The 102948-nt window shown below is 48.1% G+C and overlaps 1 protein-coding gene across 1 annotated transcript; it reads left to right on the top strand.

The window, feature by feature from the left end:
* The first annotated feature begins 2006 nt into the window (after positions 1-2006).
* Positions 2007-102729, top strand: IGDCC3 (immunoglobulin superfamily DCC subclass member 3). Its single transcript, XM_039723495.1, has 14 exons — positions 2007-2216; positions 11985-12290; positions 59026-59170; positions 61843-61973; positions 66779-66916; positions 73625-73783; positions 81092-81257; positions 89536-89783; positions 90334-90498; positions 95137-95325; positions 95576-95680; positions 96682-96820; positions 97023-97230; positions 97317-102729. The coding sequence occupies exons 1-14, from the start codon at positions 2150-2152 to the stop codon at positions 97479-97481; spliced, it is 2331 nt and encodes a 776-aa protein (XP_039579429.1). The 5' UTR covers positions 2007-2149; the 3' UTR covers positions 97482-102729.
* The last annotated feature ends 219 nt before the right edge of the window (positions 102730-102948 follow it).

Below are 102948 nucleotides of genomic sequence, written 5' to 3'. Positions count from 1 at the left end.
TCTTGCTTTTCCAAAGGCTCCGATTTCTGCTCGCAGTGTGATAAGCAAATTCCTGCCTCCAGTACAAAGCAACTTTTCTAAGTCCTTGTGCTTACAGAGCGTAGAAAAACATGAGTGCTCTGAATTCCTGCTCTTAGGTGGCTCCAAAAGCCCCAAACCTGCCTATTCCCTAAAAGATCTCATGGTTTTTCATGTAAGTCCTATTGTTTGGAGTAGTGATGATTTCTGAATGTGCTACCAGTGCTGTCACCAGTGTCATTTGCAAGATGTGGGGGTAAAGTTGGTGATACCCTAAACATGTACCTACCTCCCCCAGCTCCTGGGTCCTGCCAGGGCACTTGGCAGCAAAGGCACACAAAATCTGTGGTTCACAGGGAAAGCAGCCCTGCAAAGCACATCATGCTCAATTTCTCTTGGAATTATTAATTGCCACAAACCATCCTCAGTAACAGCGGCCACAAGTCCATGATGGCTTCAAGCGTTACATAAATGCTGATGGGGCCCCATGGCAGGAGCCAGGGAGTCGGAGCAAGAGCACGGCTGGTGCCAAAAGGTCAGGGACAGCACAGAAATTCAGATGTTACTGAGAGGCTGGCGGAGCCAGAGCAAATTCTTCCCCAGCTGAAAGGAGCCTCGTACAGCTCAACCCTCCGCTAAACGAAGGAAGCTTTAATGTGGAGCAGATGTAGTGACGTCTTCTTTCCTCGTTAGCCGGCTCCGACACGCTCAGGGTGCACCATCCAGGGGAGCCTCACGTTGCCCCTCTTCACAAAGGGTTTTTCACCAGATTTCTAGGAATGGTTACAGTAACCCAGTAGTGATTTAGTAACCCAGTCCACAAAATCTGGTTTTAGTCTGAAGAAAGAAATTGGTTAGGATTGACTTTTATTTCATTTTAGTTCCTTTTCACCAAGCAAACATCACAAAACACTGAGCTGTCTTTGCAGAGATGGCTTTTGTTGTTAAAAGTGACGATATGAGTTATGTTTGTGGAGAACATGGGCCAAGGGACAGGGTAGGATCAGTTGGAAGGCACTAAATACTGCATGGGCACAGGGTCTGAGAGCCTTGTAAGAACACATTATCCTTATTTCATGCCAGGAGGGCAGACAAATTATCCTGCTTTAGAAGGATTTAGGAGCAGACTCATCCCTTACTGGGTCCTTCCTCACTGGGGCGTCTTCCAGGGTGAGCAGGCTGGTCCAACACCCGCATTACTGACTCGGGTAAGTCACTTAGGATAGCATTAAAATCAGGAGCAGAGGTGGGACAAGCCAAGCTCTTCTGCTTGGTTCCTGCGAGGTTGCCCCAGTGAGGGGAGACAGGTGAGGAGAAGCCCCCTGATGCATCCCTGTAATCCCTGGAGCTCTCCAAAGGGAGCCCCGGCAAGTTAAAGTGGCGAGGGGAGATCTGTGAGGGGGCTCCGCTGAAGGGAGGGGAGACCCTTGAGGGGTCTCTGGTGAGGGAGACGCACGAGGGGAGACCGCTGAGGGGAGACTCCTCAAGCAGCTCTGGTGAGGGGAGACCCGTGAGGGGGCACCGGTGACGGGGCTCCGGCGTGAGGGAGCTGGTGAGAGCAGCCCTGTGAAGGGAGCCCCGAGAAGTGGCACCAGTGAGGGGAGACCCGCGAGTGGGTTCTGAAGAGAGGGCTCCTGCGAAGGGAGAAACGCGAAGGAACTCTGGTGAGCGAGACACATGAGGGGAAACCTGTGAGGCTCGACCCGTGAGCGGGTTTTGAGACCTGCTCCGTGACGGGAGCTCTGTGACAGGAGTGCCGTGCGGGGGCTCCGGTGAAGGCAGACCCACGAGGCTCCGTGCACACTCCCCGCGGGTCCCGGGCGCGGAGCGGGCCCTCACGGAGCCGCCCCCGCCCCTCAGCCCGGCCAGCGCTGCCGGCGCCCCGGCGAATGCGCAAGAGCGCCGCCCCCCGCCCGCCCGGCGCGGCGGCGTGTTCGCGCCGAGGGCAGCACCGCTGAGAGCCGCTTTTCCCCTTTTTTCCCTTTCCTTTTCCCCCCCCTCTCCCGCCCGCCCCACAGCTGGGGGTGGTTCTCGCCTGGCCGCCCTCCCTCCTCCCCTCCCTCCCTCTCTGCCGGCGGGCTGCTCCCTCCCCGTGGGGCGCAGGGAGGCGAGCCCGCCCGCCCGGGATGCCATGGCTCCGCCGGGCTCCGCGCTGCCCGCCTGCCTGCTGGGGCTGCTGCTGCTTGTCTGCCGCGGAGGTAAGAGCCGGGCTGGGCTGGGGGAGCAGGAGGGGGCGCGGACATGGACCTGCGGCCGCCGCGCCCGGCACCGGCGTCGCTCCCCGCGGCCGCTCCGTCCGTCCGTCCGTCCGTCCGTGCTTCCTGCACTTTGCGTCCCCTCATCACCCCCGATGTGGCCAGGGCATTGCTCATCCCCTTGTCCCTCGCCATCCCCGCCGCCGGTCCCTTTTCCCCTCGCCCGTCCGCGGTCACTCGCAGCCCCGCGCTCTGCCCTCCCCCGTGGCTCGGGGCCGAGCAGCTCCGCGTGTCCCTGCCGGTGCGGCGTGGGGTACCCGCGGCTCAGCATCCCTCCGCGTTCCTCCGGGAGGGCGAGCAGGGGTCGTGGCTTGGGGCTGCGGCGTCCCGCACCAGCCCATCCAGCGCCTTCATCCCCAGCCCATCCCGAAGTGCTCGCCAGGAGCTGTGCTTCCAGCTGGAAACCTCTTGTGCGTGGGGTTCTAGGGAGGGACGGTGGTGTTTGTGGAGCCCCCACTGCTGGCGCTGGGCAGGGCTGTGGTGGCTGCCGGGGCGGTGGCGTGGCTGGCCATCCCCCCGTGCCCGGATCGTGAGAGCCGCCGGGATCGTCCCCGCGGTGCGAGCGGGAGGCAGCGCCCGGCGGACGCGTCGCGTTCGTCAGCAAAGGCTGTGAGAGCGAGAGAAGAGATGCTGGCAGACAAGTTGCGGGGATGAGGGCGAGCAACTTCAGACCTGCAAATATATTGTGCTCTCCTGTAACGCCAGCTCTGTCCGCATTGGTAGCACAGTCCACCTGGCCGGACTACAAAACATCAAAAGAGAGCTTTCCCTGGACCTACTGTGCACATGTCCTGCGGATAAATGCCAGTGTTTTTCTTCTGCTGGTGATGCACGGGTCTAATCTGACAAAGATGCTGTTCTGCAGCAAAATACGCGTGTGCATCCTGTTCTAGTCTCTCTTTAACGCCTTCTAGATAATGAAAAGTAGGAACTGAGCAACCTGGGCTAGTCTAAGGTGTCCCTGCCCATATCGGGGGTTTGGAACGAGATGGTCCTAAAAGTCACTTGCAATCCAAACTACTCTGTGTCTATTCTGTGAATTATTTTTAAAAAGCCCTGTAAGCAGCCCAGCATGCTCAGAGGGAGAAAAGTGTGTGTTAGATTTATCAAAGATTAGCTGCTGGGGTGTTTAGAAGGCAAAGCTGTGGGTTAGTCGTATCATAAATCTCGCCACGTGGTCCGTAGCAACCGCGCGAGGAGGAGAAGCCAGTGTAACTCGCAGAAAATAGAAGTGATCTGTGAGGTGGATGTAATGAAGCAGGTCTTGTTATTATGTTAAAATTCCTGAGTAGTACTGTGAGGATGATTTAAAAAGTTGTTGTTTGGGTTTTTTTTTTAATTTTTTTTTTTTTGATGGAGGAAAGGAAAAGAGGTGAATACTTGAAAGCAAAACTTTAGCAACTTTAATTTGTGTCCAGGTTATCGCCTGCTGCTGTCCAAATTGCCCCGTGTGTTTGTTTACGCTGCGCCTTGGCGGGTCAGCGGCTCCTGACTTCGGGGTGTGTTTTGCTGGCCCTGCTGAGGAGTGTTTGGCTACGCTTTCAAAGTTTTTTGGTTCTGACGGTTTTTCACCCCCCTTCATTGGATTTCTGTGCTCTCAGCGTGGCTAACAGCGAGGTAACGTGCGTGTGCGCGCTGTGCCGAGTTCAGTACAGTCAGTGTCAGTCATTGCCTCGCCGGGGATGCTGTGTCGGAGCAGTGCCGCGCTGTGCGGGACGCGATGCTCCACTCCCAGCCCTGTGGTTTTCAAACTCCCCAAAATGCTGCTCTGGCGACTGTGAGCCAGGCACTGGGAGCTGCTGGTCAGCATGCGGGAGTGGGCTCAGCAGCGAGACAGTATTTTCTTTTTCTTTCTTTTTTCTTTCTTTTTTTTTTTTTTTAATTTCCTGGAGCTCTTTGTTCTGGGTGGTGGACAGCTTTTGTCTGTTATTGCTGAGCCCGGCATTCAAAGGCAGGCATAGGATACGAGAGGCTCCCCGGCTCTGCTCAGTAACAGCCTTGGAATTAAACATCGTCATTTATGTTTAAGTAGGCTTAACTTCTAAATTATTGAAGCTATAAGCTTTCACTAATTTCTACTCTGTATGGCTTTGTTGTCTTTTTTCAGATGAAAAAAAAGGGATTGCTTTCTACTAAATTGGTGTAATATCCTGTCTTTTTTCTTAATATACATAGAGAGTATCAGGTATCATTTCCCCAGTAACGCTCAGAGACTCGGTATGAAATTCAAGCCCACGTTTGGGCTTCGTCTCTCTCGGGAGTTCAACAGGAGAATCTCAGGACGTGGTTTTCCCGCGTGGAGGCAGCAGGCAGCCCATGAATTGGGGCAGGCGTTGCACAGCCATATCAGCATGCACCACCTCTGGGACCTGTGCTCAGGGCAAAGCTGGCACAGGGCTGTGAGTGTGCAGCCCCCAGTGCTCATGGCACTCAGGTGCCTGCTGGGGCCATCATGGTGCCAAAAGTAAACTTTGGAAGTGTATAAAGCAAGGTGGGAGAGGGGGCAACAGGACAGGTTGCTCCCCTTCTAATCTGCCCCACCAAGGCCGTTAGAAATACTAAGCTGGTGTAATTGTGCTTCTTCTTATTACCTGTCAGTCTCTGGATCTGGCACAGAACAAGTTCCCATGCTTAGGAGCTTGAAGAGGGTTCCAGGGGAGAGGATCTGGGCAGAGAATCCCAGATCCAGGATCATTGCTTGGCTCCCCACTCCCTTCCATCTTGTTCAGTCCCAGTTTTGCCCATGTGCTGTCAGCCTGGCACAGGCCAGCATGGTTAAGCTCAGCAGCAGCACTGCCTGGCAGAGAGCTGCAAAACTGCTCTCATTTTATTTGTGCAAACGAGAAAGTCTCTCTCCCTCTTTCTGTCTGCCTGAACTTTTTATTTCTGATGTCCTTATTTCTCAAGGATCCTGTGTCACAGCGTGTGAAGTGCCAAGCAGTGACCTCATGCAATGCCAGCCCTTGCTTCACAGACCCTTAGACTCTGCTCCAAAGCCATGGGATGAGCAGATCTGCAGCAGATCTGGGACAGAAGATGCTTTTTTCTTGGTCCCTTTTCCCCACAATATTTCATGCTTTGCACTCCTGGTCTTCTGGCCCACGATATTGTCCTTTTATTTAACTAACAAAACAATGCAAGAATCTACCTCTGCAGATTAAGAATTCCCATTTAAATCAGTTGTGTATCATTAGTCAGAAACAGGAATAGTCCATTCAAAATTATTTTGAAATCACAAACTTATTTGAACTTTAGTGGAGCTTTTAGTTTTACAGAGTTTAGAAACTAATAAATTATGTAGCAGGGCTCATGAAAATCTACCCGAGTCTGCTTATCCAAAAGAATATCCAACATTTTGGTTTTGCAAGAAAATAAAAATAATTGTTTGCACATGTTCAGGAGTCATTGGCAAGCTTATAAAACTGATGGTTAAGAAGGCGAACATGTCAATAATTGCACTTTAAGAGAAGAGAGAGGCAAACAGGCGAGTGCATGAGGAAAGCACCGAGCACGCTGATCTGGCCCTGCCATTATATCAGATGTCACCGTTGTATCGCACCCTCCACTCGAGAGCAGCCCAGTCACTTAACAACCCAGACCTGCTCTGTGTTGGTAATTTAAAACCAGAGTTTCAGAGCAGAGTCAAGGATTTGCTGCCTGGTTTTTTTGTTGTTCTTGCACATGAGATTGTGTTGATGAAGCTGATGGCAAGTCAGGGGATGTAGGTCGTGCTGAATGGTTCTGCTGAGCTGTGAAGATGCTTTTGCAGAAGGGTCGTTGCTGCTGAAACCTGAGAGTACGTGAAAAGAGAGAGAAGAGCTCGTGTTTCAAGGCGCTGGTTTTGGAGCGAGCAGGGATCCATGCAGTGCTCAGCTCCTTGTGCTTTCCTCCATCCTGAATTTCAGGGTGGGACGTGATAATCAGAAGGCATGGCAGGGAGGAGAGAGAGCTGAGTTTGCTTTTTGTAATTGTATTGGTACTAATCATATCCCCTGGCTACAATTAAGAGTTTCAAAGTTTGTCATGCGCAACTTTCCTGCGGAAAGACCTTTCCTTCCTTTTCCTTGCATGGCATCCCTGCCTGCCAGAACTCAAGCTGAAATTCAAGGGCTTGGTGGCAGGGCTGTGTTGGCTGGTGGGGTTTGGCACTGGGGTGCCAAGGCGCCTGTGGCTCTTTTGGCAGCCTTGTGCCATCATGCCAGCCACCATCTCTGATCCACAGGCACTTCACTCACTGAGTGACCAGTCTGTTTCCTGCTGGCTCTGTGCAAGGGCCCAGCTGTGGGGACAGCCACCTCCTTGATGCTTTCCTGCAGCGTCAGGGAATGAACCGGCTGAGAGAGCAGCCTTGGGAGCTGAAGCCTGGCTCTGGCACAGCATTTCCCATCTTGGCTGTGCCTTTGCTCTATGTTTGTGCACGGCTGTTTCCAGCTCTGTGCTTGTGTCGCTGATGCCCTCTGTGGTGAGGCTGTGATCTGGTCAGGGCTGTGAAATACATGGGGAATGCAAATAACTGCATCCTGTGCTCAGCTTGCTGCCATGCTCTCAGGATGCCTCGCTGTGGATGGAACTGCTGTGGGTAATTAGCTCAGGAAAGGTCTTTGCCCTTTCCAGCTATACCAACAAGTTTTATCCTGCCTTCTTTAGATATGGAGGAGCCCACAAGGACTTGGGGCTTGTCCTAGAAAGGCTCTTTGTGCTGTGAATGCTTCCAGCTTCCACAGTGCTCAACAAGCAACCTCCTGGGATTTGCTGTCTGGTCTCAAACATCTGAAAATTATTTGGGGCAACTTCTTTGGCTCTTCATGCTCCTTGCCTTCCTCAGCTAAAATCAGTGTCCCCAGTGAGGGCAGTGATGCTGGGTGTTTTTGGGCTCTCCGTCAGGTGGCTGACAGGTTGTGTTATCCCTCTCTGTTAGGAGGTCAGAGACCTCCTGCAATCGTTTAATGAGTGGATGTGGTTTATGCTCCCTGATGGAAAAATCGCTTTATATAACCTCCCGTCCAAAAGGAAAGGGAATGAAAAATTCTGAGCTAGTAAACTTTACTGCCAGCAAGATGTGGGGCCTGTTACAGCCTATTCTCCTCTTCTTTAAATGTAAATTTTCTGGATGCCCTAAAGAGCCAATTTGCACTTTACTGCAGTGCAGTGCTTTTCTCCTTAGGGTCTGGGTCAGGCTCAAGGAGATTTAAGAGGGCAGCAGCTGGATTTTTAGGCTGCCAATTTCATCAGCCTGAAGCTTGTTATAATCTGTTGGAGAACATCTTTCAGGTCCATATATCTCTTCCTTCCATATCCTTCCATTTGCAGAAGGATTTGAATGAAAAACAACCCACCACTGGAAAAGCAGGAGCTATTTTTCACGTTCATGGCCCAACCTGCATCCAGGTTTTTGATCCTCATACTCACCTATGAAATCCCACTAAAATCCTCTGGTCCTGCACATCTTCTTTTGCTTTATTGGAGCAGGACTGGAGTGCTTATCCTTGGTGGTGGTTATGCTGCTGATTAAGGGTTTGTTATGCTGGGAAGAAACACAATAAATCAGAAGGGGGCAAATTTGTGCTGTTGTGAGGCAATTTGCAGGTGGATGTCATGCTGTTGGTGAGATGAGGAAGGAAGCTGGTGCTACCTTGGTCTCCCCAGCACTGCTCCCAGTGATGCTGCACCAGGAAAAGTGAGATGGACCCAACTACTCCCACAACATCTCGCCTTGCCACAAGCTCAGAGCGGGCCATTGGCAGCTTATTTCATCCCTCTGTGATTAATGTTCCCTGTCTAGAACAGGAGTAATAACACGGGCTTCATCTGTCAGGACCACGTGCTCCCAGGGCAGGGATGGCCCTGCTGGCTGCGGGTCTGGATGGGCTCCAGGAGGATGAGCCAGGATGTGACTGAGGTCCTTGGCGATGGATGTCACCGCTAATTGGAGCGGTGACATCAGTCACTGAAGCACAGGAGGGGAAGCCAAAATCATGTTTCCCAAATGGAAAAGGACAATACGGGGTATAAGCAAGTTCTTTTGAAGCCCTGAATGTGCATCACAGTGTCAAGTAAAAAATAATTAAACTTATTTTTTTTAAAATGTACTTCAAAGTGTCTTTTAAGCTTCCCATTAATTCGAAGTTCTTTCTCTCAGCGCTAAATAAATCTCTTGGTTCAAAAGCACAAGTGCTAATTGGTTTCTCTGAGTATGCCTGGCTTGCTTGATCAATAGGGGAAGTAGTTTTTGTTAAATATTTGCACATATAGTCACATATTATATTGCACAGGGAGATGGTAAATGTTGCTCAAAAGGAGACTTGTAGAATGAGGGTTCCAGTCATTTTCTTGTGGCCTTTATGTCAGAGCTAATCACGCTTCCTCCCTCCATCCCTTTGCAGAAAGCAAAGCAGTTTTCCCTCACGCGCTGCCGGCGTCGAGACGAGCGGGCTGTTCAGCTGCCTGCCTGACACCCCGGCTCCAACTGCAAACTCGAGCTGCCACGAGCAGAGTTGTACAGTTCCTGCCTGGAGCAGGGAGTGGCTGTGAGCCATGCTGCCTTGCAGTCGTTTTGGGAGGTGCCTGGGATGTTGAGTGGGATTAGAGGGGTTTGGATACACAGGCAGCTGCTGGAGAGGGATGGGACTTTCAGACTCCCTGAGTGAATGTGCATGGCCTCAGCAATTTCCTTGCTAGCTCTCAATTAATTGCACTTTTACTATTTCCATGTGCCTTTGGAGTGTCGTTTACTTCCAACTTTGCAGCATCATTTCTGTGCCTCACTGGTAACCACAGTCAGTTCTTTATGTTGATAGAATTGGGTGGGTTCCTCTCTCCCATCATTGCCTCCTTATCCTGTCTGTGCTCTCCCTCTGGCTCCTCTGAGCTGATCTCTAGAGCAAACACCAGAAACCTTCTTATCCCACCATGGAGATTCCTCTGGGAGCATCTGTCCCTTTGTCTCTCATCCTGAGCATCCTGGGAATAGAGGACTCTGTGTTCAGAGTTTGCCTTTGAGACAGATGAAAGACAGAGCTTGGCTTCTCCCAGATCCCCAGATGGGGTGATCTAGCTTCTCCCCATGCATCTGGTTAGTTGGTCACCTGGCCCTGAAACTCCAGGAAGGAGGCAGCAAGATTTCTTCAAGGTCTGATAAGCATCCCATGAGAAAAACCTGAGTTGAGTTGGAATTTGGGTGCTTCTGGACACTGCAGGGTGTTTGCAGGTAACAAACCAGTTGCACAGTGTCACACCTCAAGGCACAGTCCTGCTCTTGAGTGCAGCCCAAGGAGACCCCAGGACCAGTGTGTGTCCCCACTCCAGCAAGTGTCCTCAGACACACCAGTCCTAATTACAAACATCATCACTCCTGCAGTTCCAGCAGCCTGGAGTGAGGATGCAGACCGAATGTTTATGGAGGCAAACATGATTATCTCCAATCACAGGCCTTAATGATGGTTGTTATAATGACAGCAATTGTGGGAAGGGCATGTAATTATGTTGATTCTTCCTTTTATTGTACATATAATAATAAGCTGTTTTATCTAAGAGTACAGGGGTGCTGGGGAAAGATGGGGCATTTATTTAATTATGGATTTTTTTCTGATTGCGCATTAGGCTAAATCCTGAAATCTTCAATTTTCTGGAGTCACAAGTCCCTCTTGGCTCAGTATGAGGATGCAAGGGTCCTTATCCTACCTAACTCACCAGAGCACCCACACAGGGAACGGGGCCCCAGCATGATGTTGAGACTCTGGCCACTTTGCAGAAAAATGCAGAGCATTCATCTAATTCCTTAATTTTCACCAAAAAAAAGTAATTGATGGGTTTGTGCTGGCTGCAGTCTGACTTGCTCAGAGGACCCCAGGGCTATCTCATAAAAAAGGAGTCACAGTGAGCGATAGATCACCGAGATGGCTGGAGCTAGCCTGACATTTTAAGACTTAATGGGTTAATAAAGTGTGTGTTTTAGGTGCCTGTCACTAAGTGGGGTTTGTCCATTCCTTGCACACACTCATACCTTGCTGGCAGTACCTTTGGCCTGGCCCTGCAGTACCACTGCTGTCTTTGTCTGCTCCGTCCATCTGCCTCGGCTCAGGTTGCACTCAATGTTTATCCCCCATAATCCAATTTAAGTTGCCGTAGAAAGCAGTGGGGATTTACAGAAAGAAAGAAAAAAAATCTCACTGGGTTTGCAGAGCAGAAAAGAGAGACTTTTTTTCTTCTCTTTCTTTAGTGTAACTGCCTCTTCTCATCTCTGTTATTCTTGCTATGCATTAAGAGTCTGCCCTCCACCCTGCTTTTGAGCCTAATGTGGGGGGATCCTGTCCTTGGTGGGATCTGTATGAGGGACAGGTATTACAAAGCCTGTGCTGTGGCTGGGGTTTGCCAAGAGATATTGCTTGTGTGCATCCCAATTCTGTGAGTATCTGTGGAGTTGGTTCCCCTGAGCCTGTCAAAGAGGAAAGAAGCTGTATCACAGGTTGGGAAACCCCCACCTTGAAGGGCCAGTGCAGAAGTGAACTGTTGGAAGGCTCTCTCCATATTTGGATGAAGCTGTAGTTTTCTTACTCTGCTGGAATTTCTTCACCATTGCTCCTCTTTAAAAAAACCCACTACACCTCCATCCCTGAATTTATAGCCTTCAAATATCTATATAACTCCCATTTCTTGGTCTCTTTTTGTCTTTCATATGTCTGCATATATTTTGGCCAATCTTTAAGCAATAGTTCTATTTCTGTCATCTTCTGTAGAGTCTGATCATGACTGTAGGGCAAATTATACCTTCAAAAGGTGTGCTGTGACCAAGTGAAGCATAACGTGCCAAAGACGCAGCGTTTAAACGTTCTTGTGGCAAAAGAAGTAAATTAGGACGTATCTGTGTCATGGGAAGTGAGGGTTTGCCTATTGTTGGTACAAATTCTGCAATAACTTATCTCTCGTGGACATCGTTTAGCGTAATTGCTTTGCAAGAAACCTTTTGTGTGGCTGAGCCGGAACATTGTGCATTTGTATTTTGGTGCTTAACTTGCTCTTCATTAAGGGCTGAATAGCACCGTGCTTTGCCTGTTACAGCGTGAGAGAGACCAAAGCGACAGAAGGGCACGGTGCTGCGTGCGAGAGGCAAACAGCCTCCTGCTCTGCCAGGCGGGAGGAGTGTCGGGAAGATGCCGCTGGCAATATGGTCTGGATCGGGAGCTGCTGCTCCCCCCTTCACCCCCACCGGCTGTGCTGCAAACGGGTCTGGGGCACGGCACAGCCCCTCTGCCTGGCTATGTGGGGAGAGGAATGGCTTTCCAGCGCTGGTGTGCACTTCTGCTCCCGGGCTGGGAATGGATGATGCCCTGTGGTTGTGCACGTTTTAATTGTCTAATGCTGCACACCTGCAATGGGAGGTGAAGAGGCAATCTTCAGGGCAGTATGGAGAGGAGCTAGGGTTTGGCAAGCTGCTGGAGGGGTGTGCCTGCCTGTCCCCTTCACTGGAGCCTCCAAAGGCAGCCTTGAAGGACTTTGCCTGTGGTTATGCTTTAAGAAATTGTACCCTGAGGTTCAGGGAGTAAAGTCTTGGGAGGCAAAGCCTGCCTCCTGCGGGTTTTGTGTTTCTCAGAAACACTTGCGCTTTGTAACACATTCAAAATGTTTCAATCATCCCGTTTCCTGCCATAGCAGTTGACTCCTGCTGCTGCTCCTGGCCATGCTGCTGACTCTGCCCTACTCTCTTCATTTTAGATTTTGGCCGTTCCTCTGAGCTGGCGTTCGTTGTGGAGCCTAGCGATGACATAGCCGTGCAGGAGCAACCCTTGATCCTCTACTGCCAGGTGGAGGGCATCCAGCCCATCACCATCACGTGGCGGAAGAATGGCGCGATGATCGTGGACAGTGAGAATGCCTTCATGCTGGCCAACGGGTCCCTCTACGTGTCCCGCTTCCAGAGGGTCCGGGGAGACGGGTCCTCGGATGAAGGCGAGTACGACTGCATGGCACAGAACCACTACGGGCTGCTGGTGAGCAGGAAGGCAAAGATTCAGGCAGCAAGTAAGTACGGACACTGTCCCACCCTCATCTCACAGGGCAATCCCACAAGGGGCACTGGCTTTGCTGGGAAGCAGGAGGGCAACATGGTGGGTGCTGGGTTTTTATGGAGCAGGGATTAAAAAGAGGAAAGAAAGAAAAACCCTGGAACTGGTGTCAATATCTGGCTGGCATCTAATCTGTGTAGCTGTCCAAATGTGAAAGAAGAGCTCATCAGCTTTCTTGGGTAGAAAACTAAAAACCACCTTCTAACAGCAAATTCTCTGTGTTGGAGGTGTAAGTTACATTAAAATCATGTGGTGAAGTGGTCTGTGGTTTGTGTATCTCCTGCGGTGAATTTGGAAGCCCCTTTGCTGTGCAGCACAGCTGGGCTCTGCTTGGCAGGCAGCACTTCCCAAACCATAGGCAAAGACCTCCTGGAGGTCATGGTATCTTTCATTTTGTTATTTTATGCTGGCAGTGTAGAGGCAGCAAGGTTTTATTTACTGTCCAGCATGGCAGTGCCTTTGGGGGCAAGGCTACCAACACCAGACAGATTGTCTGATGGGGGAGCCTGGAGGAGGAGAGACATGAAAATGCCAGTGAGGGAATGAAATTTAAAGGTGGGGGAGAAAGAATTCCAGGGCAGGCTGTGACTCCAGCTCTGTGCACTACCTGACATTGCCCTGGCCAGAGCAGTTGGTCCTGTTGGATCTCCTGGTTCTCCCTTGTCAGCTCTGGTTGCTGGCTGGTGTTTGTCCCAGGACTGACACCCAGCAGAGCTAGGGGGTCCATGGTGGTTTCTGTCTCTGTTGTGTTGGTGGCTCTCTTTGCCCAGAGACTGTCTGGGGGCTCTGGGAATGCAACCACTCATCCTTTTTGCATTCAACCAGAAGTTGCTGCTGGATGTAATTTCTGTGTGAGTGTGAGGATAGGTGTGTGGTACAACCGTGAGACCTGGCAGAACAATGGTTTGTTAAGTTTTGCTGAAGAGTTCTCCAGCTTGTTTGGCTACCGCTCTTGTTTCTGTGCAAGCAACTTATTAATGCTTCTGTTGCAATTGCAAATGTCACCATGATTTTTTGGTGCAAAGCAGAAAAAGTTTAGGGCAAAGCCTGGGGCTGAGGTCTTGTCTGCATTTCCCAAACTGGGGGGCCTTTTGGAACACTGCCGCCCGCTCCCCGCAGTGCCAGGGCCGGCTGGCAGCCCACCAAGGGAACACTCCAGCCCTTGTGTATAACAATTCTGAGTACATGAAGTGGCCATCTGCAAACCTAGCTTTTCAGGAGTGTAAGAAGTGACATTGTCCAGGAGCCAAGGGCTTTGGGGCTTTGCCAGATTAGCAGCTGGATCTCAGACTTGTCAGTCTTGTGGTGCTAAACCTTGGAGCACTTTTGGTGAATGGCTCTGGCATTTATGAGCTGGAAGCCGACTCATGCACAAGCACAATGCCAAACTTCTTGGACCTGTAAACTGGAGACATGAGAGCCAGAGGAGCTACCTTTGAGATTGTGGATTGTCAATAAACACTGTTATCTTGGCTCCCACATCAATATGTATGTGATGTGCTGTGTGTCCCTGAATAGTGTTTCCTTTTGTAGCCATAGTTTCACATGAATCAAAATAAAAAAGGGATCATGTTGAAAATGCTCTGGACTCTATTCTAGCTTCAGGCTTGGTTTGTTGCCAGCCCTGAGAAGAGGTCTGGGTGAAGCCAGCACAAACAGGCCCCCCTTGTAACACCCCCTCCACCTCCCCAGCCCTGATGCCACAGGTGCGTGCAGATAATGGGAATAAAACAGGATGTTGTGGGCAAATGTAACCTGCTGCTCAGGGCAAGCTCCCCTGCCGTGCCTGAGCCGTAGGAACACACACTTGCATTTAGGACCCTGCTTAATCTTAGATGAAATCTCCTGAGAATGAATCACAGTTGTACCCTGAGCCCCCAAGTCTCCGGGTGGTTACACACAAGAGACAGTGATTTTCTTTGCTCCAAGTCCCAATCAGCAAGTCAAAGGAGAAGGGTAATCACCCCCATTTTAGGGACCTTTGCATCGAAGGAATGGGTGCTGGCTGCCTGGAAGGGAAAAAAACCCAAGTGCTAAGCAGACCTTTGCGGAGCAGAGTAAATACTGCCGGTGGGTAAAACCTCATCCCACTGCTGATCTCTTCTTCCCTCTGAGCCTGACATCTGAACACAAAAGCAAAGGAGAAATAAAAACCTTTCACAAACAAAAATCTTGAAAGTTGATCAAGGCCATGCTACAGAGGAATAAAAGAGATCTGACAGAGCGGAGCCCCTCGAGAGCTCTGTTGCACTTTTCGCTGTCTTCAAAGGCAGGCTGTTAGTCTCGTATCACCGTTACAGACCCTGGCTTTGTGTTATTGCTTGGAATATAATCTTCTTGGCTTGGAGGAATGTACATATTTGCATTCAGGAAATGTGGGCTGGATATCATATTTTTATGTTTCAAATTTACTTCAACACTTGGCATTGAGTAAAATTTAACTGGAAGAATATGCTGCTCTCAGCCACTGCGCGTGCAGCCCTGATGGGCTCAAGGTGCTGGCAGTTTCCTCACCAAGTGGGTGCATCTTAAACCCTTCCTCCTAAAAATTAACTCATTAAATTGATTTCATTAAATTCCAGGGTATTTCTGTATGTTGCCCTTATTAATCAAAGATACTTAGTGGAAGGAAGTGGACCTTGGGTGGTTTGTGGACTGGCTGATCAGGTGCTAAAAACATTGATAATATTTTTGTAGTGTAACTTTTTTTTTGAACAAGCACAAGTGTGCAAGAAGCCTACGTGTGACTGAGCTGAGCAGGGAGGCCCTCAGCATTTCTACCCTCTGCCTAACACCCCAGTTGGAATTCTTTCATTTGCTGTTTCTGTGTCTGTTCAAACCCTGGTGTGTTAGTTTAAAAGGTTGTGGAATGCAACATATTTTTATAATCTGATCAGGTTATTGAATACAGATCTTTTCTGTCTCTCAATGACAGTTTCGTAGTTTCGCATGACTCCGAGCTGTCTTAATTAAAATCAGTTTCATAGAGTGTTCTCTGGAGGCACCGCTTGGCAGTGTTTTCACAGGTCTCTGAGGAGCTGGATTTCCCTTATGCATGCCAGAAGCTGAACATGCTTTGGCTCTCTGTGGATGAAGATGCCCTCTCAGCAATTTTAACACTCAGAGTCCACTCCTCAGGAAGGTGGGCTCCCCAGAGCACAGCCACCTTTCTTCTCATCACCACCCTTTGCTTAACTGGGCCTCACTTGCTCTGATCGTGTCATCTCATGGCATTTCCAGCTCTTTTTGCCAATGCTGTAATTTGATGGACCTGGCTCCACATCATCATAAATCACAGCCCAGCCAGTGAGTAAGACCCATTGATTATATCACTCAATAACAAGCAGTTACCACTAATTGGAAATCACCATCAAACTGGGTATCGGATCAGGCTCTGCACGTATCCAGCCTGAGAGTAGAAATTTGCCCTGTTTGATCTGATGCTTTTAAAAAGCCCAAAAAACAAAACAACAAACAAACAAACAAACAAAAAAAACCCACACCAAAAAAAAAAAAAAGGAACAAGGGGAATTAAGTCAATGGTGCGATTTACAGCCAAAGAGATTTTCTGAAGTTTGGTGAATTGGACCTGACCAGTATTTGAAGTACTGCAGGACCTGATAATAACTCTGGACAGATCTGAGCTTGTAAAGACATTTTCTTCACTAACTCTTGCTGCAGGGTGGCTGGTTTGTAGTTAAGCATAGCAGCACACATCCATGTGCATTTCTCTTCTCCCTCTTTCCTTCTGCACCCTGTCCCAAATTTTGTTCCTCCATCCCACAGGGTGGCTGGTTTGTAGTTAAGCATAGCAGCACACATCCATGTGCATTTCTCTTCTCCCTCACCCTCTTTCCTTCTGCATCCTGTCCCAAATTTTGTTCCTCCATCGCATTGTGTGTGGCTGTCCATGGCACTTACCCTGCCAGCAGGAGAGCAGGATTGATAGCTTGGGCAGGGCAGATGCTGTGACTTCTCTCTGCATTGATCCCTGCAGACAGCAGCAGCAGCTCCCCTTGCCCTGGGGACAAGCCTGGGGACAAGCATGCTGTCCCCACTGGCCACTGTGGCCTCGAGGCCAAAGTTCTTTGGGTCATCAACAAGACATAGAAGTGGGAGGGCTGGTGCACATGCAAACTTGCAGGCTGGTTTCCCTGCCAAGCTGTGTGGCTAGGGGAGGAGGCTGGGAATCCAACAGGGATTTTAAAGCAGCAAAGATCTTCCCATCGTTTCAGCTCCTCTGCACAGAATATATTCAGGGTTTAACCTGCAGCCCCCTTTCCAGGCTCTGGGGTGGTGGGAAGAGCTGCTGAGCCCAAATAATGGCAGCATTTATAAGAGTGTAGAGACAAGAAGGAAGTCTAAAAGGATTAGGGAGAGACAAAGGGGGCTGATTATTTTATGGGTCACAATACAAGGCATTAGAGTGAGATCACAAAGGGATGTAATTACAAAAGAAGGCCATACTGGGGGGGATCAAACCAGGATTAGAGTGGGAAATGTTTTTACACAGTTTTGTTCCACTCATTATGAAGTTAGCATTTTAAATTAAGGTTTAAATAAGGTGGCACCAAAGTTGTCACCAAGGTATTTCCTGGGCAATGCCACTGTTTGGATGCAGATTGGGAGTCTCAGCTCAAAACATCAAGGCAGACCTTAAACACGTGGGTTTGCTGTTGGTTGCCTGTACAGTATCAGTGTTGTCAGCAGAGCCCTACCTATGGCTTGTGCTTAGGACAAGTTAACCTGGTTTTGCAGTTGGAGGTGGAATGAATGCTTTTGTGACTCTTGTTTTACTGGTGCAAAATGTGCTGGAGGTAAAGGTCTGCCCTGGTGTCAGTTACAGCTCCGGACACATCTTCCTTTTACTCCCAGGAACTTTTTTGCTAATGGTAATTTGAATTTTATTGCAGTTTAACTCTTGGTGTTACATTCCAAGTTTCCTCCATCCATAAACTAGATTTTTCCTCCCCTGTTGTGGCTCTGCTCATATTTATTGCCCTTTCTTCTCCACTGCTTAGCAGAAGGGCTCAGCCCTAATGCCAGTGATGTTTCTATATTGTCTGTGCTTTGAGTGCTTATGGCAAGCCCTGAGCAAATTCTGGGCTTGCAGCAGTGGCTCTCAGAGGGAATAATACCCATGAGGAATTACTAAAGGAAAAAAAAATGAAAGCAAAAGAAATTAAGTAAAGCAGAAACACTGTGAGAGGTTTCCAGGAGATGGATATGATGGGTGAGTGGGTTATTTCCCTCCATCAGCTCTTTTGGCTGCCCCTAGGACATGCTGGCTCACGTGATGCTGCCTCTCACATCTGTACTGCTGCAGTACAGTTGGCCCTGTGTGTGCTGCAAAACAAATGTACAAATATAGGAGTCACCAGGGGAAAATTGGAGATTTGAGTGGGAATTTTAGTAGATTTGCAGGATTAAAAGAGTTTGTCAATTACCACCCACTGCATTTCAGCGTCTGCATGTAACAGCCAGGATTCATCCTGAGACTTGAGCATATTATAAGACCATATTTCTTTTGGCTGCTCATTTCTTAGCAGTGTGATAGTTATTTAAATATCATCTTGCACTTCTTTCCAAGGCTTCTAACATGGATGCGCCAACCTTAGCTCCGGCAGCGTTATCTCTCATACAGGGGGTTTGCACTGCAGGCAGTAATGTCACTTAGTCATTTATAGAAAGCTCAGGGGAAATATATCAGAAGAATTTCATTAATGGCAGCACTGTTGAGTTATTTGTCTCAATTAACTCTTGGAGCACAGCTGAGGAAGTTCTGACATCTCTGCAGCCTGCACCTGCAGTATGAGGCAGTTCTCTGCTTCTTTTTTAAGGTGGGTTGAAGCTCTGTGATACCTGCATGGGCAGTGCTGTGGGGACAGCACAGTGCCCAGCCCTGCGTGCTTGTGCCCTGCCTGCTGCTCTGCTCCAGCCTCTCCTCAAGGTATTGGGCCACTCTCCTGTATTATTTTAGTCAGGAGGGCAGGTCTCTGCTTATATGGTTTGCACTCTCCTTTTGCCCTACAAGGGTCCCAGCTGGTTATGGTGTGGCCAGGGACATCCATGTACCTGCTGTGCCTCAGTTTCCTTTCTCTGAAGCCAGGATGTGTTTACAGTCTGTGCTATGATTTGCACACTCCTGTGAACATCTGGGAGGCTAGACTTTTGTTTTGTGTTTATCAGGGACCCAGATTAGCTGGCCATGGTGTTTCATCTGCGCTGTTGTTTCTCTCTGAGGGGTACACAGTGCTGGGGCCCAGGTGAGAGAGGAGCTGCTTTTCTGCCACTGTTCATTGGCAAGACTGTGAGTAGGAATCAATTTTGGGAGGCCTTTTCACCAGAGCAATCCCTGCTCTTGATCTAGTGAGTAACCATTGAGATTGGGTTTTGAGGACCTTGCTTTGAATGTTTGGAGCCTTTGGGTACAGTAGTAATATGAGTGAGGTCAGACCTCACAAATCCCTTCTTGCAGGTGAGTCCCTGCACAGGTGCCAAAGCTGCTTTCCCAGAGCTGGCAGGATGGGACCTGGGAGAAACATCAGCCAGAGCTTCCTGACATCAAGGGATGCTGGATCTGACTGTGCACCTCCTCTTCCACTCTGGTTTGGCTTCACCCACCATGGCAGCCCTGTTGCTGGGAAGGGAGTCTGCTCCCACTCCTCCTAGGCACAGCATATGGTTTTCAGAGAGGTTCTTGCTTTAAACCCAATTTTACAGTTGGGTTGACTGAGGCAAAAGGAGGTCAAACGATTCGCCTGAGGTCACCCAATAAGTGGCTGGGATTAAATCTCAGCCCACAACGCTGCCCGTTCCCAGCGCTGGCTGTGCTGGCCGGGCCAGATGGCTCCTGAATGCCACGTCAAGATCCTCAGCTCTTTCCCCACCTCATTGTTCTCCATTGTGGGCTTCTGAATGCAGGACCTTGAAAGTGAGAGTCATTTGGATTTGCTGAGTCCAAGTTATTCTGTTTTGCTTGGATTTACAGGAGAGGGTTTAAACACACTGTTTGCTACTGAGGTTGGAATTTTGAAGAGATTTACCTTTTTGCTTTGGTTTTCTGATGTTAAAACTCTCTCTGCCAGACCAGCTAAAATTGGTCCCTTACCCTTTCAGCTGCCCTGCTGCTGGTTCACTGACTGCAGGGCTGGCCTATATTTGTACCTGTGCAGGTTTCTCCATAGGTCTCTTGGGTCCTGATCCCTGGTATAATTCCCCAGCACTACAACTTTCTGGTCTGTTTGTGGAGTTTGTGTCTTCCCCTTTAGCTTGGTTCTGGGATCACAGAAGGGGGTCTGTGCAAGGTGCTGTTGGATAGGCAGTGTCATATGTTTACCTCTGCGAATCTGCAGACTCTTGTGTTAGCTCTGGAAAAGCAAATGCTGACATCTCCCTCCTGATCTGGTGTCTGTCCTGTATGCCACTCCTGATAGAGGCCACAGACGAGCTTAAAGCAGATCTTTAAAGAGCATTTTAAATATGAGCTCCATTCCTGCTCTCCAAGCTAAGGAGCAGCCTGGAAAAGTGCATCTCCATAACCTCTGTTGGAAAGCAGGTGTACAAATGCCTGGGACTGGGACATACAGGACAGACCATCTGCCATGAAGCAGCAGTGCCTGGGTGTGTAGGGCAGACTGCAGTTCTTGGGGCAGGGGGGTTCTGCACCCACACATCCCTCTGCATTCTGCTTTCCGAGGGAGGGCCGCGCTCCTGCACCACTCACATGCCTAAGTAAGCTGGCACCTCTTGAGCATGCCTTGATTAATGGTGTTTTTTTGTCAGTCCTAAGAGGCCCCATTATGTCCCTTTGATGCTGCATTTTGCACTTACCACTGTCACTGAGCTCAATGACTAATTTTCACAGGTCAAGGGAGAGGGACAATGGATCAGGCCACATTTGGAAGAAACAAATGAAATTTTACTGCAACTGAGAGCACTAATTAAGAGTGAGGATCAATTTGGGTGTACAAAAGAGATAGTTTTAGACTGCTGATGTGTAAATGAGTGGCGGTGTTGCAATAGCAGAGAAGTTCAGTGTATGCATACTTCAGCTGTAGCATTGTACTCTGCTGCATTTGGTCGATTCTTCTGTGCTTATTCATCAAGGAAAACCAAGTGTTTTCCTGCCTGCTGTGCCTGGGAAGGGCAGGGATAGCAAACCTGCCAGATCAAGTCATGGCTGATTCCTGTGAGATGTTTTTGACCAGGAGCAGGAGCTTGTGTTTCTTAAGTTGCCTTGCTCATCTTGGAGCATGGCACTGCAGGTTGCCTGGTGGCTTTTGAGTGCAGTGCATGGCATTCCCTGCCCAGCTCTGTGGGCAGGATGATGCTCATTTTCATCCCAAGACATAGCTCACCCTACCAAGGATTGCACTGTTTGCTGAGACTCAGGGGAATGCTGATTTGGAGGTGTCAGAAAGGGAAGGGAAACAGTGAACTCTCAAAAAGGAGGACAAGGAAAACCAAGACTGCACAAACTGGATTCGTGGCTTCACTAAGCATTGCAGAAGTGTTATTCCATTTTTTCTAAGCCTTCACATAAAACAAAAAGTCAGGGCTAATGTATATTTGGGATGGGCTGGTTGTAAATGTCCAGGTGCCCAGGCTGTGCCAGTTAAAATTAGTTTGCAGATGGCTTTGGTAAAATTGTGTCTCTTTTTGATTGGATGTGCCTTGGGTAGAAAGGTAGGAACATCAGCTGGAACATTCTGTTGCCAAGAAGTTCTCCAGGGCCTTTGGGCTTCCCATGAAGGAAAGCCTAAATGAATTTGAATCCAAACAGATTTATGGAACCGAGCAAATCTCCAAAATGATCAGGTGGAAGGAAACAACACTGCATCTCATTTTCCCTTGTTATTTGGTGGTGTTTGCCCACAAACATATTTTTCCCTGCAGCTCAGCGTCTTCCCCAGAGGGCAGTGGGACATTCAGCCTCAGTCCACAGGTTTGCTCTTGTGGTGACATTGCCTGAGTGGCCAAGCAGTGCAGTCACATCCCTTTGGGCCCCAGCATGGCAGCTCTGTCTGAGGTGAGGGCACTTGCCAAGGCATTTATTTCCTCAGAGCAGCATCCGTGTCCAGCTCACCATAGTTTCCCACGGCAACGTGTAAAGGGGCGGGAGGGAAAGTACTGACTGCATCTTTCATTAGTGATCCTAATGCTCAGGAGAGGAGACAGGGCCCCAAGGGGGTCAGCTTGAACTGTCTCTCAAAAAAAAAGGGAGGGGAAAGAGAAGAAAAAGTCTTCACATGCTGGACTGGCCATTGGAAAGATGACAGCAGAAATAATCCTTTTTTAAAGCTTTTTTGTATGTCCAAAGAGAAAACAGCTTTCTTGTCCCTTGGGACATCCACGGGTGCTGTAGACCTTCACAAGGGCTCAAGCTCTGCAGGCACTCACCACCTCTAAATAACAGGGGCTGGTCAAAATCCTAAATACAGAGTCTGGGTGCTACACTTAAAGGAGCCGGACTTGACTGTTTTGCCAAAGCAGTGTGCTGGCTGATGCCTTGGGAAGCCTGGCTGTTGCTACTGATCTCAGACAACTGTGTTTCTCTAGGAATTAGGCCTTGTGGCATTGGTCCTCTCAGATCTCCCCATCCTCATTGGGTTTGGGGGCCCGTTGTCCTTGCCCAGCTGGTGTGGGGGACCCTCACCCCACATGAAGCTGTCAGAGCTCGTTACCAGCACAGGCAGCTCCCTCCCAGCGCGGTGGGGCCGGGGAGGCCGGGCGCCTCGGGCGGCTGCTCGGTGCTGATTGCTCTGTGCCTAATCGGGGCTGAGGAGTTGGGGCACTGCGTGCACCTCACGCCGCTGCCAGCTGTCCATTTTCATGAGCCTCCTGGCTCTGACTTTTCTGAGACCTTTGAGCTTGTGCCTAACCAGCCAGAGGGGTCAGAAGTTCTCTCATGGGAAAACAGAAGTGCCTGCACCATATATATTCATATGTAAAAGCCTCTTGGAGAAGGAGTTTTAAAAGCTGGGATGGTGTAGGTGCACAGGAAGTGTTTGTGTTTCTGTGCTGGGGAACACGTATGAGCCTTTCTGCTTTAGACAGTGGTTTGCATGTGTTTGAAGCACCTCGATGATTCACACTGCTGCATCCCATGGGGAGAATGGATTTGTTCTCCTACGGCTCTCTGCCCAAGGGGAGCCTGCTTAATTTTTCTTTTACTAACTAGGTTCTCCCAAGAATGAGAGATTACCTGAACTTCCAAAAGCATTTCCAATGTGAGGAGAAGTCTGGATGACTCACAACTTTTAATTAGCTCTCCTGACAGAGGCAAGGATCCCTCCCTTTCTCCCTCCTTCCCTAACAGAGAGGTGGTGATTAGAATTACAATGAAGATAATCCAAACTGTATGTGTAGGGTTTTCAGTAAGCGGAGAACAAAGCAGGACATCCATCTGGTGAGTGTGAGCCCATAATACCTTTCTGCTCATTTCTCCAGTGCAACAGGAGCTGCTTGGGACGGAAGCAAGCTCATTATTTTGGAAAGGCTTGCTGACACGCAGAGCGGGGCTGGCTTGTAATCTCTGAGGCACTGAAACCACTGCTCAGGAAGAAGCATTGCTTTTAATTTTAAGTCTACCTTTGTATTTCTTCTTGTTAAAATCTGCAGCAATGAGGGATACCGGCCTCTTCTGAGCCTGTCCTTAATTAGTGTGTGAAAGAGAGATGCCCTTAGTTTTAGCAAGGCTAATCAAAGCTGTAAGGGAGTTTTAAAAGGCAGCCAAGCTAAGCCTGTCCTGTGCAAACATTCCAACAGCAGTGAGGAAATGCATTAGCTGGGGACAACCTCCTTTTGGAGTGATGTTATCTCTCCTCTCTTAAAATCTCTGTCTGCCAGAGCTCCTGCCTCAAAACTTTGGCTTTTATGTCCTGTCTTTGCAGAGGGACCCTAATCTGTGCCATGGGATTGGCTTTCCCATGCTGTGCCCTGCAGCAGGCAGGGAAGAGGCAGAGTTTGCAGCAGAGAAAAGCAGTGTTGGGCCCTCAGCCACGGTGCTACCGTGCTTTAGGGTCAGCTGGGTTTTGCCAGGCTGCTCCAGCACGGAGAGAGGACGGGCTGTGAGAAAGGAACAACAAAAAGCCGTTGTGGCGGAGCAGCCGGCGCTCCGAGCTGCCGCTCGCCGCCATGCCAGCAGCGCAACGCATGCCTCGACTCCTGCCATGGCAACAAGTTCATCCTTGGGCCAGGACAACGCTTGGCTGCAGCGTGGCAAAGCGGCCGGGAGCTGGTCCAGCCTGCGGCATCCGCAGCAGAACTCAGGGAGGCAGGAGGGATAGGATAAGGTTTCATGCCTGCAAGGTGCTTTGCCAGTTTCAAAATTCAGAGCTGCTGGTTTCCCTGCCCCGAAAGCACAGGAGAGATGCAGGGAGATCCTTCTGAGGTCACAAGCTGGACAGCACCCATGTGTGGAGTCGTGATGGCTCCTGCCCGCCAACACAAAGAGCTCAGGAAGGGAGATGGAGAGCCCAGATCTAAGGAAATGTTGGCCAAACAGGAGGAATCCCTTCCTCTTATTGGTGTTTCAAGCACTAAAAAAATCCCATCTGTACCAGAGCTAGGCACAGCCTTTGCTTGGAAGGAAATGTCTTTTCAAGCCGGGATGCCAAACTTGCCGCGGGCAGCCCCGCGCGAGCCGGGCGTGCCGGTGGAGTGCAGCTGGTGCGGCTCAAAGGGAAAATATGATCAGCTGTTGAATGGCAGAGATTTGAGACGTCATGCCAGGGCTTCGCCTTTTGATTTTGCGAGGCACAGTGTGAAATTCATAGGTGGAATATTTCTAGGGAGCTGCTTTGCTTCCCGTAGGAGAAGTGAGGTGGAAGAGTGGAAAATAAATGATGTTCTGTATTGACAGCTTCCAGCGTTAAAAACCTGGTCTGAGCTGTCTCTTCACTCCCAAAATCATAGCACTTGCTCTGGGTTTTTGATATTAAAAAATAAGAAATTATTATTTCCTTTAGCTCACCTATTGACTTTTAGCTGATGCACTTAAAAAATGTTCCCAGCATTTGTGATTCATGAGAAAAAAAGAAGCTTGGAAACATTTTGCTTTTAGCATAACGAGAGCTAAGGTTGACAGAACTGAAATCCTGGAAGTTGGGGCTTCACGGCATTGCCAGACATCAGAAGGTCCTTGATGACATGATGAGAGCTGGGAAAGCTGAATAAACTGATGAGCTGCTTCCATTCTGGTCCCTTGTCATGTAAATAGGCTCCAATCTGCATGTCAGATCCCTTGGGGAAAGGAGTGTAATAACATTAAAAATAAGGCAGCAAAACCCCCAAGGGGTGTGTGTGTGTGTGTGTGTGTGTTAGCAATCTTTAAACAGGCAAAAAATATGCTTGGAGGAGTTTGGATGGGGTGAGAGGGCTCCTCGTTACTGCTCTGTTTTGAATGCAAAAAGGTGACTGCCGTCCTTTAAAGAAAGTACTTTAATGCTACATAAATATAATTGCTTCGATGAAATGTCTTTAGCCTCCTGAGGGAAGTTGTAGTCTGTAAGCCTTTAGATATGAATGGACGACTCTGTAATTGCTATTGTTTCGGAGGCACATTAGGAAGGCCTAATGCTGATCACTCCTGGCATGTTGTGGAAGCGGAGTAATGGCAATCCCAGGCAGGGAGAGGGGATTAGTATGCATTTTGCAGGATGAAAAACTGACAAATGCTTCAGGACTGGAAGTTTTTCTCCTAATTAGATTGTGGGCTTGTAAATTGTATTTGATTTTTTTTTTCCTTGCCCCTTTTCCTGCTGATATGCAGAGTGAAGGTATCTAATTCCTGGCAATTTAGGCTTTGGATAATGAGCTTGAAGGCAACATCTCAGAGGAGTGCAGAATTGATGGGTTAGTATATCAGCTCTGGTTAATGCAAGCTCCTGATTCTGACAGGGTCCAAAACAGCTGGTTCAGAAAAAAGAGCAACACAGGAGTATTGAGAATAAGTATTTTTTATTTTTTTAAAAAATCTTAGTTAAACATGGGATATTCTGGTACATAGGTTGTAATTCCATCTCTTGACTGGGAGCAGCTGTGTTTAAAAAATCAGAACCTTGGCTTAGGAGGTGATTCCTAAGAGATAATTTGGGTTGTGTCCTGCTTTTAGAGACTGTAAACATCCTTTTTTCCAGCTTTTCTTCCCTGCATAGGTCCTAGGAAGGCTAGCAGACTGCTCTGGCATGGTAAGCAACTAGCTGAAAAACTTTACCCTATCTGGCATTGGTAGTATTTTTCCTGAAGACAAGTGAAACCAGGGTCCTGAGAGGCAGCAGGATGTTTCTTTCTGCAGGAATATCTGTCAGGTAGCAGCCAAAAAAGAGGTGAATTTCTGCCCTTGGGTTGTGTGAGTGCCTTCTCCACAATGCTGGTCTCACACCATCCCATGTGCATCTCTGACTTGCTTTCTGAAGTTGGTTCCAAAATGCTTGGGAGCTGCTACCCAAAAGATCTGGAGAGAGAGCCTGGAAATAACTGTTCTGGGAACACAAACCAGAAGAAATGGGGATAGGTTCTTCATCATTGCCCTGTCCTTGTGTAGGGACTGATGCAAATATCTTCATGTCCACTGTACCATGAGCATCCTGTTACAGAACAGAAAGTAATAATTTAGTGATGTTTTCCCTAGAATGCTGAGCCTCAAGTAGTAAATCTTGGTCCTACTTGGGATTTATTTTCATTCTGGAGATTTCTACTGCCTTCAGAAACTTCATGTAGAAGAGTGGGATTTTATGGCTCTAAACTGTTTGATTTTAGAGAATTGGTTTTTTCCCCAGGGGCTTTTCTTTTTTAATGAAGATGAGAGGAATCATGTAATCCTTGACATACAATAGATTGTCCCAGATTAATAACACACTATTTTTCACAGTGAAGATGATCCTGTCCTGCTGTAATTTACTCACCATCCTGGCATGCTGTTAATTAGGATGAATAGTTACGTGAAAAGTAAGTATTCTTTTAGCCAGTGCCAGCTTCCATAATAAGTTGCCCCAAAAACATGAGGAACGAGCGGGAGTGAGTCAATGAAAATCCCGACATAAATTGACTTTTTGTGTCCTGGCAGTGCTTGGCTGAAAGCCAACAACAATAAGAGCCCAGCGTGCCAGAATTCACAGGCAAATAACACTTTTCCACTAGAGCATCCTTACGAGACACCCTCCCAGCAGCCATCCTTCCTTCCTGCCACTCATTCCCTTGTGTCCAAGGAGGCTGTCGAGGCGGTGAGCGAAACATCTCGGTGTTGTGACGGGGTGTGATGAAAACATGAGTGACAGAGTGACATTTTGACAGCCCGACTTCAGGTTCCTACTGCAAATGTAAATACGTTCATTTGAATGCAATTTACACAACCAGGAGTTTTTAATGGAAAATAAAGGAGGGGTGTGCTTAAAGGTGACTTTTTGGGATTTTAATCCAGGGTATTTGTGGTCTTCTTAATAGGTTCAGCTGCAAATTTCCATGGTGTTGTGGAGGTCAAAGTGGTCTCCATCCTACTTTGCTCCAGTCATGTGTTTTTTATATCAAATTGCTTTGTTTTCTCCCAGTTTAATGCTAATTCCTGTCTGAGTTGAGAAATGTGGTTCACTAAATGTGCCTATTGAACAGCTGATAAAATTGAACTGCAATCCCATCCTCAAATCAAGGACTCCTTAACAGCCAATAGTCCATTTTATCTTTATCCTAAGGGGTCTAATCTGTTGCTCTTTCTGACTGGGAGACTTGCTGTGTTTTCACTGGAGAAAGTCTTGTGAGTGTCTTGTCAGGTGGGAGCAAGAATGGCTGAATTGCTCTTTCAAAGGGTGATTTATTTTGACAGTCTTGGTACTTTGGGGATTTCTAATTCCTTCTTAGCGCTTCTTGTAGTAATTCCTTCCTGAGATTTGGGTGAGTTGTACTGGAAGATGCAAGTTCCCAGGGAACTCCTGAGTGTGTTAAATCCAAGTTGTCTTTGCAGGATTGAAAAGAGACTGAAGTTTTCCACTCGTACACACATCATTTGTTGTTTGGGTTCTGTGGTTTGTGTCAGAGTCACCTTGTAGCTGCTGGTCTTCAAATGAGTGGTTTTAACCCTTGGTATTTAAAAAGTTTTGAAAACAAATTTTGGGAAGTTTGGTGGGATTTATTTATTTGTTTGTTTGGGTTATTATTACTGCACATCTGTCACTGTATAGGGATTTTGTCTGTACAATACTCCATTCCTGGGTCTATAACTGGAGTGGATGAGTTATCTTGGCTAAGAACCAGCAAATCTTTACTTTTACCCACAGCTACAGAGACCACACGGACCTTGTAGCTGTAGGTGTTTGACTTGGGCTGCCTTGGGACAGGGAGGTGAGAGATGGGCTCCTAGCAAAGCCCAAGTTTCACACCTGGAGTTTTTGTTCCTCCAGGGACTTCAGCAGCGTGCATTGCTGTCAGTGCATGGAGAATGTCACCCAGGATTTTGAAGAAGTAGCAGATTGCTTCCTCCTTACACTGAGACCTGTGAACACCCATGAGGGATGCTAATTAAGCATCTGCTTCCTTCTCAGCTTTAAGTGAAAGGGTGGCAAGTTAAAGTGACAGTCAGACCTCATTTATCTTAATGAGGAGGGTCAGGAGTTTAATGGAGTTTTGCCTAGTGAGGGTGTTTCAGCCTACTTTGTGTTTGTTTGGGAGATGTCTCTGCATTTTAGGTCTACAGGGCTTTTTAGCTTGGCTTGGGTGGTTTGGCTGCATGGGATTCAAGGGCCTCTGCAGTCTTTCCTAGGGAGGGAGGTTTTAGAATAAATCCAGGAGGCTTTCTGCTGTGTCTGTTGTGATTTTGTAAGTGACTGGGATAATGGTATAGTGGATTTTGCAGATGACTTTTCCCTGGCCAGTGTGGGGCTGTGTTGCATCCACCTGAGCTGTGCCATGCTGAGCGACAGTCACTTTGAAGCTCTTGCCTATAACAGTTTAGACATTTAGCCAATGTACTTAGCAGACACCAGCAAAAAAAAGGGGGATTGTTTTTACATTCCAGAGTCTCACCTTGTACTTACCACTTCTGAGGTCTGTTTGACACCACGCTGACATATTTACAGTGTAGCCTTACTGTATATAGATGGAGTAATCAGGCAGTCACTCAGGGCTGCAGCAACTAGGCAGAAGTAAAGCTCTTTTTACAAGTTCACGTGCAGCACCATGCTGTGTGCATAACCTCATTTCTCAAGCCTGTTTCCTAGGTATTGAGCATAGACCCCAGCAACACCTACCCCTTAATGGAGCAGAACTCCAGCTGGCCTGTATCAGCACAGCTCCAGCCGAGAGCAGCCCTCCATCTACAAAGGACAACACCAAGATTAGTGAGGGAATTCATGCAGGGCCAGCAGAGCAGGTGAACGGTATCACTGTCATTTTTCAGAGGGGACAGGAAAGAGTAGGAGGGGTGTGATGCTGCTGAGACAGTCCAGAGCTGTGCTGCAGAGCTGATGTGGAGCGTGAAAGCTGCAGTCTCTTGATGGTGCTTCGTGCCCTGCCTGGGGAGGAATTCAAACCTGCTCTGCTGGAGTCATTCCTGCTCATTCAAAGCCAACATCAAAAGGTCCCATTCTAATTCGATGCTTTTTAACACACAAATGGCAGCAGGATCATTAATTATTGCACTTAAGCAGCGTCAGTGATTTAACACTTTGTGAGTGTCACACGAGCTGGTGAAATCGTTGTGGTGCTGTAAGTGAAGAGCAGGGTGTTGCCAGCTGTTGAGGTTGGATGGTGCTGGAAGCAGAGAACAACTCCCTGCTCTCCAAAGAGCTACATGTGTGCTGGGGTATATACTCCATTTGGCCCAGAATATTTTCCTGTCATGGCTTGATGGCCTGTGACAGCTCTCTGCTCCTGCCTTGCTGCCCAGGTAGGCAGGATCCTGTCTTTTGGAACAGTATTTTGTGCTGTGGGAGTATGGAGCATCTTGTCCCATCAAAACAAATGTCTCTGAGGTCTCCTGTAGATAAACCTCTGTTGGATTCTCAGTTTGTGAGGTGTTCAGCAGCTCTAACAGTGCTATTTTTCCTCAACCAAGCACAATGCAGTGGGAGTGGAGTAGGGAACATTCCTAGGAAAGGTCCCCCTCCACCTTGGGAGATGTTGGCTTGAAGCAGAGGTGCCTTGGCTTGAGCTCTTTCAAAGCTGAGGAATTCTGCAGGCAGCTTGCAGCTGTTTTTGCAGAACATGCCTGGTGGGCAGCAGGAGAGCCAGGCAGTTATTTTCCATCCAGCCAGGTTTTGTCACCTACCACTACCCATGAGGAGAGAATTTCCCCCTCCTCCAGAGTGCAAGATCTCATTGTTCCCAGCACCTGAGGCATGCAAAATCCCCCTTACCATCCTGGAGGAAGGGTCCAAGGGTAACCATGGCTGATTAGTGAGCCCTGAGCAAAATACGGGCCAAAAAACTCTCACACGTTACTGTGCAGGGAGAGAAAGTGGACTCTGAAAAGGGGGTGCAGCTCCTGCCCCAGACTTCAGTGGCTATGACAGCCTTGCTTCCATGGACTGTGACCACCCAGCAGAGCAGGGCTTGAACTGGGAGGCTCAGATTGGACCTGGGATAATCACACTCTGCATCTGGGTTTGTGTTCGGCACGCCGGGGGGGGACACATCCCTTGCTGGACTAATGAGACTAGGCATACGTGACATTTTTATGACTCCTTCCCAAGCTATTTCCTCCAAGTTTTTAGTGTTAAATTGGATTGCTTCCTCCAACCCCCCGGTGCTGTTGGGAAAACTATCTGCAGACAGAAGAGTGATGCAGAGATAATGCTCCTGGGGTGGGTCTGTCTTGACTTTATAGCTCTTATATCTTTCCTTTAGGGTTTCTCTGACTTTTTGCCAGACACACACACATCTCTGTGGGCATTTTCCTTGGCCCTGCATTAGGATCTGCCCAGCCCAGCACATCATGGATCACCCTCACCCTACAGCCCTCCCACGGCTTTGTTGCTAGAGGTGTTTTGGAGCAGATGTCCCAAAAGAGCATTTCCCAAGTTCTCACCCCACTAGAGATATTCTCAAGAGAAACATGCTTCAGTTTTATAATGTAGATGAGCCTCTCTTTTTTCTTTCTTTTTATTTTTTTTCCCCTCCAGTTTCCAGCCCCAAAAGTAGGCGGTGAATTCTAAAGCTTGAGGGAAGCAACCACACAAAAGCTTATTACAATCCAGGCACATTGTGCAAGGTGAGGATTTGCAATTTTAAGCAGAGGGAGAGGGAATCGTCATGATAATGACATATAATACCTAAAGTACCTATAAATACAGATGTATATTTATATAAAGCCTCTCCCAGCACACGAGTTCCCTGTCTGGCCGGGGTTGCCAGACCACCCTGTCCTGCACAAACAAATGAGTTAGAAAGTCCGAAATTCCATCCCTGCCTTTCGGGGCTCGTCTGGGGAATTCCTGAGTAATGGAGGTTGAATTGGGTCACAAGGGCAGCGGGGAATAAATCTTCAAAGGTTAGCTCTGGCATGAAGTCTCCTTTTTTAGGCATGTGAGGGATTCTTTTGTTTTGCTTTGTTTTCCAAAGGCCCCCCCGGCAGGGGAACAATACCTCACTGGGGCCAAGCCTGGCCGGGCACAGCCCCGCAGCATTGTCCGGGGGGCCGGGGAGGGGGCCGGGGGGAGAAATGACATCTTAAAGAATGGTGCTTCTTCTTATGGACACTTAGGAGATCAGTGTGCATTCAATTAACCCTATAAACCGTGCAAGGTCCAGGGAAAGAGCCTTTCAGGCATTATGGATTGAAAGTATTAAGGGGGATGGGGGCAGAGCTGTTGGTGAGTCCAGTTTAAATAAAGCCCATTAGGCAGGGGCAGTGTGGTGGGGGTGGAGAAAGGGGATGGTTTTCTTCTGAAAATGAAATTCATGCACAGTCTCACGTACTGGTCTGGATTTTCTTTCTAAAGTTAGGAAATCCTTGTGCAGCTCAGGGTGGATGTCTTGGTTAAACATTTGGTCCAACTGTCTTTGGGTTTGCTGGCTTGGGAGTGAAGGGCTCCTACCACTAGAGACTGTCTTGGGTGGAAAAAAAGATGTTACATTAGTATTTTCTTCCTCCTCAAATTTTTGCTGAACCCTGCATTATGTCCAAAGGCCTCAGCTGTAATAACCTGTGGGACATCCCTGACCTTCCTGAGTGCATGTTTGATGGTCCCCAGGGTATGAAAACATCTAAATGCTTCTGTGATGGACCAAACACCTTGGTTTTTCCAGTCGTGCCTCTGACATCTTGCAGGGTCACCACAAGGCACTGATGTGTTTACAAAACATAATATTTATTCCTATGAATGTTTGGAGGACAGTCAAATTTTGAAACTTTTATGTGCCTCATCATTCACCCCAAGCCCCAGTGCCAGTCAGGGTTGATTAGCCCCTCCAGGATGAGAGCAATATTGTGAGCAGAGAGATGGAGACAGCCAAATTTCTTTCAGTGCATATGGCTAATATTCACCTGGAGAAATCCAACCCATTTGTAGATATTAAACCAGACACAGTAATAAGTTCAGTATGTTTTTCAATTTACTTTGCTGCAAATAGATTTAATTTACCAACTGCAGAGTTTTAGATGGAACTGCCTATATTCCTGCTATTTTATGCTATGTTCTGAATATATTATATGTAAAGTTGTAAATTAATAGGCCTGTTTATGATTTGTTGCACATATGACATGGACCTGCAACTAAATTAACAGTGAAGTCTTAGTGTTGCAGAGTTTAATTATATTTGCAGATGAATTAGCATCTAATTCCTCTGTCCCTTCCTTAGTGTGAAGTACACTGGAAATGTTTTTTTCCCCCAAATATGAGAGTATTTTGTATTGTTCTGAGATGATCTTTGAAATCTGCTGGACTTGCAGGTTATCTTGGACAACATGGCATTGTGGGCTGAAGAACCTGTAAATCCAGGCTGAGCCTGTTAGTTGGCTGTTTCTAGGTGGGATGTTTCCTGAACTGGGCCTGGATCAGGCTGTGCTGGTGTGTGTCAGTTGTGAGTGAACTCCTGATTGCTGGAGGTGCCATCATATTGGTGAGCCAGGAATGTGGATTTCTGGAGCTGCAAAGTAAAACAGTCTGATTTTTGAGCAAAACACTGCATTTAAAGTAGCTGTGGTTTTGCCTGCTAGTGAAGTGTGGTGGTGCCAAATAAGGAGGGTATTCTCCCTTTCTCCCTCTGCTCTGTATTGGTTTCCTAAAGAAATAGCACCTATGCAGCTCCTTTATCTTGGGAGGTGCTGCAGAGCTTGATGCTAACAGCTTTGTGCCATGTGCTTCTGAAGATCTGCTGAAGTGTTGGGCTTCTTGGAGGAAAAGAGATGTTTTAGAGCTGAAAGACCCACCACAAATTCTTCCCTAAAGTGTGTGGTTCCCTCAAGGAACAGGTACATGCAGCACGGGAAACTCTTGGAGATGAGTGTCTGTGGAGAGTGGCATCTGTGTGGGCTCCTGCCAGCACCCTGGGGCTTTCCTGCGGCTGCAGTACCCATCCCCTTGGAGTCTCCAGAAGTGTTAACTTTTCTGGGATCAGAGCCACAAAGTCAACACTTGGTGGCATTACTCTCAGCTGTAAATTGCGTAGGTGTTTGTGGCTCCACTGGATTGAGGGCTCTTTGCACAACACCTTTGGAAGCTGCCTCCATCCTTGGCGTGTTAGTAGCATCTGTTGATGTTTTTTGAGCAGCTGGAATGAGATAATGAAGTCTTGCTGTATTAACTCTTTTAAAAATTATTCAAACTAATGGTTTGCTTTCTTCCTGCATTGCACTGATTCACTTCTAAATAGCACTGAGCTTTTCCCTTAATTTAAAAGTAGCTTCTAAGTGCATCACAGTGCAGATCACATCCTAGAAATAAATATTTCTTTTTTCCTGAACAAATATAGACAGAGTCAGCAAATATGAAGCATCTCTTTTTCCTGTTGTCACAAAACTGTGGCGTTCCAGAGACTGATCTGTGCTTGCTCGAGGGTGTGCTTTAACAGGAGCACATTTGGGATATAAAGTGGGGAAGGCTCTCAACAGCTTTTAATTGGAGTTGTTGCTTTTGATGGGGCTGCACTAATTTCCAGTGGCTTCAAAGCTGGCAGGGAGTGAGGAAGGCTGGTGAAATCCCAGCTCCATCCACAGGCAGTGACAGGTTTGCTGTTGCCTCAAAGGGACGTGGTGAGACGCCGCTGCACTTTGGGGAAAAACAAGAATTAAATCCAAACGACACAGATCCATGCACCGCGGCTGTGTGTATGAACTGGAATTTAAATTTGTGTCTGTCACTGCCTAAGAAAGAAATCTGGGCCGTGATGAGAGTTTGTAAGGGGAAACCGAGCTATTCCCCCTCAGAACCACTTTCCTAAGCAATGCCTGGTTGCCAGTAGCTTCCTGTCTGTTGTTAGTTTTTCTTTTCAAATACAATTTAGTTTCTGCAGGCCAGTGGCTTTTAATGATTTCCTTTGAGCCCATGCATCCTCTGGAGCAGCCCTCTTCTCCCCTGACATTTGATGTGGGAATGTGTACATCAGTATTGTTACTTAAACAATACCCTTCAGGCAACGATGCTGGGCCCTCAGATAAATCACAGATTAAAATGAAGCAGAATTGCTTGATAAAAAGTCTGCAGTGTGCTGGCATGCAGGGAACAAACTGCACAGAGTCCAGGTAATGGGAAATTCGGTGTGTTATCTGCAGACCCATGTAATTAATGAATAAGAAACCTGTTTACTCTGAAAATAGATGGCAGAGTTGCTATAATGCCTTTCTGCTTTGAATGCTGAACAAGTATCTCCAGAGGAATAAAAGCTTTAGCAGCTCAAAGTCACATCTTAACCAGAAAGGCAGGTTGGAGATGGCACTGAGCATCTGAACTGTTTTGCTTTTATGAAGAATATGAAATCAGCCCTCCTTCTAATAAACACCTCATTTATTTTCTTTTGGCTCCTAAGCGATCTCGTTTGCAAATCGTGGTGCAGGCGAACAATTAGTGGATTCGATTCAGTGCACATGCCATTGCCAAGCAGGAAACGAGCAGGCCAGGCATGAATAGCATCAATCTGATTTTCAGGCATGTGCAAGTATCTGGCACTCCAGAGAGCTTTGCAAACAGGCTGTACTTCTGGTTTTCCCCTCTCTTTCCCTCCTGGTCACGCTGCTGCTGTATTTGTGTATTACAAAAGGCTCATGGCTTCCCCGTTAGGGCTGCTGGAGGCTTGGTAGGCTTTTACCATGCTCAGCATTTTATCCCGGCTATTTTCCACGTGTGGAAAAATGCACCCGTGCAGGTCTTGGCATTGCAGCATGCACTGGGAAGGGGAGAGCTGTCCCTTTAACCACGCAGAGCATGTGGCTGTTTTTAGTTAGAGCTCTTTTAGCGGGTTGTCTCAGCACATCAGGGCCCCACTTTCATCATGCCTGGCTTTTTTTTTTCCCCTTCTCTTTGAGTCCTAGAAGTCAGAGGCCACAGGGAGGGTGACAGAAAGCAGTGACCTCTGCATAAGCGAGGGACCAGATGGCCACTCCTCTTCCTCTGAGCCTTTCTCCCCTGGCCCCAGGGCACAGATCTGTGACCTTCGCTTTAACTGAATGCCCAGACTCTGTGACTGGGGCTTTGACATGCTCTTTAATAGGCATACATTATCCCTCTATTGCTAAAAGCCCAGAAAACTAGGTTCATTTAGATGGAATTTAAGTAAAACTGTTTGGATTGGTCTTGCTATCCCCTAGCTGCCTCCTGCTAAATTGTTGATCTTAGTGCTAATGAAGGGAAATGCACTTACAGTCAGTCTGGGAAGCATTTGATTTGCCAAGTTTAAGAAAACCCAGTGTTTTCTGACAAATGAGGTGTGCACTCATGGTGTGAGCTCACTTGTGTGCCCACCCACGGCACAAGCAATGCTCTGGTCCTCTGACCATGTCAAGCCCTTGCCCTCTGCTGCTGGGCTGGGTTCAGTTTTGCTCTAAGGTCTGTCTCTCCCAGTTAAAGAAAACTGATGTTAAACAGTGGCAGAACATGGGTTTGTAGCCTCTTGCAGCATTTGCAGGCACAAGGGGGAGATGTAATCACTAATACTTAATAATTCTCAGTTCCAGCCTTACACATTGGTCTGATTCCAAGTGTGAGCCAAGCTAGAGCATTGCAGTGTAGTAACATCCCATGGTACTGAGCACAGGATTGGTGAGAATAGGGAAAAATACCCCGAGGAGGAGAGGTTGTACTGGACAACTGAAAATGGAGAAAAGACTTTATTCTCTGAATTTGAAATCACTGTGTTTTTCCTCAGTACCCCAGCAACTGAGAAGTGCATCTGATATTTCTGTCTGGTCCCGTAGGTGTTATTAGAGGAGGCCAGGCTCTCGTTAAAGCAATTTGCATAATGGTAGCTGTGCTCTTTGGGAATGTCCTCGGTAGAGACTGGAAATACCCTCTTGTCTAGGACAATGGAAAATCAGAGTTATGTTTTTTTGCTAATGACCTGCAAACATCGCTGCTGATCAGGCGTGGATGGTCTCCAACCTCTGCCAGGCAAGCGGATGCTGAGGAGGGGTTTTATTAATGCCTACCATTTCCGAAGGGTTAAGCACATGAAAGTTATTCCAGGAATTTCCTTTCCAGGGCAGACCTAGGGAGGTGGGTATAAGCAAAGGCCAGTTCAGCCCTGCTGAAAGTGATGGATGCAATTCTCTTTGAAGTTCCTGGGAGCTGCACTTCCTTGCTGCGTGGCTGAATTGAATCCAGAGATCTTCAACTGTGAATCTGTAGCCACAAAACATGGTTTTGTGACATCTGCTGTGGTTCATCAGCTACTGAAGGTGGGAAGGGGAGAGCAAAAAATTTTCCAGGAACGCTGGTGCGGATGATACCCGAGGTTTGACTGCTCGCAGCTCATGTTCCTGTTTTCAATTAAATTAGAAAGTATTTGTGGATGAAGTGACCCATTAGTTGGGTAATAACACTACCTTATCACGCCTGCTTATCAGTATTAGTTATGCACTATAAAACCCATCCTGAAGGCCTTGGGGAATCAATTAAAGTGGAGGGGGCAGCTTTGTGCACACGTGATGGAGCTGCCGTGGGATGCGTGGGGCACGTTTGTGCCCCAAACTGTTGCACCTTTGGGGCACAGAGTGTTTCTGAGCTAGCACACCAGCCCTGCCTGTAAGCTGTCAGCATCACACATCTTTGTAGCCTCTACCAATTCCTCTCTGAGCAGAAGAAACAGGCCATAAATTTGCTGATTATGTGCATTTAGGCAGAGTAGCTCCCTTAATGGCCTTTACGATGGCTGCAGCCGCCAGTGATGGAGTTTTTGCATCCCCAGCTTCTAATAGTAGAGGGTTGCTTGTTCATGCTGTACATCCTGTTAAATAAATCTGAGCCAGTAGTAACTGATTGCTGATATTAAACTGCAGAGGGAGAGATTAAAAATATTTTCCCTGTCTGCTTGGAAAGCTTTGGAGGGCTTTTTTCAAGTTTAGTGGTTTGTTGTGGGTTTTTTTAAAGAGGAGGTAGAAAACACTGTGAGAAATAGTCTTGTCTGTCTTTGCCAGTGTTTGAGCTGTGCAGCGAGTAAGGGAAACCTGATTTAATGACATATCAAATAAAGAGCTGCTCATCTGATCCCTCTTTGAAATGCTGCTGAAGAGTGATCAGTGCCTGTCTGCATCAATAATTAGACCTTATAAAGAATTTAGGCTCTGGTGGCACAGGGAGCTGTGGTAGCTGATCACCTGGAAAGGACTTGAATTCCAGGTAAAATCTCTCAGTGTAGTGATTGAATCTGCTGAGGTTTCAGCTGATCAAAAGGAGCCAGAGAAAATCAACCATATCTGGAGCCTTTCAGGGCTGCAGTGGAAGGAGAAACGTGGTGGTTTGACACGTCCATTAGATCTGTCACCTCTGGGGCTGCAAAATGGCCGTGTTCCTCTCAGTCAGCAGTCAGGAGAGGTCGGAGGGGAGAGCCCAAGTGTGGGCTGATGTGGGGCTCCTCACCACAACCCCTTCATCGCCCCTCAACCTCCCCTGAGGCTCAGCTCTGAGCATCCTCTCCCTGCTTTGAACCTGAGGAGCCATCACACCTTAAGGTCAGGCAAGGGGGCCCCGTTAGTGGGTAGGGGGAGGTGGAGGGAGCAGGATGTCATTTTGTCATTAGCCAGGCTTCAAAGGCAGGCAGGCACCGGGGAGGGGGGAGAGGAGCTGTGGGGTCAGGGGGCTGCCAGCCCCTTGCCCAGCCTTCCTGCCAGCCAGCTCACCTGGTGCACAGCTGCCCTGGGAGGAGGGACCCAGGGAAAGCAGAGGGATGGAGGAGGCAGTGTGGGGAGAGCCTTTTACCCCATAGCCTGCTAGATTCTGTGTGCAGGGTTCAGGCTGGGCAGATCTTTCGTGGTGCTGGGATGATGGTGTGAAGCCCTGCCTGTGTGAGTGGCTGTTCAAACCCCCCTTGGAGCACTGCTGCCTAGAATGATTTAGTGGGGTCCTGAAGGTCTCTTGGAGACTGTGGAACGTGATTTAGGCTTGCTGGGGGTGCTCACGTTGGAGGCTGGTCATAAGGCTCCATGTCCTTGTGTTCATACATCCTGCTTTGGATTGCCTTCAGCTTTCCTGAGCCAGATCCAACCCCAAGAAATCAGCAGGGTGGGTTAAAAATGACAAGATTGCCAAAGGATAAGAAAATTACCCTCATTTTGGTGTTCTGTGAATTTGTGCTATGGATGTTTGGAGCATACTTTGGGGTCCCCTCTCAAGGCTTTCCTCTGCAGCCAGCAGGGATGGGTTTGTTTATTCCAGTAAGCCAAGATCCTCCTGCCTGTCCCCACAAGTGTGGCTGGGGAGGAGCTCTGGCCACTGCAAGGCTGGAGATCAAAGCACATGTGTTGGCAATACTGGGAGGCTTCTGGGATCAGATGGTCTTTGACCTGCCCCTGCAAAATCTGAGGACCCTGATGCAGAGGGCACATCAGGAGCTGATGGGACGAGGGGCAGCAGCTCCAGGAGCAGCTGGGCAGAGCATGGAGCAGCCAGAGCCAGCAGAAACATGGCACAGCTCTCAAGCTCCTTCCACCCCTCGCCTGATCAGGCTTGTGTGCTGGTAATTAGGATGTTTGCTGTCATTTCTATGGGTGCGACAATGCATATTCATCAAATATGTAAATTAACACATTAAGCTATTTGCATAAATCTGGATCCAACAGGATGGTGGAAATGAATTGCTGTGAGAGCAGCTCTGTAAATGATTCCCTGACACACATGTCACACTGGAGTTCTGCACGCTCTCTGTGGGTGCTTTGGTGATGCAGAGCAGGGTCCTGCACACTCTCCATGGGTGATGCAGAGCAGGAACTTGTTTGGGTTAATTAGTGCAAGAAGTCCAGGCATCCTTACCTCTGGAGCAGGATTACAGCTGCATTTGCACTGGCAGCCCTCAGGTGGCCTCTCCTCCTGAGCGAGGATGGGTTGGAGGGGTGGGCAGGGAGGCAGGTGAAAATTTATCCCTGGAAAAAGCAAAGCTGCCTGTGCACTAAATGTGCCCGTGGTCTCCAGTGAACACGAACACACACAGGAAAGTTTGCTTGGGCTTGCTCTGAGCTTTGAGATTCCCAGCAAAGCCTCGGCACAGCCACTGCCTCCAACACATCTGGTACTACCAAAAGGAAAATACATAAGACCTGTAACCCTTGCCTGCAGTAGCTTAACAATACCTCTGAGTATTGCTTCAAATACATATAATAAGTCTGAACTAATAAAGTAACGAGTTTATGAGCTTTTTAAAGATTTTACTAGATGAACAGAGAGCCTAATAACATTATTCAATTTCTTAGTATAAACAATGTATTTGCTGTGACCTCTTAGAATATTCCTAACTTTAGCTGCAGAAAATCCAGCATATGATTTATATTTCTGACTGCTGGAAGCTCTGACTTCCTTATCTGTGTATGCCACAAATCCAATTATGTAATATCACTGAGATAAGGCGTGTAATGTTTCACATCTAATTGTTCTAACATGCAAATTTTTTCCAACGCTGCTGTATATTGGATTAAGAGGAAAGCAAGGGCTGTGTTTCATGGGTGTAGGTTGTGTGGGTGGAATGGGGCTCTCTGCAGGCAGCTGGATGTGTTGACCTGGATGTGTTGTGTGCAAGGTCTCTGAGAAGCTCTCTGGGAACCTCAAGAGTGATGTTGTCTTTTGGGTGAATTAAGTCTTGGTTAAATGCAACCAAACAGCAGCCCCTTGCCTGAATGGGGATAACTGGGCATGGCTGCAGAATATTTCACTGATCCAAGCATTGTGACTCATTTTTTCCCCTACCTAAGACCCATGCCATGGGGTTTGATTATCCCTGTGCTTCAGTATGAACAGAACAGCTTGTGTACAGCCTCCTTGCTCTCCCCATGGAGCAGCTGTGTAGTCAGGCTGTGGGCTGGATGTACCCCTGGCACTCAGACTGTGCCTGCTGACAGTCCATGGCTCGTGGTGATTCACTATACGAGATCCAAATTTCACACCCATTTTTGAGGTGGTTTTCATCCATAGGTAGGAAAGAGACCACAGACCTAAGTTCTGGTACATCTTATAAAACAGCAGCCTGTGTGCTTTGCTCCTTAGGTATTATTATCACTGTCTGAACATCCTTGGACACATGTGCTCATCCAAGACTCTGTAGACTTAACTTCGGAGGTGGCTGTGTCCTTGTCCCTTCCCATGATGGAGTCCCATCCACAGGTTGCACACCAGGGCAGGCATGAAGCCACTCAGGACTACACAACACTCAAATCTCCCGTTACTTTTTTAGAATGCAACCAAGGAGCATGTCCTGACATGGGAAGAGGATGGCATGGAAAGATGGAAATGAATGTCATCTGGGAGACCCAAATTTTTATCCTTGGAACCAGAACAGACACTTACATTAACATTTGCCCACATTTGCAGGAGGAGGGCAGACTTTGATGGCCTTGCTTATTGACCACAGCTCAAAGAAACATGGAGATGTGTCTAAAAACTAGGGGTTTTTTTAGTAGGATTTATGTTGTCAGTGGTGGAGCTATCTGGGGAAATTTAAAGAAATCATTTTAAGCAAAACATTGGGGGTTTTTGGCCCAATGCACTTGAACACATGAACTTGTCCTACACTTTGATTGGGAAGTGCAGGCAGAACTCAGCCTCTGCTCTTCCTTTGGCCCTTCACACTGTCCCTGCCAGGTTTTGGTGCTGCTGTGGTGTTGGTGACATTGTGCAGATACTGGTTCTGGTCCTGGTATTTGGCCCTTCTGAGGAAGTTTTCCACTCACTATCTTACAGCCACTGGGCATTGTGCTCTGGACATGAATAGGTCCCTTTCAACCTTGTTTTATTCATCATCAGTAAAGCATGAAATTACACTGGAAATGCTAATAGATTTCCTAACAACTTGGTATCTACTTGGGTGAAACAGTTATTTGTTGACTAATTAGTAAGTTAATTGTTTTATATTTTATTGAGGTCAGGTTGCTGTTTTAATGTAGAGGAAGGAGGTGTGGGCTCTTCTAAGCAGGATGCTGCTTTAATGAGCAGTTACTAAAGACTGGGCTAACGAAGTGTAGGGAAGTGGTAATGGTGTCTCCAAAGGAGATACGTGGAGCCAAAGGGATGAGATTTGGGACCTGGGACAAATCCTGTTGGTGTGCTTGGCTTTCTCTGAGACCATTAGCAGAGCAGGCTTCTCAGCTCCCAGAGCTGCTCACAAGCTTTGGGCACACTAATTAAAACCATTCCTGACCAAAGAAAAAAAAAAAAAGCATTTTGCAGAAGGAAAGGAATGACCTCTCCTTCCTGGAGTTTATGATTGAGTGTATGAGTAACCTGGCCTTGGGTTTCTGGGGCATGAAGTCTTTTCCCTGGCTTGATTTGTGTCATTAAAAAAAAAAAAGTTTCCTGTTCTCTTCCTTAATAATTTGCTTTCTCTTTTCTTCCCCCTCCTCTCCTGACCCTGTGCTCATGGCCAGGACAAGTTTCCTGGATTTAGAAATAACCTTAAAAGATAACCTGTATGTGGATGGAGGCAGTAGCAGATCACTGGGGATAGGCTCCTCCAGGATAGTTAAGCATATTGCTTTGGATATTTTTTCTCCTTCCATGTCCTTCCTGTCCCTCCTAATTAGGGCTTTGTTACCATCACCTGCCTTGGCCAATCCTGTCCTTTCTCAGCTGGAGCAGTCCTGGAGCTGGGATGTAGTCAGTGGGCTTGTGCCCCTTCTCACACGTTCTCATGAGCTTGTCTCCCAGACAGGGAGGGATTTTAAAATGAAGGAGCTCAGAGTTAGATGAGATTTTGAGATTAAATTCCTCCCTGTGAGGCCCTGGCAGAGGCTGCCCAGAGAAGCTGTGGCTGCCCCATCCCTGGAAGTGTCCAGGACTGACTTGGACTTGGAGCCTGGGATAGTGGAAGGTGTCCTGCCCATAGCAAGGGGTGGAATGAGTTGGGCTTTAAGGTCCCTTCCAACCTAAACCATTCTGTGATTTTGTGATTGTTGATAAAGTATTATTCTGTGTTGGCAGCATCACAGGGAAGACCATGAGAAATACTACTGCTTGTAGCCAGCCTCTTCCTCCTTCCAGCTGGAAATACAGTGTGGAAATACTGCTACCTGTTGATGTATTCGTGTGCTGATAATCCTGTGCTTTTTAAAAAAAATAACTTAAGGTATCTCCAGCCTGATCTGCAGTCTCATCTGTTTTGGCCATACACCTGTAGCAGTTTGGCAGCCCTGGAAATGCAGAGTTACAAGTGAGAGGTCTGTGTCCAGAGAGATGTGCAGGTAAACCTACCCAGTCTGTGCCCAAATTCACCTACTGTAAAATTAAACTGAAAAAGACAGGGTAGATGCCAGTAGATAAAGCTGGTACCAGCTCACTGCAAAAAAATAACCTGAACAACACACCCCTCTTGGTTGCCTTTGTTTTTTACCTGCCTTATTTTTCAGTTGTCTGCTTTTGGTTTTTTGTTGTTTGGGTTTTTTTTGGGGTTTGTTTTTTTTTTTCCCTCAAATGACCAGGTAGCTTTTAAGTTTTGGTTTGGTAATGGTAGTTTTCCTGTGCTGTATCCAATAACCCTCTGCATGGATTACCTGGCAAGAACAATCCCTGGGCAGCCAGGGAAAAGGAGGATTTTACTGCCTGCATCCAGGCATGACTCCAGTGTTTCATGCCACCACCTGAGCTGGGATGGGCTGTGCATACAGATCACACCTCTCCTTTCTCTATTTTTCCCAGGCTTCTCATTGGCAAAAGGGCCTTTGCTTAGAAGCCACCAGGGAAGTGGGTTATAAAAGTTTTATTGGTGAGGCAGAAAGATGTTTCCACTCTTGCTGTTCCTTGGGAAATAAGAGAAGGAAAGACAGATAATGTTTTGTCTCTTTATTAGATTGGGAAATCATCTATAAAGCAGAGGTGTATTTCAAACCAAGCTCCCCACGTCTCTTGTTAATGCCAACTCAGCAGCATCCAGCTGGGTGGATGAAGGGTTTGGATGATGTAGGACTTTGAAGGGATCCTGTTTTAGTGGAATGAGAGCCCCAGAGGAGCCAGATATCTGGTGAGAAGACCAGAGCCACCAGCCTGGGTGCCCTGCACTCAGCCCTTGCAGTTCCTTGCAGCAGTGCTGCCAAATGGTAATATTCACCTGTGATAATCTGCAGGCTGGAAAAAATCATCCTTGGGGGAAGCTACCTGCCTGGTGGGTAGAGGAGAGCTTGTGCATGCTCAGGGGGTGTTGGTAGGACACTGAGGGATAGCAGTGAACCGTAAAACAGCCTTAAAAGTGGCAAGTCCAAGTGAAGCTATATGGCTTAAAATGTTTTATCATGTCGCATGCCAGGGCTATTAGTCCCCTTCTGTGCTTCTGTCAGGCAGCATGGCAACCAGCAGTGAAGTTTTATCAGATATTAAAACCTGCTTTTGAAATTTCTCCTAGAGCAGAATGCTAAATCAACCTCTTCACAGTGATATTTCATTTTTTTTTCCTTCTTGTGCTGTTTCCTGCCTGGCAGCTTTACCTTTACTTCCCTTTCTCTCTCTCATTTTCCATCAGCTCTATCTGTAACCATTTTGTGTTTTATTGAGCATGAATGAATAGTGATGCCTTTTAGATGAGTGATATTTTCATCTGAAGATGCTTGCTTAATATAGGCCTCCACTCAGCTGTTACCCCAATGGTGCTTTGTGTTTACCAACAGATTATTTCAACTAGCTTGAATTTGGAAGCAAATTTTGCATGGGGAGGTTTTCTCCCCTTCTCCTACCCCAGCAAAAATTCTACCTCTCTTCTGGTGGGATATTACTGACCTGGAACACACTTCAGAGGTTGTGTGAGCTGTGCAAGGGCTGCAGCTTTGCTCCTGGGGCTGAGTGTAACCCACGCTTACCATATGCTACCACCCTCCCCTTTAGGTAAAATGGAGGGGTTTTCTGCCCCCCTGCAAATGATAGCAGAGACTGTAATCACTCAAGCTGCTGCCATGTGGGTCTCAGTGCATTTGGGAATAAAATTTTCCGTCTGTGGGGAACAGGTTATGAATCCAAAATCATTAGAAAGGGTCTGGGTTTACCCTTGGTGCTGTGAGCAGGATCTCAGCTGTCAGTGACAGTGATGGATCCCCAAATACCTGCTTGTTGCAAGGCATCACTGCCACCCCCAGAGGTTTCCTGGGCTGTGCAACAGCAGCTGGACCTGGGGAGACTGAAATGTGCCTCAGTTGTTAAAAGGTTTGGGTTTTGCTTGGTCTGAGGTTTGTTGCAGCAGTTCCCAGGAGGTCCCTGCTGGTTGAGCTCGCTCTGGGGAGGTATGTGGTGGTTTTTTGGCACTGATGATAAGTGCCACTGCTGCTTACAGGAACTGGGCTCCCATCAGTTCCGTGAAGCCAGTGATGGAGGGCAGAAACAAAATTCCTTCCTGAAGCTTGGCTTTTCTATTTGCACCCAGATGGAGGGGGCAGATCTTTATGCATTGCTCCAGCCAGAGCTGAGTCCCTTCAGAGAGCTCTGACCTGCATCAGATATGGATCAGCATCCAGACATCCCCAGGGTGGCTCCTGGGAGCTTCGGGAGGCACGGTTACGTTAGGTGCAGGGGAAAAGGAGGGATTGTGTGTCCCCCTGGGCTGAAGATGCCCTCTCCAGCACACATTTTCATGCCTTGAGAGCACTGTGCATCTTTAACCCCTGGTGGTTTGTTCTCTTGATCCTCGTGCAACAGCTGGCAAGGGAAGAGGCTGGAGCTGAACTCACATCCTTGGCAAGGTGCTCAGCCAGCCCTCTGCTGCAGCAGCACTGACTTTTCCCTTGTGATTCATTCAGGCTCTGCACCCTTGTCCAGTACCATAGTGCTTAGGGAATTCAGACATTCATGGCTGCAAATGTTCCTTTGGCACCTGAGTCCTCTGGGCTCCACCCTGCCAAAACTGTGGGGGTTGCTCCTAGGGAGCAGCACTGCTTCTGAACCTGGCCCAGAGCGCTCACATCGACACCTCCATGCCCTGCTTTGCCTGGACCCCATGCACAGTAATTTCCCAGCCACTCTGCTCCGTTAGGGCATTGCAGGGACATTAGTTAATGAGGCTGGTTCGGAGAGCGCGCTCTGAGTTCATCTGGGCTGTCCTCCCTGCTGCAGAATTTGCATCTGGCCAGGGTTGTGCTTCTCACAGCCGAGCTGCCAGCACTGCATGAAAAGGGCAGCGCTTCCAGAAAGCCTCGCCAACAATTTTTCTTGCAGAAGAGCAGGGGTGGCTCTCAGGCTCTCACCCTGTGTGCTGAACTCAGCGCTGGGCTGTGGCTCCCGGGGTGGTGGCACTGCAGCTGCCTCGCACCGCTCGCTCACCAGCCGAATTTCTCGCGATCGGGCCACGCATCTGCATTAATTTAGATGGCTTAATGTGGGGAGATCATCAGCTTGATTTCCCCTGTGGCTCTGGGAGTCAGCTGGGGCTCCGGGGCCTCCCATTAGCGGCCCAGCCCGCTGCCAGATGGCGGGTGATGGCTTGCGGAGGCTCTGGAGCTGACGTGCCCCATTGTGCGAGAACACAAAAGCGAGCCGGGCTGGATGTTTTTTTCTTGCCCCCCTTTCTGCTTTCATTTTCCTTCAGTGCTGTCACCCTCACAGCTAATTCCTGCAGCTCTCTTTATTTATTTATTTGCTTCATGGTGGCAAGGGCTGTGAAGTTGCTGACGGTGTTTTCCATGTGGATGCTCCTGCCTTGCACCACGCAAGTATCTTAAGGACTTTGCTTCTCCTGTCTTTTATTCTCTGCCTGAATATGCATGTGGGGTGCACAGTCCCATGTGCATGCACACCCTCGTGGAACGTCCTCTTGGACATTTGGGTCACATAAACAAGTTATTAGGGTATTACAGTGGGTCTCCTGGGGGGCCATTATATGCCATGAGGTTTTGTTAAAATAGATTTAATTGCCTTCCTGAATATTTCAGGTGTTCCAGCAGTTTTTCAGGTGCTACAATCACCTGTTTGTTACAGAGTCTTCATCTCTTTTGTTAATACTGGAGAGGCATCTGTTTTGGGCTGCAAGTGTTTTTTCTGACGAAGATGCACATTTCAGGAGGGAGAAGACTGATGCCTTAGGTTTGGTACAGGCCACACTGGGCATCCCAGCAAGAGCCCCCTGAAGATCAAGCTGACAGGGCTAGGGCTTTGGCTCTGATTTCCCCAGTGTGCTGCAAACACAGAGGTAAAGCTCAAGTTCAGAGCTCAAAATCACTAAAAATGCCCCTCTGCAATCCCTGCTTTCAGGTGCAGTGTTTGACCTCTGCCTGCTCCCTAAAACCCACATCATTTTTGCAGTGCTGCTGCTCCTTGGCATTTATCATCACTCCAGCCCACTCAGCTTTCCACATGCATGTTGGGCATCCCAAACTTCAGCTTTAATTAGAATGAAATTTCATGCTGACAGAGAACTTAGGTGGCTAAATGATATTAACCTGGGCACCTGGATGGGGAATGAGTCTGGGAAGCAAATGAGAACAGCAAGTGCATGAGCAGGGATGGGGACAGAGGAGTCCCAGGCAGTTGCAGGTCTGTCTGTCTGTCCCATCACTGACAGTCTTTGAAGGCAAATGCTGGAATTTGAATTTGAATTGTGTGGCTGCCTGAGTATCCAGCATGCCTTCTACCTCTTCCTCCTTTGGCAGGAGCTGCAATGTCAGTGTTGACCTCTTCTCCAGGCTTGGCACTGTGTGCTGGGTTTCTTTTTCAGCACCTCCTCTTGTCTTTTGTCCATGATGCTACATTTTATTGCCAGGGCTTGTTTGGTAGGATGGGTGGAGATCAATGGAGGGTGTAGGGACTTGGAGTGCTTGCAGAAGGCTTAGGTGCTGGTAGTCACAGGAGAAACTGTGACTCCTAGTCAGGGAACCACTGCTCAGGGAGTCTGCCTGCCTTCTCCCCTCAGCCTGCCCAAGTGAGTTTCAGGGTGCACAAGCACAGGAAGAAGCAGAAAAATTTGAGTAAAATGTTTGCAGATTTTACAGTAGGAAATAAGACAGGCTCTTCCAACCTCTTCTCCTCCCAACAAATTGATAAAGCCCCTCCTTGTAGCCCTTTGAGCTGATGGTTATCCCATCTGGGAGCATCCCATAGGAATGCTCTTCAAAGGCTTCCTGAGCCTCACTGCCCTCTCCTCTCACTGCCCTCCAGGGCTTCTTGTTGTATCCTGTGCCCATAAACAGTACCAAAGGTCCTTGCAAAAAGAGGAGAGGCACCACCTGGGGTGACCTTTGCTTAATCAAGGATAAAAAAGCAAAAAAAATTAGAAGCATCTGAAGTATATATCTGAATGCCTTAGCAAAGTGCTCAAAGCTGAAATTTAGTTTCGCTTGACTGCTTGTTTTAAAAATTCCTCAAAGAAAGGACTTGGTTGTTTCTCTGTGGCAGTAAGAGATGCATATGCAAAGTTCTGTGTGTGGTTGTGACACGGTACAGAGGTTGGGTGATGGCAGATCACAGTCGTGGCTCTCCCATGGGCACAGTCAGATTGTTTTTCTGCCGTATTGAAACCTGCTCCTGTAAACCATCTTCTATCAGGAATCTCACCCAGCGAGCAAAGCCCTGCCTGGTGTGGCTGTAGGTGCAATGAATCAGAGAGCCCTGTGATGGCCTGGCAGGAAATCAGTGCATGCCCTTTTTCTGTCACTTTGCCTCCTTGGCATGATGCTCTGGGATGGTTTAGTGCTGGTGCTGCTTTCCCAGGCAGTGGTGTCCCACTGGCCACGGCTGCTCGGCGCGTGCCGGAGAGGACGCGCTGATCCGGGAGCGGCACCGCACGGTGATGGCAGCGCTGCCTCCTTGACCCACGACTTTTCTCCTGCCACCTCTTTTCAATGAGTCCTCAAAGGTAATGAGTTTAATTTGATAAACTGGGCCCAGGGTGAGGTGTCACAGTGGGTTTAGGAGATAAGCCTCCCTGCTTCTTATCAACAAGAAGCCAGTCTTCCCTGGAGAACTGTGTTTTCTGGAATGCATCACTGCTCCTCAGGTTCAGTGATGGTCTGATGATAGTGAGGGAGATAAAGATGGTGAGATTGCTGGTTTGTAACTCTGCTATCACGTCCTTCCTCTGTGTCACCATCTTCCACATCCTTATCTTTAACCATTCTCCTGTATCCTTACTTGTGTTTGTCTGCCAGGATGGTGATGTGTCTCCCAGTCATATTTAGGATGCTGTGGGGTGCACAGGGAGGAGAAAAGTTTCACTGTGCGGGCAGAGATGCTTTGAGATAGAGTGGCTTCTTCACATCGACCTGGCATGAAATGGAAGCTGCCACCTTGTCATGGGAGTGGGGTCTGGAGGGACCCTGGCTCACAGTCTGACCTGTGTTGCTACCCCCATACTGTATCATAAAATCATTGAACCCTAGACTGGGTTGCATTGGAAGGGAACTTAAAGAGCATCTACTTCCAACCTCCTGCCATGGTCAGGAACACCTTCCACCAGACCAGATTGCTTCAAGCCCTGTCCAAGCTGGCCTTGAACACTTCCAGGGATGGGGCATCCACAGCTTCTCTGGGCAGCCTGTGCCAGGGCCTCCCCACCCTCACAGGGAACAATTTATTCCTATCATGTGCCCACATACATGTTTACACACTGCAGTGCCTACTCTGACAAGCGATGCTGGGGTGCAGCCCCAGGTGCACCCATCCCAGCGGAGGCGCAGGAAAGGAGTTAACACTCGCTGGCTCGTGCACAGAAATACAATCCCCATCTCCTCTGAGCTCCCAGAGAGAAATCGGTGAAAACATCAAACCGCACGTCCTGCACCGTGGGGCCGATACGCCGGAGCTATGAACTTTCTCTTTGAGGTGGTAATGGCTTGGCCGGCAGCCAGGAGCGCAGCCGTGAACGGAAAGGGGGACTTCCAGAGATAAGCTATTTTCAGCCAACAGGGCTTCTCGCCGCGAAATAAATAGAAAAAAGGACGAGCTCTACGTCTGCGGTCATGTGTCCTGCTTTCATGGATTTGGCCTATTTTCTGAAGAATGGCTGTAATTCAGCTTGAATTTCCCCTGGATTGCTGCCAGCAAAATAGGAAGCTGTTGCTATTGCCAAGGAGCGAACAGGAATTTATGTAGTAACTCAGCCACAGGGATGAGATGACAGCTAACGGCTTAGCTGCTGCTAGGAGGAAAAGCAGACCTGGGAGGAACCTGGATTTTCTCAGGATCACAACAGTTCAGTCCTTTCTACAGCTTTGACATTATCCCCTTCAATCTGGACTGGGCAACATTGAAGCACAATATCTGTGCTCAACACCAAGGGATGGAGCAGAGCAGCTTTCAGCATTTAGAAAAATCACCTGTGTTTGAGTGAAATTCAGAGTTAAAATGAACAGAAAGGAGCTTTAGAGCAGTTCTTTGCAATGTTAGCCCTGTGCCCCGCTTGCTCTGGCTCAGTGCTGTGATGCTGTGGTCTCACCTCTCCCTGTGCACAGGGGACGCTGAGTATTTCCCTTGCTGTGATGTAAGGCAGCTCCTCTGTGGGAATCCAGCCTTTTGTGATTATTTTTCTATTTAAATAACTTCTTTAGTTATCGTGTGCACCATTTCCACTTCTGTTTCTTTCCTTAATAAAGAAGGGGAGTAGTTTATCATGCTCGGCAGAGTATGGACGTGGTGAAAGACATACTGTTCTGAAGGATTTAAAGTTAATTTCCGTCGGACAGAGAGACCGTTGTTTGGGGTACTTCCAGAGCCGCCTTTCCTCCCTGCTCCGGCTGCCTTGGGTCCACAGGGAGCCTTGGCCTTATGTCTTTGGGAAGCTCTTCCCCTGCCTGGACCCCAAGTGCTGGGAGGTTTGCAAGTCTGTAATGCTGTGGAGTCTGAAGGATACAGCTTGCACTCAGGCCTGCTGTGTGATGGGACACAGCACAGACGTGCCTCTGGGTGCCACAGAGCCCATCACCTCTGACTGCCCACTCCATCATGAAAGCCAGAGTCTCCATCCTGTGCTTGGGTTTTTGCCAAGACCTACGAGATACTTTGCTGTATGCACTGCCACCCCTTGGACCACCAGATTCAGGAAAGAGATCATCTTAGAGGCAGTTTCACCTCTTCCAGGCACTCCTCGGCTGCTGCCCAAGGGAATATCTCAATCTGTGCAGCAGGCAGAACGGGCTGTGTCTCAATTTGCCGTGGGCTTGACCATCCCAGCCAAGCCAGAGCAGCGTGATGCCCATGGCTCAGTGGCACTGAGCACTCACTGAGCTGCCTTGCCCAGGCAAAGCTCCCACCTCAGCAGGGCTGACCCTGCTGCAGCAGGAGGGAAAATGAAGAGTGAATTGCCAGCGCTGGTGCAGTTTTCTGTCGGCCCGATAAAAATGGCACCTTGCCCAAGTCTTCTATAAATCACAGGTTCCATTTGGAAAGGAGATTTCTGTGGTAATTAATGAGCCAGTATAAAGACATTAAATGGAGAATGTGTAGTGATAGAAAGGCTTGTCATTCACTGAGCCATCTTCCCCCATGTGAATAACCACGGGGGAACAAAGGCCAAACTCCTTATAGACTGAAGTGCACTATCTCTGATAGCTGGGAATGAAGTAATTCTCTGAAAATAACAAAGGCGCAGTGAAATACATTAGTAAACTAATTACAAGAGAGCTGGTAAAAACAGATGCTGAAAATTTAAAGCTATTACTGGAATGATTGCTGGCAGAAAAATGGGGGCTGACAACAAAAAATTAAAAAATGCATCTCATTTAAAATTCATTAGCCTGTAAATCAGGACAGCTCCCTGTCTGAAAGCGAGGCTGATGGCATTTCCGTGGGCAGTCGTGATGAAAAGCTTCCTTGCCTTCACCTTTACGGATTCCACCAGTGCCTCCGGAGATGCCAAAACAAAGTGTGCGCTCGTCTGTGAGCACAAAAAAGCAGGGAAGCTGCTGGCTTTGCTCAGGGAGCTCTGAGCAGGGATGTTTCTGCTCAGAGGTGTTGTGAGGGCTGCTGAGGATAACACCTCGTGCTTGCTTGGCTCGCTGCCTCTCCGAGCTGATGAAAAGCAGGATTGCTCGTCCACCCGCGCTCGATATTGGAAGGAGTTGGCTGCAAACAAAGTGGTCCAGGGCCAAAACCAGCTGTGTGGGAGCTTCCTCTTTTACTGTCTCCATCAATATTTGGGAGAGGGATGGAAAACATCAGTATTGTGCAACAAATCAAAATGGTAACTATGTAATTTGTCTTAATTGTGTGTGTCAGAGTAGGAAAAACACGAGGAGCTCTGGATGGGAATCTGGCATGAGACCTGCCTGCTGGCAGCATACTGCACGCTTTGCTCTGCCCTTGTCGAGCCAACCTTTCCCAGAGGCTTGTGGACAGCTTGCCTTTCATTTTCTCATTACTTCAGGGGTCTGCAGGGGCACTTGAGTGGGATAAATCATTGCTGTTTTGCAAGGAGCAAATGTGTGCTGCAGAGGAAAGTCCTGAAGAAGCCATTGCTGTGAATGCAACAGGAGGGGACATCTTCTGTGATGCTGGAGGCGAGCCCTGCTTTGGGGTGGAGGAGCCTCGTGTGATGCTGGGGTTTCTTGAGAAGTCACCCCACAAAAGCACAGGAGCCCTTTGTGGTGTGTTGTACCTCTGGGCAGGTGTCACAGTAGCCAGTGCTGCCTGGCCAACATCACCCTTGCAGTTGACAGATAACCCCTTCCTGCACTGCAGGATCACCAGCCCCATGTGCAGTCTGCCCAGGCAAATTAAGAGTTGTTTATGACATTTAATACTCCCCCTTCCCTCCAGCAGCAGGGCAGCAGGACCACAGGTTTGGCTTCACAAATGGTTGCCTCAGGATACACTAAATGCTGTCATGAGCCGGAGAGCAATTTCATCTTGAAAAATTACTGCAATAGAGCTCCCTGATAAAGGTGTCTCCCAGCAATGCCTCCCTCTTCGCCAGCAACTTCTTCTCTCCCTGAAACCAATTTGAGAGCGCTAAAGGGGCTGTTTATTAGTGATCCCCCTGCAAAACAAGAGGGTGCTGGAAGATGGATAACCACCCTGGGCTGTCTGCTGTGCTGCTTGGCATAGCAGGTAACATGATGGGATGCTGCCATGTGCTCTGAGCGTGGAGGGAAGTGAGAAATTTGATCCAGGGGATTGCCAAGATGCATCTTTCAAAGTGGTTTATAAGGAGCAGCATTGCCTCCTGGGTAGAGTGTGCTATTGGTACTCAAGGGAGGGATGATGTTGGATTTTGGCTGTGACCATGGGTGGCACTTAGTGCCTGTCCTGAAATAACCAGTGACTTTATGGGAAAGGTGTGAGGGTGCTCAGATAGCCCTGGTTTCTCGCTGCACCTCAGAAAAGGTGTTTGTGCTGATACACACAGGGACTCCCTGCTCTTGCTTCCAGGCTGGGATGATTTCTGGCTGCAGTCACATTATAGTAGGTCTTGGGTCTCAGGAGGCAGCATTTGGGCAGTGCTGCTGCACGAGGGAGAGCGTGGCAAATGCCAGATGCTCTCAAGGGTTTCCTCTGGCATCGGCAGCTCCCCTGGTGCTCTCTGCTCCCCTAAGGTAAGACAAAGAGGGGTGGTGGGTTGTTGAATGTTGGGGATGCTCCCTCATGTGCTGTGCTGGAACATTGTGGGAACAGTCTCTCTCTAGAGATGCAGCATTTTGTGAGTTTTATAGAAATGGTGAGTATAAAACAGTCCTTGGGCCATAGGGCCCCTATTCATTTCCATGTGTGGTTTCCATGCAGAGGCTGCATTTATCCAGTCAAAAATCTTTCTTGCTCACAAGAGAGTACCTCTGCATCAACAACTGATGGTGATATGGTTAATTTTCCAATAAGTGAGCTATAATAAATACCATGAATATACTAAGTTCTCTAGGACTAGAATATGGGTTTGGAGACACCTGTGATTGTGCAGGAGAGGCTGGGTGTGCTGGCAATGAGCAGCACATCCAGTGAAGCTGCTCAGGAAGAGGAGTGGAGCTGCAGTGCAGGCATTCAGAAGGTTTCCAGGTGCCACCCTACAGGGACCTTTTCAGGAAGAGCCCATCATCCTCCTCACAGCTTGTTCCTTCACTCATGCAGGGCGCATAGAGCAACCAGGGGCTCCTGAGGATGTTCCCTCTGACCCCTGCTCTGCATGCAGTGAAGATGTGTTCATTACTTTCACAGGATATTTATCATCCCTAAGCGGAAGCAGCCCCTACAGGGCTCTGTGCTTTTTTCTGCTTCTGAAAGCAGCAAACCCAACAATAAGTCATGGGTCAGTAGCGTCCATCAGGGCTGTTCATTGCGATGCAGCGGGGAGGTGACCTGAGCTGGATTTGGCTCACAGTCATTTAATCTGTTATGCAGAAAGTTGAGAAGCCACAGTCCCAGACCAGACAAAAATTTGCCTCCTGGTTGACTTGAGTCATGAGGTAGTAGATTTCCCCCCCTACTCCTCTTGTAAAATATCTGTTGCATGTTCCCTCCCATGGGCAGCTGCTGTGTCCCACTGTGAGGCATTATCTCTGTTGTCTCCCTTTCATCCCTGTCCCAGGAGCTTGGGACAGGAGAAGAAAACAGGCCAGGTGGAGACTTTGTTCCTCAGCTAGAGAGGTCTGTATGATGTGCTGTCTTCTCAGCCTATTTTAAATTCTTCCAGTCAGCTTTGATTGAGGGTGAAAACAAGAGACATGAGGATGCAAAATGCAGAGAGAACAGAGCCTGCACCATCCTCCATTCATGCTCTGAGCCATCTTGTTAGCTCCAGGGGGAGAAAACAACAGCCAAAGCAAAAGAGCAATAAGGACTTGTTTACAAATATTCCAAACACAAAGTGTTCAGGGCTGACCATTTCCCTGTACCTCTGCACAGACCGAGGTGGCTCATCCTCCCTCTTTTATCTCACCAGGTATTTTGGTTCCTCTTAAATGAACTACATTCCTCTAAAATGTCTTCCTTGCTTCAAACTCTCCTGAGTCTTGCAGCCCATATTCTTTTGAGATCTGAGGCTCAGCATGGACAATAGAGATTTGGGATTTTGCCCGCTATGATTAGTGGACAGGGGCAGAGAGGATTTTCCTCTGTGCTGGGAGAGGCACGGCTGCTCTTTAATATTTCCCTCCCTTTCCAAAGCGGAGAGAAAGGCGATTTTTCTTCCCTTTAGATGTGAGCGAAGGGCCCCGCTCCTGCTACTCCTGGAGAATTAAATAGATAAATGGGCGGCGCTGTTGTTCACGCTTCACTATGCACAAAGCAACTTGCATTCAAAATTGGGCTCATGGCAGTTCAGCAACAACCTGGCACAATAGCGTCATTAGACACGCAGGGCCGGCTCGCAGGCGCAGAGCCTGCTCTGCAGCTGGAGCAGCCACCGGGCTGGCCTGCTGTGGGCTTGGTTTAGCTTTATAAAAATGCATCTTAAAAAAAAAAATGTATAGAAAGAAGATTCAGTGTCTTTTTCTTAAAGGCTTGGGCAGGCATTGCTGTTTGAAGGCAGGGGGAAGAGAGGAGAGGATGGGATTTGTGGTGTCCACATACCACCCGTCTTTTGTGCCGGCTCCTTCTCATTGGCAAATCTTCCATTTCCAGAGTGAGGAGGGGACAAATAAGTCTGCAGAGCCTTCACCTGCTGATTTCTTTGAGAATGTTCCCTGGCAGGTTGCTGATTTAGTGGTGAAGGTCTCTTAAGCCAAAAGGGAATTGAAAATTTAATCTCTCTGCTTGCCTCGGCACTGGTGGCTTTCAGGAAAAGGTGTTGGGTGCTCCGTGAGTCTCACAGATACTGAAGGTTGGTTGTGCTGGAGCTCTCAGCCTGATTTGAGAGTGGTTCAGGTTTGGCATTAATTGGCATGGTGTTCATTGTGTTTTAAAAAACAACCCTGACTTCTGCTGACCTGAGGAGGAATTCAATTTTATTAGTATGTAGAGAAATTCAGCACAAAAATCAGCAGCTCACTGTCATTGGAATGGAGCCAATCTTGGAAAGGGATCAGCTCGCCCATGGCTTGTTCTCTGCTCTAGGCAAATATTTTACCTCCCAGATTTCACCTTCCTCAGTTGTAACGGAGATAATGAAGCCCACTCTCCTTGGTAGGAGCATCTGGAAGCCCAGGTACTGGAGGCACATCCCCATAAAACTCTTGTTCCTTATACTTTGTTAACTGAGAAACATTTTAACCACATGCCTCCATTGCAAAAGGTCTGAATTTAACAGGTTGGTGGCAGAAATGTGAAGAAAAGATTTTCACTTGTGTGCTGCTATTTGTGGACTGTGTGGCATCTGTGGTGGTGTGGGTGCTCACTCCTCCCCAGCATTGTCTTGTGTCAGAGCCAGCCTGGGTCTCTGTTTCCCCATAAGTAATTTAAAATCAAGAGGCAATTTGATTGCAGAACTAGCTGGCCTTCCCAAATGCTCTCCTAACACCATGTTTGGCACGGAACCTTTCCAGTCTTCCTCCTCTCCTTGTGCCTGCACAATGTTTGTGTTTTAATGACTCTAAAGGCCTGGGATTTGCTTTGACATACCAAGTTAATGTTTTATTTTTCTATATCAAATCTAGGTCAATCTCTGGCTTAGCACTAATGCTGCACTGAGCAAAAAAGGATTGGCCACTAATGGTTTCAATTTAGTTTTTTATGGAGTAGAGAAAATTTCACTCGATAGCTATTTTCATTTTTATTCCATTGGCCTTTCCACCAGGCCTGTTGGGATGGAGAAAGTGCTTGTGATTTGATTAGAGGAGACCCCAGGATGAATCCTCCATGAATATGGATGAAGATGAGAGTTGCTGCTCACCTGTGTCCATAGGACAAGCCTTCAGGGACTGCATCCCAGTGGGGGTTAAGTGGTGGGCAATCCCAGACATGGGGGTTTGTTAATAGAAGAGCCTCACCTGTGATCCAGCATCATCCTAGTTGATGTCCTTAGTTATGTAACACAGGGGAAGGAGAGAAGAAGAGTAACTCTTCTGCTTCATGTGTCTGTGTGCCTGCAGACAGGCAACATTCAATCTGAATCTAGCCCTGGGCAGCATCTTTTGGAGGAGGCTCCTCCATGCCTGCAGTGTCAAAGGGCTGCCAGGACCATTCCCTGTCTGCTGTAAGCCCTAATTTTGTCTTTCTGTGCCTTGTGGCAGTTGCTGTGTCCCACAGCCAAAATCCAGAGTGGGATGATAGCAGAAGCACTGAGACATCACAGCTTGGAGCATTAATGTGGAGCAATGAGTGTGCATGTGATTTATGTTATTTTTATGGCTTGATGACACAAGGAGATGGCAGAGGGAAGTTTAATGGAAACAGGATGGCACTCACCCCTCTGATGATGATAAAAAAGGCCTGGGGCAGCACCAGTCCCTTCACTGGCACATGGATGCTGCATTGCTGGATGGCAGAGACCGCTGCCAGATGGATTAGTGAGTGCCTCCCCTCTTAGGAGCTCGCGGGTGAATATTGTGATTGCATGTATTTATTTTTAAAATTATTATAGCCATTAGCATAGAAATGAGCTGCAGCTCCCTGGCTGCTGGCCAACCCCACCCGGGCTGACGTGTAGCTCTTCTCCTTGGTGGCTGGAACAAAAGCGCCCGGCTGGTAACGGGGGCCTGCTGCTTGCCACGGGAAGACAAGTGACAAACAGGAGCAAGCACTCTGCTGCATGAGTTTGTTACAGTCAGTTGGGACATATATAAAAACCTCACATGGGTCAGCAGAGATTTAGCTCCTGAGGCAATGCCGTGTGAAGCAGTTGAGCTCCTGTCCCTCTCCTCTCCTTCTCCGTGGTGATTTATTCCCAGGCTCAAAGCTCAGCAATCACTCACATTGAAGTTTTGTTGCTGTTTTACAGGAGATGCTCCAAAAGTCTTTTGTCTCTGCAACTGTAAATAAACTCATAAACCTGTTTTAAAAATAGCATTTTGTAGCTCAGTGCATGAATTTTTAATGCATCTTCTGCAAACCAGCTGGTCTTGGCAAGGGTCACAGTGTTTCCTAGGCATTTAACATAAAACTGTGCTTCAAAGCCACATTATAGTGTCGTTGAAGAGTAATATTTTACTTAACATCCTCATAACTGAATTATTTATAACTTGCCATGTTTTATTCATGATAAATATTAATACTGGTGTCTTTAAGAGTAGAGGTTATTGCTGCAGTTTTACCTATAAGAGGTGATATTATTGAAATAAAGGAATGGCAATGAATTCCATAGCCAGCAGAGCGAAGTCTGTGCTGGGCTGTTCTCATTCACACCTCCCTCTTTTATCAACCCTGTCAACCACTAGAAAACCTCAGGGCTGAGCATCTGTACATTTGAAAGGAATTTTCCTACAGGCATCTGAATCCCTGTTTTTAAAAAAAATTTTCTTAGAGAGCTTTGTGTCATTCTCAGTAATACTTGGATTCATTCCTTGGTGAGGGTCCATAAGCTTTGACTTTGTAAAAGTGCTCACCCTGGTCTGGGTCTTCAGCCTTGAAATGTTCTGCAGGCGCCCTTGAGCTCCCTTGCTGCAGGCACCCATGGATCCCCATCTTTTGAAGCATCCCTTGCCACTTTGGAAGTGGCATCACCTGGTGATGACAGACCTCCTAGCAGCCTTTGAGCTCCTTTCCATGTCTGAATGCTCTGGGCCATGATCAGTGTCATTTCGAGGCTAAATCTATATGAATTGGGTAAATTGCCATTGCACCATTGGGCTCCATCCTATAATCCTATACCAGAGAGGATAATTGAATTGGCTTTTATCTTGGGAAAGAGAAATACAATTTTCCGTGATCTTTCACCTTGTGCTGGTGTGTCGCCATCTGGCTGGAACATTGCAGAGCCACTCCCCAGTCTGGCTCCTGACATGGGGCTGGCTGCCCATCCCACCCTCATACCTACAAAACCTTCCCAACCCTGCAACTGTGCAGGGCTGGGGCTTTGCTGCGTGTTACTCCATCAGCTTAACAAATCTGCCATCAGCGGGTTGAGAGCGGTGGTTGCGGGAGCAGCACAGGTTAATGCAACACATATTTAATGTATGATTGCTAATGGCCATCTCCCATCTGCCTGAGCCCAACCGCAGTTTGCAGATGAGTGATTAAGCTGCCCTGACACATAGGCAGCTTGTTCCTTGGCAGACCCACAGTCATTGCACTTGATGCATGTAAAAGGGGACGAGGTTTTCTTGCTGGGGAGAGTGGTGTCATCAGGCTGGGGCAGCAGAGCAGGGGGTTCTCCTGGAGTTTGTTTTGTATGGTAATGCGAGAGACCTTCCTGTGGATGCAGCACTTTAAATGAATCACGAGCTCAATAACCACTGGGATGTTTATTAGCTTTGAATATGTTTATTGCGGAGTCAACAGGCAGCACCTTCCAATTAATTAATAGTAATGATTACGGTATTATTTATGTAGCTCTAACAGCGTGCCAGAGTGTTTCCACACGGTGCTTACAGCTGTGGCTTGCTGGAACAGGCTGGCCTGTGCTCACCCTGCGTGGGCATGCTGGGGCTCATCATTTGCTGTTGGGTAGTCCCAGCCCCAAAAGCCTAATTTTGCTGAGCTTTTGGCAGCTGCTCTATTTTTTTGGCTGAATCCTTTTGCTCCCCAACCTGGGCATGTGGCTGTTCCTGCTGTGGTGCTGGAAGGCAGAGTGTGCAGTGAGTTGGAGCACCTGCAAACAGGTGGAAATCAAGGGCTGTATGTTTTACTAGGGTATTTTGGCATTCTTCTACTGGAGATATTTAAATAGCATGAGTTTAGGAGTCAAGCTGTACATATCAGAACATATTTGCAACAGATAAAACACTGATGGCAACAGAAAGAATCCATCTCTCTTTTGATGTGGACTAGGATCCAAAGACTGCTCAAGCTGTTGGGAATGGCCTCTGATAAGTGCCAGTGCAGTGTCTGTGCTTCTCACTGCCCCGGCAGACCTTGCTGGGACCATGAGGGTCTTGGAGCAAAGTCTGCTGTTCTGGTTGAGCCAATCATTTCAGTGTGCAGAGGCAGGTGGGATACCAAGAACTTCCCACTAGTCTTGTTTTTCCGTGCAGAAGGTTAGGCTGTAAGCTGGCCTTCTGCTGTTACATTACATTATAGTCCCATTTGCATTCTGTGGGAAATAAGAGTGTTGTTTCTAGGTCACATGAAGTTGTTGACATCTTCCAGTTGTTGGATCTTTCTTCACATGTGAATAATTTTGTCTCTCTTTTTGTCTTCCAGCAATGTCTGACTTCCACATCCACCCTCAGAATGCAGTGGTGGAGGAAGGCGGTGTAGCAAGATTCCAGTGCCAGATCCACGGCTTGCCTGAGCCAGTCATCCTGTGGCATAAGAACAGCATGCCAGTCAACACAGACAACGAAAGGTAAGGCATGTCTAAGCCATGTGCTGCTGACCTTTGTCCAGCTGGAAAAAAGATGGCCAGACTTTCTATTGCTTCCACAGTTGTATTTGGACACAACTAACCTGGGCTAGGGGTCTTGGCCAGTGCTTCCACCATGGAAGACTCTTGTTTAGTGTGTTGTGGCTTTTCTGGTTTGGTTCTCCTTTTGGCCAAACACTTTGTAGGAGTACTGGCATTTCCCAGGAGAGGTAGATAAAGCTGATTTTTAAGGGCTTGCATTGACTGTCTCTGATCCACCCTGCTCCAGGTTTATTTTCCAGTTTATTTGCCCAGCAAGCCTCAAAGAGCTGGATAGCTTTGTCATCCTGCATCCCTCCACGGCTCCATTTTGTGTAACTTCTTTCTGAGACAGATTCATGACTTAGGATCTTGCATATCGGTCCTGGACTCTTGCAAGTGCTGAATTTCACTGTGGCTGCTATTGCCAGGTAGACTCCCTCATGTGTGGCAACTGGGGAGCTCTGCAGAGCGCTTCCCACAGCACCCCGAGCTGCCATTTCCCAAACAGCCTCCTAAAGAGAAACTCCAGCTGCCTCCCTTCCCAGCCTAGACCTGGAGCGGCACGTCGCCGCTTCCTGAGTTTGACAGGCCGCTCCCTTCGCGTCGGAAACGTCCCTCAGCAGGGTTTGATCCGCGGCACAGCTGGCAGGAAACGCGTGCCCGCTGCCGGCCGCAGCTCGGGAGCCGCACAGCCAGCGGCGCGAGACAATCGCTCACAGCACACCTCCAGCACGGACTGACATCCCTGCCTCGGGAATGGGCGAAACCAGGAAGCTGTAAATATTTTCCTGAAAGCCTCTATTCTTAAAAATGTCAGTTCTGCAGCAGAATGTGGTTGGGCTCTTTGGAGGCAGGAGAAAACACGAGGGCTGGAACAATGCCTGACCTTCTCAGAGTGGCAGTGAACTCACAGTAGAAGGACCCAAGAGGCCCAAATCTGCTGTGGAAAACTACAACTGTCAGGTTTTGTTTTTCCTTGCATTTTTCAGTTAAGCTTTTTTTAGCCCAGCACAGGATTGATTTGTTGAACTTGATCTCCTCTGAAGGCTTCTTACTCATACAGGTGCTGAACTGGGGATGTGGTAGAGCAGAGCCACTGATCCGAGGTGGCACCAGCAGAAGAAAGGGGTGGAGAACTGTGCCGGATGCCTTGTGGCATCCCAGTGGGATGTTGCAGGACAGGTGAAGTTCCCCTAAAGTCCTTCATGCATCATTGGTCCTTTGCATTTGAGCCCAGGGACACAGTTGTGGAGATGGTCAGAAATGTGGCAGGGATTTAAATGTGACCAGGACTTCTTTTCTCCAAGACTGGGGAACCCCAAGGCTGAGAAGCCAAGACCCTTCTCCAACCCAGAAAGGTCCAAGCTGTGCTCGCTCCTGCTGCTTTTCCTCTGGGGAAGGGAGTTTGCCCAAGCCCTGGAGGATGTAGCCTAGGAACAGTTTCCTTATATTCGTGTTCTGATTTTGAAGAGATTTGGCTTTTTGTAGGAGTAAAGTTATTGGGGAAGTTTTTTATTGTCAGCTCAGTAGATTAATCTCTGACACCAGAGTCTGGGTGATGAGAGTTGCTTCTCTAACTGAATTGGATTTCTGCATTAATCATGCTTGGTGCATTTCTGCGTATAAAGTGTATATAAATTTGTATGCCGAGTCTTGCACTTGGAGGCTTTGAAGGCAGAATAATAGCTTTGGAATTGAATCTTCTAATGCTGTGGGCAGATTGTTAACAAAAATGAAGGCTTCTTGTAGTATAATTCATCCAAAACAATGGGCATTTTAAAGTCCCAGAGAGATTGCAATCAACTTGGGGCCGTGTAGAACTGATTGCTGTCATGCTGCCACCGACACGGAGCCGCACGTTTGGAACCCGGCGCAGGGAGCAGGTTATAGGCACTTAACCATATGCTGATATGGAGAAAGATATTCCTCATCTTCCGGACGGAAATGGATTATTAACTCATCACACTGTAATGACTTACTACCAGCCAATTTAAACAAGTGGTTGCCAAGCAACCTGTAATGTATGTGTACATATATGTGTGTATGCACGCATGAATTAAATGTGCCTGTGTTTAAAGATATAAAATATTTATTGATGTTTACATTTGCCTGTTCAATATTTATTTTAACATACCTTTTCATGCATCTGAGGTTTTAAGGTCATACAGATTTGAGTCCTGGACCTGGAGTGGGGAGGTGGAACACAGGTTTCTGATGCCTGTCCTTGGTCACTGTGCCTCAGCTGATGAGTGATAATTCCCATGTCATGATAACTCTAATGTCACCTGTCTTCACATGCAAATGCACTGCCAGAGCTTTTCCACAGGTTAAATAGGAAGCATCTATTTTGTAGCCTACCAACAAAAATCACCACTTCTCATTGCATCAGGAGATAAATTATTTTCTTTTATATCCCTGTAGAAGAAGACCAGAGGTCCAAGTATCCAAAAAAAGTAAGAACTGATGCAGAAGCAGGCCTGGGCTCAGCCCAAAGGAATGCTGACATCCTGGTGGTATTGACACCTCTGCACTGGGATGCAGGGATCCAGCCTGCCCTGTCTGAATGGGTATGCAGCCTCCTGTCACATTGTGTCCTGCTTTGCAAGCTTTTGATTCTGTTTTCTCTCCCACAGGTACACGCTGCTTCCCAAGGGGGTTCTCCAGATAACGGGGCTCAGGGCAGAAGACAGTGGGATATTTCACTGCGTTGCCACCAATATTGCTAACGTGAAGTTCAGCCGGGAGGCCCGGCTCACCGTGTCAGGTTAGTGCCAGCTGTGCTGGCCTGGCTGCCTTCCTGTCTTCTTCCCACTGCTGTTCTGGACCAGGACAGTTTAGCCTGAAGTTTAAGAGAGGGCTCACCGTGTCAGGTTAGTGCCAGCTGTGCTGGCCTGGCTGCCTTCCTGTCTTCTTCCCACTGCTGTTCTGGACCAGGACAGTTTAAGAGAGCTTCAGGCTAACTCACTGAGAGTCATTCCTCTGTCCAGCCATAACACCTTCCTTGTTCTGGATTGTTAGTTGTTAAGATCACCTCTGGTGCAGGACATCCCAGATTCCCTGTGGAAATAGGAGATTGCATCTTTGAAGATAACAGGCAAGGGAGATCTCCCCAGGGATGGTTGAGTGGGTGTTTCTGAGTTCTTTCTTACATGCAGCCAAAGGTCTTTCCCCAGAGCTGTGATGCTCCTGTCCATTCCTCTGTCCAGCCATAACACCTTCCTTGTTCTGGATTGTTAGTTTTTAAGACCCCCTCTGGTGCGGGACATCCCAGATTCCCTCTGGAAATGGAGATTGAATCTTTGGAGATAACAGGCAAGGGAGATCTCTCCAAGGATTTGAGTGGGTGTTTCTGAGTTATTTCTTACATGCAGCCAAAGGTCTTTCCCCAGAGCTGTGATGCTCCTGTCCATCATATACATGTAATTGCTGGTACCCAGGAGCTGGAGGCTTTCCAGCACACATCTCACAGCTTCCCATCACCCACCAAAACACTGCCTGGCCAGTGGTTCTGGAGCAGAGACTTAACACCTGTACCAAGTGTCATATTAGCCTGTGCTGACTGTAAGAAAGCAGCACGTGTGAAATGGGGTGAAGCTGAGGGAAGAGTGATGCTGTGTATGTCAACTCTGATGGAAAGAAAGCAGGTTAACTGGTTCTGAAAGACCTGGGAGCTTTGGGTGCCTGTTACTTCTCTGTTTGCTTGATCTATGCAAACAGTAGCCACATAGAGGGAATAAAGAGCCGTAAATTATCAATGTGGTGAAGTTCTTTGTGTCAGTTTACTGGCCTGAGTTATGATTCCTCACAGGGCAGAAAGCTCTAGTTGTTCTCATCTGACCATCCCTCATTGCAGATGGATATTTTCCAGGTTTCCTGTCCATGAAACATTTGTGGCTTTTTCTCCTCCTTAAAGCAGTCGGATGATGAATATGGACACCATGTGTAAGTGTTTGTAGAAGGGTTTGGACCATGCTTCAGTGCCTGCACTGCTGTAACTGGACATTTGCATGGAAAACTCATTGCACTGGGTTAAACCTCCGTGGAAAAGGTTTATGCTCTGTGGTGTTTGCTAAGAACACACAAATATCTCTTAGATCAGGACAGCAGGTATGTGTTAGCATGTGAACTCTGGGCTTTGGCACGGCAGCAGAGGCTGTGGTGAGCCACAGAGGTGCACGGGGCATTGCTCTGCTGGTGTGGGTGTTGTGTCAGTAAATACTGAGCTGATGTGAGTGCTGCTGTGCACGTGGCATTAGGCATGATGGGGTAAGCAGAATTCTTGCAAATCTTTTGTATCACCTCCCTCTTGTGTCACGGTGAAGGGAACAGTCTCTCTGCTCTTCATGATGGCAGGAGGGCTCCTGCTTTTCCCTGCCGAGCAGCAGCTTCAGCCATTGCTTCACCAGCAGAGAAGCACCAGGTCTGCCTCCCTGAGGTTTCCAATCCAAGCCCTGGGTTGGGAGGGAGAAGGGAGAGGGTGAGAATGGTCTCTGGAAGCCTGTGCCCTGCAGGGCACTGCCACAGCCCGGCAGGAGAGGAGGAGGAGGGTGGCTGCCCATGGGGGATGAAGGAGCCTCTTGCAGTGCTCTCCCTCCTCTGCCTGGCAGTGGTGGTGGGGCTGCTGGCAGTGAGCAGCACAGAGATGTCTTCCAGTCCTGCTGATTGATTATTTTCAAGTGCCTGCTCAGAGGAGCTGCTCCTGAGGGGGCTGCCTGCCTCTCTGCACTGACACCTTTCCAGTGTGAGCTGCGGCTCTCTCTGCTGCTGTCCTTTTGATCAAGATCTGGCAGGCGATGCTCCTGTCCCTGCTGGAGTGCCTGTCACTGCTGGCAGTGCTGGGGACATCCCCATCCCCACTGTGACTGCTGCTGGCAGAGTCCCTGGGGACCACGGGCATCATTAGAGCCTTTCCCCCTTTCAGAATAAATCCCCGTGCTGCCCTGAATCCTGTTGAGCTCCAGCAGCACTCGCCTGCCACAAGTCCCTCATTTTATCACTCCTTCCTTCCTGACCCTGCATCAAAGAGCTGGTCTGACTGAAGAAGGAAACCTCCTCCTTGATGTTGGGACATGGTTGGTCCCTTTGTGCGGTGCTGGCATGTGACTGCTGTGTCCCAGTCCCTGCTGGCCTGGAGCTGTCACTGCTGTGGGTGGTGGGCTCAGCAGCAAAGCTGTGGGACATTGCATGGCCTTTGCAGGCGAAGGTGAGCAGTGGTGGAAATGCCACTTCCAGAGTTGGACAGCATTTGCCCAAACTCAGGGAGCTGAATCTGCACTCAAAAACCTGAATATCTATTTAAGACTTAGAGTAGAAATCAAAGAACATGATATTTAAATATTTTATTGTCAAAGCAGTGTGTTTCATAAATTCTGCTTTGAGTTTGGCTCCCGTTTCCTGATATTCTTGGGTGACCTTGGACAATTCATTTCATTTCTCCATGTTTTGAAATATTGAAATCGCTATATAATACGCTGATAATGCCGTATTATTCTAAGCGTGAACATTTAGTATTGTGATTCAGAACAATAAATCTACATGGGTTTTAAAGGCACTCCGAGGTACTGAGGGGAAGGTATTGTTTTTCAGATCTCTTGGGGTTAACCAGCCGGTCATATGAATTTATTGTGCATTCTGGTTCTCATCAAAAAAATCTGCATTTTATGGCTTGCAGTGAAATGCATTTACTGAGAAAGTCAGCTCTTAAGTCACACTGACACGGTGATTTTTCTTGGATTTTGCCCATTTACACACAAGCTTGGAGTCGCTTTATCGCTCCCTGCTTAGCCCCCGTAGGAACAATTAACAAACGAGCTGCTCTGATCTGTGCTTGCCCTTGGACCACGGTGGAATCCCCCTGCTATGCCCTGATTCCAGCCCCTGAGCTGCTGTGAAAGGGTAACACTCAAAAGTGCAGGAAGGAATTGTTTTTCTTGGAGAGAAGCCCCTGTAGATAGATTTTGGTGGATCACTTCCCTGTAATGAGCCTTTTGAATATTGGGAAGTCCATGTGCAGGAGTCAGTGTGGGCTGATCCCTTTGGCAAATCCCAGCCAGGGATGTGCTCCCCAGCCCTCCCTGTGCCCCACTCCTGCCCGAGGGCAGATGGCCAGCCCAGGTATTTCTCTTTGCAGGTGTACAGAGCTTTTTTTTGCCAGCAGCTGTAAGATTGATGGAATTCCTTAAGCACTGCTTTGACCTCAGCATTTCTGGAGTATAACCAGGTCTCATCAGAGACAGGGAGGAAGACTAATGCAGAGGTTTTCAGTGTTCCTGTTTACTGATGGAGAACTGAGAATATCTCTTGGATTTCCTCCTCTCCTGCTGACTAAAGGCTGCTGGGACATTTGGCTCAAGGATAAGGCACTTTTTAGGGACTCAGGAGATGTGGGTTCAGCTGTGGTATACATAACACAGGATGATGTTTTTGTCCCATGCTGTCATTTTGCCTTTCTTTGTGCCTGTGTTGTTGTGTCCAGGGTCCTTGCGCCAGGATTTTGTTCTGTTATGGATCTCTACATCCATCTTGCGTGATGGGTTTTATTCTTGGTTGCTGCCACTTGGTGCTACTACAGTGCAAATAAAGGATTAGTGATTGTATCACGAGCAGCAAATATGTCACAGTTGTATCAGTGCAATGGGATGCATCCTCTCCCTGCAGGAAAATGGTAGGAAAAAGTGGGGTGCAGTAGTCAGGGGAGTTTCCTCTCAGAAAGCTCCTCAGCAGGAGTAAGGGACTGTTATCTCCATCACTCCTTGTCCCAGGACAGGTCTTTTGGAGCAAGTGACACCAGCAGCAAGAGAGGATGCTCACAGAGACAGTTAGGCATTGTGGTCCGTGTGGATTACTTTGTGGCTTGAAATGCTGAAAGATAAAGCAACTCCCTCATTTATTTGCATTGCTGCTGTCTTTCATGTTGCATTTTCCTTAGATACCATGCACATCTTCTCTTTGCAGTTCACAGTGCAGTTCCTTCTTTATGCTGCTGATATCCAGGTGTTAACAGGGCTGTGTGTGGCTGGATCATTGCTTCAGGGGTTTTCCCCAGGAATAATCAATGCACACTTTAAACATGTTCAGTGTGACTGTCACACAAACACCGTGCTCCTTTTGTTTCATGTACATCTCAGATTTATTGAGGGTTGCACCAGCCACATAATTTAGAATCCTGGAATGGTTTGGGTTGGAAGGACCCTTAAAGATCATCTCATTCCACCCCCTGCCATGGACAGGGACACCTTCCACTAGAGCAGGCTGCTCTGAGTCCTGCCCAGCCTGGCCTTGAACACTTCCAGGGATGGAATCCACAACTTCTCTGGGCAGCCTGTGCCAGGGCCTCACCACCCTAGCAGGGAAGAATCTCTTCCAAATACCTAAATACCTAAATCTCTTCCAAATACCTAAATACCTAAATCTCCCCTCTTCCAGTTTGAACTCATTACTCCTTCTCATGTGACTACAGCTCCTGATGGAAGAGGATATGTACTTAGAAGAGATGTACTCAGAGGATACCCAAAGTCCTTTAAACAAGAGGGAATGAAAAGCATTCTGACAGTGGTGCTGTCGTTGCAGGCTCCCACTCCACCGTGTACAAGGACCCCATGATTCTTGTGGGCCCGGAGAACCTGACGCTGACCGTGCACCAGACAGCAGTGCTGGAGTGCATCGCCACCGGCAACCCCCGGCCCATCGTCTCCTGGAGCCGCCTCGGTAAGCCCTGGGGGTCCCTGGCACTTCCTCCTCCTCCTCCTCTCCATAGCCATCACGTAGGAAATAGGTAGGTGCCACTGACTGTTTTATACAACAACTGATTCACCCTCTCCCTTCCCACAGAAGGTAATTGTAGGCTTGAAGTGCTTTTTATCCTCATGTCTACACTTTGTTTTTTCTCTCTGCCAAGATTCTGTTTTCAGCTGTTAGAGAAGTGGGTTGGTAAAACCTGTAGATGTTTCATGAAAGGTGATAATTTTATCTTTTCTCAAGTGACGGCATCTTCTGCTGCTGCATCAAAAACATCACCACTGTTGGCCTAGAGAAGCAAAATCATACACAAACACATCTTTCACATAAAAACAGACTTGAAAGAAATTTGCTGTCTGTTCATGGAGTTTTAAAACAATTTTAAGGGGGAGAGAGTGTTTAAAGTGTGTCTGAAGCCCTGAAAAAACAAATGCTTGCTGCTGGGGTTCGTGATATGTTTTTAAATCAGCATGGAAACCAGAGACAGTGTCTGATGGCATCATGCAAGCAAGGAGGAGCAAAGGGCTGTGTTTCTCTAAGGTTTATTTTAGGTTCTAATTTTATGATGATAGCTTAGAAACTGTTTTGCTCAGAGCACACTTCTATTGCCCTACAGAAACCTGTGCTGAGTGAAGAGCTGATGAATTTTGTTTTATTTCCCAGAGCTTGTAACTCTGCCTGTGCGCACAGTGGGGCTGGGTTCAGTTGGGATTTCCGGAGATCTTTTGGTCCTCGAGGTCACATCAGTTTTGGGATGCTCATCTCCTGGTGTCTCCCAGCATGGCTGTGAAGCACAAACAGGGATAATTCTGTCTCATGCTGCTGTGCTGGATGTGGGACTCCATCCCCATGGCTCTCCAAGGGTCAGGGTCAGCTCCTGGGCAGGGTGACTTCCTGCTCCAGAACTGTCTGCCAGGGAATAAGGACTTGCATCCAATATCAGTTGCACATTTTTTCCATGTTTTCCCTCCTTGCATCCTCTAGTGGCTTGTAAAATCAGCCTTTGTATGCCACTAACTGGTATTTTTGCCTCCAGAGCCATAACCATCAGATTGATGCTGTTTTAAAAATTCCCCAGATACTCTGTATCACTGGTTTGGTTCTCTTGGACACAAGACAGCTCTATGTTAGTGTTCAACTATAATAAACTACTTTATAATTGCCTTAATTATAAGTGCTTATTACCTTCTTCAAAACACTTGTCTCTATAGAGCAGTGCAATAATGAAGATGTAATAGCACTGTGCAATGTTTGTCTGGATGGTCTGAGCTCAGCATTGCCTTTCACCAAAAATAAATACCCTCTCCATGCTACTTTGCAGCACAGTGGCAGAATCAGAGCTACTGAATGGGAAACAGATCTTGTTATTTTCCCTTCCCTTCAGCAGGAATGTTTCCTGTCCAAAGCATCACAAGGTCTCGTTTGAGATGACAGTGATCCTGACAGCGACGCGGTGCACGGGCTCTCTGATGACTTGGAGGGTTTGTCATCTCTTTGTAGCCATTTTGGAAGCACTTTCATGTCTCCTTGTCTGTGTGATCACGGGGAAGGAGAGGGGTTTGTGCTGGACAGGGAGGTCCTCAGAGTTTCTGTCATCTCTGGCTTCCTCCATGTGAAGGTCTTCTTCCTGAAGTTCCTCCTACAGATAACTCACTCAGCTTAGGAAAAAAAACTCTTTAATCCATTTGCAGAAATAAAAAAAATTCACAGCCACAAAGTCTTAGAAAGATACAGCTGATTTAGCAATAGGAATGGCTTAATTTAAGCAAAAAAGTCAATTCTGTGTGAGCGTTTTTCTTGCCTTGCAGAAGTAAGGAAGAGCTGTGGGATTGCTGTTGTGCTGGGACTTTGCACAGGGCACGTTGCCTTTTTGGAAACTCTCTCTGAGCCCCTTTGCTCACAGTTTTGACATTGTGGCATTTCTTCTGTCAAAAAGGAGCAAAAGAACAATTTTGCTTTCACAGCTTTCTAGTACAGGGAAAAGCAAGCCATAAACACCATTTGCACTTCTTGCTTTGGCTTTGCTAAAACCTGGCTGGTTTTCAGTGGGAAAAGCAACTAGCTATATTTTGCTTGAAAGAAATCATTCAAATTCTGGGCCAGTTTTTGAGTGTCACACAATCAATTTTGAATTTAATTTCTTTGGGAATATGTTGTAGCCCCTGACCACAAACAGAATTCCTGTGTCTCGCCGTGCATGAAATGTCAACATTCATTAGAGAGCAGGCTCTGAGAGAGATGTAAAATCATTAAGGATTTGTTCAGGGAAGATAGGGCTGTTCCTTTCAGAGCCACGCACTTCAGGCTTGGACCTGTATGTGTGCACAAATGAATATCCTGGGCACTTACTGCAAAGCCTTTTGAATGAACGACGATTTTAATGTATCCTTACCCTTTAACTGACAGGCCACTGAGCTGGCCTCCATAAAAGGTACCAAAGCAGAATAATAAACTATTTAGAGAGATACAGAAAAGTGAGGCGAGAAAGAAAGGACAGTGATTATCTGATAGCGTTATACAGAAGTTGTCAGAAAGGGCCACACAATGGGAAGGAAATTACTAAAGAGGGAGCCATTCAAGAAGTAAACTATACAACAATTGTAGGAGCCAATTAATTGGTAACTTATTGGACACAGAAGCTTGCAATAGACGGCTGACTGGTTGACAGGAGCACCGTTCCTGTAAGTGTTTAGAAATAATAGAGTAAATTTCACCACTTCACATACTGAATAGTCAACTGTTGCAATGTACTCTAAATATGCTAATCCACAGTGCCCAGTGTCCTCAGGAGCAGGAGACCCATGTGTCTAAAAAGTGGAAGGCTACTATGACACAATACAAAGAATTCACAAAAGACCTAAATGATCAACATTAGAAAGTTGTTACTTTCTTTCTACTTGCTACTTACAAAAGAAAGGCGTTCGTGTTGTTGCATATTCATATTGCCTGGCACGTTTTAAGGGGCTCTGTAATTGGTGCTGGTGTGCCAATCACTCGGTTAGCAGGCGGAGAATGGGCTCCAGAAAGCCTCAGATACACCTTGGAAAAATAAATCATGTGGCTCCCAAGCTACAGGCATCCTTCATCCAGACTTCACCCCCATGGAGAACCTGGAAGTACCTAAAGGGGCCTAAAGGAAGGCTGGAGGGGGACTTTCTGCAAGGGTGTGCAGTGATAGGACAAGGTGGGAATGGCTTTAAGCTGAAAGAGGGTAGGTTTAGATTGGGTGTTAGGAAGAAATTCTTCCCTGTGAGGGTGGGGATGCCCAGGTGCAGGTTCCCCAGAGAAACTGTGACTGCCCCATCTCTGGAAGTGTCCAAGGCCAGGTTGGCTGGGATTTGTAGCAGCCTGGGACTGTGGAAATTGTCTCTGCCCATGGACGGGGGATTGGAATGAGATGATCTTTATGGTCCCTTCCAACCCATCCTATGATTCAGTGAAGTCTCTACTTGTCTTAGCCAGAGCATCTTTTGGGAGCATCTCCCATTTGGAGAATGGTTTCCCTTATTAATTAGAGGTCACTCTGCTCTTCACAAGAGCTGAACCTCCCCCTTTTGTCCTCATCAACTGAGGGATCAAAACAGAAAATCTGTCAGGCATTTGCCTCCAGACTGGCTCTTTTTCAGCCCTCAAATTTTCTGCTTTTGACTTCTTTAAAAGTAGAAGGCCATGTTAAATGAGCAGTGGTTTCAAGCCTGCCTGGGTCCTGACAGCTTTGGGAACTGAGCAAGTGTTGGCTTTTGCAGTCTCCTCCATGAAGAGATGACTTTGTGGTGGCAGGTGATGCCAGGAAGGTGAATTTCAAGGGCTTGGATTGCCTGATGCAAACCATTTTTCAGGTCTCCCTGTAAAGAAAACAGGGTTAAAATAAATAGCAACCTTTGCAAAGCAGGTGTGAGTCCCTCAGCACAGCAGTTCTGCAAAGTGCTGAGCTTTCAGGATGCAAGGAATTTCTTGTGTAAACACTCTGTATTATTTATATGTGTTGTCAGTGTTGCTAAGTTGGACTAGATATCAGCTGAAGACCTTCTAGCTGACTGCAGAATGGCTCAGGCTGAGTGAGGCACGCAGTGAGAAGGATGGAACAGACTGGGAAAGTAGAGATGTTTCTGTAGAAGCCCTTTGCAGTGCTTTTGGAAAGGGAGGAGTTGAGTGAGAGGTCTGAGATGGTGAGGCACAGTGATCTTTGTTGGCTGTTAGAGGTGGCCACGCTGACCCAAATGGCAGATCCACCAAGACTTCTTTGTTCTCCAGGGAAATGAAAGATGTGGGGACAGGAGATGTTTCCTCAGACCACCAGACTTCTAATAGCTGGAGTTGGAGAGAAAACTGAGGGCATATTGATACTGGTATTTGGACTGGGGGGGGGAGCACCTGCTGCAGGCTGAGTCTTTGCATATTAAAATGATAGAGCACGTTATAAATAATACAGTAAAACTGCTGACATTCAAGTCACATTTCCGTGGTATTTCTCAAGGCAGTGATGTGATGAAGGATCCAGGTATGACCACTTTGCATCTTTCACTGGTCCCATCCCTCCCCCAAGAGAGAGATTTGATTTTTACACCTATTGTAAATACAGACTTCCAAAAGGTCTAATTTAAAAGATGAAATCAAGTTCAATTTGGATTTAATTCAGACCTCTTTACACTTCAGTTCAAATGCTGTTTGGAAGGAATGGTTCTTTGTTATTGCTCATTAAATGTAGGACAGGTCATGTTTTACTGTCCTTTTTATGACTGAGCCATTTACTGCAGCAGTGGCTTGGCCACCAGTGTGATCCTTTAATGACATTGTTTTTCTCTCTCTAAAAGATCCAAGCATTTTTCTTTGCAATGCAAATAATTAAGAGGTCTGGCATTTCCTGTCTAATGAAGCAATGATACCTTTAAGCTTCAAAATTTCCTGAAAACAATTATATGCAGAGCATGGCAGGAGATGGGTTTGGTAAGTGCCTTTGTAGCTCTCAGCCCATGTTTCCCAGCAGGATCCTGCCTGGGATCTGGAATGGGATCCCTCACTCCTGTGGTTGTATTGGGTGACAAGGTTTTGGTAGTATGGGAGCTACAGGGATGAATTTAGTGAGGAGTTGCTGGGAGCTTCCTCAAATCCAATGGAGCCAATTCCAGCCAGCTTCAAGATGGGCCCACCACTGCCCCAGGCCAAGCCCAACCATGTTTCCCAGCAGGATCCTGCCTGGGATCTGGAATGGGATCCCTCACTCCTGTGGTTGTATTGGGTGAGAAGGTTTTGGTAGTATGGGAGCTACAGGGATGGATTTAGTGAGGAGTTGCTGGGAGCTTCCTCAAATCCAATGGAGCCAATTCCAGCCAGCTTCAAGACAGACCCACCACTGCCCCAGGCCAAGCCCATCAGCAGTGGTGGTAGCACCTCTGGGATAACAAATTTAAGAAGGGAAAAAAGGTATTGCACAAGAGCAAATTGCAGCTGGAGAAAGGAGTGAGAATGTGAGAGGAACAGCCCTGCAGACCCCAAAGTCAGTGCAGAAGGAGGGCCAGGATGGTATTGCACAAGAGCAAATTGCAGCTGGAGAAAGGAGTGAGAACGTGAGAGGAACAGCCCTGCAAGACCCCAGGGTCAGTGCAGAAGGAGGGCCAGGAGCTGCTCCCAGCACCAAAGCAGAGATTCCCCTGCAGGCTGGGATAACTGAATTCCTGATTCCTGTCTGATGAAAGGGTGCTCCCTTTAACTGCTCCTCCAGTAAAACTCCCCTGCCTTTCCCCTCTGCTCAGACACCCTGACATGTGCTAGGCCTGATTTAGAGCTGCCTTTGTCAGACAGAGTCTTAAAACACAAATCAATGAAACAATAGAAAGCAATAGCCTGATACTAATGAAACACATTGTAATTAGAGCTGGCTGGGAATTTTCCAGAGAAAACAGGATAAAAGTGAATTCCCTGATACTGAACTATTTCACCTGCCTCATATCCAGCACTTGGGGTGGGGGCAGCCCTTTTCAGTTGCCCTTCCAAGCCAGAGTGAATGAGATCTAACCACCAGCTGAGAGACCAGCTCCTCAGCCCTGAGCTAGTGTGTGCTCAAGGGCTAAGGAATCAAAAATCCAGGGTTCTCTTATTTTCAGAAACCACAAAAATCCATCAAGGGTTATCAGGTAAAGTGGTGTAACTTCTGGGTGAGGTAATCTACAGGTCATAAACTGCTGGTGGCTGGGGAAGTGCATGAGGGAAGCACTGGAGTAGGCTAGCTGGACTTCTTCCTGAAGCCTGTCTGTTGGAAATAGGCTATTGAGCTGAGTGGATCCCTGCTCATTGTAATGCAAGGACCCAGGCAAGGGCTCAGAGAAGCTGAGATGATTTAGCTTGGTTTAACCACTCTGTTGAACTGTATTCTGGGTGCTTCATCTTAATCTGAACACATGGTTGAAAGCTTTCACTTTTCCTGTGGTGGTGCTTTGGGTTTTTAAGCAGCAAGAAAGAGTGTTTTTGGGCAAACTTGTAAATAAGGATCTGGTTTCTGCAGAAGGCAGTTCTGATAAGAGCATCAGCTAAATCCCATTGACTTTACTTGGCAGATGGCAGTAGCAGAACATGGCACCACTCCATAAGTACTTAGACTGGATCTCACTGAGGGCTGTGCCTTGGAGAACCTTGCCCTAAGGCCAGCATGTGACTCTTGTCCTTCTCCCCTTCTTTCAGACGGCCGCCCGATTGGCGTGGAGGGGATCCAGGTGCTGGGCACAGGAAACCTGATGATCTCAGACCTCACAGTGCAGCACTCCGGCATCTACGTGTGCGCCGCCAACAAACCGGGCACGCGGGTGCGCCGCACCGCGCAGGGCAGCCTCGTCGTGCAAGGTGAGCCCCTGGCACCCCGAGGGCTTGGGCTGGGCACTGCTGACCTCGCTTCTCTGCTGGCACCAGGCAAAGCACTTCTTTTCTAGACATGTGGTTTCCCAGGTGGGGGTGTGTCTGTGTCCCACGCAGGTGAGTTGCAACCAGGTGTGGTTCAGCTGAGGCATCAGCTGTATGGGCTGCAGAGATTTCTCACCCCATCACAGGCATTTGTCTTAGCAGACTCTGGTTGTTATTTGTTACCATACTTGTGCATCTCAGCAGAAAGCCTGAATTAATCAGCCAAATTTGTCTCATGGACCTTAGTGTTACAAGGTCACTGTTCTCACACTGGACACCTCTGAATGATCGATATGACTCCTGCAGTGATATGCAGCAGTGGATAACACTCACAGAGTATTGCTTTCCAACTGAAATCACACCAGTAAATCTAAAACCATTTCCAAAAAGTCTGTGAGACTGTTTCACGTAGCAGTTGACACTATGTCTGAGCCAATTGCCAGGACCTAGTGAAGCACCCTTTGGGGACTGTGCCCATGGGATATAGGTTGCTCCTCTTCCTGCAGCAACTGTCCTGAAATGCTACTTGTAAAGGGCAGTTCATCCCAAAGTAGAGATCAGCACTAGGGAAAGCACAGAAATCCCTTCCACATGCTCCTGCAACCAGTCTCCATGGTGAGGGGAGCCAGGCAAGCATTTGAGAAGGCAAACCCAGCTGGCAGCGTGCTCTGAATGGCAGCAATCCGCCCCTGATTACAGGCACTCACCTCCTCTTCAAGCTAGTCCACTTAAAGCATCTCACGCTCTCATCAGTTCACTCATTAACTATTGACTGATGATATCCTGAATCTAAAATTACACACCTCCTGCCGGAGCTGCTAATTGAACCTTTCTGCTGCTGATGGGGAAAGTGCCCTGCTCCAGCCCTGATGTCACCGACAGATCGCGGGAGTCGCAGGCGGTGATCCCGCCAGCCGTGGAGGAGCAAGGAAGGAAGGGTGTAGAAAGGGCTGCCTGTGCCTCCTGAGCCCCAGGTGCTGATCAGACAATGAGACAAGGTGAAAACTCACTGTTTCCATTGCTCTTGGGTTTCTGGGTGAGCAGTGCAATAGGAGGACCTCCCAGCTGGCACAGCTATGAATCCCCTTATTAAGAAACATCAACCCCAGCATTAAGAGCAACCTCTTTTTACTGATACAAACTCATAGAGCTGCTGCAGGACAGCTCTGCACATGGTGCATGTAGGAGAGGTCTCCTAAGCCCAAATGCCAAGCTGATGTCCAGAAGGCAGGGAGGCAGACCCAAAACAAATTACTTGGAAAATCCATGAAGTTTTAAAAATTCAGCTACTGAATATGGTTGACTTGTCCTGTTAGCAACTGAATGAGAGGGTGAATGAAAGGTAGCACAACTTCTCATTGCTACAGAGAGCAGTTTTTAGTCGTTTTGGAGATTTGAACATCAGCTCTTGAGCAACTGGTCTAGTGCTGGAGTTCAGCTGATGTAGAATTACTGTGAATTTTCTCCTGGCAAGCCAAGATGGGCATTTGTCCCTAAAATGTCACTCACAGAGTCATTGGAGCCATCTTTCTGTGGAAGCAGGATGCCCCTGCAGTCAGCATCAGCAGAGAAGCTGGCAGTGGTGTGGAGAAGTGTGGCCAGTGTGTCCTTGGAGTAACCTTTAGACAGGACCTGCAGTGTCCAGGACCCCAACATGTTTTGCCCATCCTTAAAATGCTTCATGTTTTTTAGGGGAATATTCCCCAAGCAGGGTAGGGGCAGACCCTGGCCAGGCAGCTGAGCTCATCCCAGGTTTGCTCACCCTCCCTCTGGAAGCAGTTCTTCCTGCCTCTGCATCTCATTTTGCCTGAATTTTCCAGCTGAGAGGTACAAATGATTGCTGTTCAGGTTCATCTGGGAAGAAAACAGTGATAATGACTGACATGGGAGGCTGTGGGTTTTATCTTTGTCAAGATGTCAGCGATGCAAATTACATCCGTAAAGAGAAGAAAAGCAAAGAGCGGGCTATCAAAAGCCTGGTTGGAGAGGAAGTTAGCACAGGGCTAGGACAATACGGCATCCTCAAAGCACACCAGGCCAGGTACTTGCTGCCTTTATGCAGGGGCCCTTGAAGTGCCTGGAGGCACAAATTAACTTGCCCCAGTCTTTTGAAGGCAGGACGTTTTATAGGTGGGAAACTGGAGGAGAAAGGGCGATGTTTCCTGTTGTAAGGCAAGGAGTTAGCGGGAGGCTGGAACTGAGACCACGTCCTCCCTCCTGCTGCCAGCAGTGGTCCTTGTCCCATACAGCAGCTGCGTGGGCAGAGGGGTCCCAACACAGGGCTCTGCTCTTCCTCCAGCAGTAATGTCTTCCCATCGCAGGTTTTCCTTCGGATAATCTAACACCATCTTATTATCTTCCTGGGAATTCCTCCTCCCTCCAGAGGAGAAGGCGTCAATCCCCCACTCCTTCCCTCCCTGCCCTCCCTTGGCCATTTAGGCTCCTTTGATCTCTTTTGTAAGGTTCTCACACAAGAAAGTTTCCATTTTCCCTTCAGATCCCAGCGCAGCCATTTGAATATTGCTTTGTGCTGAGCTTCGAATGAAAGTCTCACGGGGGGAGTTGTCGAAGGGCCGAAAGCGGCGCTGACTGAAACCGAGGGTGTGCGTGTGTGTGAGGCGAGGGAAGAGCAGGCTTCAGTGGCAAGGGAAAAAATATATCAAAGCACTTTCCCTCTACCTCCTGTGCAATCTTTTGTGCTTTATTATGTGTTTGGTGTCATAACAAACTGATGGGCTGTGAATGGCCAGATGGTCACCAGTGTTCTCCACTCCACGCTTCATTTCCTCCTGAAAGCTATGCAGAAAAATGAGATCCCATCTCATAAATGAGGGCCCATCTTAAGGACATGGGTTTGAAGGCTCTGCTGACAATGCCTGCCTTGTTTGCCTTGCTTGCTGTTGGCAGGACTGGGCAGCACTCCTTGGTCCAGCAGATCCGGCCGCCGCTGCGCTTCCTGATGTTTCTTCCATCGTTCTTGCTCACTGTCATCACAAGCCTTGGCTGGGGCTGGAATTCAGCAGATGTATTGCAATTGCTGTGGTTTAGGCTTGGCTCTGTGGTACTTGGTTTGTCCTTGAGTTTAGCCCTGAATTCATTCTGCAAACCAGCTTCAATATGTGCTGTGTGAGTCAGTGTCCCCCATGGAGCAGTTCCCTTCCCATCCACATTTTCCTTCTCAAGAAAAGCCACCATGTAGGGACAGGTGGGCACTCAAATCTTGTCTGTCAGGATGCTGGAGTGAGCTGGGATGTCCGATCCCTGTGGACCACTCTTCCAGGACCGCACTTGTGCGTGACATGGGAACATACCCTGCTGCTGTGGAGCTCCAGCCTGCACCTTGCTGGGACAAGAATTTCATGAGGGCTGAAACGCAGGCTCCATGACAGTCCCCTTGAGTGTTTTCTGCCTGTTTTCCAGGGGACATGGGCACAGTTTCCATCTTTGGCCCTTCCAGTCCCATCACTGCTACTGTAAGTTACTCAAGTAAACATCTGAGTATCCTCTGTAGTGAAGAGAGAGAAGCCGAGTGAGCAGCAGTTGTCTTAAATCTCCTGTCACCATTTGCTGTGCTTGAGTGACTTCCCATTGACCTGACTTCTCCTTTATACCCTTATTGTGAGTACCAGTAGCCTAATTTATGAGGTGGTGTTGTTTCCATGTTATTCTTCCTTCTCTTCACCCCAGCCTCCCTCCCCAACCCTGCCACTCTATCCACTTGAAAATTAATGACACTTCATACTGAGATGCAAGAGGCACGGATTGGTGTGGCACCACAGCACTGGCTGTCAGTGTTCCCTTAACCTTAGGATCTTCTCAGTGATCCTTGGGACCTTCTGTGAGCCATCAGGCGCTGCCATAAGCATCACACCCCAACCTCACAGCAAGGACAGCAGAGCTCCCTGATATCTTGGGGGACACACTGGCTGCTGGTCCCTGCTGACCTGTCCCAAAAGAGATGGAGCCCATTGGGGTCTCCTGTTAGAAGCTGCTGTTGCAGTGCATCTCCACATTAGCACAGTTTGCTGAACACGGTAAAAGCTATGGAATCACTTTGTTAATGATTCTGGGGGTGGTATTAAGTGTTATTGCTTTTTGATACCAATGTCATGCCTTTAAATATTCATTAAAACTGCATGATCCCCTCCCTCCCATTAAGTCCTGAATAATCAACGCTCTGGTTTCTTCATACTTCACAAGCCAGGGCTGGATCCTGCCCGCTCCTCCTTGCCACGTTTGAATCCTCTGCTATTAACAGTGATCTCTCTTACTATCTTTATTAAATCTTAATGGAGGACTGAGAAACGCTTGCTCTGGCTGCCTGCCATGGCCTTTTGGCATGTAGTGTGGAAGGGGCAGAGGTGTTCAGGCCACTGTGCCTCCATGCAGGGTGGGATGGGCCCTGACAAGATGCTCTGCTAATTATGAGTGATGAGGAGGTGAAGGGCTGGCAGTGGGCAGGGCTTGGCTGAAGGCAAGGCTGGCAGCCAGCAGGGTTGTCTTCTGCTCCTTCCCCACTAACCCAGGCAAACTCTTGGATCCTGTCGAAAGTGTTTGGAAGGGCAGGGGAGAGGACCTGGGAGAGGAGAGGAGATGGTTTTCTGCCCAGGAAAGGAGCCATTTGCCCTGAGACCACACACCAGCAGTTGCCTGAGGGCACCTCTCAGGGCACTGGTTATGAACACAGGTTGGGTGCATCCTGGTCCAGGTAGCAGAGGGACACCCACTCAGTCCATGTCCTTTAAACTCCCTCTGTTCCCAGACCACGTCCTCTGACTCCACAGGTTTCTGTTTTGACCTGTGCCATTTTGGTACTATAACTTCACACTGTTGAGTCCTCAACAGGACAGAGCAATGTCTGGGGAAAGGAAGGAAGAGCAGGAGGAGTGGAAGGGCAACCTATGTCTTGCAGTGAGGGATGCCATGGAACAGGGGACATCTCGGCACAGCAGAGATGGGATCCTGCTCCCCAGAGAGTTTAAGCAAGTTAAGCACGGGCTGGGGTTGTGTTTAGCAAGTCTGCAAAGAGGAGGGATGCAGAGGGGAGCAGGGACCCGAGGAGCCCGCGGGCCGTGGCACCGAGCAGTGCCTGGCGCCGAGCCAGCGGCCGCAGCTGTGCGTTCGTTACCCCGCGTCACACGCGCCCCGCTCCAATTACCGCCTCTTGACACAGGCTAATAAGGGAGGAAAGGAGAGCCGGCCGTTCCAGAAGGGCCATGCCGGATGCTTCTTTCCATATTTCAACTTTGTTTCTGCTGAACAAACGGTGGGTTTGAGATTTGATGAAGCGAGGGGGAGGCAGAGGCAAAGAGCCAAGAGGATCTTTAATGAAGCTGCAGCGAGGAGCTGGAAGGTGGCTGTGCCCTTCCTTGGCATCGCGGGTTTGCACCTGCGAGTGCTGCGGGTGCAGCTCGGCAGCCCAGATGAAAGCAGGGAGGTGCACAGCCACTTGCAAAATAATTGCTCTTGCAAAACTGCGCCAGCACAAAGCGGGGGGCGGGAGGCTGAGGAAAATCAAGTCTCTAATGCTCTCACTGTACACCACAAAGGGGCCATTCATGGCAGGGATGAGGGGTTTTCCCCCTGTTTATCTTTGCTTCCAACTTTTATTGAACCCATCCTGAGTTTTGTTTTAATCTTTAAGTGGAGCAAAAACACAGAAGGGAAGCAAAAGGGCAAGAGATTGATTGGCACATGGGGAAGTTTAGCAGGAGGTTCTGGAGGTACGTGTCCATTGGGTTGCTGGGATCAGGTTCATCGGTGGAGCCGAGCGCTGACAGCAGTGGCCTGACAATAAACTCTGCTGGCAGATACCCTGTACCAGTAACGTAAGTCAGACCTGCCATGCTCCACTTCCCTCTGATTATTAAAAATGAAGGGGGGGACCCCTTCAAGGGGGATGGGCTATGTGATGAATTCCTCTGTCTTCCTGCTTGGAGGACTTAGAATCTGCACAACTGGACTTCTACTCTCACACAAGCACCTGTCCCTGCAGTTTGGCCGTGTTACAGCAGTAGCCATGCTCTCCCTTACTGGCAAACAGCTGAGAAAGACCTTTATCACCCCAAAATGCTGCAGGAAACCCCAAGGGGTGTTTTGGCCATGCTCAACTCTTGCATCCCCACTTGCAGCCTGACCACTCCTCAGTATATTTCACTAGACCAGTTTGCTCCCTTCTCCAATCCCTACATCTCTGCTTGTGGCACAGCCACCAACCCTTAGAAAATGCCAGTGAGTGGCTCTGAACATGTCTCCCTCGATAATCTTTCTTTTGTCAAAAAAATTTAATGTCAGCCATCCGTTATGTGACGTTAGTCAGTAAATTTATTATGGCGCTGTGCCTCTTATCTGTTTGTCTTCATTGTGTCTGCTGCCGGTTCCACCTGATTTTAGGTTTCAGTAGCAACATGCAGTATATTTATCACTTTGCCCTTTGAAGCAGAACTGCTTGAATAATCTCACCTATTTGGCAGTGTCTGTCAGGCCCTGCTTTCTGTAGGCTGAAATGCTGGTTTATTCTGATAAATGATTTTAAATCTAATTTGAGCTGCTGGAAGGAAGAGATCGCTTTCTGTTTAAAAATGTTACTGCCAAAGGTGAAAACATTTGGTGACAAGGTGAGCAGCAGTGGCAGGCATGGTGTAGTCTTCTGCAAGGCTTGGCAGGACTCCAGAAGTCCCAGGCTGAAGATCTGGAGTAAAAAAGGTTCCCTAATCTTCTGCTGACAGGAAAAATTGGCAGCAAATCTGATATTTACTGTGGAGAGAACACCCTGCCAGATTGCTGTATGATATCCATACATTTCTTTCAATTTCAAGCAGTTTGGTAATGCCATTCAGGTCCTTTGGACACAGCCAGAGTGTTGGTCGAGCTCTGCTATTGAGGAAACATCTGCCCAGCTGCAGCACTGGGGTTGCTTTCCATAGGAGACCAGGGAGAGGTGAAGGAGCTTAAACCTTGGTCCTGTTTGCCTGAACCCTGCAGGGCTCATCTCAGCTTTCATCACTTCTGATCTGGCCTTTAGGCACCTCCTGTGAAGCCATGACTGCCAGGGTGGGCAACCAAAAGGCAGCTTTGCATTGTTTACAGACACACCATCCAAAGCAGAGTCATCTGCTGCCTGTGCTGTGGGTTGAACAAGTATTCCATGTTCCTGGGCAGACAGGGTTTATTGACTAGGTGGGTTTTTGTACCAGGATAAAGTGGGATCATCAGCACTTTTCTCACCCTCTTTCTCCTTCCTCCTCTCAGCCCCAGCAGAGTTTGTGCAGCACCCCCAGTCCATTTCCAGACCTGTGGGGACCACTGCAATCTTCACATGCGTGGCCCAAGGGGAACCCCCTCCCCAGATCACGTGGCTGAGGAACGGGCAGATCCTGGAGACCAGTGACCACATCAAGCTGAAGAATAACAACAGGTAGGTCCTGGTGCCCTGGGCGCTGGCTCTGCTGTGGGAGTGGGAGAGGTGCTGGATTGCTTTCTGCATAGCAAAGAGCTGATGGGAAGGTGGCAGTGTTCTGAAGCAGATCTGGGGATTCAGCTTGGGCTTTGGTAAACTAAAACACTGCTCCAGTCCTGCTGGCTGCACCTTATAGACTTACAGTTTGGTGCTTCGTGATTTTTTGTGCCAGGACATCAGCATTAGACTTTGACTGTTGATGCAGGAACCCAGGAAAAGTTTCTCTTTTGACCTGATCATCATCTGGGTATTTCTGGAAGGGCTAAATGTTCACATAGACTCCTCAGTGGAGGAGCTGTGCTTTAACACCTGAACATTGAGCTGCCTGGGTGTGAAAATGCAAATACATTAGAAATAATATTTGTTTGGGGCCTGACTTTCACTAAACTTTAGCCTTTTATCGCACCAGGGAAGAGTGTGTTCTCTAAGTACTAAATAACTGCATTTTCCTGGGAGGGGATGAGGATGTTTGTACTGAGGAAATGATGCACTTAGTGTCAAAATTACCAGTCAACAATGTAGTTTCTATGGTAATAGCATGAAAAAATATACTACAAAATAATAGCATCTGCGTTGTAAACCTGATGTATTGGTAGAGGTTTGTACTCTGTGGTGTCATAGAGCTGCTCTCTCTATTAACAAATGTGTCTCAGGAAAGGAACTACCCAGCCTTGCTGGAGGGTCTGGACCTTCAGTTTAGACAGCTGGGAATTGCTGTGCAGGCACCGTGGCTTGCTCCTCAGGGGACAAGAGTGTGTTTATTTTTCTGAGTGCCTATATAATGTGGCTTTTTGTTTTCTCATTTGAAGGGTTTTAAAGCTTTGTTACATGAGTGATGGAAGGATAAGGTGTGAGTGGTAATAAAATAATCTCAATCAGTAGAGGTTTTCTCCAAACTGGAAGTTTTTAGATCTTCAGAAAACTTGGTATGTGCACACACAGATGACACTCAGTTCAGGTGTGTAGTCTTCTAATTCATGGCATGGCTTTCTGAGGCATGTCTGCCCTTTATGGTGTGAGCAGAGCAGAAGGGGTAGGAGAGAACTTAGTGCATCCCTTTTTGGGGATGAGGAAGTGAAGTCAAAATTATGAAGTCCAAGGGGTCATTAAATCCATGGCAAAACTGACACTGAATCCAGCCCTGTGTCTTGCCTGGTTGTTTTCCCTGTGAAATCATTCCTCTTCACTTGAAGAGAGCAGGAGTCAGGTCTTTGGTCATGGTCACGTCTCCTGGCCAGGTCCCTGTGCCTGGAGCTGTGCTACCCGTGCCCATGAACTGCAACTTGGTAAACATCTCTGTAATAATTTTCTTATGGGAATCATTTAATGCAATTTAGCATCAGTCTTTTCCACAGAGAGCTGCATGATCAGATTTCAGCATCTGGCACAGGCTGAGGGAGCTCAGCCCATTCCTGGGGCTCAGCTGACACGTGGCATCTTCTCAAGCTATAGTAATGTGATTGTAAAGCTGAGCCCTCAGGCCATCGTACTCAACAGTGTTGAACTTTTGTCGTCTCACACTAGTCTTGGTCGACTCCAACTTCCAGCTCCAGGCAAGTGGCCATGCCTGGTGGTTTCCAAAGCTGTCAGTCTGGAAAATGCCCTCACTGGTGCAGCAGGGCTGGGAGCTCCAAGACATGGAAGAGACACATCAATGGACGATTTTTTCAAGCTTTTTCAAGTTTTCCCTTTGTTTTACTCTCATGGGCATGACTGAGTGCTGTAACCCACTTAGTTCCAGGTAGAAACAGTTTGGGGTTTTTCTTGGATTTATCAGTCTGTTGCACTTGGGAAATATTTGTCGGTGTAAAGATGGATCTCGAATATACTAGTAATGAAGCTACTAAACTACAGTATGAGCTCTTCAATTACATGGTTTCCTAGAAAATTCGTTTGGATTAAAACTCTGCTTAATATTGTCATAGAGGTCTGAATGCCCCCTAAGAGATTTTTGGGAAAAAAACCCAGTAAATCATCCCAAAACATATCATGTGCTAATTGATTGCAAAATGTGTCACTGGGAGCAACTTCGTTTTGTAAATTAACACAGCCAAAAGCAAGGTTCAGACCTGCAGAAGATGGTGTGTTTGAGATACTGCTCTACTCCTGCAAGCTTGAGGCCCTGTGGGCAGCAGCACAAACCCACAGCCAATGGATCTGTTGCTTCCCAAAGTTGTGAAGGGCTCTTTTGCATCCGCCTCACCCCACACTGTCACTCATATGCAGTAACTGCAAATCCAAGGAGAGCATATCCTTCAAGGTGAGGGGACTCCAAAACCCTTCATTGCTGGGATGCAGCTTCAGGACTGGATTCACTAGAGATTGGATGTGACTGCTGGTACAACATCAGACATTCACTTGCTAAGCAACTTCCTGGCTTTCAGCACAGTAAAATCAGCCTCACGGGCTGCATCCAATAAATATCCCTCGTGGTCCCTCAGATGTGAATTCCCATCACCTGATGTGTTGACGGTTTCTGGGCACATTAGCATTAAAGATCAGCCTTCTGCTGTGCCCTCTCCAGAGGTGGTTGTTATGTTTTGAAAATGCCAGCTGTGTGGGAACAAAATAGCCAATCGATGATTAGCAAAAAATCAAAAGCAGTTCTGGGATAGCGGATAATTGTTAATGAAAAATGCATGAAGGCTCAGGCATAGGGAATTGTGGGCTTTTCCATTAAAAGCTGTGAATAAAAATGACTGAAGGAGCTGATGATGGGGCTGCCTTGCCCTGCAGCCCCTGGGCTGGGGATGCAGCTGATTGCTGTCAGGGTGATGCTGTGCTGAGCCAAGCTCTCTGAGGGAGAAGCTGATGGAGCCTTTTGGCCTTTGGTGGAGCCATCCCTGTGTCCAGCAGTGGCAGAGTCTGTCCCTCTGTGCTGATCAGAGATGCCCGATGGGGCTGCCTTGCCCTGCAGCCCCTGGGCTGGGGATGCAGCTGATTGCTGTCAGGGTGATGCTGTGCTGAGCCAAGCTCTCTGAGGGAGAAGCTGATGGAGCCTTTTGGCCTTTGGTGGAGCCATCCCTGTGTCCAGCAGTGGCAGAGTCTCTGTGCTGATCAGAGATGCCAATGTTGCTCCTGGAGTGATTCTGATAGATCATGATCCAAATGCCTGAGAGGTATAAAGGGAATTTCTAGCAAAATTCCTACCGGGCATCACCAGCCCATCCCAGAAATGGAGTACTGCTGCACAAGGAAGGTGTGGTTACTGGCCAAGTTGGAGTTGTGTAAAATTCATTTACACATGGGCTTGTGTAAAATTATGTTTCTAGGTTATTACTTCAAAATTTACAAGGAAGCGTGAAATAGCCCCCAAATTACCACTGTAAAAGGTTTATTGCTTTTCTTCCTTGGACCCAATCAGATTCTGGGGGGTAATTTTCAGCCTGGAAGTGTATCACACTATGGGGTTTATATTGCCATAATAGCAAGGAACAAAGGCCAACATCTTCAGAGAAGGCAGGCTCTCTAAATATTGATTTTCCAAGAAGATTATATTTACAAATTGTAATTAAGGGACTTCATTTGTTCCACCGGAAAAAGGCTTTGTTAGAATTTGGGCTCAGGTGGCATTCGCTCTGCTTGGTGACCTTTGTAAATTCTTCCTCACTGGTTTGCACTTGGTTTAGTGCTCTGGAAATGTCTCACTACCAGGACCATGGATGTTCAAGGCTCATCAGGGGAAATACTCCTTCATAAATAAACATCAGGATGACTTTGCTCTTCTCGCACTTCTCATGCCGTTAAATCCCAGTGCAGAAACAGAGAGGGGCCTTCAAGCACAAACATCCCAGCACCTGGGACCTGACAGCCCTTCTAGTAGCAAACCCAGGGAAACCAGAGCCTGTCATTCCAAAGGTGGCTTTTTTTCTGTAAACCCTACATTAGCTGGATGTGGAAAGGTGCGGATGGGTTTGTACATCCCTTCATGGCGCACACTCCCCACAAACACTTCAATTGTATGGTTTTGGACCATATAAGGGAGGACAGGCAAGCCTGCAGTTCCTTTTGCCGTGAGTTTGAAGATGGTGTGATTGAGGGAACAGTGCTCTATAGCAAATCATATTTCAGTTCCCAGAAGCATGACAAATAAGTATGTGGAGGATGGGGATGTGAACCCGCTGCTCCTGATTTAAGCATAATTTATGGGTTTGACTTTGGAAGACACATGGAAATGGCCCTTGCAAGGAGGATGGCTGCACGAGCACACAAAGCCCTCTCAGCAGTGGGGAATCAGCGTGGTCCCTGCACCAAGCAGGGATCTTGTGCTGGGATCACACAGCCATATGCCACAAAAAGGACCTGCAGCAGCCCCGGATCAGCCAATGGCAACAGGCATCAGTCTCTCCTTCTCATGTGGCTGCGATTATTTTGCTACCAAGTTGCCTGTGTAATTTCTCTGTGTGCTGCTCCACTGAGCTGCTCTTGAAGTGCATCAAGTCAGGAGTTTAAGTGTTTGTTCCAGCTGTTGCACACAGCAACAGAGAATGGAATCAGCAGAGAATGGTCCTTACACAGGAGGCTTTGAGGCAGGACTGAGCCCATAGTGGTGCAGCCTCAAATTAGTCTCCCCAGAATTAGGCTGGGTCTTTTTCTTCTTCAGTATCTGTGCTGATTGCTTGGGAAAAGTTTGGGGGACTTTTCCATTTAGCAGCAGAGAGCTCTCCCAGGTTTCTGCATTTGCAGTCCTACCAATTAGGCTCTGCTCTCCCTTCCAGTAGCTTTTCCTGAGATGTTTTTTGCTCCCTCATGGTCCTGAAAAATATAAAGATTTTCTACTTCCTGGGGCAGGATTCAGTTAAGTCTGTGATTGTACTCTGTGGCTCATAAAAACAGACTGAGTGGGATGAGCAAGAAGCTTCCAGAAGCTGCTCTTGGGTGGGTCTGAAATCACAAGATTGGGCTGAGATCCTGGCGAGTGAGCTGCAGTACCTGCAAAACAGAAATTAGTCTTTCTGCACAACCAATCCAATTTCACCTAGGACATTCTGTATGATATTTAATTTCTGGATGTGTAAGAATATGCATATAGAGGGCTGGGAATGATATGCAGTGTCCCTTTGGGTTGCTGAGTGTCACTTTTCAAGCTTTGCACCTTAATTTCATCCTGTATGAGGCAACCTTCAGAACACAGGGCATTTCTGCAAAGCTGGGGGGTAAAGGCTCCTTCCCAGTGTGACACAGGCCAGCAGCCCAGGAACAGATCATTCAGTGCAGTGCAGCACAGCACAACACAGGCCATGACAAACAGAGCCAGAGCACGGGTGGGGCATCTGAGTGTGGCACCAGTGGCTTTCTGTATCTGCTGGCACTCAGAATGCTGTCCCTGCTAGCCACAGCCTGCTCTCTGCATTAATTTCATCACACTCCCTCCTTTGTGCGCCTGTGCGTGCGCAGGCTGATGCCCTCCCAGATGGGCCCCTCTTCTTTGTGCTCCTGAATCGATGAAGAGGCTTCCTTCAGTTCGCAGACTTTTTCAGAGGAGCCTTTGGAAAGCCGATCTCCGGTCACCGGCCTGGACCCCTGACCCCAGCCAGATCAGTCATCCTGATTGCCCATGAACTGGGAAGACAGCTTGGGAATACTGTGCCTTTCGAGCAGCGGAGGCCTCTCGTTTCAGCTCGGCCGGGTGTGAATCTGCAGCAGCTCCTCTCCCCACTTCCATCAATGCCTGTCAGGGCATTGTGTGGGGATGTGATGGAGCCCTGGGCTCGCCGAGCGGCTCTGGTGACCAGCAGAAAGCCTTCTGGCATCTCGCCTCGTCTGACGTGCTCGCGGCGCTGCCAGTCTGGCACTCACGGGAAAGTTTTCCAGCAGCAGATGTCCCAAAGTGACAGATTTTTTTCGTGTTGACGGGAAGAAATAAAAGGACACTGCATATTTCAGATGGTTGATGCATAGAGACGCTCTGCGCCTTCTCACACGGCAACTACAGATCTTCCTTTTGTTTGAGCTTTCTTAAAAAAAAAAAAAGACAAAAAGCAGAAAAACCTGGGACTGAACATTGGCCTCCAATGCTCCCAGCATCCTCCACATGCTGGGAGGTGATTCTCATGGAGCTGCTGTTTAGATGCTGGGCATTCTGTTCACCAGCTTCTCCATGCTCTCTTAGCCAAAAATCCAGCTGTTTTAGTGTCCCATTACCTGCATATCATTCTAGGCGACGTGGGCTCCAGGTAATGGATGGCCAAGGCTCTCCCTGCACAGCACATCCAAACAAAGCCAAGGAAATCTCAATGAAAATGAACTTTTTGAAGCCTGAAGCAAATTTCCAGCTACGTGCCATGCCAACTTCCCAGAAAATAATGTATTTATTTCTTTTGACTTGACTGTGCATGACAGAGACTCTGCTCAGCTCCAGGTCTCAGTGGCCAAGTGCCATCCTTCCAGGACCACTGGCATCCTTCACATCATCTGTGTCCTACATGAGGAGCTTTGCTCACCCCCAAATCCTCCCAGGAGAGAGAAGCCTTTGGCCCCAGAATCACAGCACTGCCTTCAGGCTCCTTGCACTGCTTTTCAGCCTAGCTCCCCTCTTCCTTCCTTCCTTCCCCCTTCCTTCTTCTCTCCCTATCTCTAAGCAGAGAAAGTAAATGCCCTGGAGGTGGCAGAGCCTAAATACTCCTTGGTCCAGATCTGCTTTGTGCTTGGGAAGCTTCAGGCTGGCAGCCCAGCCTGGCTGCTCTGGGTGCCCAGATGCACAGCAGCCACATGGAAATAATCCCTGCATTGACGGGGCAGAAGGAAGTGCTGCTGCTCCTTCCACACATCTGCTTTGTGCAGGGCTGGGAGTGCAGCTCTGGGATGGTGTAATTCTGCCTTCTGCCATCTGTCCTCACAGGAGTCAGCCCTTGTTGACACAGCTGAGCCACACATCGGGTCCTTCCTCCCCGAGCCCTCTCCCAGCTCTGCCTTTCTCCTTCCATTTAATCAGATACGTTGAGCCCATGGCTATGAGAGGAGCTTAGGGCTGATTCTCGAAAATCACCATATCAGCTGAAACCATCACATTTGATATTCCATTTACAATGTTTCCAAGGAAACAAAGGCACAGGACATAAATAGATGACTGTTAAACATTTGCTCACTCACCATGGCCCCCGATAATTTGCAAGGCAGAAATAGGAATGTTAAATCAACAGCAATAATAAATTTTAATATATGAAGACCAATATTTTGCTGCAATTAGAAGAAGCATTTGTTCTGACATACAGGCAGGCAGTGGCAGGTTATTTATCATTTCCACTTCCACTGTTCAGTTTTTCATTTACATAAAAGGCAGCTTTGATTGTGATTCCCAAAAAGCCTTCAAGTGCCCCCTGCATCAGCAGGGATGCTTGGGATTTACTCACGTGCAGTCAAGTTCCAGGTCCACCTAGAATTCTCTGCAGGAGAAGAAAGTAATTTGTTTCTCCTTAGAAGCAAGCCGTGGATGTGGATTTCATTAGGTTTGGGTCATTTCTTATAGAAAAGAAAGAAAAAGCTCATGTGAGCTTCTGAAGTTTTCCTAAGGATGTCCTGTGTGTGAGAACACCCTCCCAGGACCAAAGGCACTATAGGCAGATTTTACCATAACCTGAGCTGCTGCCTCAGAGTTGAGTAAAAAAAAAACATCTCCAGGGTCAAATCTGCCTTTCCAGCTCAGAGCTGTACCCAGTGGTGACAGTGACCATGCCATGCCTTAGAAGGGAGATACACTTGGTATTTATTTATATATAACCCTGCTGGAGAAATCAGCTAATGCCAGTGTTACCCTTAGACAGCTCTAATGTGCTATAATGCAATTAGAGCATCACCAGAGGGCTTTCTGGCTGTGTTTGACTGGACTTGGCTTAGCAACCATGTGTGGTGATTGGATGGCTCTCACTGGTGTGTACTGGAGATAAGCCAGTTAAAGCTGTTTTGGCTGCGTGGATGCACTTGCCACAGAGCTGGCTCTGTGGTGTGGCTGGGATCTTCCTGAACCCACACTCTTAGATCCTGCTGGTCCCTGTCCCACTCTGTGTCTATATCAGGCTATACTTGAAGCACGGTATCTGCAGGTCGAGACATAAACTGCCCAGTCACAGGGAATGAAATATCCATTTCCTGGACTTCCCCTTCCCCAAAAGCACCAGCCCATAGCTTCCTGAAAGCTTTCTGTGGAAACAGAGGCTGTGGGATGCCCTGCCATGGGAGCCAGCACGGGGACCATGGCAGTCAGTGTGATGCTTGTCCCTCTCATGTCCCCACACAGCACTCTCTCCATCTATGGGATCAACCAGGCAGATGAAGCCATCTACCAGTGCCTGGCCGAGAACAGCGCGGGCTCCACGCAGGCCAGCGCGCGCCTCACCGTGCTGTGGGCTGATGGGCTGCCCAGCCCTCCTCAGAGCGTGAGGGCAGAGACTGTCTCTGCAACCACCATCCAGGTGTCCTGGGAAAAGCCCCTGCAGAACACTAAGGAGATCATTGGCTACGTGCTGCACATCCGGAAAGCTGCAGGTACGGTGCTACAGCTGCTGCCCAGAGCACCCTCAGCCTTCCCCTAATCCAGCAACACGGCCCACGAGGTAAAACCAGGTCTGCACTGTAGTAATCCATGCTGCCATCAGTGTTTTCCCTCACCTCCCACTTTCTGAAGGGTAGAGATGAGGCTGTAAATGCCTGAAAATACTAAATATACCATTGTAATTATCAAAAGGGTGGGGAGGAGGAAGCTGCATAGTCAAATCTTGCTGCCCATGTAGCTCTCTGGCAAAGCAGGCAGAGATCACAGAATCAGAGAATCACAGAATGGTTTGGGTTGGACAGGGCCTTAGGATCACCTAGTTCCAACCCCTGCCACAGGCAGGAACATCTTCCACTAGACCAGGTTGCTCAAAGCCGTGTCCCAACATTACTAATTCAATGGCCTTGAAATGTAAGCAGAAATGGGTGTGAGCAGGTACATATCCACCCCACGGACCAAAATTACTGCTTGCAACATCTATTTATTCTCTTTACCTCTTGCAAAGCCTAACACCACTCAGTTCTCTCTCCCTTTGCATTTCAGATCCCGTAGAGATGGAGTACCAGGAGGCTGTTAGCAAGAGCACCTTCCAGCAGCTAGTGACTGATCTGGAGCCCTCGACCAGCTACAGCTTTTATATAAAGGCTTACACCTCCCGGGGTGCCAGCAAAGCCTCAGAAGTCACGGTGGTGAGCACGCTGGGGGAAGGTAAGGAGCGCTTTGCACAGGGACCCTCAGATGCCGATGCCCGCTGTGCGTAGCAGCAGCGCCGCTCACCCCGACACCGCCCCGCAGCGCCGCAGCACTGCAGCCTGTGCTGCTGCTGCTCCTTGTTCCTGCTGCTCCTGCTCTGGGATATTGTGTAAAACTCACTTGTATCCTTGCAGGGGGGTTGACTGATTAAACACGGCATCGCCTCTCCCAGCTGATGTTGTAGCAGGGGGTGAGTGCAAACCTGCCTGGCCTCGTGCATTGCGGCTGCTCTGGGCTGTTCCTAAACTCCTTGCTAAATGCAGACTTCCTGCTCAAGCAGCATCTCATCATCTTCCAGCAGCTCTGGTACTCACAGCTCTTACTTGATAAGTGCCACACTTTCAAATATTTTATTATTTCTGCTCTATCCAGGGCAAACCACATTAGAACTGATCTATCCTGGCCTACAAATCCATGCCCTGGAGCAGCTTTCTGTTTCAGTGGGAAGTTAGGGTGATCTCTAAGGCTTTTTTTTCCCCTGACTTGGCCACCAGTTAGCTTCCCCAGTAAGACAGTGGGTGTTTTAATATAGCACCCTTGCACACAGGTACCAGGTAGAGACCACAGTGTGATATGTCAGTCAGAACTGGAAGAATATTTTCCTAGAGACTCATCTATTTCTGAATCTTGACATGTCTCAGATATGGAGAATAATTTCCTAGGAATCATTCTTATGAACATTCAGTAATTATGGATTTCCAGCAGAGAGGGCCTTGGTGTGAGGGTGTTATTTAGGATCAAATGGAAGTGTGTTGACTTCCAGGTGGGGGATCCAGTTCTCATTCTGTTCTCAGCCCTTGCAGACATTTATTACAGAATTTAAGCAAAAACACCAGTAAATCCTCGCCTGCTGGATTGTGGCTCTGCAAGTTTATTTTCCTTGGTACTCTGCAGGGAATCAGTCACCCTTGGAGTTTGTTTTTCTTCACAATTTAGAGGCAGAAGGATGGGCTGAGACAAAGCTTGAAACTCCTTGACCCGATGCTCTAAGTTCAGCCCCAGGAGCTACAAGCCAGCCATGCTCTACAGAGCTTGGTGACTCTGCAGAAGCCCAGATCAAGTGAGAGAGGACTTCTTGTCATTATTGCCTTCAATCACGACAGGAAGAGTTAGGTACCTGGTAAAGGGATCATAAATTTCCTGGTTCTCTGAAGTTTAAGGTATCTCTGTCCTCCTATCCTTTTTTAAAAGGCTTGTCCTGTGTAACCAAGCTTCAGGAATTAGCTCCCTGTCCTGGAGCTGGCTTGGTTGAGATCACTCAACCCCAGCCTGTGTTTACCTTGTAGGAAGGTAAAAAGATACTTAAAAGCACCAGTTCTGGCTTCATTTGTTCAGTTTCTTCACTCGGTGCCTGTTGCCTTCTGCTCACAGAGGAGAGAGCAGCTCAGAGAGCCAGGGCTTTTGTCAGCAAATTCAGGTTTCATTGCAGATTTGTCTCTTCTCATGGCCAAGCCGTTTCACCCTGTGCCCTCCCAAGAAACAAAGGTGAGCTGAGTCCCCCCTGAGCTCGGGGAGCCCCTGGATCTGTGCCAACAGCTTCAGAAAAGGATGGATTTTCCAAGATGCCATATCCAGCAGGCAGGGACAGCTCAGTGGAGCCATGGCAGCAGAGATGCTGCCAGCTGGAGACTGGTCTGAGTGACCATGTTATGCTGGTATTGTTTGGAGCAGGAATATGAAACACTCTACAGAAAACAGAGGAACAGGGTTACTTTTGGCTTGGGGCCATCAGCTTCTCAGGGCTGGCAATATGCTGAGAGGGCGCTTGGCTGAAGCCTCTGATGCTTTCTAGGGACACGGTGCCCCTTCCTTTGTGCCAGTGCTGATTTTGGATGGAAAGTAGAAGGGAAGATGCTGTAGAGAAGGGACTCAAGTGAACTTTGTCCTCCTCCATAAACCTCACTCTCTGGGAAGGCCCTTCTGCCTCCTCCCTGTCGTTCTCCTTTATGCCGTTTCACAAATGCCATGGTATTTCAAATCTCAAACGCTCTCTGCTTCATTAAGCAGCACACACTCCTTGTTCTTGTCTTTTAATGCTTTTTAGGGTTTTCTCCAGGACTTTTTGACATTTCTCTAGGATGAAGACTGTTCCTTTAGTCATCTTCGGCTAAAGACGCCTTCAAGAAGAAAGTTGAAATGACCTGGGGAAAATTCCAAACAGCACGGAAGAGGAAAACAAGTATCCCAGCCCTTAGCATGAGGGAGATGCATCACTTATACTAGCTCCATATTATGTCTAATATATACTTCTGTGAAGCACCTATCTGCTGGTGTGTGTATGTATATTTACACACAGACAGATATATTCCATTGTATACACTTATTTGTGTAATCACATTATAAACAGCACGTGCATTCTGCGAGTGCATATACCTATAATCAGTATTATATATATACTCAAAGTTTGAATAAATACATTATATTCCATATTTTGAAGGAGAGATACTCTTGTGGTTTTTATTAAATGTAAGGCTCTGCAACCATAAAATAAAGCCAACTCTTCACAAATCAGGATGGCCCACATCAGTGTTTCTTTGTCCATGGGATAATGTGATAATTTCCCTTTCTGTGGTGTTTTCACCCGTGGCTGGAAAGTGATGCTTTAAGCAAGGGTCCAACTTCTCAAGCGGGGATTTTTGCCCTGGAGGGAATTGGGAGAGTAAGAAAAAAGGAATGTTTAATTGGATTGCAAAAATACGCAGCCTTGGGAGGAATGGCACATACTGATATAAATAGAATTTACTCTGTGTTTTGCACCCAGGAATTGTTAAATTCAGCCTTCCCAGCAATGAAATGCACATCAGAATAAATCCTATCAAGAAGGAATACTTCAGCCCATTTTTTTTCACATTGGCAGCATGCAAGCAGGATGAGATCTCATTTATGTGGCCCAGAACACTGGGTCTTTCCTCCTGAATCCACGTGGAGATGTGTGGCAGTCAGCAGGGACTTGTTCATCTCCATGGGCTTATTCAGAGGGCATCAAGCAAAGCCCCTGCAGCCTGAAGGAGGACATCACTTTGGGAAGAGACAGGATTGCCCAGACTCTCCTGCTCAGCTGGAGAGGCATCCATCCTTCCTCTAAATCTCCTCATGGGAAAGCTTGAGCTCTCAGTACCCAGGAAAAGGCAAACGCTTGTGCTGTGCAGTTTTACTGGTAAATTGAGGAAATGCCCTTTTTAGCTCTCATCAGTCTTAGACTGACATGGCCATGTCTCATCTGCTTTTCCCCATCACTCACTAATGGTTGTGCTGAACTCTGTGCCAAAGGCCAGGTTTGCACAGCTCATCCTTAGAGACCCTTTGGGGAGAAACAAGGCAGAAAGCAGCTTTGGTCCAGTGCAAGCCCAGCAAGCCTTGTATGTGGGAACTGCTGAGCTTGTAATCACGTGGGATTGGAAAAATAGCTCTATCTCAAAGTCTGGAGGCTGCTGGAGAAGTAGAGCTGTTCTGCTGGATGATTTTGCTGTGGGGTGAGCTGAGCTGAGCCCAAAAACTCTTCTCCCTCCTGGTGCTGGTGCTGGAGCAGAGCCCTGGGCAGCACCTCATGCTTTGCACCTTCTGGATGGTGCCAAAGGTTGGGGAACTGATGGGAGAGTTTAGCCTGGGGGTGTTTTGTGGAAATGAGAAAAAAATAATCAGTGAAATGTCCTGCTGAGACACATCTGGTATAGGTGTGATCAGTGTAGATAAAGGGAGGGAGGGGGAAACATGGACTGTGTGCCCCAATGCTGCCCAGGGCACAAGGCTGGGCTTAGGGCAGAGCAAAGCTATCACAAGAAAATTGGCTTTAATTTGCAGATCTTTGCCTCTCAAGCAAGACTGATGGGGCTGGATGAGGCCAGGCAGCTTTTTGGGGATCTGGAGAGGGAATGGTCTGACCCACTCTGCAGCACACCCGAGAATAAGGGCAGGGTTGTGGGGCATTGACTGGAGCATGTTCCTGGTGGACTTTGAATCAGCAGCAGGGACATCTTCCTGTGTGCCCCTCAGGCCAGGTAAGTGCCTGCCTCCCAAAAGAAGCCAGCCTCAGCTGTGCAGGGATCTCAGGCTGCTCAACTGTTTGGGGCTGTTGAAGATGCTCTGGTTCTCTCCTGAGTCCCCAGCACAGTCACAAGTCTCCCTCCTAAAGCTGATGGGAAGAGCAAGCCCCTGCAAGCCAGTGCAGGTACCTAGCACACTTTTAAGATGGATGTCTCAAACTCCATCCCTTCTGGTTCCTTCCTGCCAGGGGCATTAATCACTCTGAAAGGTCTGTGCCTCAGGGTGAGGGCAAAAAATTCGAATTTGAGAATATATTGCCAAAGTCGCTGCATTCCTGCCCTGACCCGGCCAGACTCAGCATCATATTGCAACCAAAGTGTAAAAGTAGTTTCTGCTTGCTGGTCTGAGCATAGGGAGCTCTTGCAAACTCCTGCAACTTCCTGAAGAAGTTCAAAGCTGTTAAACCAGATTCTGGTCTGCTCAGATTTTTCTCAGTCAGCTGGCACATTTCTTTGGTGCAGTGACTGCAGAGAAAGGCTGCTGGGGAATTTCTCATCACGCAGACTGAAAAAGCACATGCAACCCACCGTCTTTCTCTCTCTGTTTCAGTCCCAGCCATGCCATCCCTCTTTATTAAAGTCATTAACAGCACCACCGTGCAGGCAACGTGGGAGCCCTCCATCAAACTTGGCCAGCACGAAGGCTTCAAGCTGTATTACCGCAAAGTCCACCTCTCCCAGTACACAGGTCCAGTGCTCCTGGCCAGCAACATCACAGCCTACAACATTACCCACCTGGGTGAGTATGGTGACCCCTTGATCCACGTCCCCTCCCCATCCTGTCGTGATTTGCAGGAGAGAGCTCCTGCAAATGTGTAGCCCAATCCCTGCAAATGCTGCAGGTTTTGTGGGTGCATTCCCAGCTGCAGGTACTTGTTTGCAGCATCTTGTGTGTATTTGTAAGACGTTCTTTTCCCAAATAAGCATCACTGGGGGAGATAAGGCTCATGGCTACACCTGAACTGTCCATCTTGTGTCCCCCTGGGCAGACGCGTCGGTGGTGTATGAAGTCAAGCTCCTCGCCTACAACCAGCACGGGGACGGAAACTCCACTGTCCGCTTTGTGTCCCTGCGGGAAACTGTGGAGAGGACAGGTGAGATGGGACCTGGCTCTCAGCTGGTTTGGGAAACAGCTCTGCAGGAAGGTGGTGAGGCCAAACACATTCTGCGTGCCCTCTGTGGCATTACCCCATCTCACCTTCAGCCACTCATTTATTTTCAGCATCACAAATAATGCTGAGGCAAAACTCTGCAGGGCTAAGAGCACCTGGATGGCTTTTTTACCAATGGGAGAAGACAAACCAAATGTTTTGCGCATGCCAGGTTTGTCCCCTAAGCTTGAGACAGAGGTGAGGCTATGAATATGAACAAACCCCCATGCACAAGGTACCAGCTGCCATCCTCAGGTGAGATGTGGTGCACTGAGCATCTCTGCTCTCCTGGAGCTCTCCTGGATATTTTGGCCTTCACTGGTCAAAAGGGAGGACACGTGGATTTGGAAAGGGAAATGGCTGCAGAGTGTGAGCTCTGTATTACGTGGCAGCAAAGGAGAAACCTCTAGAGGGAATCCCTTAACTGATCACACCTTTCATATTCATCTATGTGTAAAAAACATCCTGCTGCTCTTGGAAGCTTTTTAAGTCTCCAGTGGGAATATCTTCAAGAGATAGTTATTACTCTTCTGTCTGTGCTGGAGTAAATACTAATCCCATTGGCATCCATCTACTCCATCAGGTTTCAGCCTGCTCTGGTGTGGTGGCTGCCTCTTACCTCCCATTTTAGCATGGGGTATTGCAAAAATTAACATCAGAGTGTTTTTTTTTTCATTAATTGCGTCTAATTACAGTAGCCAGGTAATGGGGCTGGCTCACTACAGATATTCCAGTCCTGTTCTTGCTGTGTCTCCCTTCCTGGGGTGCTGGCAGCAAGGGAGGTGCACAGGCAGGCAGTGAACCCCTGCTTCCCATGGGGTTCTCCTCTTCCCATACACAGCTCCCAGCACTGCCCAAGGCTCTGACTTTGGCTCTGGGCTCCCCAAAAGCCAGAGGAGCAATAGAAGAGTAGCACCACTGACCTATCCACCTTTTCCTGGCAGTGCTGAATCCTTCCTGTGACTGCATGAAGGACGAGCAGAACAACAAAACCTCCACGACTGGCATCATCATCGGGATCCACATCGGTGTCACGTGCATCATATTCTGCATCCTCTTCCTTATGTTTGGGTACCGAGGAAGGTAGGGATGCTCATGCCACTGCTCACAAGGGGTGGTGGTCCCTGGTACTGTGGGTGTGCCCACCTGAGTCTCACATGCCCAGTGCAATGTTGGACTTTATAGGATGGATTGAAGGATGAAGGAATGTAGCACAGGGACAAAGGGAAGGAACAGAGGATGAACCACCTCTCTCACTCTCAGGATCCATCTCTTTATTTTTCAGGCTGCTGATGTGCAAAAACGTGCAGGAGCAGCTGTCAACCCCTCAGATCCCCCGGAGCCAGCGGAGTGCCACGGGCCTTGTCCTGAACGGGGCCACTCGTAGAGACAGGGACGACCGGGACTTGAATGGAAAGCAGCTGGATATGAACGAGCTGGAGAGGTTATTCCCAGCATCCCCATCCCAGGAGCAGCAGGAGAAGGGAATAACGGTAAGTCCAGCAGCATGGGAGCACACTTGGCTGCACATCAGAGAGCTGTCACTGTCACTGCATTGTCCCCTTCTCTCTCTCTCCAGTCAGCTCACAGCCTGTCAGCCCCCCATGACGAAACCCAGATCTCCACACTCCCTCTGGATGAGTTCAGCATCATTGAGGAGCAGCCAGACCCTCTCCCAAAAAACCCCCATGGCAGCAGTCCTGCTGCTCCGGCTCCCAACCACGGTCCTGCCAATGAAGGATAAAACTGCCAAGACTCGAAGCCTCTTGTAGGAGTTACCAGAAACCAAACCCACGGCTGGTGATGTCTTTACGAGTTGTCAATCTCAGGTCAATTGAAGATTTCTACGGTCTGATTGTTATTTTTTTGTTTTGCTTTATTTTTATATATATATATAAATATATATATATATATATGTATATGTATACAGCCTTTTGGAAACTCTGTGAAGTTTATCTTTCTGACCTCTCTTGAGCCTCTCAACGTGTTTCTTCCGATGATGGCTGTCTGGAGACTGGTCACGATGGATTTTCCCCATAGCTGCTACGTAACAGACTCCTTGGCAGAGTTTGGCAAACTCTCCAGTCTCTGACAGACTGGGGATACAGTGGAGCCCCCATCTCTTGGCATCCCAGAATTTTCCTGATCAGCAGCTTTAGGACTACTTTTTGGATCTATTTTTTATTTCCAGAAGACAGGATTTGGAAAAATCCTTCTAACTTGACTCCAAAAATTTAGGCCTAGGAAGGCTGTCTCTCCGTGGATTTGATGACTTTGTACACTTTTGCTATTTCTCAGGATACTTTTTTTGCTGATTGACTCTAAATAATATGAAAAAAAAAGTTAAAAAAAAAAAGTGTGTGTGTGTCAAAGGATGCCTGAGGGCTACTGAAAGACTTGGACAGACAACCCGAGTGAACTCAGAACCTACCTCAACCGGAATGAATGTCTTCTGGGAAGCAGAAATACCTGCGTCTTCCTTCGTGTTCAAACAAACAACTAGTGTAGCACTTGGTCAGTACAAGCATGGTCCTACCTCAGCAGTCACGCTCTGTACCCGCCACCTCAGTGGCTTCCTTCTTGTCGTTCCCATGTAAAGCACTTCCAAACCTTTGAAAGCAATGTTCTACCTCAAGTGTGAGAGAAACTTGTGTGTGTGTGTGTGTGTGTGTGTGTGTGTGTGTGTGTGTGCGTGAGTGTGTGTGTGTCCCCCCCTCTCCCTCAATTCCTGCCTCTCCCACCCAGCCCCACATGAAGCATGATGCTTCACTGGTGTTATGAGCTTTACTTTTGGGGGCTGGCTCCAGTGTGATTTTGTGTGGCGGAGATTTGTGTTGTGGTTTTTTACTTTAAAGATTGTTGGGGCTGTCACAGATAAGGAGCATGATGCCCTGTGGCTCCCTGGCACCACTGCCTTTCCAGGGCTGATTTGGGCACTGGTCCATCCTGGGTTTGAAGGGATGAGGTACTCAGACTCCAGTGCTGGGGCTAGAGCCCCCCTCTGCCCCATCAGTGTGCTGCTCCCCAAGGCTGATTCCCAGCAGGATGATCTATGGCGTGTGCTGGCGCAAGCAGCACAACACACCCTTGGGAGGTGGGAACCTGGACATCACTGTCCTGTCCCAAAGCCCACCCTGCTATCAGGAGCACCTGTGGGGAAACCCCAATAGAGCACTTCCCCAGTAGAGCACTTGAGATGCTACTGAGCTGCCTCCAGCTCCTCCAGCACCATTCCAGCCACAGAACATCCAAAGGATGAGTGGAGCCAAAAAGGGCTCGGTTCCTTGGGAGGGACAAGGCAAGGAGGATGCTGGGGGCTGCCAGAGCTGCCCCGTCCCCATGCCTATGGTGGGCAGAGGAGCTCCTGACACCAAAGAGAGGGTTTGTCCCCTCCGGAGATCAACCACCAACCTGACACTGTGGAGGTTGGGTTGTCCTGGCGTGGTGCAGCCTTGTGAGTCAGTGTGTGACCAGCATCATCCATGGGTGAGATGGGGGCACACACGGGGGACAGGGACACCAGGTGCCAGCTGGTGCTGGAGGGCAGCCCTTTCCCTGCTGTGTGAGGTGGTTAAATCCAGGCAAATGTGAAGGTTTGATCTCTTTGTGTAGGTGGTGGTGAATCAAATGTTGCTGTATTTGCAAGGACAGTGAATGGAATCAGGAAAGGAAATTAGTTTAAGTTTTAAAAAAGTATGAATTGTATTTTTTTAAATGGTACCAGTGGGGGAGTCCCCTGTGTCAAAAACACCCCCATCACCTGCCCACCTGGCAATGGGATGCAACCAATGGCTGTGTAAATAATACAATATACAGGAGGCTGAGCAAATGCCTCTTCCCTGAGCTGAGTCCTGGTGCTGGGCAGGGTTACCTGGGAGCAGGACTCTGTCCTCATCCAGCTTGGCCCAAGAAGATGTAATGGCACCAACCTCAAGAGCAAGGAGCTGTTCAGGCTCGGTGTTCCTAGCCCTCGTCCTCCTGTAGACATCATGCAGAACAAAAAAGATGCAAAGGGTTAAATTTTGGCATTAACACCCCTAAACAGCCTTTCCCCACCCCACCAAAGAGGCTAAATGGGCTGTCAGACAAACCCTGCTCACACCTGTGAGGCTGGACCTGGAGACAGCCTGGGGAGGGACTGTGGGGGGACAGCGCTGTGAGAGACCAAGAGCACAGCCCAGCCCATTGCAGGAGCCAGAGGATGCTGGGGTTAGGGCAAGGCAGGATGGAGGAGAAGACACCAAACAGCTCAAGTGATAACCTCATATCAAAGACAACCTGATCCTCTCCTGCCACCCCACTCCTACTCCAGCCCAGTTTTTTTTATTGTTTTTTTCATGTGTGTAACGCCGCCGTTCACATTGAATAAGTACCGTTGCCAAAGTGAACACAGAACCTAGAGTAGTGTTCAGCTCAGACTTCCTGGAGCTGTGAACATGCTATTAATTTAATATCATATTATTGTGATATTGTAATAGTAACAAGTATTTGTCACTACTTCCTTTTATTAAAGGGAAATTCTGTGCCATTTGACTAGTTGGAATACAATAGTATGTCAAGAATAGAGTTTTTTCTTTTGTTGTTTTTTAATAATGCAGAAACATGGTGGCTTAAACCAATGCAGATTCTGTGTTGGTTTGAGATGACTGAAGATGGATGTAAATCTTTAAAGACTATTTTTTAGATGTTTAGCTTTTCCTCTTTTTTGGGGTTTCTTTTCTGCTCTTATCAATTTGTACCATTGGGACCAAACACAGACAGTTGTGGCAGCTCAGTCCCTGAAGGGATGAAGCTGAAGTCTGGTGATCCATGAGGATCCATGGTCTTCCCTAAATTATCTTAGTCCACTAATCTGGGCAAAAAAACCCACTCAGAATTACATATTGGCTTTGTGCCTCTGGCTGTTACTAAACTGGAAAAGCAACATGTAACAGCCCCACTTGCTGCAATACTGCAGTGCTTGAACGGGGCTGGAGGCAAAACTGTCCCAACCCAAAACGTGGAAAAACATCACCTAGCCTATGTCTGGCCCTTAATCTGTGACATGAGAAGGAAAAAAGAATTTTAAAAAGAGCTTGTGTTTGGTTTCAGCATGGGGGACAGTCTGTCTTTCGTTCATCCAAACTGCTGCCATGGTTTTGAAGGAAACTGATGGCATTTTATTCTGTTTATTCTTCTCTGGGGCACCGTTGTACTCAAGTAGACAAGTTGTACACATTGTATTTGGGTGGACATGGGACTGCAGGTCCCTGTGTGTTGCAGATGGGCTGTGCCACAGGAAGGGGGTCGAGGCATCATTTGATGTCCCCAGACCAGAAGCAGAGGCAGCCAGACAGTCCCAGGGTGGTTCCCAGGGCCTTTCACCATCAGCACCCACCTGCCAGCCAAGGGCAGCACTCCCTTCACACTCCTTTACACACTACAACATTTAAGGAACAGCTTGCCAGGTTTCTTATTCCTTTTTGTTCCCCCCACTTTTTCCTGATGGGAGGAATCAGTTCTACCCAGAGGTACAACCACTGGATGGCAGGCAGGTGTTGGATCCAGTGCAAACTGCTGGAAACTGCCTGTGTTTGGGGTAGGAATCTGATCCTCTAGTATTTTTCAAATAATTACACTAATTCAACCTGTTGCCTTTTCTCAGCTGATCCCAAAAACCCTCTTATTTTCTGGCTGTGGTGAGATGAAATTATAGGAAGGAATAAATATCCAAAAGCTGATTTTTTGTTATTATTTTTGGTAACCCATAATGGGCACAACCTATTCTTGGAAATCTCAAGTTAACCAGAGATGGCTGCTTCCTCAGGGATAGTATCCACATTGTCTTTAGTTGAACAGGGAATAGTTTTATGCTGTGACAGGGTATTTTCACACTGTTGGATTCAGGTATTTATTTGTCTACCATTTTCTTTTTTCTTCCTCATTTTGTAAAGGGGCTGATATATTTAAGTGCTGGACCAGTTTGGGAATTTTAAAGCTTCCACCCAAAATTATACCAAGGGACTGTAGGTTTTAAGCTGGCAATAAGAAGAGAGAAGCTACAAAGTGTCATTGCCTCTGGATAGTGAAGGGAAGAGTTTTTCTGCCTGTGGGGGTGTTCCTCTGGGATAACCATCCCATGGCATTTTAGGGGGGATCAGTGCGGTGTCTGAGCCCTCTCTGACAGCACTTAAGTCTGGGAAAATTGGTTAAAAAAAAGGAAATTAAAAGCTTATGAAAACAAAGGGGGGGAGCTCCTCACTTCATCTGTGCAAACAGTGTGTGGAAATGTATCCGTCCCCGTGCGCTCCGGAGCAGGCAGGTTACAGATCCCATCCAGCAACTTGATGCCTGTTCATTTATTTCCCTCACCCGCCAATTTAAAAAAAGGGAAAGGCAAAGGAAGGTGCCTGGGCTGGAGCAGCAGGCAAGGAGATGGGGATGAGTGAAGCACCAGCACCCCCAGGCGAAAGCGCTGCCGGCACAGGGCCATGGCACCGAAACCCCTGGAGCACTGGGAATCCGGGAATGGCTCCAGGCTTATTCCAAGGGCAGAGCCTGCGCTTCCTCATCGTGTGGGAAGAAGGGACGGGGCCGGTGCGAAGCCCAGCGAGTCGGGGACAAGCCCGATTTCACGGGGCTTTGGATCAGGGTCTGACTTAAAAAGCAAAGAGGGATTTGTACTTTGATCCTATTTCCATCATTTAAACTTGCAATATCTTTACGTTTGTTAGAAAGTCATAATAAAACCAATGCTAAACCTTTGTCCCAGTCCTTTTTGGGAATCAACTGTTAGCAGTAATACTAAAAACCCAAATTGCAAAGCACTTTTCTACTGTTTATTTTCTACCTTTCTTACTTTGAACTGTCGTGATATTGAAATCCCACTGATCCCACGATTGTTAGCTCTGTATTAAAAAAATAATAATAAAACCCAGGTTTTTTGTAGTTTGCTCTGTTTAGATTTTAGCCTGTGGCTACTTGTACAAGAAAAATAAAACTAGAATAAATGAGCCTGTGTGGAGCTTTTCTTTTCATATGCAGGGCTGTGGTGTGGGGATTGTTCAGGGCAACTTGGGGCATCACCACTTCAGTGGTGATGAATCTGGCTTCTCTCAAAGAGCAGCTCCCAAAATTCAGCATTTAAGGGCTGAGGGGTTTTTACTTTGATGCTTTGCTCATAAACTCCAGCCAAGCCATCAGCAGAGTCCTGCAGGAGCATGGGGGCTCTT

This window comes from Passer montanus, unplaced genomic scaffold (assembly GCF_014805655.1).
Source record: "Passer montanus isolate IOZ18808 unplaced genomic scaffold, ASM1480565v1 scaffold5, whole genome shotgun sequence".
NCBI lineage: Eukaryota > Metazoa > Chordata > Aves > Passeriformes > Passeridae > Passer > Passer montanus.
This window is presented reverse-complemented; position numbering and strand designations above follow the sequence as displayed.

What these genes read in the sequence shown, in the direction of transcription:
- IGDCC3 (XM_039723495.1), top strand. Translation starts at nt 2,150, where the DNA reads ATGGCTCCGCCGGGCTCCGCGCTGCCCGCCTGCCTGCTGGGGCTGCTG. An exon ending in GCTGCTTGTCTGCCGCGGAG is followed by an intron (nt 2,217 to 11,984) that starts GTAAGAGCCGGG and finishes TCTTCATTTTAG; the next exon opens with ATTTTGGCCGTTCCTCTGAG. An exon ending in CGTCTCCTGGAGCCGCCTCG is followed by an intron (nt 66,917 to 73,624) that starts GTAAGCCCTGGG and finishes CCCTTCTTTCAG; the next exon opens with ACGGCCGCCCGATTGGCGTG.